General features: G+C 43.2%; 1 protein-coding gene across 1 annotated transcript; it reads left to right on the top strand.

Annotated features, from left to right (window-relative positions):
* Window positions 1-12,573: 12,573 nt before the first annotated feature.
* calcrlb (calcitonin receptor-like b) lies at window positions 12,574-93,718 on the top strand. Its single transcript, XM_068035587.1, has 13 exons — window positions 12,574-12,793; window positions 61,913-62,005; window positions 62,754-62,901; window positions 65,934-66,050; window positions 71,247-71,359; window positions 71,465-71,556; window positions 74,919-75,045; window positions 83,752-83,905; window positions 86,084-86,144; window positions 86,295-86,361; window positions 86,526-86,744; window positions 89,105-89,146; window positions 91,026-93,718. The coding sequence occupies exons 2-13, from the start codon at window positions 61,946-61,948 to the stop codon at window positions 91,245-91,247; spliced, it is 1,422 nt and encodes a 473-aa protein (XP_067891688.1). The 5' UTR covers window positions 12,574-12,793; window positions 61,913-61,945; the 3' UTR covers window positions 91,248-93,718.
* The last annotated feature ends 35,426 nt before the right edge of the window (window positions 93,719-129,144 follow it).

Here is a 129,144-nt window from a genome sequence, read left to right as displayed (position 1 = left end):
ATCATTCAAGATCAAATTAGCAAGCATTTAGAAACGCATAGATAACCAAGGATAATCAGCAAGGATTTATTAAAGGCAAATTGTGTTTGGTAAATTTAATACAGTATTTTAAAGAAGTGAGAAATTTTATCGATAAAAGGAACACAATGCAGGCAGTGTATCTGAATTTTATAAAGGTGTTTGATAATGTGTTACCAAAATTCACTTGTATGGTATAAGGAACAATGTAGCAGCACGGTAGAAATTTGGTTGATAGACAGGAAACTAAAAGATTAGGGTTAATGTGTGTTGCTCAGATTGAAGAAGGGTTAGAAATGGTATGCACAAGTGGGCTCTCTCTTAGTCTCCATCTATATAGATGGCCTGACTTGGTGAGGCAGAGAAGTTTAAGGAGGGAATTTCAGAGCTTAGGGCCTAGACAGCTGAAGGCATGACTGTCAATGGTGGAGCAAATGAAATCAGGGATGTAAATGAGGCCAGAATTGGCGAAATGCAGAGTCCTTGAAGGGTTGTAGGATTGATGGATGTCAGAGAGATTGGGAGGGGAAGACCATGGTGGGATTTGAACACAAGGTTGTGAATCTTGTCACAGAACTGTTTTTTTCTTCTCTGTTTAAAAACAGTGTGCCTTTAAAAAGTAAGAGGGCACAGTGTGCCAGCTGCACCTGTTTCCCAGGCAACAGCAGGAGAGTGAGAAGGTCACCTGGTGTACTGTAACTTTTAACAGTGTGTTAAAAAAAAAGCTAAAACCAGTCTTTTCTGGAGACAAACGAAGTGTGCTGTGCACTGAAAAGAAGCTATCTATTTCTCAGCAGAAAAATCTACATTGAGCTCAGACGTGTTTGCCTAAGGAGGGGAAAAAAACCCTGAAAAAGAACATTTTCATTGTTGGAGGCAGTAAATTCCATCTTGCTTTGAAACTTTTAAGAAGTCTGCTACAGAAGTAGCCCTCTCTATTGCCTATTTGTGTTTGCTGTAATTCTCAGTAAAGTTTTTACCAAAAGACTGCCGATTTTAAAAACCAAGTAGACTTATTGCTGTGCTTCTCCTTGAAAGAACTGTGTGATGCCTGCTGCAGCTGAAATACTTTGAATGCCTATCTATTAAAAACTGTTTTGTTGAATTCACTTGGAGGCTCTGAGTAGAATCTGATTACTCTACTCTGGGGCACTTCATCAACCGGGAATATAACTCACCAGGTCTTACAACCCAGCTACTTATTTTATTTCCTAAGAAGCACTTTTTATTAAAACTGGTTAACCATTGTTAGTTTTTGAATGTATGTGTGTGTGCATTAGGAGAGGCTTAGGATAAATAAGAAGTTATGAGGTCGTTAGACATAAATTTATCTTAGTAGTATTAGGATTTAGTTTATCAATAAATAGTTAATTTTTTGTTGTCTAAAGTTACCTGGTTTGGTATATTTTATTCTGGGGGTTAATAAAGTGTTTAATTTAGCTGTTTTCCAGTTGGGTGGGAAAACTTTAATAATATGTTGCGACCTGTGGAGTATTGGGACTGACTTGACAGTTCATTGCTGCTGCCTCAGTCGTAACAATCTTAAAATCGAGGTTTCGCAATACTGGGAGCCTATGTAGGTCAGTAAGCACTTGGGATGATGTGTTAATGGAATGGTGCGAGTTAGGATACTGACAGCAGAGTTTTGGATGAGCTCAAGTTTACAGAGAGTGGCAGATGGGGACTAGTCTGGACAGCATTGGAATAGTTGAGACTGGAATGTAACAAAGGCATGGGTGAGAGTTGCAGCAGAAGATGGGCTGAGGAAAGGGTAGAGATAGGTTATAAAGTTGTACCAGTTTATCTTTACTGTCTTTAACAAGGATGTAACTGTCAATTTTTGGGAAGAGAACTAATTTGGATAAGCATATATTTTAGCACGAGTGCAAGACTTCCAATCTTAATAGCTGACAAACTGTAATGGATGTGCCCCTAATATGAGCTCTCAGGGGTCAAAACTCCATGTCAGGAGAATAGAATTGTTTGAGTCCAAAGAAAATGTTATTTATTAATGTAACTTAAATGAAATCAGTAGGATTTCATTATCAAGATAAGAATGATGACAAGTAAAATTGGTGTGGACCTGTGTCAGAGTGGGACAAATGAAAGTAACAGTAAGATGTGGAAGGTGGCAGACAGGGTTTAGATAATTCAACTGCAGCTTATGGACTTCCAGCTCTCAGAAAAAAAAGAGGGAATAAGGACAGAAGAAACTTCACATAAATGTTGTTTATTGTATGTGCAATACAATTCTTCAAAGAGAGTTAATGGTGGGTAAGTCTAGAGCAATGACAGTCAATATTACTGGTCAATATTTCTTGTCATTCTCTCATTCATGTCCCTTCTCCTTCTGTTTCCTTTTTTTAATGTTGTCGAAGAAGCTGTTGATCACAGCTGCTCTGGACGCGAGTTTAACATATTCTCATACTTCATTTTCTTTTCTCAGTTATACTTTCATTTTTACAACAGCCCCAAGACAATAAATTATTTAAGGACAATTTATCACGTGCTGATTTGGTATTCACAGAAGGACAAGGAAAAGGTAAAAAAAAAAGCTGAGTGCTAGAGAAAATTTAAACAAATTAAGAATATTTCTAAAAAAAAATTAAAAGCATGCTGTCAGCAAAATGATTCCAAATAACACCATCAGTATAAAAGAAGCAAGTGTGACAGGTTTGGGCAGTCTCGATCAAACAACACTAGGAGGCGCCAGTTACCTGCATTGTAAATCCTCTTCTGCCGGTTTTGTGACATGTCCACCAATTAGAGAACTATCAAAGCACCACTTTCTAATGTTATTATTCATTTAAAATCAATCAATGATGTATTCCATTCCACATATTAAATCCAATCTTTATCATCTACCCGTTTTCTTACAAAAACGATTGCAGTACAGCACATAAGGCAATATTACTTGGCCAATGGCCTGGTCAAAGAGGTAGGTTTTAAAGGTGCGTCTTTGAGGAAGGGAGGTAGAAAGTTGGAAAGGTTTAGGGAGGGAATTCCAGAGCTTAGGGCCTAGGCAGCTGAAGGCAATGCAGTCAAAGCAGGAGCAATTAAAATTGGGGATGTTCAAGAGGCCAGAATTAGATGAGCGTAGATTGATCGGAGAGTTGTGGGGCTGGAGGACTCTGGTCAAGGCAAGCAGCCTGGTTTAAATTTCAAACAAAGCTTGGCAGTTAACTGTCAGTCACCGTAAACTAGTGCATTCTCCTTGGCAATGCCTCTACCAGAGTTCACTTGCCAACCAATCAGCATTTTCTCATGCAGTATAAGTTGTTATTTTCCCTTACATTGGTATTTTTGCGAATTGTCCTGATCAGTGCAAGACAAAAAACTTTGACAACATGTCTCTATTTTCAGCAATACTCAAGTTCTGTACTACCAAATGACTATTTAGCCTTTGATCTGCAATTCATCACAATATTTCTGCAGCTACCAATTTACTAAATCACAGCTCCTCCACCACCTTTCATGCCCTGTTGCACATTAGAACCATTATTCTCTCTTACCCCAATTACTCCCTTGGTATAACCCTTAAGTCCAAGAGATGCAGATTTGAACGACTGTGTAAACAACTGGTTCAACCATCTATTGCCAGATATGACTGGACCACTTAGAGCATTGCCAAGTTATGTTGTCCATTGCTAAAACCACTTACTAATCTAAGGTCATCCAGGAATGCAAATATATAGCCTGGCTTCTTTTCTCCACCACAAACAGTCTTCTTCAACCACCCTCCCCTGCCTCCTCCACCATCACCTCTGACAATAAGTTCAACTAGCTCATGGACTTTTTTGTCACAAAGATTGAGACCATCCATTCAGCTGCTCCTCCTACTTCCCTGCCCCTAGCCCATTGGGGCAAACATCCCCAAATGTTCCCCACTGCCCTACTCCTGAAGTTGTGACTTTCTCTGGATTCTATCCCAACTCCTGCAATGCCCTCTCTGACTTCATCTTGTCCATGAGACCCACATCATGCTCGCTCAATCCTGTTCTGTCCAAACTGTTGACCAACTTCCCTTCCTGGGCCCCAAGTTAGCAGAGATTATTAATGGTTCCAACTCCTCAAGTACTGTCCCCCACCCCTTCAAATCTGCTATCGTCTTTGTCCTCAAACCTATTCCTGACCCCTCTGACCTTGCAAGCTACTGCCCCATTTCCATCCTTTGTTTCCTTTCCAAAGTCTTTGAACATGTTATTGCTTCCCAAATCTGTGTCCACCTTTCCTGCAATTCCATGTTTGAATCCCTCCAATCTGGTTTCTGGACCGGCCACAGTACTTAAACGGCCTTTATCAAAGTCACTAATCACATTCTTTGTGACTGTGTTAAACTCTCTCTCTTCATCCTGTTCAACCTATCTGCAGCCTTCGACACATTTGACCACATCATCCTCCTCCAACACCTCTCCTCCAATGTCCAGCTGGATGGAACTGCCCTTACTTGTTTCCACTCTTATCTGTTGAATTGTAGCCAGAAAATGATCTGTAGTGACTTCTCCTCCCACTCCTGCACTGTTACCCCTGGAGGCCCCCAAGCATATTTCATTGTCCCCCTTTTATTTCACATCTACGCGCTACCCCTCAGCATGGGCGGCACAGTGGCGCAGTGGTTAGCACTGCAGCCTCACAGCTCCAGCGACCCGGGTTCAATTCTGGGTACTGCCTGTGTGGAGTTTGCAAGTTCTCCCTGTGTCTGCGTGGGTTTTCTCCGGGAGCTCCGGTTTCCTCCCACAAGCCAAAAGACTTGCAGGTTGGTAGGTAAATTGGCCATTATAAATTGCCCCTAGTATAGGTAGGTGGTAGGGAAATATAGGGACAGGTGGGGATGTGGTAGGAATATGGGATTAGTGTAGGATTAGTATAAATGGGTGGTTGATGGTCGGCACAGACTCGGTGGGCTGAAGGGCCTGTTTCAGTGCTGTATCTCTAAAACTAAACTAAGCTATTGTAATTCCTCAGTGAAAGATTGATAGATCTTGCACTGATTTAGGGAATAGGAATATTCCTCTGAAGTATCTGTCGCCTAGTCTAAGATATTATTCTATTTTTTTTTCAGTATATTTTGTATTTGAAAGCATTCCCATTCACATCCTGCAGAGCCACTCCCTCTCCTGAGTAAAAGACAAGACAGTGTTTGAATACTGCAGCTGGTGAGGCACTGGTGAAATGGGAGCAGATGATGACCCAGCCAGATCACCAAGTGTATTGAGTTGATCTTCCATTCTTAAAGCCAGTTTACGGATTAATGATAATATTGGCATAGTTCAGTATTGAAATGACATCTGAAAATTAATCTAATAAAACCCATAAACCGCTCAAACATGTAATTGTGGAATGGATAACATTCAAGCTTCTGACAGTCTGATGCTTTCTGTTGCACCTGTGCTGCAATTTCTGAAGAGTGCCCTTTCCAACATGAGTTTGACATTGGGAAGTGTTGCAGGCTGAACGACTGGGTAAGTCTTCATATTCCTTACCACAGAAGTCAGTAGCACTGCCTATGTTCAGCATCTCTCCGACATTTCACAATTCTGACCTACTCTGAAACAGTGTTGGCTTGTCATACAGGAGAATGGGTGGCACAGCGGCGCAGTGGTTAGCACCGCAGCCTCACAGCTCCAGGGACCTGGGTTCAATTCTGGGTACTGCCTGTGCGGAGTTTGCAAGTTCTCCCTGTGTCTGCGTGGGTTTCCTCTGGGTGCTCCGGTTTCCTCCCACATGCCAAAGACTTGCAGGTTGATAGGTTAATTGGCTGTTATAAATTGCCCCTAGTATAGGTAGGTGGTAGGGAAATATATAGGGACAGGTGGGAATGTGGTAGGAATATGGGATTAGTGTAGGATTAGTATAAATGGGTGGTTGATGGTCGGCACAGACTCGGTGGGCCGAAGGGCCTGTTTCAGTGCTGTATCTCTAAACTAAACAGAATGTGAGTTGATATTCAGTTGATCACATTTCATTTTTAGAATATGTAAATGGGCTATTTAGAAAGGTCGAAATGCAAACAGACAATCAACTAGTTCAATGCGAGATACAAACTATATTAACAATAACCAGAAGAGACGGAGACAGGAGAGATGGAAATCAGGAGGGAGGAACACCAAGAGAGATGGACACCAGGAGAGAAGAACACTGGAGGGATGGACATGAGGAGAGATGGATACAGTGAAAGATCCACATTGGGAGAGATGGGCACTGGCAGAGATGGACCCCAGGAGAGATGGAACCCAGGAGAGATGCACAATGGGTGAGATGGACACTGGGGGAGATGGACACCAGGAGATATGGACATCAGGAGATATGGAACCCCAGGAGAAATGGACATCAGGAGAGATGGAACCCAAGAGAGATGGACACCAGGTGAGATGAATACTTGGAGTGATGGACACTGAGAGGGATAGAGACTAGGAGAGATGGACTCCAGAAGTGATAGACACTGGGGAACATGGATATCAGGCGATATGGACATTAGCAGAGATGGACACCCAGGGAGATGGACACGAGGATAGAGGGGCACCAGCTGAGATGGAGACTGGGAGGGATGGAGACAGCAAGAGATGGACACCAGGGGTCCTGGACAGCAGGAGAGATGGACACCAGGAGAAATAGAGACTGGGAGAGATGGACACAAGCAGAGATAGACACCAGGAGAGATGATATTTGTAAGAGATGGACACTGGGAGTGATGGCCACTGGGAGAGATGGACAGTGGGAGTGATGGATGATGGGAGAGATGGACAGTGGGAGAGATGGACACTGGGAGAGATGGGGACTGGGAGTGATGGCCACCGGGAGTGATGGACGATGGGAGAGATGGACACTGGGAGAGATGGACACCAGGAGAGGTGGAGAGCAGGAGAGATGGGCACCAGCCAGATAGACACCGGGAGAGATGGACACTGGGAGATATGGACAGCAGGAGAGATGCACACCAGGAGAGATGGGCACTGGAGAGATGGTAACTGGGAGAGTGGGACACTGTGAGAGATGGGCACCAGGAGAGAGGGGCATAATGAGAGGGGAAATCAGAAGTGCATGCTGGGAGAGCTGGACATGATGAGAGATAGACAACAGGAGAAATGGACAACAGCAGAGTTGGACACTGGGAAAGATGGCTGCAGTAAGAGATAGACATTTGGGGAATTAGACTCTGGGAATGATGTACCCTAGCAGAGATGGATACCATGAGTAAGCGACACTGGGGGAAATGGATACCAGGAGAGATGGACACTCAAGAGAGCTGGATACTGGAAGAGTTGGTCATTGAAGGACACCATTGGAGAGGGAGACCATTACAGCAGACACTGACAGAGATGGATATCAGGAGAGAGAGACAGCAGGAGAGTTGGACACCAGGATAGATGGAGACCAGGGAACATGAACATAAGGTGGATGGACACCAAGGGAGGTTGACATCAGGAGAAGTGGAGAGATACTGGGAGAAATGGACACTGAGAAACATGGATACTATGTGAGAAGGACACTGGAAGAGAAAGACAGCAAGAGAAATGGATACTGGGAGAGATGGATGCTGGGACAGATGGGCACTAGCAGAGATGGGCTTAAGGGGAGATGCACACCAGGAGAAATGGAGACGGAGAGAAATAGGCACCAGGAGAAGTGGCCACTAGCAGAGATAGACTCCAGGAGAGATGGACACCAGGGGAGGAGGACACTGTAAGAGATGGACACCAGGAAAGATGGACACTGGAGAGATGGTCATCAGGAAAGATGAACACTGGGAGAGATGGTCACTGTAAGAGATGGACACCAGGAGAGATTGACACTGGAGAGATGGTCATCAGGAGAGGTGAACATCAGGAGAGATGAACACCAGGAGGGATGGGCACTGTGAGAGATGAACACCAGGAGAGGTGGACATAAAAAGAGATGGACACCAGGGCAGATGGACATCTTCAGAGATAGACACTGGGAGAGATGGCCAGATGCAGAGAGTGATACCGGATGAGATGTGCACTGGGATAGATGGACACCGGGATAGATGGGCACCAAGGGAGATGGACACTTGGAGAGATGGACACCAGGAGAGATGGACAGTAGGATAGATGGACACCAGGGGAGATGGACAGTGGGATAGATGGACACCAGGGGAGATGGATGCTGGAAGCAATGGCCACAAGGAGAGATGGATACCAGGAGAGATGGACACCAGGAGAATTGGAGACTGGGAGAGGTGGACACCAGGATACATGCCTTAAGGGGAAATGGACACCAGGAGAGATCGACACCTGGAGGAGTGGACACTGGGAGAGATGGATACGGGGAGAAATGGGCTCTGGGAGAGATGGCCACTGTGAGACACGGGCACCAGGAGAAATGGAGACTGGGAGAGATGGACACCAGTAGAAATGGACACTGTGGGAGATGGACAATGGGACAGATGGATACTAGGAGAGGTGGGGAGCAGGAGAGATGAATTCCAGCAGATAGACAACAGGAGAGATGGACACTGGAAGATATGGACAGCAGGACAGATGCATACCAGGAGAGATGAAACCCAAGAGAGATGGACACTGAGTGAGATGGACACGGGGGCAGATGGACATTGGCTGAGATCAACCCCAGGAAAGATGGACATCAGGAGAGATAAACATCAGGAGAGATGGAACCCAAGAGAGATGTACAATTGTAGAGATGGACACTGGGAGAGATGGACATTGGAAGAGATGGACACTGAGAGGGATGGAGTCTAGGAGAGGTGGACTTCAGGAGTGATAGACACTGGGGACATGGATACCTGGAGATATGGACATTAGAAGAGATGGACATCCAGAGAGATTGACAACAAGGGAGATGGGCATGTGGCTAGATGGGCACCAGCTGAGATGGAGACTGGGAGGGATGGAGACAACAAGAGATGGACACCAGGAGTCCTGGACACCAGGAGAGATGGACAGTGGGAGAGATGGACACTGGGAGAGATGGACATTGGGAATTATGGATGATGGGAGAGATGGACACTGGGCGAGATGGACAGCAGGAGAGAGGGATACTGGGAGTTTTGGAAACCAGGGAGAGATGGACACTGGGAGAGATGGACAACAGGAGAGAACGACACTTGGAAAGATGGACACCGGGGTAGATGAACACCAAGGGAGCTGGACACTGGAACGATGGCCACGAGGACAGATGGATACCAGGAGAATTGGAGACTGGGAGAGATGGACACCAGGGAACATGGATATAAGGGAACATGGATATAAGGGGAGCTGGACATGAGGAAAGATGAAAACTAGGAGAGACGGATGCTGGAAAGGTGGACACCGGAAGGAATGGACACTGGGAGAGTTGGGAACCAGGACAGAGGGACATCAGGAGCAATGGAGACTGAGAGTGATGGAAACAGGGAGGATGGGCAATGGAGGTATGATCACCAGGAAAGATGGACACCAGGGGATAAGGACACTGTGGGAGATGGGCACTGGGCGAGATGTACATAAGGAGAGGTGGAGAGCAGGGGAGATGGACACCAGCAGAGATAGACACCGGGAGAGATCGACACTGGGAGATATGGGCAGCAGGAGAGATGCACACCAGGAGAGATGGACACTGGGAGAGATGGACACTGGGAGAGATGGACACTGGGAGATATGGGCAGCAATAGAGGTGCACACCAGGAGAGATGGACACCAGGAGAGATGGACAGCAGGAGAGATGGACACCAGGAGAAATGAACACTGGAGAGATGGACAGCAGGAGAGGTGTCCACTGGGAGAGATGGATGCTGTGAGAAATGAGCACCAGCAGCGATGGGGCCAGGAGAAATGGACTCCAGGAGTGATGGACATGAGGGGAGGTGGACAACAGAAGAGATTGACAGCAGCAGAGTTGGACACTGGGAGTGATGGACACTTGCAGAAATGGACATGGGGAAGATGTACCCTGGCAGAGATGGATACCAGGAGTAAGGGACACTGGGAGAGGTGGAGACTAGGTGAGATGGACACTCGGAATATTGGACACTGGGAGAGAAGGATGTAGGGGACATGAAACTCAGGAGAGATGAACACTGGGAGAGAGGGATAATAATAATAATAAAAACAAGAAATGCTGGGAATACTCAGCAGGTTTGGCAGCATCTGTGTTTCGGGTCAGTGACACCTTCAAAGATAGACACTGGGAGAGAGGGACAGGAACAGAGAGTGATGCCAGGTGAGCTGTACACTGGGAGAGATGGACAACAGGATAGATGGACACCAGGGGAGATGGACACTGGAAGCAATGCCCACAAGGAGAGATGGATACCAGGAGAATTGGAGAATGGGGGAGATGAACCCCAGAGAACATGGGCACCAGGTGAGATGGAAACTGGGAGAGATGGACACCAGGGTACATGGCCGTAAGGGGAAATGGACACCAGGAGAGATTGACACCAGGAGAAGTGGACACTGGAAGAGATGGATACTGGCAGAAATGGGCACCGGGAGAAATGGAGACTGGGAGAGATGGACACCAGAAGAGATGGACATCAGGATAGGTGCACAGAGGGAGAGATGGAAACTGGAAGTGATGGACACTGGGAGCGATGGACACTGGGAGAGTTGGAACTAGGAAGATGGACAGCTGGGAGAGATGGATGGCAGTGGAGATGGATAGAAGGAGAGAGGGGCACCAGGAGAGATGGACACTCAGAGGGATGAACACTGGGAGAGATGGACAACAGGATAGATGGATACGGGGGAGATGGATATTGAGGGACATGGGCACTGGGAGAGATGGGCACTGGGAGAGATAGGCACTGGGAATGATGGACATGGGGTGAGATGGATACCAGGAGAGATGAACACCAGGAGAGATTAATACCAGGAGAGAGGGATCTGCAAGAGATGGTCACTGGGAGAAATGGACACTGGGAAAGATTGGACACTGGGAGAGATTGGCATCTGGGGGAGATGGACACTTTGAGAGATGAAGTCCAGGAGAGATGGAGATTAGATGGACACCAGCAAAGGTGGAGACTGGGAGAGATGGACACCAGAAGAGATGGACACTGGCAGAGATAGACAGCGGTAGAGTTGGATACCGATGGAGACTTGGGCATAAGGGGAGATGGACACCAGGAGAAATGGACACTGGGAGCGATGGGCACTGGAAGAGATGGACACCATGGGAGGCAGATACCAAGACAGAGGGACACTGGGAGAAATTGATACCAGGAGAGATGGAAATTCTGGGAGATCAACATTGAGAGAGACGGACTTCAGGAGAAAGAACACCTGGAGTGGTGGACACCAGGAGAGGTGAACACCAGCAGAAATGGACACCAGGAGAGGTGAAGAACACCCGAGAAGCACACTGGGAGAGATGGACACTGGGTGAGAGGGACATCAGGAGTGCTGGTCACCTGGAGTGATGGATACTTGGAGAGATGGACACCAGGAGAGGTGGTCATTGGGAGAGATGGATACCAGGAGAGAGGCACACTGCATGTGATGGACACTGGGAAAAATGCTCAAGGGAGAGATGTACTCTGGGAGAGATGGACACTGTGAGAGTATAACACTGAGAGAGGTGGACACTGGGAATGTTGGACACTGGAAGTGATTGACATCAGGAGAGATGGACGCTCGGAGTGATGGACACTAGAAAGAGGGACACAGGGAGAGATGGGCATCAGTAGAGATGGGCACTCGGAAGTTTGGACACCCGGAGAACAGAATGTAGAGAGACATAAAACTCAGGAGAGATGGACACCGGGAGGGAGAGACACTCTGAGAAATGGAGATCAGGAGAGATGGAGATCAGATGGACACCTGGAGAGTTGGTCACTGGGAGAGAAGGACCCTGAGGGAGATGGAGACTAAGATAGGCACCATTGCGCACGCTTGCTCTATATAGGAATCACGCAATGCCCAAATCTATCACTTTTCTTTCGGACTGACGTGGTCTTCCGAGCCAACTGGGAGGCTTCAACAGCCTTCTTTTAAAAAGCTGGAAAAGAGGAAAATAGGTTGACTACCCTCCCAAACTAATCGTTTTCACCTTTCAGCCAATTTCACTTGCCTCTTATATTTATACTTTGTTTAAGCCAATATGTTGTTTAGGATGATTGATAGTTTTTGTATGTTATATATTTCCTGCCGATGGCAATGATGGCGATTTTCAGCGACCCCTACTATCGGGTTATGTCCTCTGTCCGTATCCCAACATTTTCCTAGTGCGTGTGTTTGACAAGGGAGCATGACCTTAAATCCGATCTTGTGGTTAAAGCCTTTCCTTTCAATAACAGTTGTGTTTCGGTAAAGTTTATTGGTCTGAATCTATAGTTGTGCTGAGCTGAAATCGGAGTAAATGATGCCCGCACAGTCTGCTTTGCCCTGATTGAATATGACAATACCAGTGCCAGTTTTCAGAGGGAGCGCAGGGGCTGGAGGTTACATGTAGATACGCAGAGGGGCGACTGAGTAAAGCTTGGGTCTCAGTTCCTGGGACTGATAGCGAGCTGAAGGCGGGGTGAGAGTGATGTAACAGGAAGCTGGAGGCTTTCCTGATAATGATGATGCTCTTATCCTGATTGCTCACTCCCTGTCAGCGTTTCCAGCACTAAACTTAAAGCAGACAGCCCGAGAGGAGCTTCTACACTCTGGGACTGTACGGCACGGTGACAGGCAGCCCTTGAGCTGGATTATCCCCTCACTTTCCACATCCCACACAGAAGGACGAACTATTGGCAGCTTGGTGAGGCGCACAGAGACTCCCCCCCATCCCTGAGGACTATTTGACTGGAACCTCAGTCCAGCTCTGGTTTGTAAGTAGAACACACTCTTGTTTGTTCTGTCACCTAACACCAGATTTATCCGGAGCACAAAAATCTCCCACGAAAGCCATCTCCTGATATATTATACAGAGCATGTTGGCTAATGTTCCACAGCGGAATTAGCATCTGTAAAAATAACTGCAGTCCCCTGTGTAAGCACGTAAGTCGTGTTTTCATACCCCACATTCGGTCTATCAACAAACTGCTTCCTTACCAGTGGAGTTTAATTTGAGGGGAGGAATATTATAGCTTTTACATGTTTTATTAGGTTTTCGGGGGAAAATGTGTGTGTGTTTTTTTTCATTTGCTGTAGACGGCTAAGGTTAACTCTTGGAAGCGGGACTGGCGGCTGAGGTTGTAACATACCTTTCTATTTTAGACCCCAGACCTCGTGTCCCTCTGTTACGGCAGAATAAGACTTTCTCAGCATATACCATACAACATGGAACTCCCACACTATCAGTACAACCAGTCATTACGAAAAAAAAACACTAACGCAGCTAACGAATGACCCATCTTCAAAACATTAACTAATTTAATCCTATGGTGAAGTATAAACTATAATCTCTGTAAATATATTGTAAGCATCTGCTTATCCGAGGTACACTGTACGGTTAATTGCGGTTAGCAGAATATGCAATCATAACATTCTTTGTCACCTTTTCGTTGCATTAAATATCAATATATTTATTTTTAAAATGGATAAATTAATCACGTCCAGTTTCGCCTTCTACCAAAGTTAAAAGCATGAACTTACAGTCAAGAATGAGCAAATAGTTTGATCTATATGTATGCAGTCGGTGGCATCTCGCTATGAATGCGTTACCAGCCAACATTCATTTGACCCCGCGGATGAAATTAAGTTATTAAGTGCCGACCAAACAGAATAGAAGACAGTAAAAGCGGGGAAGAGGAGAGGGATCATTGCACAGGGATAACACTCTGCAGTGTCGGAGTTAAATACTTGTCTACAATCATTCGGCAATGTTGACAATCAGATTTGAACATTTGCTAACCTGAATTTATTGTATTTAATATAATAATGTTTTGGAAAGCATTAATCTTATGGTACGCTGAATTTCGTTGTTACATGACTAGAGTAACAACGGAGATTAAGTTTACGATAAGGGAAAACAATGTCACACCAATTGCAAAGAGTTATTTCTTATGCTCAAAGCCATTAGTTTTTGCAGGAAGAAAATTGAGGGACTTGCAGAATGTGCTGTGCAAAGCATCCTGGAATGCCTTGCAATAGAAGCAAATGTTGACTTTCAGATGAGCGAAGTAAGTAGCCGTCTTGCGTGGGATCAGTCAGATGTTGTAGTACGAGCTTCTGCCTCGAGGGGGCACTGCCAGGTTTGTTTTATGGTAAATACCATCGACATTTTTAAAAACTGTATTTCGTTCATTAACATGGCATCTAAAGTATCTGAAGTCTATCAGTAGAGTAACACCAGGTCATTATTACATATCTATTCGGCAGGAGTGTTTTCATAGGCTCTAGCAGTTTTGAAATAGAGACTCGCCAATTCCTGTGAGTGGTCACTATAACCGCACTAAGTCAGGGTTTATTCCTAATGCTGGCATACCGATTCTGGCTGTTATAACATAACTATACCTTCAAGATGTGAATTCCTACTTGTTTAAAGAGATAACATATATTTTGATATGATTAAAATAAGTTTATGTCCCCTGATATTATTTATCTCAATGCCATGGCTGCCTGCAGGCAGTGTGTTCATTTGACTAAGATTTTTATTTTACAATTTTATTTACAATTTGCAAACTGGTGTCTGTGTGTGTGTACTTGATATATATATATATGCAGTTTGCTAAGGGAGGCACAGGGAAGTTAGCAAAAAATATAATCAAGATCAACAACTTGCATTTGTAGAGTGCCTTTGATATAGAAGTGTCTTGAGGCACTTCATGGAGGTGTAGGGAAAGAAAAATGAATGCCAAACCAAGGAAGAAATCAAGAGGTGTGGCCAAAAGGCCAGTTGAACAGTTGGGTTTTAAGCGAGGTCTTAAAGAAGGAGTAGGGATTTGGGAGGCAGTTCCAGAACATGGAGCCTCCGTGGCTGAAGGCATGGTGGAGTAAAGAGATGGAGGAAATGGGGAGGGATGCACAGAAGATCAGAGTCAGAGGAACAGAGAATTCAGTGGGGATGGGGGAGTTTGTATTGCCAGGGGAGGTTACAAGATATGGAGGGGTGAGGCTATGAAAGGGCTTCAGCATGAGAATGAGAATTTTAAATTGGAGACATTGGGGGATCAGTAGCCAATGTGCATTTTAAAGGACAAGGGTAGTGGATGGGCGGGACTTGATGTGGGCTAGGATATGGACAGCAGATTTTTAAATGAGTCTAATTTTTGAGGGTGGAGAATGGGAAGTTGGCCAGGAGAGCATTGGAATGGGATTCTGCCCAAAGGGGTTGGGAGGGGGTCCCAGGCAAACAGTACAATCAATTCATGGAATTTAAACCTCTTGATAAGCTATTTAAAAACACAAAAACTGGGTAAAAGAGTTTGAAAATAAAGTATCCAGTTTAAAAATGCCAATATGACAGATTACAAAAAATTACTCTCTTGTTAAAGCATTGTGGGGGAGAAGTTGGTGTAGAGACAGAGACTAGTGCAAAACAGGCATTGCACCTGAAATGCACATCCGAGGATGTTGGTCTGACATTTTCTGCTTGTTGAGCCCCAGGCCTTTATCTCCATAAAACTGGTGAGCTGAGTATGCTAATCGCGCATCCTGCAGGTAAGGCCTGAGGGGGTGTAGAAGAATGGGAAAGCGAGGTAAGCCTGGGCCAGCAGTGACCCATGTTGTTTGTGTAGAGCCATGAGAAGCATTCCTGCTCTTCCTGGCTCCACATAAAAATAAGTTAAAAACTGTTAACTTACTTGTTCATCAGCAGCCTCCAGCCATCACTTTAGGAACCGCTGGTTAAGCTGCGGTTGACCCAGAAAAACTGAGTGGAACATGCACAATGCTTGTGCCACTCACCTATGCCAAATTTGGTCGCAGGATCTTACAACAGGCATTAAGATCCTGATTAGCATATTCAAGGGGCCTAACGACAGTTTTAGGTGAGCGCCCTGGACATTTGATAGACACCAGCTGCCAATTTGGAAACCAATTTCTCCCCCTTTGGGCTAAGGATGGAAGAACTTTTCTGCTCTTAAAAGCTAAAAATGCTGGAATCTTCAACTGGTCAGTAAGCATATGGAAGATGAATATAGAATAATATATTAATCATTCACCAGAACAGTTTTCTGTTTTTATTTCAGATTTGCAACATTTATCTCTCTCTTTTGATCCTTCACTGCATTTAGTTTCAAAGCCTCAGTCTGCCTTGAGTCCCAGTGTTCTGGGGTCTCTTACAAGTTTAGAATCGTATCTCAGATATTTTTGAGGGTTTAGTGGCATCAATTTCTTTTGTAAGCAGATCACATGAGCCTTATGTGCTGGGGTAATCTGCATTGCCTAATATGTAATTATATCATATCATAACGCAGGGATGTAACAATACTATGGCCATATGATCTGAACCAGATATTCATATCTTTCGCACATGTCCCTTCAACCTCTCCAATTTTTCAATTGTGGACGAGCAAAATACCTGGTAAGACAAGGCCGAGTACAGGTTGTTAGGTTGCTTTATTTCATAGCCTGCATTGATGCAAAAAATATCAAGCAATATTTATAATTGGACTCACTTCACTCAAACAGTCAACATGGCTTTGTTTAATAATGCAAATTACTGAAGTGCTATACTTCTCCACCTCATTGTGTCATCTGCCTGACTTAAACAAAATAACTGAATAACTGCCTTCCTGCATTCTAAAATAAAAGCAAAATACTGCGGATGCTGGAAATCTGAAATAAAAACAAGAAATGCTGGAACCACTCAGCAGGTCTGGTGAAGGGTCACTGACCTGAAATGTTAACTCTGCTTCTCTCTCCACAGAAGTTGCCAGACCTGCTGAGTATTTCCAGCATTTCTTGTTTTTATTTCATTATTGATTATCTACCTTTAATTTCAATGTATTTCCATTTTAAAACTTCTGTGAGTACAATTTGCTATTTGCTTTAAAACACATCCTTCAAACACAAATCTTTTATTCCAGATCTTTCCTGTGGCAAAATTGATCAAAAAATGCCAAACATGACAGGGCCCTAGTTGTTCTCATAATGAATTTGGTGAGATGATAATAAGAAGCTGTTGTTTTTTTTTAGCTCCAATGTGAGACTAACCAAAGCTCCACGAGTAATAACACAGTTCCTAACTCTGTCAGCTGATCTATATTGTTAGTGGGAATTTCTTTCTTCAAACAAAAATCACATAAAGAGTCACATTAAACATGGCTGGCAATAATATTTATATAGGCAAAATATGACATGAGCACTATACTGATTTGAAGACAAATTCAAGCTTAATGTGGCGGTTGTAGTTCAGGCATTCACACAATGCTTTGACTGTGCTTATGACCAAAAGGCAATTCCATGTACACATCAAGTCTGCTATGAACTGGAACCCGCACCCTTACCCAGGGCAATCCTGAAAAGTCAATATTTCTTCTTTCTTTATAGATGCTGCCTGACCTGCAGGGTGTTCCAACATTTTCTATATTTGTTACCTGCAACCCCATGTTTAATTTGGAAAGTAAACCACAGGACAACAATTACTCCTTACAATAGAATGATCTTCAGTGCCCGTAGTGTTGCTGTGCATTGACCACCTGCTCTTCACATTATGGGATGCTGAAACCTGCGGTCTGTCAAGTACCCTGTGTACATAGCACGTAACATTAAGTCCAGGAAGTGTCTGTGCTCAGAACCTGTACATCCGCTATATGCTAGGCTCATTGGGGTCCCAACAAAATATAAATGAAGGTTAGGTCCTCTCAAGCATACCACCAGTGGTTTTGCATTCGATATAGCCCGAGGGTGATAAGTGTAGAAGTGGAAAGCTCTGTCCATTGACTTTGTTTACTTTCCCCAGACGACAGACTCACATATAAGTATTTCAGGTAGAAGATTCTCAGCCGGTAAACTTAGACTTGAATAGCTTCTGAAGACAGTCAGGCTAGGTGGCTCATTAAAAGTATGGAAGGCCTAGTCACTTCTTTTGAAGATACAACACTTTGAATTCAATTGACTGTCCAGTTAAAACATTTTAATGCAGAAATCTCCCAAATCATTATTGTCCAATGGTAGGACTGGAGACTGTTCATCGCAAGCTTACAATTCCAAATAATTTGCTTACCTCTTCTTTGGTTGTGTTTTAAAGTTTTTCTTTTGCTGAAGTACATCATAGCAGTGAAGATATGAGAAGGTAACAAATGAACAAAAAAAAAACACAAAGCCCACATTTATGAATTGGGAATTATAGTTTGGGAAAGGGGGCTGAATGCCTTTATTCTGTATAGGATTTTTATAGTCCAGAGATGACAGCTCAGAAGGTCTCAGTATTGTACTGAATGCCTAGTCTTGGAGAACAGACAAATAATAGGATGATAAACTGAGATTTTTTTTTATTCATTCATGGGATGTGGGCGTCGCCGGCCAGGTCAGCATTTATTGCCCATCCCTAATTGCCCTTGAGAAGGTGGTGGTGAGCTGCGCTCTTGAACCGCTGCAGTCCATGTGGGGTAGGTACACCCACAGTGCTGTTAGGAAGGGAGTTCCAGGATTTTGACCCAGTGACAGTGAAGGAACGGCAATATAGTTCCAAGTCAAGATGGTGTGTGACTTGGAGGGGAACTTGCAGGTGGTGGTGTTCCCATGTATTTGCTGCCCTTGTCCTTCTAGTTGGTAGCCTTGGTGAATTGCTGCAGTGCATCTTGTAGATGGTACACACTGCTGCCACTGTGCGTCGGTGGTGGAGGGAATGAATGTTTGTAGATGGGGTGCCAATCAAGCGGGCTGCTTTGTCCTGGATGGTGCCGAGCTTCTTGAGTGTTGTTGGAGCTGCACCCATCCAGGCAAGTGGAGAGTATTCCATCACGCTCCTGACTTGTGCCTTACAGATGGTGGACAGGCTTTGGGGAGTCAGGAGGTGAGTTACTTGCCTCAGGATTCCGAGCCTCTGACCTGCTCTTTTAGCCACGGTATTTATATGGCTACTCCACTTCAGTTTCTGGTCAATGGTAGCCCCTAGGATGTTGATAGTGAGGGATTCAGCGATGGTAATGCTGTTGAATGTCAAGGGGAGATGGTTAGATTCTCTCTTGTTGGAGATGGTCATTGCCTGGCACTTGTGTGGCGCGAATGTTACTTGTCACTTATCAGCCCAAGCCTGGATATTGTCCACGTCTTGCTGCATTTCTACACGGACTGCTTCAGTATCTGAGGAGTCACGAATGGTGCTGAACATTGTGCAATCATCAGCGAACATCCCCACTTCTGACCTTATGATTGAAGGAAGGTCATTTATGAAGCAGCTGAAGATGGTTGGGTCTAGGACACTACCCTGAGGAACTCCTGCAATGATGTCCTGGAGCTCAGATGATTGACCTCCAACAACCACAACCATCTTCCTTTGCGCTAGGTATGACTCCAGCCACCGGAGGGTTTTCCCCCCAATTCCCATTGACCTCAGTTTTGCTCAGGCTCCTTGATGCCATACTCAGTCAAATGCTGCCTTGATGTCAAGGGCAGTCACTCTCACCTCACCTCTTGAGTTCAGCTCTTTTGTCCATGTTTGGACCGAGGCTGTAATGAGGTCAGGAGCTAAGTGGCCCTGGCGGAACCCAAACTGAGCGTCACTGAGCAGGTTATTGCTAAGCAAGTGCTGCTTGATGGCACTGTTGATGACACCTTCCATCACTTTACTGATGATTGAGAGTAGGCAGATGGGGCGGTAATTGGTTGGGTTGGACTTGTCCTGCTCTTTGTGTACAGGACATACCTGGGCAATTTTCCACATTGCAGGGTAGATGCCAGTGTTGTAGCTGTACTGGAACAGCTTGGCTAGGGGCGCGGCAGGTTCTGGAGCACAGGTCTTCAGTACTATTGCCGGAATATTGTCAGGGCCCATAGCTTTTGCAGTATCCAGTGCCTTCTTTCGTTTCTTGATATCACGCGGAGTGAATCGAATTGGCTGAAGTCTGGCATCTGTGATGCTGGGGACTTCAGGAGGAGGCCGAGATGGATCATCAACTCGGCACTTCTGGCTGAAGATTGTTGCAAATACTTCAGCCTTATCTTTCGCACTGATGTGCTGGGCTCCCCCATCATTGAGAATGGGGATATTTGTGGAGCCACCTCCTCCAGTTAGTTGTTTAATTGTCCACCACCATTCACGGCTGGTTGTGGCAGGACTGCAGAGCTTAGATCTGATCCGTTGGCTATGGGATCGCTTAGCTCTGTCTATCGCATGCTGCTTATGCAGTTTGGCCTGCAAGTAGTCCTGGGTTGTAGCTTCACCAGGTTGACACCTCATTTTGAGGTATGCCTGGTGCTGTTCCTGGCATGCCCTCCTGCACTCTTCATTGAACCAGGGTTGGTCTCCTGTCTTGATAGTAACGGTAGAGTGGGGGATATGCCACACCATGACGTTACAGATTGTGGTTAAGTACAATTCTGCTGCTGCTGATGGCCCACAGCGCCTCATGGATGCCCAGTTTTGCATTGCTAGATCTGTTCGAAATGTATCCCATTTAGCACAGTGATAGTGTCACACAACACGATGGACGGTATCCTCAATGTGAAGGCGGGACTTCGTCTCCACAAGGACTGTGCGGTGGTCACTCCTACCAATACTGTCATGGACAGATGCATTTGTGGCAGGCAGATTGGTGAGGATGAGGTCAAGTATGTTTTTCCCTCGTGTTGGTTTCCCCACCACCTGCCGCAGACCCAGTCTAGCAGCTATGTCCTTTAGGACTCGGCCAGCTCGGTCAGTAGTGGTGCTACCGAGCCACTCTTGTGATGGACATTGAAGTCCCACACCCAGAGTACATTTTGTGCCCTTGCCACCCTCAGTGCTTCTTCCAAGTGCTGTTCAACATGGAGGAGTACTGAGTCATCAGCTGAGGAAGGGCGGTAGGTGGTAATCAGTAGGAGGTTACCTTGCCCATGTTTGACCTGATGCCATGAGACTTCATGGGGTCCATAGTCGATGTTGAGGACTCCCAGGGCAACTTCCTCCCTACTGTACACCACTGTACCACCACCTCTGGTGTGTCTGTCCTGCCGGTGGGACAGGACATACCCAGGGATGGTGATGGCAGTGTCTGGGACATTGTCTGTGAGGTATGATTCTGTGAGTATGACTATGTCAGGCTGTTGCTTGACTCGTTTGTGGGACAGCTCTCCCAACTTTGGCACAAGCCCCCAGATGTTAGTAAGGAGGACTTTGCAGGGTCGACAGGGCTGGGTTTGCCGTCGTCATTTCCAGTGCCTAGGTCGATGCTAGGTGGTCCGTCCGGTTTCATTCCTTTTTATTCACTTTGTAGCGGTTAGGTACAACTGAGTGGCTTGCTAGGCCATTTCAGAGGGCATGTAAGAGTGAACCACATTGTTGTGGGTCTGGAGTCACATGTAGGCCAGACTAGGTAAGGACAGCAGATTTCCTTCCCGAATGGACATTAGTGAACCAGATGGGTTTTTACAACAATCGACAATGGTTTCATGGCCATCATTAGACTAGCTTTTTAATTCCAGATTTATTAATTAAATTCAAATTCCACCTTCTGCTGTGGTGGGATTCGAACCCAACTCCCCAGAGGAAAAAAACCTGGGTTTTTGGGTTATTCATCCAGTGATAATACCACTACACCACTGCCTACCCATGATGAAGTAAGTAGAGTGAAAGGAGGTTGTATAGAACATTAACACTGGCATAGACTGATTGGGCTGAATGACCTGTTTCTGTGTCGTAAATCCCATGTAAGTTTATTTTACTTATTGACTTTTATTTACTTCTTCTCGTCAACCTTGTGTTGGAAACATTTTATTCTAAAAACTATTCTTCAATATTTTAATTATGTATAAAAAAGAACAAGGCCTCAATATTCTGATGGTTTGGTAGGGAGTAAATCTGGCAGACCTATCAGAAAAAGGGCCTGGAATTTAGACTGGATCTGATGGTTTTATGCCCCATTTAGTTTCTGTTCTAAATTTCATTGGAATTAAGGGAGCGTGTAAGATGTGCCTGCCCTAGCTAAAACACAGCCATGCAAATGATGAGTTTAGGCCAGAATGAAACAGCAAATGATGAGTTTAGGCCAGAATGAAACAATCAGTCCTAATTTCCATTCATTCCACCCTAGGATCTGCCAGTCTAACATATGTCACTATAAAACTGAGATAACTTCTAACAGCTGCCGGAAGAACCTGATGCTGGGATCTTAAAGGTTAATACTGTTCTTACTTTGGATTGGTCTTTTGTCAAAAAAACTGCTTTGCTCTTTATTTTGGAGGCTCCAAAATAATTTGGAAGTCAATTGTGAGACATTTTTTGTGTGGGAAATTTGGCTAAAATATACTGTACAAGTTGAAAGAGAAGGTTGCAGGAGAATAGCAGCAAACCCGATAGTCCAAGCTTATAAGGCAGCATCACAGAAGAAACAGATCGTCCTGCAGATACCCAGCTATCAGCGAGTATAGACACAGAAGATATTGTTTGAAGCTGTCCCTGAAGTTATCTGTACGGAGGCTGTGGTAAAGGTTTGCTCCATCCTACAGGGAAATCTGCAAACCTCCTGAAGGAACAGAACACTGTGGCTCAGAAAGTCATTGCTGCACTTAGTTTCTTGGCCAGAGGCTCATTCCAAGTGGCAACAAGCAACTTCAGTCAGGTCAGTCTGTTTGCTGCCCATTATTCACAAGACAAGGAATTAATCTGCTTTTTTCCAAGACAACCCAGATCATTATATTTGACATAGGGGAAAGGCAATTGAGTGAACAGGATTGCTGGGTTTACATGAGTGCTTGTAACCAAATAATACATTCATGTGACCTTAATAGCCACTGACGTCAAGCTAAATCATTATGTAAAATGAAAGACATTTAACTCCCTTAATGATCAAATCGTGTGCAACTACAGGTTTCTGCATATCAGTGCCCAGTATGCAGGGAGCTGCCATGATTTATGTATCCTTCAGCAGTCCAGTGCCCCCCGTACTCTTTCAGAATGAAGGCAAAGCCCTCTTTCAGACAAGAGTTATCAAATACTACTGTGACTATCAACACCATTAAGGAGGACCATCAATGAAGCAGCAAAATGCTACAAAAATTCACATTCAAATTTGAATTGAGGTGACCTTGGAATGCTGAAGGGAAAATTGGGGTGCCGAGATAGGGCTGGGTCTCGCAAGTACATTTCTGATAATTTCTTGTGAATTCTGGTGACCTCCTGTGTCCTTTACAATTTTGTTGTTTAGAAAACCTGGAAGTTGAGATTCTTGAAGCATAAGCAGACTCAAAAGCTGAGCCTGTGGGACAGTAGAGCTTAGACATGGGGAGGGCATAGCAGGGTCACAGACAGCTGCTGAGAGAGAACTCTGAGACAGACTTATTAGAAAGGCTTTCAGCAACATCTGATCAAAATATAGTTATTCAACATCTGCAATAACCAGAATTCTCCACATAATTTCAATCACTGGCCATTCAGTGTTAAAAGCTGAAGTTCCCAGTGGGCCAAAAACATCTTACTTCCTGTGCAACTTCATATTTTCAACAGAAGAATCATGAACACCATAACAAAATTTCTTACAACAGGAATCATGGAAGAGTTCTGAAACTTGAGAACTAAAAAGTTATTTAGAATTACTGTGTACAACCATTGTGACTTTTTGCTCCATGCTCATTTCTAGTTTAACACTTCTAAGTGTAACTTGAAAGTTTGAGATCTGAGATGCAAACAGCTGCTCCAAATCACTATGAATATCTTGAGATGGATGTGTCCCTCATCTCAAGCCCTTTGAGTCAAGGGATGAACCTATGATGGATTTCTTTTCTGGGTTAGGAATCTCCACAGCCTGAGCTTGCTGAATTTCTTCCATCAGTGAAGGTATTTGGGGGAACTGAGCAGAAAACTCTTTTGTGCTTTTGGAAGGTAGAATGTCAGAACCATCTCCTGTTTTCCTGATCTCCGCATCAGGATATTACATAGAATTAAACAAAATACACAGCAGAGAAAAAAGCCATTCGGCCCAACTAGTCCATGTCTATGCTGCACATGAGCCTCCTCCCACCCCACTTCATCTAATCCTATTAGCAAAACATTCTATTCCTTTCTCCTTGCATGTATTTATCTATCTTCCCTTTAAATACATACTGGTCCCAACAGATCTACAGGAGAACAGACCTGATGGAAATACAAATATATCTTAATCCAAAAGAAAGAATATCCCAGTATCTTGAAAACCTTCCCCTAAATGGCACACTGGAAATCCAATAGATATTGCTACCTCCATCATGCTTTTGAGGTGATGACTTGCCTCCAGGCTTCTATGTTCTGTGGACTGGAAGCAGAGATTTTTGCAGCTGTCACTTGCACGAGACTGCTCTGAATTGTTCGGAAGCCTTCCCTAATGTTGCCACAAAGGAGGGCATTGGGCTTGGCCATTAACCCTGCCAACTGCTGTACATTTTCTTTGCTGCACCTTCGTATGAGTTTGATGTTTTGCTAGTATTCTTCTTTCCTGAGACCTCTGCTTTCATCATCCAAATGTTCTTCAGCTAAGGGCTAATAATTCCTTGACCTCTGCTCAGGAACATTGATATCCTCGACCGCTACCACTTCCTCTGGCTTTTTCGTGCATCATGCCACATCCAGATTCCCCTCTTCATCTGATATTCCCCAACCAGCGTGATTGTCTCTGAGCTGGTAAGGGTGACTGAGCGTGTGATGACAGAATGGGAGAATTTCTGCTGGCTGTTCATGCTGTTGAGGGTCATGCCATTGATTCCAATTCTCTCTTCTTCTTCTTCTTCTTCTCTGCCTTCAGCTCCTTTGGAGAAAAAGACAGAGAAATGCATCAAGATTCCTGCTAGCCATTGTTTCCTCGCTGTTCGGCTCATGGAAGGATCCTCTCAAGTATGAATTTCAGAAAACTAGCATTGTTTTGCACAAAACAACTGTAGGTGCAGAACCTCCCATGTCTTGTTCCCCTATCACCTCAACTGAGTGGGATCCCAATATCTCAATAATCTCCACCTTCTATTCGATTAATGAACAAATGTCTGCTCTTCACCCTCTTGCTCCCAAAATTATGCAGAAATCATTTTCCATGTAAGAAAAAAGTTATAGACTAGTTATTTGACAACTATTAGAGAATTTATATCATTTCTATTATGACATCCTCACAGAGATTTATTTACTTTATCCTGTTACCATGCGCTGGCTGGACTGTGGATGAGGTCAACATGCAATGTATTTTAGTGCAACAGCAGTGGTGGCCAAGGGAAATAGGAGGAATTCTAGAAGCTGATGACAGGCAAAAGCAAGCTAGGTTTCAGTGGTAGTTGTAGAATTTTGATGAAGGCAATGTCCCAGAATGGTATGTTTTTTGAAAATAAATTTTGAACTCCTAATTTTGTTTTTTGTTACAGATGAGATTGTCCATTTTAGGCAAGTATTGTAAGGTTTGTCGTGTGCTATTCTTAAATATCTCCTGAATGATCCCTTTAAAAATGGATTTTATTTAAAACATCATGAGCATGAAATTCCGATCCATAGTGCTGCTGGAGACAGTGTAACGGAAACCAGAGGCCCTCTGAGTGGGGCAGGCTGTGCCTTCAGCAGTTTCCGTTGCAGTCCGCATGGTGCCCCATTTTGAGAAGGCCACTCATGTGGGCATTTCCTGCATGTGCCAGCAGTCTCTATTTGTGAACTTGGACCATATAAGTCCATTCAATGTTATTTGCTTGTCATTCACCAACGAACATATGTTCAGCTGCAAGAAAATCCCAGCACTAACATTATTAAAAGGTTCAGGCATCCAAGTGGCAAGTAAGGTAATTTAGAATAACTTCTGCTAATTGCAAAGTCTCTGAAAAAACACCGTGGAGTGTTTTTGGAGCTGTTGTGGTGAGTTCCTGGATTTGACAGGGAGTTTTGCTGCATCTTCACAGGATTTGGTGACCAGACCACACAAATGTTGCAATAGATTTGGGGGTGCAGTTGCAGTGCCTCTGGGTCAGCAGGATGACAGGGAGATGGAGCAGAGATTGCAGAAAGGGTAAACTCTGCACAATGCTCTCTGTCAAAATGGAGATGGACTCTTTCAGGCTCCTTGACAGTATCAGGAGGCTGTGTGGCAGGCCAGCCAATGCATCCGGCATCTCTGTGTGCATTTTCATTAGCGTTCTCCTCTGTGCCACCCCATTGAGGTCCTCATCTGAGTTCCCTGTAGCAGAACTCATCAGCGAATTTGGCCTCCAGTGAGCTGGCACACAAACTATCCTTTCCCCCATCCTGGCTACAGCCCACTTGTGCAGATCCTAACTCTATACTTGCCTCTAAGGTACGTGTAATGTGAGTATAGGAACTGATGTCTGCAAATGGTAGATCAAGCGACGGGACTTCTTCATAAGTGCTGCTCTGTTTCTCTTGCTTCTCCTCCTGAGTGTGCTGTGGCTGAGCAGGTGGCAGTTCTTGGGTGTCTGAAAGCAGGAAATCAGAAAGGGAAGGTTGGGGTGAGGGAAGAAGAGTGGGGAGGAAAGCAAGAGGTCCATAGTCACACCATCTGCAGCTTGCGCATTATGCCAGATAGCTGGATGAGGGTGTGCTGGGAGTTGAGAAGGGGCATAAGGCACGAACATACTGTCATCCTCAATGTTCTCAGTGATATCGGATGCCATGGGCTCTGTCGCTGCCAGCCCCATGATGCAGAGAACCATCTCCTCCATAGAGCTCAGAAGTTGCAGGTGTCCTTGTCTCCCATTGGTTCTACTCTACTCCTTTCTATTGCTTGCCACCTTGTACTGCAAGAGAGAGGGCAGAATGCTAGTGATTATGTTACACTGTGGTTGGGGGATGTGCCTGCCGCAGCTGGAGTCATGTATGGAAGCAGCAGGAGCTGGGTATGAGGCTGGCATTATTGGAATGTGTGCAAGCTGGAGCATCTGGATGTTAGGTATGCATCATGAGTGCCAGGGAGTGTCATTGGGGCTGTGGTTCATTGAGCAGCGTGAGAGATTGGTGGTGTGGTGGGTAGAAGATGTCATCTGAAGATGCATTCATTGATCTTGACCACTCGTGCGAGGTCATTAAACTAATTGTGTCACTGTTGCCAGGTCATCGGGGCCAGACTCCGGGAACTGACTTCGCTATCTATCTGCTCCTAATCTCTTCTGAGAGTAGTTCTTGAGTTCCTCCTGGATTTTCGCAGAACCATGGGGTCACTCCTCCTATCCACCTCCATGACGAAGGCCTCCAAGGCTGCATCCGTGTGCTCTCCCTCGCCCCTGGTATTCCTTTTTCCCTGTTCAGAATTGCAGCAATACCATTCAGCAGCAGCCTCCTGTGACTGAGTGCAGCTTCCCTTTAAGAGGGACAGTCTGGCTTGAATGAAGAGCAGGCTGGCTGCAGCATGTGCTATCAGAATGTGTTGCTTGGTCCACTACTGAGCGCTCAGGCAGGCAACAGCATGGGTCTCGCTCAGACAAACATTACAATCAAATAAATAAGGCGACTGCACCAAATCTGGATGCTACCTACCTTCATGGAAACAGATGTGGGCAGGTCGCGACCTGCGACCCCTGCACCCAACAAAAAGGGCTAATTTCTAGCCATGTAAGTTTACTCCTGAACATAATTTAAGGGCTATTCCAGCATCTCTGGTTCTATGTCTATATTCTGATTAATTATTAATTATTCAGTAAAGTTAATCAAATCAGATGGCAGTGATTGATAACATGTTATTGCCCGAAGATCAAACAGATCTGATATATAGGCTGAATGGAGACAGTAGAAACTTGAATACAGCAGCAACTTGAATTTATTGCACTCATTTAAGGTAGAAAAATATCCTAAGACACGTCACATAGGCATAAGGCAAAGAAGGAAAGATTAGGAGAGGTGGCCAAAAATATGGTAAAATGGATTGATTTTAAAGAATCCCTTAAGGGAGGTGAGAGAGAGATTTGTGATTCTGCAGCCTAGGTGGTTGATGGGATAGCTGGCAATGGTGGGGCAAAGGGTTGGGGATGGAAAACACAAGAGGTTGGAGTCAAAGTAACTGAGAGTTCATGAGAGCGGGTCATGGGGCTGGAGTAGGTTACAGAGATATAGCGAGGTGAGGCTATGGAGGGATTTAAACAGTAGCATGATAATTTAAAGTTTTAAAGCATATGGAGGCCGTGAGCCAGTGTAGGTGAGTGAGCATGGCTGTGTTGGGCAAGTGTGCCTTTGTGTGGGATAGTATATGGGCAGCTGCGTTTCGGATGAGTTGAAGTTTAAAAGGTGGAGAATGGGAGACCGGTCAGTTGAGTTTTGGCATAATCGAGTTTGGAGGTGATCAAAGCAAGAATGAGTTTTCATGCTGTAGATAGACTGCGATAGGACAGAGTGTCAAAGGAAGGTCACTGGTTTGCAGGATGTTCTGGACTATGAATGTCACTCACAAGATGTTTAATTTAGAAACACAGTGCAGTTTTGTTCCCAGAGCACTCTGCAGGTCAACAACCTCTTACAATCACAAATCTGGAACCTATTAAGTTAATAAAACAAAATTGATCCTTACCAAGAATATGATGCAGTGAGGATATCAGTAACTTGTGTGTACTGCACGTTTCAAACAATCACATAATTGAATAAAGTGTCCACATGTAAGGGGCAGCTTTGGCTTCGATATGAATAGTAGCCAGAAAAATGACATGGGGTCACTTACTGCCCCATTTACCCTGGCGCTCCAACAACTGTCATCTTAGGTAGGATCCTTTTTCAAGCAGGAGGCCATTTGTAATATGCAACTCGCGGTCCTGTGACATAGCAATTTTGAGGGACAAATGCATATAGCAGGTGCATACTCCACCCATTGGTAGCAGGCACTGATAGAGCTAAATACCAATCCTTAAAGGGACAACTGGAGGCCACTCAGAAAATGGCTAAGGAAATTTGTTTAATTGCTTCTTTTGGTGGGGCCAGCAGGATCATGGGTGCTCCTCTTAGTCCCAAAAAAACCCTAGTCCACAGATGGCCCATATTGTGATTGCCTGAAACACCCTCACCCGACCACACTATGACTATCAGTCAGCTCAGCATGAGATCTAATAAATATCCCACCCTCTCACAATTGACGAGCTGTAGTGCGATGCCTACAGATGCCCCTTATTTCTAGCGTTGTTTACTTGCTTCTTGTTGAGAAAGTTACAGCCAGATTCCCCCCCTCTGGCTGACACAGTCATCCAACAGGTAACCCAGCATTCAGAAGAATATTTATTATTTATTTAGAGATACAGCACTGAAACAGGCCCTACGGCCCATCGAGTCTGTGCCGACCAACAACCACCCATTTATACTAATCTTACATTAACCCCATATTCCCTACCACATCCCCACCTTCCCTCAATTCTCCTACCACCTACCTACACTCGGGGCAATTTACAATGGCCAATTTACCTATCAACTTGCAAGTCTTTGGCTGTGGGAGGAAACCGGAGCACCCGGCGGAAACCCACGCAGTCACAGGGAGAACTTGCAAACTCCGCACAGGCAATACCCAGAACTGAACCCAGGTCGCTGGAGCTGTGAGGCTGTGGTGCTAACCACTGCGCCACTGTGCCACCCTATAGTGAACGACAACTGCCCGGTGTTCCTCTGCTCACCTCACAGAGCCCACTTTCAGCCGTTTTGGTGTTGCCTCTGTAAGTATCCCCGCAGAGCTCCACATAGAACTATTCAGTGTAACATTCTACAGGGCAACGGTGCAACAAGCACCCTAAGGCAACATTCATTGGCATCAACTTCATACTGCTCTGGCTGTGCTAGTCATCTTTCAGCATCCAATTTTATGCTAACCAACTTCTTTGTGACCTCCTCCTTTACAGTGACATTGGCAGCATCCCCTTCTTTAGTGAAGACACATGTAAAGTACTCATTTAGTACCTCAACCATGTCCTCTGACTTCACAAGAACATCTTTTTGGTCCCTAATCAGCCCACCCTTTCTTTGACTAATCTATTACTGTTTATGGGAGGCTAAATTGGGCCATGCATTCCCTTTGTGCCTGTCCTCCCTGTGCCTTTCCCTGTCCTAGTGCTCCTACAAGGTACTTCCCCTGTGCCTGTGGCATGGGTGGTTGATGGCTGTTGAACCTCAATTGAGGAGACTGCAGATGGCCTTGAAGTGCGATCTCAAGCTGGTCTGGACCTAGAGGACCTGACTTTAGACTGCACCATCTCATCCTAGGCTACAACAGTCTGCTGACAGGCAACAGCAAGCTCACTGACAGAGTGGCAATGTTGGGAGCAGGGATTCCGCCAACCTGAGAGAACGAAGCAGCTTCACGTTCCATGGAGCCACTGCCACTCTCTTGGGTGACTCTGCAGCATTCCTATTGATCTGTTGGAGAACAGATTGTTGGGACTGCTGACATGCCTTGGAAGCCCCTGTGACCTGTATTATCCACAGCCATGATGGCAGTGGTCTGAGCTTGCATGGCAGCACTCGGACCTTTGATGGATACAGTTTGTGCTGGAATGGAAGCTGTGAATCGATCATCAGATCCTGCATCCTGGTGGTTCCATAGGTGCACTGATGGAGGTGACCAACCAGTCTATGTTGGAAAATATGGGCCCCAAGCTCTGGGCAAAGCCCTGTGCCAAGTTTGTGCTGAACTCTTCCATTCTCCTTGACATTGAGCACAGGCTTTCTGGCAGGCTATCCAGTGTACCAAGCATTTGGTTGTGTATATCCATCAGGTTTCTTCTAAAACATGGCCCATTGAAGTCCTCATCGGACTCCTCTGCTATTGCGCAACCCCATCCTCTGGCTCATGTGCACTTGTGCTCAGTGACTCAGCCCATGCAGAACCCTCCTCTATCCTAACTTCTGAAATACACAGTCTTTGAGCTGATGGCTACGTGTAAGATCAAGTGATGGTGTCTCTTCATCTTCACTGCCTTCTTCCTTTTCCTTCTCTGACTGGGAAGATTCCAGTTCTTGGGTATCTGAAATGGAAAAGTGAAAAGAGCTGGGTTGTGGTGTGAGGAGAGAAGAAAGCAGTGTGTGATTACACCATCTGCAGCTTATGAGTCAGAAGAGATTGTAGGATGAGTGCGAAGTGGGATGAGAGAAGGAGGATTAGTTATGCGGATACTCTCATTATCAGTTGTTCAGCAGTGCCAGTGGCCATAGCCTCAGCGGTGTCCTTTCCCATGAGGGCTAAAATGTGGAGGCATGTTTGTCCTTCTCCAGTTCTTTACTTTTGCCTTCTGTTTTGCACCACCTTCTCCTGCAAGAAAGAATGAAATGTGTCAGTAAGTGTTGTGCAATATGTTTTGGTGATATGGCTGCCATGGTTGAATAGCTACAAGTATATGCAAGCTGCGTGTTGTGGGTGTGAGGCTTGCAACAGTGCTAAGTGCTTGAGGGTGAGGTAAAATATACGAATGGAAGGGTTGAGCACTGATTGGTGGAGAATATTGATAAGTGGGTGATGGGGTTACAGAGAATTGGGCAGTGGATGAGGCCAGTGGTGCAAGTGGTAGGATATGCAATTCGAAGATTGAACTCACCTTGACAGCTTGTGTCAGATTCTTAATCTTCTTACATTGCAGCTAGGTTCTTGGAGCTACACGCCTGGCATTGACCTCTACCGAGACTTTTTCCCACTGTCTCCTGAGCAAATGTGTGGAGGGCTTCCTGCTTCCCTGAGGATGCGGTGTATCTCTATTTCTCTCTCCATCTTTTTTGAAGAGCTCCAGTTCTTTGTCACAACGTCTTGGTGCTCGTTCTCTTGCGTGTTCAGCCATTCTTCAAAGTATTACAGCAGAGATTCACTTTTCAAAAAGCTCCTACCACTTCTTGCAGCCACAATGCACCTCCCCTTTAAAAGGTGCAGCTGCCTTTAAATAGCACTAGCCACCTGCGATATTGGGGCCTCTGCTGATGTGTGCAGCCAAAAAGCACTGTGGGTAGCATTGGCTGCATTCAGCAATCATTTAAAATAGCAAGCAGCATGAATTTAATGTGTTGCCTGCATCGCAATGAACGGGCAGGATTAATTGTAGACTGCGATCCCCTATGTATGTTTTTCTGAGTTATTCAATTTAACCCCCACAATGTTTATCAAAAGATTTTGGGTTCCCTTTTATGTTGCATGCTAATCTATTCTCGTGTGCTCTATTTACCTCTCCTATTTCCTTTTTAAACTCTTCCCTGCACTTTTCATATGCAGCTTGGTTTCCATTTCATTTTAATCTCTGTATGTAAAGTCATCCAGGGGGATCTAGCTTTGGATACCCTTCTTTTCCCCCTCATGGGAATGTGTCTAGTCAGTACCCCAACAATCTCCTCTTTGAAGGCTTTGCATTGCTCATTTTTCAATCCCTCTTCTCCTCTCCTCCTCTGTTCCCAGACCTTTTGCCACCTTCTTCCTGACCTCTTTCCCTTCCTCTCCCATTCTGCTGTCCCCTCCCCTTTCCCTCCTTTCTCCCCTCTGCCCCCTTGTCTTCTCCATGCCCTCCTCTCTGCTCCAACTTCTCTCCCACCTTCCCTCTTTTCTCATCCACCTTGCCTCCTTTCCTCTGCCCTTCCCCACTACTTTTCCCCACCTTCTTCTCTCTCCCCCTCTCCTATTTTCCTTCTTCCTTCCCACTCTTCCTTCCCTTTCCCCCTCCAATTATCTTCCATACCTCTATGCCATGTTGGCTCTAATATCTTCCAGTTTGGTCCTGACTACTCATGTCCAACACCACAGGAGATCGACTACTTTAGATTTAAACATTCTTGCTTTTTGTCTGTTTTTCTTTCACCTCAGACACCAGGGGCTGGATTTTACCTTAGGCGGACGGGAATTCGCCACCGCCTAGCCCCGGGATCCATTCCACATTTTATGGGTCCCCGGGCTTTAATTGTCCCGAGTTGGGACTTCCACCCACTTGAGGGAGGAGGTCCCGCCTCAGTGAGCTGCCGGCCAATCAGCGGGCCTTAGTCCCAGCAGCGCTACCGGGAGCAGTGGCCACTGCTGGGACTGCAGCCCAGCTGACGCGATGGATCCAGGTGGGAAGGTAAGTTGACGTTGCCTCGCCAGGGGATCGGTCTTTCCTTGGTGAGGCTGGAATGGTCGTTTGGGTGGAGAGGGGGGACGTCTTGGGTCCCGAGGGTGTGCTGGGAGGCGGGGGCGGCCCTCAATCGGGCACCATGTGCCTGACTGCCATGCACCCCCACCGGGGCATGGAAAGGCCAGCAGCTATCGCCAGACGGCCTTTCACCTCCCCAGCACGCCCGCTTGCCATGGGTAAAATACCCATGGAGGCAGGCGGGGGCCCTTAAGTGGCCGTTAATTGGCGGGCCATTTCCCACCCCCCACCTGGCGCCATAAACTTGGTCGGAGGTGGAAGCGGGTGGGTAGGCCTCCTGGAGCCTCCCGCTCAATTTTACACAGCCCCCACGCCATCATCCGACCCGCTGGGGCGGCGTAAAATTCAGCCCCACACTTCAGCAATCACACTCCAGCAAAAATGGACTTATAACATAATAATATTTTAAAAGTCTGTCGTAAAATAATCTGATGAAGTCTCGACAGCACAAGCGACAAATTGTGGAACCTGGCTATAAAGGCCTACTCAGGTCTGCAAATGAAACCCGACCCGAGCCCGACTGAACCGCATCTGACCCGAGCCCGACCCGGCCCGAGTCCTTTCATTTTTTCCGGTGCCAACCTGACCCGACCTAACCACCGGAATATAATCAACCTTATTGACGAGGTTGTGCTCTACCTTGGATGGTATCGCTCACTGCAGACGAGTGTGGCGTGTTTCCCGCCTTGACGTCCTGGCTGTCACTATGCCCGACCCGACCTGAGCCCGAATGCCAAACCAGGAAAAGCGACCCGACCCGAACCCGACACGTCGTCGGGTCCCGTCGGGTTCGGGTCGGGTAGCCAAGCCATGAACATACTCTACATTTTTGACACACTTCATCAGTATTCAGTAATTTTGGGATCATTTCCCTCAGCAGATTTTACAAGGTCTGGCAATAGAGCATCAAGGTCTTAAACCTGTTATTTTGTATTCACAATGTTCTATATCCATTGTAAGATTCCAGAGCTAATGACATATGCCCTTAAGTATGAATTGTTCTCTGTTGCTCATTTAACCTGACACAACAGAAGCTAAAATAAATAAGTCTTTCTTTATGTATATTCTTTAAGTATAAAAATGATTGTACACAGTTTTGCTATATAGAATATTCAAGAGAAGCTATACACTGTATATGAATTAAAGTGGCTACTATGCATTGTATTATGCATAATACATGAGGTAGGTATATGCGTATGTTTTACAATGCACATTTCTCTATTTTACAACTTCTTTACTGTAAATAAAAAAAGTTAGCCTTTTACAATGCACACATACCCGTATAACATACAGCTTGCTTATCTTATATGCAATATAGCTGATTTCAGGCAGAAGTTATTTATTGATCGTGAATTGTACAGATTATCAATGAATTCCAGTCTGAAAAATTCATCTCCATTTTATATCAACATTGTCTATATCTGTTGATTGTAAGTCGTAGAATGTCCAAACCTCCAAGCACTCCAATTTAAAAATGACAATACAATTCCTTTTTGACTTGAAACAATAGCAAACACACAGAAATTTGGTACAATTTTATATTAACAGCTAATAACAAGTATCACTTAATTCAATACCATGTAAACTCTCACCAGCAAATGTTGGCTTCAACTGTGACATCATCGTGTTTCTTGGTTTTGTATTGTTTTATTCATGTTATTTGCCTTTATTTTTGTTACTTTTTCCTTACACTGTTATCTTTGGATGGTTTGTCACAAGGATGGGCCAAGGTGACATTTTCTACTGGAAAGTATTCAATTGCTGCTATCAATGCATGCTCAGCAATTTAAAGTTTATTATGAATCATAAATTGTATTTCCAAAGCAGAATTGGGAATAAATACTTTGCTGGCTTTCTTCAGGGCCAAATGGTATTGGGCGTTATATAGATACTTGTATTTTGATATCATTTCGCATCAGGTCAAAGCACTTCACACAATGTAATTATGGCAGATGGACTTGCTGAATGATCATAACCAGTTTCTTGTGGGAAAATGAAATGTTCAATGACTACAAAGAAAAACCATTATATGAATAATCGCTGTGTACACTCATTTGTCTTGAGGAGTGAATGTTGTAATTTTTTGACTGGAACCAAATATTACATATTATACAACATATAGCTTTCATGCTTTGAAGTGTGATTTGTGATAAAATGTTACATCCTCTATAATACTCCATTCTAAAAAAGATTGTTGTTCTTATAGGGAAATAATCCATCTGGCTGCCCTTACTCATTTTCTCAAATAAACCATCTTGAATATGCCTTTTATGAAATGCCCTAGAAAATATTCTGTTAACTTTTCTCCATAGACTGTATATGAATTTGCTAATTTTACTGACCAGCTGAACAAGTTTATGCCAGGTCAGTTACTGTACAACTTTGTGTGGATGTTATGAGTGTCTGTTCAGAAGGAACTCTTTTTACTTAAAAGGGCTATTGCACATTGGAGCTTGTTTTAATACTGACCTTGGATGTTAAAAAATGCTTTATACTTTTATAGAATAATGCAAAATAACTGAATTCTATTCACACAGAATAAATAGATATTTGTTATTTTGCACAATACTGATGGTCACTTCAATTTCAAAGTCTTTGTGCATCATCTACATCATTTTTACAGGACAAACTTAAGTTAGCAAAAATATACTGATTGGAAGCAGCAACATCCAGTGAGAGAAAGAATAAGAACGAACTTGCATTTATATAGTGCCTTGCATGACCTCAGAATGTCCCAAAGCACTTCACAACTAGTGAAATAATTTTTATGTATAGTCACTGTTGTAATGTGGGAAACAGAGGGTTTGATTTTACGCAGGCAGCGGGGATCCCAATGGCAGGCCAGAAAGACAAGGAAATCCTGCCTCGGCCGTTCTGAGGGACACCCTGCCTGGTGCCTGGGTCCCCGTCCCTTTAAGATCAGGCATCCCGCCTTCAAAACCTGCCTGTCAATCAGAGGGCCGGCAGCTCAGCAGTCTCAGCAACCCCTCCGGGAGTGGTGGCCAATGCTGGGAATGCAGTAGGCCCGGGACCAGGAGCAGCTATGGAACCTCGGACTGCAGGTAAGTATGGGCAGGCTCACTGGGGCCAGTCAGGCAGGTTGCAGCGAGAGGTAGGGGGGTGGTGGTTGTTGCGTGTGAGTGGGGTGGGGTTGTGTTGGCGTAGGGGCGGCTTTTGCCGCTGGGGGCCCTCCGTGAGACACAGATTGTCCAAGCAGGAAGACCCCCCCCCCGCCCCCACCATTCCCCAGCCTGCAGGGAAACCACCTGGTTTTATTGGGTGGCTTCACCACATGGTGGGGCTCCCACCAGCTGTTGGTAAAATACCGATGACGATGGTAAGTGGCCACAATTGGCCCTTAAGTGGCCACAATTGGCCTTTGGGCAGGAAGACCTTCCTCAACCTTCCTCGCCCCTGACAATATAGAATGTTGGGTACTCCGCACCCCCTACCTTTCCTTAATGAACCCCCATGCCACCCCGCCCATCCCTAGAGGGCTGATTAAATTCAGCACACAGCAGCTAATTTGTGCCCAGCAAGTCCTGCAAACAGAAATGAGATACCAACCAACTAATTTTTTTTAGTAATGGCAGTTCAGAGATAAATATTAATCAGGATACTGGAAAGCACTCCCCTGCTTTTCTTTGAATGGTGCCATGGGATCTTTTAAGTTCAGTTGAGAGGGCAGACGGGACCTTGGTTGAATGTCTCATCTGAAAGGCAGCATCTCTGACAGCCACACTCACTGAATACTGCACTGATGTGTCAGCCTAGATTATGCTGGGATTTTGTTGAGGTCTTGATGTCGGGCTCCATGGCGGGGTGGGGCCGGACGATTGCACCGGTGGTAGTCCGCCATGAAGCCCGACGCAGGGATTGCCGGGCCTGATCTTCCCGGCGGTGGTGAGGCTCCATTGCGGCCCCCCGTCGCTTAGCAAGGGGACCCAACTTTACATATTTAAATAAAGGAAATGCATATATTTACATACCTTTCACCATGATCCTGCCAGCTGTCCGTGATCTTCCGAGCAATTTCGAACCTTTGTTTTCCCATCCAAGGAAAGCTGGTGATACAGATGTGGGGAAGGGTGAAGCTCTGCATAGTAGTGAAGTGGCGGGGGGGGTGGGGGGGCGGGTGGTGGTGGTGCGGTGGTGGTGGGAAGGGATCAACTCTGAATTTTCAGTGTCGTGGTGGGGGTTGGGGAGAATGGTTGAATTCTGCACTTAAGTCAATTTGGCGAGGGGGTGGATGAAAGAGGTCAACTCTGCACTTAGTACACTTGGGATGGAAAAGGGTTAATCTGGGCTTTTCTGGTGTAGTTGTGGGGGATGGGTGGGTCAAACATTATTTTTTGTTGCAATTAGGGTGTAGGAACGGGGGCAACTTTTATCTGTCACTGTAGGCCTGGCAACCCTTTAAAAATGGCACCAGATCCTGTGCAGAGGCAGCTGACACCATATCTGGCATTGCAGAGCCTGCTCCCGCCATGTGATTGGGGTGTCATGGGATGTGGGCTGCCCTTTTTTGTTGTCCGCTGCCTTGAGCCTTATGTGTGCAAGTCTCTGAATGCACAACCATCTGATTTAAAGGTGTGAGTGCTACCAGTGAGCCAAGGCTGGCACCTTGAAAACACTGGAGAACTCAGGTGTCGATCTGGATTTCTGAGTTCAGAAACACCAGATTTGATTCTGCATTGCTTTTGTTGCCACTGTGCAATTAGTGGCTGATTTGATTCTGTAAACATTTGCATTGATCTAGCTCCTAGACTTTTATAAGATGATGAACAGGCAAGTTCTCCAGCTCCAGCTGAATTCACCACCATGTACGTAAACATTAATGCAGACTGCCTATCCTAGAGGAGATGGTTTGACATATTGGATTGTTTTATTTTCAATAGGCATCCAATTTAAAATATTGCCATACATGAGAAATGAAACAGAAGTTGATTTTTGCATTACATCCAAAAAGCCAAAATTTCGAATTTTTTAACTCCAGTCCACGTCTTTAGCATGTTATTTAAAGCTCATTAATTATAAACTACATATATTATAATATTGATACATTAGAACATCATTAAACTTCAACTGTAATGAAAATAGATGTGTGTATCTCTGAACCTCGTGTGAGAGCCATGATATTTTGAAGTAGAGTCAGATGCATACAGACAGTTAATGCATATGAACAAAAATGTACATTTTGTGCCACAGGAACGTATCTTATCTATCTATAAGCTGGTGCTATGTTGAAATGATCTATAGCCATGTAGCTTAGCAATTAGTTTCCATATACCATTCAGTTTTAAAACACTTTCTGACCTTTTGTTCACTCGCAAATTGTTGATTTTAATTTTGGAAAATTCAAAGTGTATCACAGATGTGTTTTCTGTGAAGAAATAATCAAATTTATATTCAGCTTCCTGTAGAGTTCAGCAGATTTATTTATTGATTTTTTTTGCATGCGATGATCAAGGTAAAGGGTCACTTTTCCGCTCTGCATTTAGGGAGAAGACACTAATCAAAGACAGTCAGAACTCTCCCTACGTTTGTTGTACAATAAAATTCAGGCACTCGCTAATTTCAGAAGATAATACACTGTCTAATGCCTCACGCATGCTGTGTTTATATTGTAACCACTAGTCTCAGATTGGTAGCTGCAGTATGAACCACAGCAAGGCAGTACCCTTTCTACGCTACCTAGCTCATATTGCTGTTTTCCTGTAACCGTGCATGCTGAGAGTCCATTTCCTAACAGTTTAAATTTAAACTTTTATAGATCATGGACACCAGCTCTAGCATTATCTAAACTCTTAAATGAACTGCAGGTAACCTTGTCAAACCCAAATGGGGTAAGTCTATCACCCCTGCGGGTTCTCACACTGCATCTATCAAGACTTGAGTCTGGATTTGTACTGCATCTTTAGCATCAATGCAAAATAGAAAAGTGATGCTAACATTATAATATAAACACAATTTTTCATAAACAACTTCAACAACAACAGCAATATGCATTAATCTAACACTTTTCAAGAAACATAACATCCCATGGTGTTTTCAATAAGAAAAGATCCCAAGGCGCTTTACGAGAATACTATCAAATAAAATTTAACACTGAGCCACATAAAAATATATTAGGCTAGATGACCAAAAGCTTAGCCAAAGGGATAGGTTATAAGGAGCATCCTAAAGTAGGAAAGAGAGATTTATGGATGGAATTTTAGAGCTTAGGGCCTTGGCAGCTGAAGGCATGCCCATGGTTCGGCAATTAAATTTGGGAATGCTCAGAGGCCGGAATTGTCTGAGTGCAGATATCTCAGTGTGGTGGGGATGGGGGGGAGGGGGTTAGGGCGTTGCAAGGCTGGAGGAGATCACAGAGATAGGGATGGGTCAGGCCATGGAGGGATTTGTAGACAAGGGTGAGAATATTAAAATTGAGACATCGCTTAACTGAGAGCCATTGCAGGTCATCGAGCACAGGGGTGATGGATGAACAGGTCTTGGTGCAAGTTAGGATACGGGCAGCAGACTTTTGAATGGCCTCAAGTTTGCAGAAGGTAGAACTAGGGAGGCCTGCCAGAAGTGCATTGGAATAGTCAAGTCTGGAGGTAACAAAGGCATGGATGAGGGTTTCCTAGCAGATAAGCTGAGGTAAAGGTTAAGGCAGCCGATGTTACGGAGGTGAAAATAGGCGGTCATAGTGATGGTGCAGATATGAGGTAGGAAGCTCACCTCGGGGTAAGATATAACACCAAGGCTGTGAACAGTCTGGCTCAGTATCAGACGGTTGCCAAGGAAAGGGATGGATTGGTTGAAAATGATGGAGATTGTAACGGGAACCAAAGACAATGGCTGTAGTCTTCCCAATATTTTGTTGGAGGAAATTTCTGCTCGTCCAGTACAAGATGTTGGCGAAGCACTCTGACAGTGGAGGGGTCAAAAGAGGTGTACGTGAGGTAGAGCTGGGTGCAGTCAGCAAACATGTGGAAACTGATGCTGTGTCTTTGGATGATGTCATCGAGGGGCAGCATGTAGCAGAGAAATAGGAGGGTGCTGAGGATAGATCTCAGGGGAAACCAGAGGTAATGGTGTGGGAGCAGGAAAAGAAGCCAATGCAGGTGATTCTCTGGCTACGACTGTTTGGATAAGAATGGAACCAGGAGAGTACAGTTTCGCCCTGTCGGACGATGGTGGAGAAGCATTGAAGCAGAATTTCGTGTAATGCGGGTTTGATGCCAGTGATGTCATTTCAGTGCTCAATGCTCCAGCTAACAACTTCCCTTAACCTCCCACCAGCACTAGATAAAGGGATCATCAATTACTTTCAGGTTAGTTGCTGATTGATTTCTAATAGTTGTTGCTGAATTTGTAGAAGTGGTTGGAGATTTTACCATTATTTAAAGTTGCTGAAGTCTGCAGCGAATGGTCTGGCAGGTGCTGAAGGCCTTGGTCCTGACTTCAAGGGTTCTGAACAACATACTTGCTCCCAGATATCGGTACAATAGTTTGAATTCCCCTTGGATTCCATCATGACCGGGAGAATCAGCAGAGGTGACACAGAGCAGGATAAGCTACTGGGAGAGGGAGGAGGAGTAGGAGAAGGCTGTCAGCAGGAGGACATATCTGTCTGTGGTCTTCAAGGAGCAATTCTGCCTCAACCAGAGCAAGGAGCAGTGTGTCAGAGGCTTATAGCTAAGCTTGTGGGGGTGAAGTAAAGCTATGAATGTGAGGTATGAGTCGTGATGATAGAGATTGTTGTTGGGTGAGTGGCTGGGGTGGATGGTGAATTGAGCAGTGTGTGAGGTACATGATGGAGTTGTAAGGATATGGAATGTGAAGATGAATTCACTGACACCAAACACTTGTGAGAGGTCATTAAACTCCTTTTGGCACTGCATCCATGTCCTCGGGGCTAGACTGCTTGCATTGATGGCGACAGCCATCTGCTCTCATTGCCTTCTCAGAGTTTGTTTTGATAACCTCCTGGCCCCCTGTGGCTAGAAGACATCTCTCCTCCTGTCCACTTCTTGCGCTAAGGCCTCTGATACTACCTCTGAGAAAATTGGAGCACGCTCTCTGCTCCGTTGCAGCACGAGTCAGCTTTCTTCCTGCTCAGAATGTCTTCCCCAGCAACTTCCAATACACATTCCAGCCAGGATATAGCACCCCCCCCCCCACTTTAAGAGGTACAGATTGACTTTAGACAGTATAGACTAGCTTTAGAGTGGTTCTAGCCTCGCATGAACTTTGGCCCCAGCTGAGGTGTGCAGGCACATTTAGTGCTGAGCTGCATGCTACTATCACTTGAATTAGCACAAAGTTTGCATAGAATCATAGAATGGTTACAGTAGAGAAGCAGGTTATTCAGTCCGTTGTGTCCGTGCCATCTCTCTGCAAGAGCAATTCAGCTAGTCCCACTTCCCTGCCCTTTCTCCATAGCCTTGAATTTTTTTTCTTTTCAGGTGCTTGTCCAATTCCCTTTTGAATCTGCCTCCATATTCTCAGGCAGGGCATTCCAGATCCTAGCCACTTGCTGCATAAAAAGGTCACCGTTGGTTCTTTTGCCAATCACCATAAATCAGTATCTTTTGCTTCTCAACCCTATCACCAATGGGAACAGTTTCTCTCTATGTACTCTCCCTAGACCCCTCATGACTTTGAACACTTCTAACAAATCTCCTCTCAACCTTCTCTTCTCTAAGGAGAACACCCCCAGCTCCTCCAATCTATCCACGTAACTGAAGTTCCTCATCCCTGGAACCACTCTCGTAAATCTTTTCTGTATCCTCTCTAATCCTTCCGAAAGTGCAGTGCCTAGTATTGGACTTAATACTCTTGTTGAGGCTGAAGCAGTGTATTTTAAAGGTTCATCATAACTTCCTTGCTTTTGTACTCTCTGCTTCTATTTTTACAGCTTTGGATCCTGCATGCCTTTTTAACCGCTTTCTCAACCTGTCCTGCCACTGATTTGTGCACATGTACCCCCAGCTCACTCTGTTACTGCACCCCCTTTAGAATTGTATTTTTTATTTATATTGCCTCTCCTATTCTACCTACCAAAATGTATCACTTCACACCTCTGCAATAAATTACATCTGCCACATGTCCGCCCATTCCATCAGCCTGTCTACATTCTTTTGAAGTCCATCACTATCCTCCTCACAGTTTGCAATACTTCCAAGTTCTGTGTCATCTGTCATTTTTGAAATTGTGCCCTGTACGCTCAAGTCTAGTTAATTAATATATATCGAGAAAAGATGTGGCCCTGAATGCCAATCCCTGGGGAATCCCACTGTATACCTTCCTCCAGTGCGAAAAACAACCATTCACCACAGCTCTCTGTTTCCTACAATCATTCCCCAATACTCTCAGTGTTCAGTGGAAGGGGCATGGATTAATCATGCATTGCAGAGGCTATCAAATGTTTCTCCCTAGATTATTCCAATGGTTATACTTACATAGCACACAGCAGTAAACCTTTGTTGTTGTGGATTTTTATGTTTTTAGTTGCATTGAAACTTGCACCTTGGGAAATTCATATCTTCTGACAGCAATTAACTGTGGATAAAAAGTCACTGTTTTTGACTGCTCAAAATGAAAGATAAAATTTAAAACAGCTCAACTTCTACAGAGAAATAGAGTGAGAATACATGAAGGTTAAAAATAATTTCATTTGAAAAAGATTTTTCATCGGATGGACAGAATTACTTCATCAGATTGATAAGTCACAAATATTAATAAAGTGAAATTTCATGCCGACCAAACATTTCATTTGTTTTAAGGTTAAAAAACTGGGTTTTTTGAAAATTATCAAAAATGTATCGTACACTATTTAGTAGCTGCTTCTGTAAGTCTGCCTACAAATGATAAACACACAGGTGTCATTTTGAACTCCTTCCACTGCAGGTAAAAGGTCAAGGAATTTTTTTTTTTTTTGGTGGGATCACTACAGACCCAGCTAAGGCCTTTCCTATGGTTAACCCCCTTCCCCTCAAGGCTTCAGCTGCCACCCAATATCTGAGCTGTGTGAGTGAGTGAATGTGAGCATTCTCTGCCAGTAGTTAAAGTTGACCCTACAATGTGACAGGAGAGTTTGCATTGCCGTCATATCATTAATACATGAGTGTATCATGTCAGCTAGACTCGTGCAAGTGGTCTAAATTTTCTCAGTGCATATTGGAAAATCAAGATTTTACAATAAGTGGTGACAGCAGACAAGGTATCCCACTGTGTCATAAACTCCGCAGATTCACCCCATCATGTTCTCATTATATGTGATTCTTTTCCTCTCCTAGCTGGTAGTGATTCTGTTTAAATGAACTGAAATCTTATATAAGTTAAATTTTTAACAGCTACAACCCACAGTTACTTTCAGTTGAAATCAGTGAAAAAAATTTTAACTGACAACTCAAAATGAGTTCCAAACTGACACTCCACTGTTGTCAATTCTGAACTAGCCTGGCTGCTTCAATTATCTGTATCCCTTTCTATGATAAGTCATACTTGACATTGTCTGTCCAGCAATCCCTTGATCTCTTGGTCTTCCTCAGCGTCTTGTTCCTTGTACCTCTTGGCTGTGAGAGGTGTTCTCGCTATGGGGAAATGAGTGCACTTTTAGATGATACATTAAAATTGATCAACTATTTCAACAAAAATGAGTGAGTTTCAAATCAATCAGAGTGTTTAGGTCCGTTCAAAATGAGAAATGTTATATAGGTTAGAGGTGGGAGGACTGCATAGCAGGCAAAAACATTTTTCTGATATCCTGCTCAGGACCATTCATCACATGTGTGTGCTATCCAAAGAGAGTCTAATTCTCTCTTGTGACAAAAGTAACTAAAATCTAAAAAGTGCGGTATCTTAAAGGGTTGCGGAGCAAATTGAGTGGAATAATGGGTCTGTCATGCTTTGTTTGAAATTGGAATTGGAAACCTTAGTTGAAGTTTTCAAAATGGATGCTAATGAATTCATGCCATGTAAAGCGAGTAGAAGATTAATAACACATGATCACGACTTGAATCACAAGCAACATTGAAAAAATGCCCTAGAATTCACTGTTCAAATCCAACTCGTAAAATGTTTCAAATCTACAGGAAAAAGAAATTTTCTGTGTAGAAAATTGTGTTAATGATGAATTTTATGCAAAAATAGTTACAGTCTATTGAGAAAGACAAGGGATGAAGAGGGAAACAGGTAGATGAGTGTGCACTTTTATGACTTTGTTTTGTACATTTATTTTTTATGCTTCTCTTTCTTACTTGTATTTCTGCTTTGTTATTCTTACTTCAAAAACTTATATTGCTTTTTGCAAAATCTTTTTTAAAGAAATGCAATGTTAGATTCTCATAAAAATTTGTTTGCTTTGAGTTTCAATATGGGTGCAGGTGACAGAATGATACATTTCAGAGCCATTGCTTTATTTAATTGAAAATTTAACTAGTTCCAAGAAACATGCAAACAAGTGATTTCCAAAAAGGAAAAGCAAAAACAACCAAGCATGCGGTAGAAAAACTATAAACCATGCATGAGAACAACAGCCTGTTTGGCAGCTGTCGGATTCAACAGCTGTGGAACCGATGTGTTTCTGAATGCAACATTTGTATTAAGATAAACAAGCTCTTGGATGGGACATGAAGCAGGTAAAACCAGCACATCTGTTCAAATGTATTGTTTGCATTGTTCACTCACAGTCATAAATTACCCCTATAAGTGATGTATTGTAGCTAAACATAGTAGTGAGAATGAAAGAAGACATGGTTTATGTTTGAAGCAAGGGATACCTTACAAGCCTTTCATGTAAAGAAACAGCCCACATTGCTTCACAAGTAGACACAATGGGCTGGATTTTCCCGGCCCTTTGGGAATGGACTGTGAGGCAGGCAGGGTTGGAATATTGTGATGTTGGAAGAGAAGCCCACGGCTTTATGTTGCAACTGGATATTCTGAAGTCGGCTGGCATGGCAGGGGGGCCTTGTGCTCAAACGCAGTGGGAAGGTAATTAAGGCTGTTAAACAGGAAAATCACTGCAGTTTTACTGGTGTTTTCAGATTTTTCAAAACGTGCGCAGGAACGATGGGGCTTCAGAGCCTCTCCAGGTATAACGTGGCAGTAAGTTTGCGGAAGGTCAGTGCTGGCTTCAGACAGCAGCCATTGTGAATGCTAATGTGGCTTGGCAGGGAGGAGGAACAATGTGGGCATTGACTATGTCAGTCAGGAACGGGGAAAAACTTGCCAGCACTGCAGGAGCATAACAGCAGACTGCCATAGCAGAACTGGCACTTGTGTGGATAAAGCAGGGGTGAGGTGGGGGGAGGGGCTGTGGTGGTAAGAAGCCCTGGAAACTGAGTGCTGCTATCTGCCATGGGCCTCATTCACTCAGCCTACAGGACCATCAGTGAGGAGCAGCATCAGGGAGGCTGAAAGCTACAGGCACAGGCAACAGGACCAACAACCTCAGGACCAACAAGAGCCTGGAGTGGGGGTGGGGGGGGGATACAGGAGTTGGGCACGGGGGCACAAAACCAGCCTCCTGTGCACAGAAGAGGTTACCCTCAAGAGAGTGTCTGCTGTCTGAAGTTCAACTACCTTCAAATATCGGGGCAGCAGTGGCACTGAATGTCTATGCCTCAGGATCATTCCAAGGATCCACTGGAGGTATGTGTGGGATCTCTCAGTCTGCGGCTCATCGCTGCATCAAGATGGTCACCAATGCCATCTTCAAGAGGGCCAGCCAATGCGTATGCTTTCATACCGATCCGGAAAGTCGAGTTGAGAGGACCATAGGGTTCGGAGCCAGTGCTGCGTTTGCCCAGGTGCTGGGTGTCATCGACTGCATGCATGTGACCATCAAGGCTCCGATGGACCAGGCAACAGCCTTCATCAACAGGAAGGGCTTCCACTTGTTCAATGTCCAACTGGTCTGTGACCACTGCAGATGGTTTCTTCGGGGGTGTGCACGGTTCCTGGGAAGCAGCCACAATACCTACATCCTAAGTCCCAGGCGCCAGAGCTTTTCCGGTCCCCTGCATACCTTCAAGGATGGATACTGGGTGACAAGGGCTACCCATTGAAGACACTCTCCAAAAAATGTGTGATCTGGAAAAGCAACCATGATGCACTAACTGAGGTCCCCTCCTCCTTTGGTCATTAGAGCTGTCTGCTCTTTGTCTATGACCTGTGTGATAGAGAAGACTAATTAGAGGGTAATGCACATTGCATCATGCCCTTCAGACTAGAATCACAGAATTGTTACAACACAGAAGGCCATTCAGCCTGTTGTGTCTGTGCCAGCTCTGAAAGAGCAGTTTACCTCGTGCCACTCCCCCACCTTCTCCCTGTAGCCCTGCACATTCTTCCTTTTCAGATAACAATCCAATTCCCTTTTGAATGCTTCAATTGAACTTGCCTCCACCACACTCTCAGGCAGTGCATTCCAGATCTTAAACACTCTCTGCGTGAAAATGTTTTTTCTCATGTCGCCATTGCTTCTTTTGCCAATTACCTTAAATCTGTGCCGTCTTGTTCTCGATCCTTCCGACAATGGGAACAGTTTCTCTCTATCTACTATGTCCAGACCTCACATGATTTTGAATACCTCTATCAAATTTCCTTTCAACCTTTTCTTATCCAAGGAAAACAGTCCCAGCTTCTCCAATCTATCTACGTATGAAGTTTCTCATCCCTGGAACCATCCTCATGAATCTTTTTTGCACTCTCTCCAGTGCCTTCACATTTTTCCTAAAGTGTGGCTCTCAGAGCTGGACACAATACTCCAGTTGAGGCTGAACCAGTGTTCTATACCTTTTTAACATAACTTCCTTGCTTTTGTATGCCCCTATTAATAAAATCTAGGATGCTATAAGCTTTATTCACTGCACTCTCAACCTATCCTGCCACCTTCAATGATTTATGCACATATACACCTAGGTTCCACTGTTCCTGCACCCTGTTTAGAATTGTACCCTTTATTTTATATTGTCTAGCTGGGTTCTTTGTACCAAAATGAATCACTTCTCACTATCTGCATTAAATTTCATCTGCCACTTGTCTGCCCATTCTACCAACCAGTCCATGTCCTTTTGAAGCCTCACAGTTCACAATGCTTCCAAGCTTCGTATCATCCGCAAATTTTGAAATTATGCCCTGTACACCAAGGTCTAGGTCATTAATATACATCAGGAAGAGCAAGGGTCCTAACACTGACCCTTGGGAAACTCCACTACAAACCTTCCTCCAGTCTGAAAAGCATCCATTAACCACCACCATTCTGTTTCCTGTCACTCTGCCAATTTTGTATCCATGTTGCTACTGTCCCTTTTATTCCATGAGCTATAACTTTGCTCACAAGTCTATTGTGTGGCACTGTATCAAATGCCCTTTGAAAGTCCATGTCCGCCACATCAACAGCATTACCCTCATCAATCCTCTCTCTTACTTCATCAAAAAACTCGAGCAAGTTAGTTAAACATGATTTGTTCTTAACAAATTCATGCTGGCTTTCCTTAATTAACCCACATTTGTCCATGTGACTATTAATTTTGTCCCAAATTATTCTTTCTAGAAGTTTCCCCACCACCAAATTTAAACTGACTGGTCTGTAGTTGCTGGGCTTATCCTTACCTCTTTTTTGGAACAAGGGTGTAACATTTGCAATTCTCCAGTCCTGTCACACTACCCCTGAACGTAAGGAAGACTGAAAAATTATGACCAGTGCCTCCACAATTTCCAGTCTCACTTCCCTCAATATCCTTGGATGCATCTGATCTGGTCCTGGTGACTTATCAACTTTAAGTTTAGATAGCCTATCCAATACCTCCTCCTTATCAATTTTAAACCCTTCAAGTGTCTGAATTACCTCCTCTTTCACCATGACCTGTGCAGCATCTTCTTCCTTGATAAAAACAGATGCAAACTATTTATTTAATACCTCAGCCATGCCCCATGTCTCCATGCGTAAATCCCCTTTTTGGTCCCTAATCCATCCCACTCCTTTTATTACCTTTTTACTATTTATATGCCGATAGAAGACTTTGGGATTCCCTTTTATGTTAGCTGCCAGTCCCTTTTCATACTCTTTGCTTCTCTTACTTGCTTTTTCACTTTCTCTCTGAACCTTCTATATTCAGCCAGGTTCTCTTTCTTCATACAAGAAGCTCTGAATTTGTTTTCCCCACCTTTATGTTTCGTAGGAATATACCTTGACTGTTCCTGAGCTATCTCTTCTGTAAAGGGAGTCCATTATTCAGTTTACATTTTGCCTGCTAACCTTTGATTCCAATTTATCTGGGTCAGATCTATTCTTACGCCACTGAAGTTGGCTTTCCCCCAGTTAATTATTCTTACTGTGGATTGTTCTTTGTCCTTTTCCACAGCTAACCGAAGCCTTATGATACAATGATCACTGTCCACTAAAATTTCCCCTACTGACACTTGATCCACTTGGCTCACTTCATTCCCAAGAACCAGCTCTAGCAGTTCTCATTGGACTGGAAACATACTGCTGTAAACATTTTTCCTGAACACACTCTAGGAACTCTTGCCCTCTCTGCCCCTTACACCACTACTTTCCCAGTCTATATTCAGATAATTGAAGTCCCCCATTATAACTACTCTATAATTCTTGCACCTCTCTAATTTCCTTACAAATTTGTTCCTTTACATCTTTCTCAGTAGTTGGTGGCCTATAGACTACTCCAAGCAATGTAATTACTCCTTTTTTATTCCTTAGCTGTAGCCAAATAGATTCTGTCCTTAACCCTCTGGGACATCCCCTCTCTCCACTGCTCCAATGTTTTCCTTAATCAATACTGCCATGCCTCCCCTTTCCTTCCTTTCCTATCTTTCCTGAACACCTTGTATCCAGGAATATTTAATACCCAGTCTTGCCCTTCTTTGAGCCAGGTCTCTCTTATAGCCACAACATCATATTTCCACATGGTAATCTGCACCTGTAACTCACCAATCTTATTTACCACACTGCACATTCACATACATGCATAGCAACTCTAATTTAGACTTTATTACTTTCTCCCTTAGTCTGAACCCACTCTGAGGGCCGGATCTTGTTCTCCTCCCCACATCGGGTTCCATGGCGGAGGTGGGGCCAGAAAATTGGAGCGGTAGCGGCACACCACAGAACCCAATGCTGGGATTGCCGGTCCCAATCTTTCCGGCATAGAGGAAGCACCGTGGCAGCCCTTCCGCCGCTCTGCGATGGGACCCAAGTTTGCATATTTAAATTACATCTTTGCATTAATTAAATTGTAATCTCCAGCGATCTTACCTTCAGTTTTCAATCTTCAGTGTGACTTGTGGCACTCACGCGCCTTCACTTTCCCGTCCAGGGAAAGCTAGCGCCACCGAGGTGGGGAAGGGGTCAACTCTGCACTGTGTATTGTATGGGAGCGGTGGTGGGGGGAAGGGGTCAACTTTAAAATGATAAATTTCTTTTGAATTGTGCACTGCAGCAATGCTACTGGTTGCTGCTAAGGTTTTATTGCACACCTATTGCTGAAACAAATCGCTGTAACTTTATTCAATCAAATGATCAGTGGCTGACTACATACTGAATGTTACAGGAATGATTCTTGCAAAGTGAATTAGTAACTAGGCCTGCATTGGAGGGCTTTCTTTAAATAAATGGAAACTTTGAAGCTCAGTGGAAAAATGGGTTTGGCTCGTTATTTTTCAATGGTTCTGTAATGCCTATTGGGAAAGCAGTGATTGAAAAAAATATTCCTTTTCTTTTGATCCTGTTTTATATATAATCAATCATAAAGGGCATTTTGGGAAAACTCATGACACCTTAAACAGCCTTCCCTGGGCCAGACCGATTTCAGCAGCACCACAATGTAAGGGCTGGCAGCCTTTCAAAAATGGTGCCGGCACGTGCTCCTTCATCAGGTGACGCTGTGAACAACGTCACCAATGCCACCCCCGCCACATGACTGGGGCGGGCGGCCGCCATTCACATGCTAAGTGGCCACTGGACACAAGATCACTGTGGCATGGTGGCGCGGGGACCATACATGGTGGCCACCATTTTCTGCACCTGCCACCGCACTCGGTGACTGGAGAACGAGATCCTGCCCCGAGTGTGGAGCTGCATGTGAGCAGTGGTGGACACATGAGCACTATGCCTCGTGTTTGCCATGTTTCTTGGGCCCATCCATTCACTCTCTCATGTCTCCACTCCTCTCTCACCATTGGCAATATAACAGCCCCCATGCTGGCCTCCACGTTTGAGCTCCTCCTCCTCCATCAGGGTCCAGATGGTGATGAAATGGACCCCACTGCCAGTCTTAGCCCTTGCTTTGGCATTGTGCACAGTCTTCTCCTGCAAGCACATAAATGACCTTTGCTGGTCGCCCGACAAAGACAAGAACAACGCCTGTGCTGGTGGCAGCCTGACTATCCATTGATGGAGCTACAGCATGTGGCCACTCAGAGGTGGCAGTGCAGGAATCTACTCTGATGGACTGGGACCATTCACCGAGATGGTGCCATGCCTATGACTGGCAATGCTGCTGCTTGGCCCTATTGCCACTGACTGGGTTGGCATTCCTTTTTTAACCAATCTCACCCTCATGCGGAGCCACTTTAAGCCCCTAAGGAGAGCAATGAGTGATACACTCACCTTGGTGGATGGCATGAGGTCATTAACCTGCTTGTGGCACTGCAGCCAGGTTCAAGGGATGACCTCATGGCTGCTGACTTCCTCTGCAACCTTCATCCAGTCTGCTTCATCAGGTGGGTTGGTCACCTCCTCCTATCCCAGGGGAGGAGGACCTCCTGCCTTGCCTGAGCAGCCTGGAGGAGAACCTGCAGAGAGGCATAGCTAAACCGTGGGGCCACCTGAGATCTTCCTTCTGCCATTCCTTCACAAGCCGCCTTCCTCAGGCCGTCAGTAGGTACAGTGTTTTTGGAAGGATTGATTTCAGAGAGTGCTGACAGCCGTTTCAATATAGGACCGCACATCAGCGGCATGACCTCACGCTGCCTCTGCCGCCTGACTGAATGCTCCTCCATTTCCCGTCAGTTAATTGGCCAGCCACCACAGAATTGCTTTCCCCCACATGATCCCCGCCTGATGCAGCAGCAGCTCCCGCTTGTGGTCCTGGTGGCGGGACCTCGGGCCTTGCTGCAAAATTCAGCCTAAGGAAATAAATGCAAAGCCAGAAAGGAGAGGTTGAAATGCATGAGTGAAAGCTTAATTTTTGAGAAACTGTTTAAAGGTGACAAGATGGAAATGTTTAGGAAGGGCATTCTAGAAAGAAGGGACAGAGCCATACAGCTGGAGAAGATTGCACAGATTGGTTGGGATGAAGCCTTTTATGGAAGAGGACGAGGATTTTAAATTGAATGGTTTTTCACATATATAATTGCATTAGAGAGTGAATGTTGTCAATGTTAAGATACATTTTTTTAATGGATCTTTCATAAAATAGTACAACTTCTTCAGTCACGCAAGAATTGCACTTAGTGCAGACAAAATGTAAAATTGAGCTGAATTGTATTTTAAATTGTTACAGAGACCTAAATGGAGGGTTTGTGTTTTCATGGGTATTTCTTTGATATTTGCTTATTTTAAATAATTGGTTTTGACTCGAGTTGTTAAAGCTTTAGGCCATGGGAAATTCTTGACTTTCCTGCTGGTACTCCAGTACAATTCCTCCAAGGTTTTCCTATATTTTCATCAATCAGCAAGGTCAGATTCACAAGACATTAGCTCTCAAATGCACAGACTGACCAAAAAAAAATAGTTTTACACATGCATGGCTGACATTCTCAAGAGAAAAGTCTGAGAAAGTCTGTCAAGAAGAATATCTACGAATCAATGACGAAATTTATCAAATATTACTGGGTGGGTTTGAACACATCATCATGTTTTTCAGGAGCAAACTTCATGGAGCACACTTCATTTGACACATGTCCTGCAAGCTTATACTTAATGTTTGGCCAGGCTTCAGCAGTTACTTCATAAAATTGTTTTTAACACAGAGAAATGTTGGAGCTGCTGGAACAAGGAGGAGATTGGTATGGGAATGAGCAGCTATTAAATCTGTTATCCGTAATGGTGTACAGTGGGAAGGAGGGGTATGTCATTAAACTATCCCTGCCATTCAGGATCCTTGTATTGGGATAGTAATGTTCATTCTGAAAACAAGAGTTAGCTGTTTAATCGGCAGCTCTACTCCTGAACAGGGGAAGAGTTGAAGGTTGAGCTCCCCACCATTTCCTGCGGACACAAGGAACAAAAGAAAGGATAAGCACTTGTTTAAGGTCAATTCCAACAATGGCTGCTGAGTGTGGCAGGGAGGAAGCAAGTCTCTTTTAAGAGGAAAGCTGGCTCAGGCTTAAATAGGTGGTCATATTTCAGGCAGAAAGACTGTCCAAAAAAAGTGAATGCTTTTTTAGCCCAAACAAGGAGTTAGTATGGCATGGATTATTACTTTCCTTGTTTGCAAGGGGGAAAGAACTTAGTGAGATATTACTCTGCAGCGTTATTTACTGACAGTAAAGGCTGTTTAATGATTCATATCTGCCCTCATCTTACTAATGTATTTATCAGTCCACCATTTGTGTGAGGGTGCACGAGGCTCAGGATAGCCAGTTCATATAATAAGATAAAATCAATATGCTGCAGATGCTGGACATCTGAAATAAAAACAAGAAATGCTGGAAATACTCAACAGGTCTGGCAGCATCTGTGGAGAGAGAAGCAGAGTTAACATTTCAGGTCAGTGACCTTTCATCAGAACACCAGTTTATTTTGTGGTGTCCTTTATTTTTGCATCATGGCCAAAAGGACACTGTATTGGTCAGTAATTTCAGAGGGAGGATAAAGTCTGGGACTGGTGGTGAATGGGGAATTGGATTGCGTTTACTGGCATCACAGTCAGATGAGGCACTCTCGGACATCCTGTCCAGAAAAGGGCTGTGTTGGTTGTCTCCTCTGTTCCTCTTCCTCCTCCTCTTCCTCCTTTTTTGACTTCTTTGTCCTCCTCCCCCTCAGCTGGTTGACATATATGTGGTGGCAAGGACTGTGCCTCATGATGCTGAGACTGTGCAACATGCAGCAGACCACCATGAATCTTGATAGCTGATCTGCCAAGTATTGTAGGACTCCTCCAGTGCGGTCCGGGCAGCAGAAGTGTTATTTCAGCATTCCAATGGTCTGTGGTATCACATTTATTATGGCAGCATGGCTTTCATTGTATGTGTGCTGCACGCATGTGTGGATTGAGCATCAGAGTCATTAATCATGGCATCAAAGATAGTCCTTGTTGCCTTCACAGCCAGTAGCAATGCTGTCATTGTCCTACTCTGAGGTTGCAGTTGTGGTTGCAGCAGGCTTCAATGAGGGTACCCTTTCTGAAGTGTGGGCATCTCACACACTGTTCCTTGTTGAGGTTCAGGTAGGAGAATTGCTCCCTGAACAGCCTGGGTGGATATGGCCTCCTGCTGAGAGCCCTTCACTCCCTCCACCCCTTCTCTCTCCCAGCAGCGTGCCTTGCTCTGTGACATCTATGCTTATTCTCTCTGTCATGTTGTAGTCGAAGGGAAGTGCATATTACTGCGCCCACGTGCAGAATCCTTGACGTCAAGACAAAAAGCCTTCAGCACATGCCATACAACTCCCTGTGGACATCAGCAAGTTTAAAGAACTCTAGAAACCACCAAACACTTTACAGTTATAATCAGTAGAAATCAATCAGCAACTGACTTGAAAGTAGTTGATAATCCCTTTAAATATTGCTCGTTTGGGATTCTTCCTGCTGCTGAACACAAGTTCAGCTGTGTGATGTTAGGAGAGAGCACTGCTTGGAGTGTTGGGCTCCAAAATGGAAGTGCTAATTGATGTCATGATGTAGTTACTCTGCATATTTCCGGTGGATGCTCCCTACGCCTGCACACTAATGTCTTTACCAATTGGTGCCTAGTGTGGTTTGCACGAGAATGGTGCACGTGCACCCTGGTATGCCATTTTGAAGCCAAAGCATAGGGCTGGATTTAATCATGGCGACAGGGCTCCCAGCACCAGGTCGACAAGGCAAGGGGTGCTCCACCCTCACTTTTTGGAGCTTCCCCAGCATGATTCAACCACACTCAAGCACTTAAGTGCCTGGTGCCAGGATCTCCTCCCTTAAAGGGCCGGCAGCTCAGTAACATTGGTAGCGCCACCAAGAGCGGTGGCCACTGCCAGTACAACAGGAGGCCTGTGAGCAGGCCCAGTGCTGGAGCCTGGGACAAGAGGTAAGTGTGGCGGGGTTGCCGGGGCCAGTCCAGCAACCCTTGGAAATGGTTGGGAGGATGGGAGTTGAGGGTGGGGTGGAGGGTGGTGTTACCACAGGGTTGGCCTTTGCCACCGGGTCCCTCCACAGGCCATAGATTGCCCACAAAGGAGGCCACCCCCCCCCCCCCCACCCCTCCAGCAGCCCGCAGGGAGGTCGTTTCGTTTTACTGGATGACTTCTCCGCATGGCGGATGCTCCCCCCGCCGCTAGTTTAATTCCAGCAGTGGCAAGTAGAGGCCATTAATTGGCCACTTAAGGGCCACAATTGGCCTCTGGGTGGGAAGGCCACCTTTGGCCTTTCCTGACCCCGACTTAATCGCGGTACGACAGGCCCTCCACCTTCCATCGCAATTCAGCCCATACTGGCAAATAAAACAGGTATTAAGGAGCTTTGCAGCTAAGGGTTCCTGCAGCTAAAGGCCATTACTAAACAAGGTTTGTGGCTCATTTCCTAGGTCAATAACCTAAAGGTTACTTGAATCTCAAAACAAGGACTAACACTTTCAATTGTATAAGGGTATGGGATTCAGACATGACAGAAATCGAAGATACAAGATTTGAAATAATCTAGGTAATGAATTAGAAACGTCCGCAAACCATAAAATAGAGACAATGACCCTTTAATATTTCACAAAACTATAGCCCTCCATTTATGACATTGTTAACAATAATAGGACAAGAAAATGACATATTTAAGAAAACCAAGCTTTCCATTGTATTAACTCATATATTTCATTAGAAAAGATTGGTTCAGAGTTGTCCCTAGAAAGCATCCCTTCTCCTAATTAGAATATGAATATCAGAACAGAATGATATCCATACTCATGATTCTATCCTGCTTAACTGTGTCCCCTATATTAATTTATACTGCATAAGCAAATCTCCACAAGCTCCAGCTTTGTTAAGATTACAGTGTTATAGATGATAGTGTTATCTCCAAGTTTGTTTACGAACAAGTTTCTTAATTTCAATCTTGTTTATTGTCATGTGAATATGGCCTCATTACATCTAGATTCTAGACTGAAGGGAGATCATCAACAATACATATTCATAAGTCTCTGGCACAGAAAATGGAATGTTGGTGTTTATTGCAAGGGGAATAGAATATTAAAAGTAGGGAAGTTTTGCTACAGCTGTACAGGGCCTTAGTGAAACCACATCTGGAGTACTGCGTACAGTTACTTAAGAAAGGATAAAATTGCATTAGAAGCAGTTCAGACAAGGTTCAGTCGACTGATTCCTGGGGTGAAGGGGTTATCTTATGAAGCAATGTTGAACAGGTTGGGCCTATACCGATTGGAGTTTAGAAAAATGAGAATTGGTCTTATTGAAACATGTAAGATCCTGAGGGGACTTGACAAAGTGGATGCTGGAAGCATGTTTCCACTTATGAGCAAGACTAGAACTAGGGTACTCTGTTTAAAAATAAGGTGTCTCCCATTTAAGGTGGAGATGAAGAGAATTTTTTTCTCTCAGAGGGTCACTTCCACAGGGAGCAGTAGAAACTGGGTCATTGAAGGCTGAGTTAAACAGATTCTTGATAGGCAAGGGAGTCAAGTGTTATGGAGGGGCAGACAGGAAAGTGGTGTTGAGGCCACATTTAGATCACCCATTATCTTATCAAATGGCAGAGCAGGCTTGAGGGGCCGAATGGGCTACTCCTGCTCCTAATTCGTATGTTTGTTTGTATGTATGTTCATATGACTTGTGCATGTGTCTTTCATTATTATATGTTCTGTAATTATTCCAAATGACTTTTGAGTAACTGGAAATATTCATGCCTGCAAGACTCAGAACTGAACTTCCCCAGTTGTCTTTTTCTGTATAATTGAGGCAAGATTTCCTCAGTGTTCTGGGGATAGTAAAATTTTAACGCATTCTTTATAAAGATGTTTTTGATTTTACAACATTGAGCAGATAGTCCAAAAATCTTCTCCCCATTGCCTTTATAATTGCAATCTGTAAGAACTATGTGAATGCAATCCAGTGAACTGCTGGAATAATACCAAAAACAATAATAAGGGGCACTTTGTTGCAGCAGCAGTGTGGTATTAGCGGCTATATTGAGCTATCCCTGAAATTCTACAGCTTGTCCAATGTTTGTAAACTCTGTCTCAATGATAATCTCACTGTTGGCATGAGACAGTGCCAAGGACACTATTTTGAGTGGGCACCACAGGGATATATGTTTTATAACATTTTGTCTCTGGTCCACTTGCACTACTCACCATTCCCAAGCTGTATTGGTGGATAGGCAATCTGCATCTAGGCCTCTGTTCATGCCACTCCTGAGCCAGTATGATCCATCTTTTAATTATCCCTTCCTTCCTTTTCGAAGCATCAAGCCTTTCCTTGATGCATTCCCTTCGTTACAGCAGAAATGAAGAGCTCATTCTCATGACCTACCATTCTGTGGTATCACACATGAAGCAGTTACACCAAATGAAACAGCAATGTAATTTTCTATAATCCCACATAAAAAAAAACTGTTAAATAACAAAGAATGCCCTACTTTGATAATTAGCCCAAAAACTTCAGGACAAAAATGGCCTCATTGCAAAATACTCTGCGCTTACCACATCATTCACTTAATTCTGCTTAATTCACTTATATTTTTCGGTCAGTTATCACAAAGGAACAATTTGTGTAACTGGGTTTTTTTTTATTAAGGTTTAAGTTCCTCTTCCTTGACTATTTTATTAATAGAAGCAAAAGGCACCAAATAATTTCTATTCATTTATAAAACATTCTTCCAATGTAATGTGATTAGTGCTGTACTTATTAGAAAGTGGTAACAAGCCAAAGCTAATCTTAATATAACATACAAACAAGCTTAAACTGCTTAATCGGCTTGGGCTTCACAACTACAACAGCAGCTTATATTTATATAATGCCTTTAGCATAATAAAACATCCCAAGGCGCTTCACAGGAGTATTATAAAACAAACTATGAAACATGAGCCACATAAGGAGATAATCACAAGCTTGGTCAAAGAGTTTTTAGGAGTGTCTTAAAGGAGGAAGGTGCGGTAGAGAGGCGTAGAGGTGTAGGGAGGCTATTTCAGAGTTTAGGGCCTAGGCAACTGAAGACACAGCCACCAATCGTGGAGCAGTTAAAATCAGGGATGCTCAAGATTCCAGGATTAGAGGAGCACAGCCATCTTGGAGGGGTACGGCGCTGCAGGATATCACAGAGACAGAGAGGGGCGAGGCCATGGAGAGATTTGAAAACAAGGATGAGAATTTTTAAATCAAGAATTTGCTTGACTGGGAGCCAATGTGGGTCAGTGAGCACAGGGGTGATAGGGGAATGGGCTTGGTGCAAGTTAAGACACGGGCAGCAGTTTTGGGTGACCTCAAGTATATGGAGGGTAGATGGTAACTCTCAACCCGAAACCAAAATATTGCAGCTGCTGGAAATCTGAAATAAAAATAGAAAATGCTGGAAATACTCAGCAGGTATGGCTGCATCTGTGGAGAAAGAAACATAGTTAATGGGCCGAACTTTGTGCAGCCAGAAGGGATCCCGACACCAGGCCAGAAAGGTGAAGAGAACCCCCACCTCAGTTGTTTTTGGGGACACCCAGCTGCATGCTATAGCGCACAGTAAATTTACTGCCCGGCGCCAGGGTCCCTATCCCTATAGCAATGGAAGGTCCCGCCTCCAAGAACTGACAGCCAATCAGAGGTCCAGCAGCCCAGCAGCGCAGTAGGGTCACCGGGAGTGGTGACCACTGCTGGCACTGCAGGAGGCTGGAATCAGGAGCACATGGAGCACTGGAGAGGAGATAAGTGGGGGTGGGCTTGCTGGAGCCAGTCAAGCAGGCCCCAGCAAGGGTTTGTTGAGGGTGGGCAGGTGACTGTTGGCTTGGGGTGGCCATTGTCACTGGGGGCCCTCCATGGGCCACAGATTGCCCAAGAAGGAGGGCCCCACTGCACTAAGCCTACAGGGAGGCCCCTGGTGTTACAGGGTGGCCTCCCCAAGTGCTGGTGCTCCCATCAACTGCTCGCACAATTGCAGTGATAGCAGGATGAGGCCCTTAAGTGACCACTAATTGGCCACTTAAGGGCCTCAATTAGCCTCTGGGCTGGAAGGCCATCCTTGACCTTCCCCGCCCCTGATTAATTGAATGGCATCACGAAGGTGACAGGCAGTCCACCCCAGCCTGCTCTCACAATTTTGTGGATCCCCATGCCACCTTGCCTATCTCGAGACGGCTGACAAAATTCAGCCCAAAGTTTCAGGTCTGTGACCTTTCATTAGAATTGAGAAAAGTTAGAAATGTAATCGGTTTTGAGCAAGTGAAAGGGGGGAGGGTTGGAAGAACAAAAGGGTGGGTCTGTGATAGGGTGTAGGGAAAGATCCATGGCAAACCACTGGACAATGTGGATCACCTCTCATAACTTGGGAACCTCCTCTCAGCAAAGGCAGACATCGACGATGAAACTCAGCATCACCTCCAGTATGCCAGTGCAGCCTTTGGTCATCTGAGGCAAAGAGTGTTTGACGACAAAGACCTCAAACCTGGTACCAAGCTCATGGTCTACAGGGCCGCAGTGTTACCTGCCATCCTGTATGCATCAGAAACATGGACACTGTACAGCAGACATCTCAAAGCCTTGGAGAGATATCACCAGCGGTGCCTCCACAAGATCCTGCAAATTCAGTGGCAGGACAGGCGACTCCAATATCAGTGTCCTCTCTCAGGCCAACACCCCTAGTATCGAGTCATTGATCACAGCTAGTCAGTTATGTTGGGCAGGCCACATCACCGCATGCCTGACACAAGACTCCCAAAACAAGATTTCTATTCCGAGCTCCATCACGGCAAGAGGCTACCGTGGGGCAGGGAAACGCTACAAGGATGTCCTTAAAGTCTCCCTGAAAAAATGTGATATATCCACTGATTCGTGGGAATCTCTTGCCCGAGACCACCCAAAATGGAGAAGAAGCATCCGTGAAGGTGCCAACCAGTTCGAACAATGTTGACATGCCCAGGCAGCGACCAAGTGCAAACAGCAGAAGGAGTGTTCGGAAATTCGAGCATCCCATTCACTCACCTCACCAAACACCACCTGCCCCACCTGTGGCAGAATGTGCAGATATTGGACTATTCAGTCATCTAAGGACCCACAACCCCGGAGTGGAAGAAAGGCATCTTTGTTCCCGAGGGACTGCCCAAGAAGAAGAAGAAGAAGAAGTAGGGCAGGACAGATTAAATGACAAAAGGTTTCATGGTACAAAGCCAAAGGGAGCGGTAATGGGAAAAGTAAAGAAACAAAAGATGTGTCTAGGTGAGGTGTGAATGGCAGGAGAGCAGCTATCCAAATGGGCAGTGAAAGAATTAAGAAATAAACAAGAGAAAAAACCGAACCAGCAAAAAAAAAACACAAAACAGAAGAGGAACTTAATCTCAGACTGTTGCCAGAGAGAGGAATGGAGTTGGTAGCGTAGAAATGGAGTTGGACCAGGGACCAAATACAATGGCTTAAAGATCATTTGACAGTCTTTCAAAAATGGGATATTTGAGTAGAGAGAATTTCATGTTCATGATCACTGGAAGGAATGAAGATCCAAGAATCAGGGCTGCAGTATCATTGCCCTACTTCTGACCCAGCCTTCCTTTGAGCATCGCATCCCTACTGGGAGCATGGGATCACTGAATTTACCCTGGTCTGAACAATATTGCAAGCCAGAAACAAAGGTCATACCTATAAGGAACTGAAATTCAGACTTTAGATTCAGGAACACTTTCGCTAGCTTCTCAATGGAAAATTTGTAATGAAATGTCTTATCCTTCATACTTCTAATGGCTTACAGTTCAGTCTATCAACAGTTTGAGGTGTTATCAGCATCTGGCACAGCAGTATTTCAAAATTCATTGCAACCCAGCATATTAAAAAAAATCTGAATTGGAATATATCAATTATTGTAAAGAACTTGTACTAAATCATGTCATAGCACATCCCAAAATGACCTATGGTCAACAATGCAGTGCTCCTTCAGCATTGAACTAAGGTTATGTGCTCTGGTCCTAGAATGGGGAGGAGGGAATAAAGCTGAACCCACAAACTACTAATTCAGAGGCAGGAATGCTGCAAATGCAAAAAGGCAAAGAAAAAAATCTGTGAATAACGCATTTCCTTAAGAAGTCTAATGAAGAGCATCATTTGTTTACAGCAGACTTGCTTGGGAAGTGGATTGTCTCACGGTGCATCAGTTACACATTATGGAGTACTTTCTGATGTTTATGATCATAGTCCTGCTTAAAAATATGCTATTAATCCTCTGTGGTTCACAAGATATTTTTAAAAATAGTGTCCGATTTGGGAATCCTGTGTAAAATAAGCACATGCAACTATAAATGCTTCAAATTTTCTTATTTGGATGTGCAAAATGTCTTTGGCAAGCAGCCAGCATATGTGTATGTATTTATAATGTAACCAATAAAAGTGCTTTTTTACATTAAGGAAGAAAGGGTCACTGGCAAATGGGTGCATACATTGCAGGCTTGGTCATAAAGAACTGTGGCCGTTGTGGTTTATGCGGTGGATTTTATACGATGTAAAGTTTAATGTTCATGGGTATTTGGGATTGGGCTTTGGAAAGACAAAAACAGATGAGTTTGCAACAGGGGACAATAACTATTAGATTACCAGACTAACAGTCATTGGTTGAATCCATACTATTCTGCTGTACTACCCAAGCCATCAAGAAAAATTAATTCCAAAATAACTAAATTTGACACTAATCTACCACGAGAATGTATGGCACGCTGTGCTGCTATGTTGGGATTTTCTGAGAGTGTATTTATATCAGCTTGAGAACAATAGCTGTGTATGGGTTCCTGTCAGCAGTAATGTGTTTATATAGCCTCCTCCTGTTGAATCCTTACATGCATATACACCTGACTGTAAAACTTAAAAATTATAAAGAGTGCAGATGTGAATGCCTAAATTCTCAAGACATTTTAAATTCTTCATGAGTTTAAAAAACACCCTGAGATCCAAAGGAGCAACTTTAAAATCCTGATTGACTCTGCCATAGGGCCATTACACTCCATCAAGTGTTAAGCTCGAGTGGTGTAAGATTGCCTCGTCCAAGGGGTTTTGCACTGTTCCTATCTGGAGTCAGATCAGGAAACCTGGAGCTTTACTGTCAATTTTGTATTGCTGTGAAGCAGAAATCCCTTCACACCATAAATTGCAGTATAAATGTATCCATAAATAGATAAGTGGCAGCAAGCTCAAAGTGACCTGAGTTCAAAAATTATTTAGGTACTTTTGAAGTTTAACTTGCAATTCAGAGCTCATGGTTCTTGCATGGGCATCATGATATTAAGTAGGAACAATGTAGTATTGCTGTGATATATGATATTAAACAGGCAAGATGCTGAATCCCTATGATATATGATATTAAACAGGCAAAATGTAGAATCCTTATGATATATGATATCAAGCAGGAAAAGTGTACAATCCCTATTCTGAGATGAGTGTTATTTTAATGTGTTCCAGTTGCTGTTTGTCACTCAGGCTATTTTTTCTATCACTTTTACAGGCTGTCATATTCAATAGTGAACTATTCTGGACAATGTCTTCGATGGAAGGAAACCTGATGGTTCACATTTTGTTCTTTCTTTCCATTTCAAAGGTAGGCCTTAAAAATTCCTGCAGATAAACCAATTTGCTAATATATTCAAGCCTCTTTTGGCCTTTCGCATTTGAACTTCATCAGTTCTACTAGGGTACACACCATGTAAATCTAGCCAGTGTTATCATGCATGTGATATGATAGATGTGCATAATTTGTACAGATTGTGTACATTGCTTGTATTGGTGATGTACATTATTTATATGCCAGTTTTACTGTGATATACAAAGAGCCCTAGCACCTCCGTCACCAGCACTGTTTAAGCTGTCCGCAAATATCAACATCTTTGTTATAATGGACTTATAGCTTCATACATACCTATTCAGGAAAGGTCACCCAGTATTCCAGTCAAATGATCATATTTGAGTCAGTGCATGCTGTATATCTGAAGTAATGAACCATGGCACAACATTCCTGTGCAATTTCCTCAGTTTTGCATAGTAACCTCTACAAAACATTTTTTGTCTCTTGAAGACAGAAATGCTGATGGGGAGGGTAGGGGTTTGGTGTGGATGGGGGGTGGTGATGAGTGGTGACCGTCTGGTGTCTAAAAGGGCAAACTAATAAGCTAATTTCTTGGCACTCACGGGAATTCTGCTCAAGCTCTCAAAACAATGAAAATTATTGAGCATAAATGAAGTTTTGCTGAGAAGGAGATGCATGCTAGCTTGATGGAAGTACAATTTAACTTCGTCTCACCTCCCCAGGTCTGTACACATATGTCTAGAACGATATATTTGTTTTGCAGCTGTTTGCAGAAGGCGTGATTGATAACAGCACAACCAGTGCACCGGTGGAATTGTACCATGAACTCGGCTTCACCAGGCAAAAAATAATGACTGCACAGTATGAATGTTACCAAAATATTATGCAGGCTCCTGTGCACAAAGAAAATGGTAAAGGAAGAAGTGACTATTTTGCATACAATGCTAATGTGTCAGCGATTGCTTTTACATTCAGAGTTCTGCCCCACTGCCAGCAGCATTTCTACTCAACCGTTGCTCAATTGACACTACTCAATTTTACATTAGCCATAAAGAAATTAATTTATTGCTGATAAATTTAAAGTGGCTAGTTTGCATTATGTTCAACATTGCAGGATGAGCATGGTTGAGGAGGTAATAATATAGCAGGCCATTTCTACTATATAGTTAGCATCAATATGAAGTGCTTTCAGATATGTTATGTAACTCATCAGTGAAGCTGCCCAAGTCAGATCCAGGGAACAGGTGTGAGGTCAGCTTAGGGAGGTAGTCTCACATAGCTTAGGCTTTACAGCAGCGGTTGTACAGTTATCATTGGTGGAAAGCAAACCTTTTAACCTTCATTTTTATTTTTAGTAAGGAGCCATTAAAACTTCAACTGGCATAAGGATGCCACTGAATGGAGCACTGCCCATGCTTGCACAGACCTCTGATTTCCTTGATTGGAGACTGACAGAGAAGCCGACAGTACAGCTCAGACATTGGTCTCAAACTGGTAGCTGTTATGTAGTAATGTCTTTTATGCATCGCTCAGTTCTGGTTACTGTAGCTTCCAAAGGCTGTAAAAAGTGTGTGCAAGTCTGTGCAGTGGTGGATTCAAGTGTGCAGGGTGTCCCCTTTATATTGGATTGTTGGTCTAAATGCTAAATCTGTTTTGGCAGAAGTCATGGTGGAGGTGTGAGGATGATTAGCACTCTGACAGTGCTCTTCCAAAGACTCTACCTGAGAATTCCTAGGAGCTGCTCCCCTTTCACTGACCTAGCTTCAACAAAATCATGTCAGAAACCCCGTTTATCAATGTAAACAAGATTTCCACTGTACTTCTGGTGAACTTACGGTGGTGAAGAAATTACTTCCCCTCCCCCCTGCCCAGGCCCACCAAATTCACGTAACATCCTGCCTTGGACATGTTTTCCTGTTACTTTATTGTCCTGGAGCTCCCTACCTAACAGCACTGCCACATGGACTGCAGCAGTTCAAGAAGAAGGCTCACCACCAAGGGCAACTAGGGATGGGCAGTAAATGCTGGCCTTGCTCCTGATACCCATATCCCAAATATGAATAATTAAAAAAAAACTTGTTTTTAAGAATTCAAAAAATGCACCTAAATATTAATTTTATTGGTCAGCTGTAAATAAATAGAATTACAATCGCCAAGGTTTCAACTTCAGCTGAGTCAGCTCACACAATCATATTTGGGAATAACAAAATAAACAAGACAATGGGTCGTAGATAACTGGAATTCCACCATTCCCACCACAAAATGAGACAATTGGAGCTTCTTGTGAGATAAGGGTATCAAAGAATATGGAGCTTAAGTTGCTAAATGGTGCTGATCAACTGTGATCTAATTGAATGGCAGAGCAGGCTCAAGGGGCTAAATGGCCTACTCCTGTTCCTATGTTCTTACAATAGGGAAGCAAACTGAAAATGCTGGAATACAGAATAGGTCAGTTAACATCTATAAAGAGAAAAGACATGCGATGATGTTTTGGTTATGAATTCTTCATCAGAAAAATTGTTTTTTTTATCTTTCAAAAGATAAGTACAATTTATTCTTTCAAATATTAATTAAATATTAAAACATTTGTTATTTTATTGAATAGGCAATTTATATTTTCGTCCATTGTCTTTACTCGGTGTTTTATTGGCATTAATGATATTGGTAATAATTAGAGAACTACAGGGAGCACACATAATTTGAATGAGGTTATCTTTGAGTTTTTTGCTGTTGTCTTTGGCTACTCATTGGTCTGTGATTGTGCTGGGCCTCTTGTCAACAAATTTAACAAAAGGACTTTTGCGCCCAGTTGTAGTTTGCCTGACACATTGATCACGGAAAATGGGACTCTGCCCCCAACCTTTAGAAACCTAAAACACATTTTGAAAATCAGTTTATTTACACATAAAAAATCATGCCAGCATTCTGTGGTTAACATGAAGATGTTTATTAAGTATGCTGTTTAGAATTACTAGTGGCAGTTAGAATAATGGCAAAGACATGTTGTGCATTACCTTAACTTGATGTACCTTGACGAAGTAGTGCAAGGGCACTTAATTCTCAAATTGTGGAAAATATGTTGGAATCATATAATCATATAGCACAGAAGGAGGCCATTCAGTCCATCGTGCCAGGTTTTTAAAAGAGATATCCAATTCATCACGCTTCCCTGCTTTTTCCCCAGAGGCCTGCAAATTTTTCCTTTTCAAATATTTATCAGATTTCCCTTTGAAATTTACTATTGAATCTTCTTCCGCCAGCCTTTCAGGTAGTGCATTCCAGATCATAACATTTTGTCACACAAAAACATTTCTCCTTGTTTCCCATCTAGTTATTTTGATATACATCTTAAATCTGTGTCCTCTGTTTACCAATCTGCCTGCCAGTGGAAACAATTTCTCTTTATTTCCTCTTATGAGGGATTTTGATAGAGTAAACATTTTGCAAACAATTTTTGGGGAATTAAAACAACCAGGAAAGCCATGAGTAATTTTGTCATAATAAGATCTCAATGCGACATACAACAACACATCATAGGATAAATTCTGTGAGTTTCCACACAGCCACCAAACCTCACAAAAAATGTCCTCATCTTTGTTAAGGGGAGTTTAATGAAGTACATGAGGGAAAAAGTAATAGAAGGATGTGTTGATAGGGCGAGATGAAGTAAGGTGGGACGAAGCTCATGCAGGGCATAAAAATCAGCACAGACTGGATGAATGACCTGCTTCTGTGTTAACTTCTATGTAATTCTCTGTAAAATAACAAACATTGCCCAGACACATTGTCATGAAGATAGTGTTTTTGTTAAAAAAAAGAGGATGGAATTATACTTGTCACAGTACTACAGTTGAGAAAAAGTTGCAGCAAATAATCTCTATGGATTACAGGCATATTTTCTAGTATTTATTACAGCATTTTAAACATTCCTTACTTTCATCAGAGACAGGCACTGTCTGTAACAGGACCTGGGATGGGTGGCTGTGCTGGGAAGATACTCCTCCAGGGACAGTGGCTGTGCAGCACTGCCCAGACTATTTCCAAGATTTCGATCCATCAGGTATGGGCATTATTGCTTTGTCATTCTTTGCTGCAGTTATCATGACTCAAACTTTAAACAATCTGCAGGCTCAAAGACTCTTCACCTCTGCTAGTCTCAGCTGATATCGGCTACAGCTGCACCTTATATTTCCCTTTTTAACTTATCCCTAGAGCATGGCAAGCATGAACATAGGAAATTTGCAGCTGCAACATATTGGCCCTGATTTAAATATATTTAAATTAGTGGGTGGATAACGGAAAGGGCCAGATCCAATCCAAGTGGCTCAATTTTGAGTTGTCAAGCTGGTGGAAATGGCTTTTGCCCTAATTTGCTGGAGTTGTTCCGATCGTATGCTGGAAAAATGTCATAAAACAGTGTAACAGAATTTGGGACCCATGCGGTGGCCTCCTGTGTGCTTACAGGACTCACCATTTATTAGTCTGATGCCTTTCTGACATGAGAGGATGCTTTGCCTTACAGTATCGACAAATGTCTCCGGCACACTTTAGCGAAGTGATCTTTTCAGGATCTCATTGCTCCCTGCATGTTTTGCCAAATTTGAAGACTCTATAGCTGCATTGCTACCCTGAATTTTACTCAACCCCTGATTTTCTGATGTAGCAAACATTGCATGAGCAATTGTGTCATGGAGTTAGGGCTGCGCTGAATTTTGCAATATTAGGCCCAGCCTGTCATTCTCTTAGACTGTCTTGCACGTGGGAAACTCAGAGCAGGAGTCAAGCTAACAGGCTGACTGGCCTGCAGTCACAAAATTTTGCAAACCAAACTCAAATCAGGATGTTTATAGTTTCCCCAACTATCGCCACCCTGGTTGTTTCTTCCACTTGGAGAACACTTGGTCATAGTCATAGCACACCTAACCTGAGTAAACTTGTATCTTTGTGGCAAGTGAACACTCATTTAATGTACTAAAATAAAAGCAAAATACTGCAGATGCTGGAAATCTGAAACAAAAACAAGAAATGCTGGATTCACTCAGCAGGTCTGGCAGCATCTGTGGAAAGAGAAGCAGAGTTAACGTTTCGGGTCAGTGACCCTTCTTCGGACCCGAAACGTTAACTCTGCTTCTCTTTCCACAGATGCTGCCAGACCTGCTGAGTGAATCCAGCATTTCTTGTTTTTGACTCATTTAATGTACAGTGTGTTAAGAGCAAATTAAACCCGTAGTGAGCACATATCTTTTAGAGCTGTGTGGTGTGTAGAATATTAGCATTGTGTGTCTCCAAGACCTTCCCCCTCCCTAACTCTCTACCCTCCTTCAGCCCTACAACCCTCTGAGATCTCAGCGTACCTGCAATTTCAGCCTCTTGCCATCCCCAATTTTTATCGCTCCACCACATTTCCTTCAGCGGTCTAGGCCCTAAGCTTTGGAACTGCTCCTTAAATCTCTCCTCCTTGCTACCTCTCTCTTCCCCTTTAAGTCACTCCTTTGTGATCCCTTTGGCCAAGCTTTTGGCCACCTGTTCTAATATTTTTATGTGACTTGGTGCAAACTTTTGTTTGATGATGGTCCTGTGAAGCGCCTTAGGATGTTTTTACTATGTTAACAATGTTATATAATGCAAGTTGTTATTGTTTATACCCTCCCCCAAGGAGGGTACAAAGGGATATAGATAGGTTAAGTGAGTGAGCAAAGATCTGGCAAATGGAGTATAACGTGAGAAAATGTGAAATTGTCCACTTTGGCAGGAAGAATAAAGAAGCATATTATCTAAATGATGAGGGATTGCGGAGCTGTGATTTGCAGAGGGATCTGGGTGTCCTAGTGCATGAATTGCAAAAGGTTAGATTGCAGATACAAGTAATTAGGAAAGCTAATAGAATGTTATCATTCATTGTGAGGAAAATTGAATTACACAAATCGGGAGGTTATGCTTCAGCTACAAAGGGCATTGGTGAGACCACACCTGGAGTACTGTGTACGGTATTGGTCTCCCTATTTAAGGAAGGACTTAAATGCATTGGAAGCAGTTCAGAGAAGGTTTACGAGACTAATACCTGGGATGGGCGGATTATCTTATGAGGAAAGGATGGAACAGGCCAGGCTTATTTCCGCTGGAGTTTAGAAGAGTAAGAGGTGACTTGATTGAAACATATAAGATTCTGAGGGGTCTTGACAGGATGGATGTGGAAAGGATGCTTCCTCTTGTGGGAGAATCTAGAACTAGGGGTTACTGTTTAAAAATAAGGGGTCGCCCATTTAAGACAGAGATGAAGAGAAATTATTTCTCTCAGAGGGTCGTAAGTATCTGGAACCCTCTTCCTCAAAAGGCGGTGGAAGCAGAGTCTTTGAATATTTTTAAGGCAGAGGTAGATAGATTCTTGATAAGCAAGGGGGTGAAAGGTTATTGGGGGTAGGCAGGAATGTGGAATTGAGGTTACAATCAGATCAGATTGAGTGGTAGAGCTGGCTCGAGAGGCCAAGTGGTCTACTCCTGCTCCTAATTCATATGTTCGTATGTTCATGCCACCTAAAGTACCTGAAATTCAATGCATCTTTCCTGTTATTAAATACCTCATAGTAGGTCTGAATGATTTATATGTACATACATCCAGGGTCGATACATCCTTAGTGAGCTAGAAGGTAATTTTTGCACATCGCACTGAAACTGGAGCAGCAAAGAAACGTGAAGTATAGGACGTGATCCAATTTCTTGAACATTTCAATGCATAAATAGTTCTGTGTTGATAAATTTCACTCTTGATACTTATAAGCATACCTATAGCGGCACTGACTAAAGTCAAGCCCATAACTGTAGAACAGGTGCATTGCCACCTTATTCTCATTGTGCAAATAGATTAGAACATTAAAGGAGGTAGCATTTATGAATTCTTGGCACAATTCCAATTCAAACTCATTAGAAGATAAATAGGAGCCAGAATAGTCATTTGGCTCTTCAAGCATGCTCCGCCGTTCAAGAGAATCATGGCTGATCTTCTACCTTAACTCCACTTTCCGACCCTATCCCCATATCCCTTGATTCCATTAGTGTCCAAAAATCTATCAACCTCTGTCTTGAATAGACTTAATGGGTGAAATTTTATGCTCTCCCCACAGCGGGTTTGGACTGTGAACCCCCCTCCCCCCCCCCCCCCCCCACTCCACCTGCGATCCCCACCCACAAGACCCCTCCCATCCTAACCTACCTTAAGCCTGGTTGCAGCACTGTGTCTGGTCACTGCAGCTACAGCAGCAGCCATTGCTTCCACGGTAGCACTGCAACTGTCAGTCTCTGACTGGCTAGTATCTCTGCAAGGCATGGATGTCTGGTGACCGGGTCCTAAATCCTATGGAAGGCCTGCCGCTCCCCAGTTAAGTGCCTGATTGGCACTCAATTCAACGGGCCTTCTATAGAGGAGGGGGCGTGGAGATCTCGGTATCAGTTTCCCCCGATGTTGAGACCCTCGCTGCTAGCATAAAATTCTCCCCAATGACAGAGCATCCACAGCCCTGTGGGTTAGAGAATTCTTTCGATACACAACTCTTTTGAGTGAAGAAATTAGTCTTCATCTCAGTCCCAAATAGCTGACCCCTTATTCTGAAATTGTGACCCCTAGTTCTAGGCTCCCCAGCTAGGGGAAACATCCTTTCAGCATCTACCCTATCAAGCCACGTAAGAATTTTATATGTTTCAATAAGATTATATCTCATTTTTCTAAACTCTATGCAATATAGACCTATTCTACTCATCCCCATAAAGGGGAACACACTTTTTTGTTTTTGGAAGTTACTCAAAAAAAATGCAAAATGGTTGGGGCTACAATTTCCAAACCTTTGTTAACTTTTGAGAAGATGGAGGACAACAGACATTAGAGCAATGCTTAATGTATTAAGGCCAAACCTCCTTTGTGGATTAAAAAAACATTTCTATGAAACAAAAGGAGAATGGGAAGATGGTTGTAATGTGTTTCATTTGCATCAAAGTAACTCCCAGCTCGTTGCTGTACTCTCGCCTGAGCGTAGTTATAAATTCAGATTGAATCTATGACTAATATCAAATTCAGATGTTAGTAAATAGTTATGATGTGTTTTATCCTGAGTCTCACATTTATTCAGTGATAGATTCTTGAAGATTTATCAGAGGAAAGGAAATCCTACAATTTGATCATGGTGCTTTTATTTAAGCACATTTTGTTAGTTATGTGCATTGTTAGAATTCACCTTGATTATTACACTGTTCTTTTAATATTACAGCAAAACTTGCATGATGGTGTACATTCTGCAATGTGGCAGAAAATATAACATGATAAAAGTTGGAAGTCAGGGTCGAATGCAACACATCTGATTTCATTCCGAATGAGCAACATTAAATAGGTCCTAACAGAGATAATAATATAACCCAGAATTATCAGGTAGCATGAGATAAACTTTCAGAAGTCTAGGCCAGAGAAAAATATTGCATTATCAGACTTGCATAGGCTGACTATAATCTGGCCTTGATAATGATTTCAGTGCTAGAATAGTGTATGCTTGCTTATAATTGTGCTTCCTAATTGTAATTGTATTATGTTATTGAGGCCCCCTCTTCACAGTAAATTTCAGTTGCGAACAAGAAATCATTATTATTGGAAATTCATCTTTTGGGCTACTGCTCCAAAACAGAGGACAAATTGCTGTTTTAAAGAGTGAAAAAGTTAAATGGAATAACCCGTAAAAACAATACAATAAAAACAGTTCTTTAAATATTTACATAAAACTGATTGCCGACTTAACTGAACTTCAAACATAACTCATATAGTGAAGTGCTTTGATGTGAGAAGGTGCTATATAAATGCAAGTATTATAACATTTATTATTCGATGAAAATTGGAACAATCATGGTCATTTAAACTATGATCTGCTCATTTTCACTTTTTGTCAATAAGCTGTAATACACTCTGAGGCATTTGATCTGTGACTTCAGGCCATTGTTGGATGATTAATAGAGGCCCCTCTGGGTCAATGATGTAGACTGCAGCTGGGAAGAATAAATGTGGATGTAACTTATTTTTACAAGGTCTAACTTGATTGTAGCAAACTGCACGTGCACATTATAGCCGTAAACAGTCCCTCATGCTGCAGCATTGCATGCTGATTAAGATCCCAGCTCTCTTTCCTGGAAAAATTCCATTTTCATTCAATGTAATCTTGCAGAAAGCTTTGGTATGATCTTTGTTATTGGGAGATATTTATTCTGTTTGTTTCGCAAATAGAAAAAGCCATAAAGATTTGCGGTGAAAATGGAAAATGGTTTCGACACCCAATGAGTAACAGAACATGGACAAACTACACTCAGTGTAATGCACATACAAAGGAAAAACTAAAGGTATAATTTCTGATTGCAATTTGTTAAAGGTACAACAAAAGAATAAGTATCTTATTCCTAACGAACAATCAGTAATTTCAAGTTCTTGTTTTCTCCCCAAAATAGACAGCATTGAACTTATTGTACCTGGCTGTCATTGGGCATGGATTGTCAGTGGCTTCATTGCTGATTTCTCTTGGCATATTCTTTTATTTTAAGTAAGTATTGCACAGTTGTCTGTTCATGTTACTAACAAAGCATGCATTATACAGATATTTATTGAGTTTGAAGTCAGAACACACAATAACATAATGTATAAAAATGACAGAATCTGTTTAAGAAGCCTTCTATATCTAGATAAAGGACAGGGTCAACTAGTATAGTGCTGGTACTGTTCAAATATAGAGCTGATTTTATTTCATGTACCATAAAATGTAGTAGTGTTTGTAATGTTCCTATTTTGCAGTTATTTAAGTAGCAACCTTATGTGCAATGCAGGTACATAAGTTTTTCCCTTAATCTATGAATATACAACATTGACATTATCAACACTGACAATAATTAATATTACTGCATGAAAAAAATAACAGTTTGTTTTTTCATGGTCCCTACAAAATAGCTTACTGTTAAGATTTGTAAAGATTCATAAATGTTGTTTAAGATTTGTAAGGATTCTGAATTGCTGTATAAGATCTGTAAGGAATCAGAAGTGCTGTATGATACCTTTAATTGTCAACTACATTAAGTGACACATAAATTATTTCATATATACTTGACAACAGTGTTGTAGTTGGTTCCACAGAGGAAATGGGAACATAAACTAAAATATAAAACATCTGGTTGAGTTTACATGGGTATCATTAAAGATAGACATTAACGAGTCTTGTGAGCTTTGCATTCGTCACTGATTTAAAAAAAGAGAAAAGAAGACAAGCTAAGGCCCACATTTATTTTTTTAATAATTTCATCTCAATGAAGGGTCAGAAGTCATTATTCACTCCCATTGAAAACAATGATGTTGTTTATCTTAGCTTTAACTGGGGACACCATTTCCTTAAAGTAGATTTGCAGAGGAAACATAGCAGAAAATCATTTGTAAAATTCTGACAGCCACTTATGAAATTGATTTGTTTTCTGTTGTCTGCTGATTAGAAACAAAAAATGTTTTCAGACAATGACTGAGATCCTATAGTGGCCAATAGCATTCAAGGGACGAGGCACTATCTCAGCACTAAAAATGTTTGCTGCTGCAAAATTCTGCTCATTATTACAGGCTCTGTTATTGCAAATGGCTATTGCACCAAGTGTTTACACTGGTCCTGGTGACCTTTTTATAGGCTTTAAATGAGCCCTGTGAGTTTGACTAATAGGTTTTGACATAATTCTTTTCACTGTTAATTTTGTTCCAGTATAAAGTGTGTTTCATGAACAATTCACAGAGTGCCATATTGATACAAACTACTGGCTGAAGGTGGTTGTAGGGGTAGGTAGAGACAAGGTACTGGAGAGATAAAAGGATGAGGACATAGATTTGGGTGCGTGGGGGCAAGGAATTAATGAAGATTGTTGAAGGGAGGAATAATAGGGGATCAGGATTTAGTGTGGAATTAGATGTAGGGCCTGAATCTTGTGGTCCCGGTGGTGGGCATAAAAAATGGCGGCCGGCATGCACGGGCTGTGCACTGCCACACTGCTGTGATCTTGAGCCCGGCAACTCATTATCATATGCAGGGCGGTCACCCCCCCACCAAATTACGTGGCGGGGGCGGCCTCGGCGATGCCGTGAATGGCGTCAACTGTTTCTGCACAGGTGCCAGCCCTGCAAAGAAACTGCAGAGTTGCCCCTGTCTCCCCCCACTGCACCAAAAATACGTATTTTCCCCACCCAACTACACTACCACTGCAGAGTTGACCCATTGTCCCTCCAGTTGCACTAAATGCCGAGTTGACCCCTTCCCCCGCCAACAACTGCACTAAGTGCAGAGTTCACCCCTTTCCCCTACCCTCCACTATGCTACAAATGCAGATATTCCCCCCTTCCCCACCTCAGTGGTGCCAGCTTTCCCTGGACGGGAAAGTGAAGGCAGTGAGTGCCTCCTGTCACATTGGAGATCCGGAACTGCAGGTAAGATTGCTGTGGATTAGATTTTAATTAATGCAAACAGGCAACTTAAATTTGTAAAGTCGGGTCCTGTTGCAGAGTGGTGGAGGGCCCACCACGGAGGAGGGCTTCGCCACCACTGGGAAGATCGGGCCCGGCAATCCCGGCGTCAGGTTCCATGGCGGGCCGCTGCCACTCCGATGTTATGGTCCCATGGAGCCTGACATTGGGAGGATAACAAAATCTAGCCCGAGGTGTGGGGTTTCGAATGAATTGGAGTTTATATATAGTGAAGTCAAGGCTCAAGGCGACTGTTTCAGCAGCATTGGGGTGAAATTAGGCCAGAGGCAGGAGTTATCAGGGAAATGGCAATAAGTGATCTGGGTGATGGCTAGGATACAGGGTATGACCTTTAGCTCAGGGTAAAACATAATACTGATGATGCTCACCAGTGGATTCAACACAAGCAAACGGTTGAATAGGAGATGGATTCAAAAGTTAGGGTGTGGTGTCCTTAGTGGAATTGAAAAGGATAGTTTGGTCCTTTTGGTGTTAAAATGAAGTTAGTCAGAATTGTAGGAGCTGTCAGATATACGTAGGCTGCTCTTGGCCTGTGTGCAATATAAGCAATTTAATTTGAATGCAAATATTCATAGAACATAGACATTGGGGTGAATTTTACTTGAATCAAAGAAGTAATGCCACCAGGACTGAAAGCAGGTCCCGAGTCCATGCAGGTGGAGAGCGAGACTCCGGGGATGGTTTTACTGGCAGTGGCCAATTACAAGACTGCCACTGGGACTGCTGTCCAATTAAGGAGAGCAGCATGCCTGAGAGCTGCCAACCCAGAGGGCCAGCAGCTCTGTAGCCTTGGCAGTGCCACCAATCGAGGTGGCTGCTGCTGAGGCTGCAAGGGGAAAGAGAGGGTGCCTCCATATTGAGGCACTGTTGAAGGGTGGTTACGCGATCGTTTTTTAATGTGCTGGGGCCAGGAAAACAGGCGCCGGCAAGGAGAGGGGTGAACACTCCAGTGGCGGCGTGGAGCTGTGGGATGACCATTACTGCCATGGAGTAGCCAGAAAGGAAGGCACCCCCCCCCCCCCGCCCCCACTCCACCGGGAAGCTGCTGGGAGGCCACCTTGATGCACCTCGCAGTCTCCCCACATGGAAGGGGCCTGTCCCAATGCCGGTAAAATGCTGGCGGGGCAAAAAGAAGCCGTTAATTGACCACTTAATTGACTTAATTGATCGCCCGACTTTGGTCGGCAGGTGATCGTGCTGCTGCTGTTCCTGCTTTGGGAACATCCCCTGGTGGCGAGAAGATGCTGGACTTCCCTCCTGATGCCTTCCGCCACCATTTTACGAGCCCTCCCGCCTCCCAGCCCGTCTCTGGGGGCTGGTAAAATTCCGTCCACGGTTTGAGATGAGTTCATTAATACCAAGGAAAGCAATTTATTTCCTTTTTCTCTTCTCTTCTAGGAGTTTAAGTTGCCAGAGAATAACGCTTCATAAAAATCTATTCTTCTCATTTGTTTGTAACTCCATCATCACAATCATCTGGCTAACCGCCGTGGCAAACAATCAGAAATTTGTTGCCAGTAATCCAGTGAGTATCCATCTGATTATTGCTGTGAACTACAGTAATGCTTGGCGTGGAGATGAAATCAATACCTTGGAGAAAGGGACACCCAGCAGAGTGCTTATAAAGCAACTATGTCGAGTATCCAATTCCTTAAGCTGTTCAGCAAGGCATTAGTGCCTGAGGGGAAGATAAAAGCGTCAATTTTCAGAAGAGTGACGCCATTGGGCGTGTGGTAGACATAGACTTTTCATGATAGGGCTACAATTCTGGACTGTCTGTGAGCTGCACACACATTTTGGGCCACTCATTGATTGGTGAGGAAAAGAGACCCAGTAGTTGCATTGTGAAGTCCACCTGCTGCAGGTAGGTAAACAGGAGGGAGAGGATTATGGGGGAGGACCGCAGCAGTTGTACATCGCAGGGGATGATTTTCGTGAGACCAGGATTAGTGTTAATGCTGATTTCCCCCACTGCAGCAGTCCTTTGAGGGCTGCTGGTTAGTTCAATCAACATGGTGCACACTCTGCCCATTGATACCTGAAATTGCTCTACAACTAGGCGAGGACCCCAATTTGGATTGTTACGACCCGGTGAGAAAAGGGGTCTAGGGTTCCCTCTCAGTCTTCGCCTGGTCTTACTGTAACAGGGTATAATTTTAAACACACTGTTTTTAGCTCCCCCTTCGTGAATCCTTGTTCACTGATTTCCAATTGTAATCAAAGAAACCAGCCAAACAGGTTTTCTTAGGTTTAAAGAAAAAAGGTTGAACTTTATTAAACTTAAAACTCTAATTCGGCTAACACCTACGGATACGCGATATGCCCACGCTAGCATGCATATGCAATACACACATGCAGACAGAGACAGAAAAGAGCAGAGGACATAAAGTGGAAAAGTTTGAGGCAATATCTGAAGAGGTTTTGGTTACTGTTCTTCAAGCTTTCTGTGGAGTCTTTGATTGTAGGTAGATCTTGCTTTTCATTGGGACCCACTATTATTCTTAAATCTTGTTCGATGTAGGAGACTTTTCTCTCTTGATGTTCACATCTTCAGTGAATTTGGAGTTCCATGAGAGAGAGATGGGAGCAGACAGGAGAGGTCTTCTCAGTTCAAGAGCAAACAGTCTTTTTGAGTTCAGACTCTCCGTGGCTAGTTCAAAAAACAACCCTGCACCAGCCAGTTTGTCATGTGACCAGCTGGTTTAACCAGTCCTGGCTTTTGTGGATTGTATCACCTTAGCAGTCTCTGGAATGCTCTTCCTTACACCTTCAATGTCTGATGATCAAAAATCCATAATGGGTTAAGTGGACCAGGGAATATCCCTTTGCCTCCACAAGCACTGTCTGTTAGTATGCAAATGTCCTTCCAGCCAAGTGTCTGGTGGATTTTTAACAAGTCCTTTCTTTACTCCAGCAACAGTTTAAAATCAATGTTCATATGACAAAATTAATATGCCTCATTCTTGGCACATGGGGGCCTGCATGGCAGGATATTTAAAGAGGCTCCCACCTGTTTCAAGCATGACCTACCTATTTCAAACCTGCTGCAAAATGGAGTGGGCTCAAAGGCACGGAAATGGAGCAGTAAGTGGAAAACTGCTATTGTCAGTCTGCTACTGCTCCATTCTGGCTAAGTGATGACCCATCCCCTCTCCTTCTCAGTGGGTAAGTAGGTAACAAATAGAAGGTCACAGTTAGACGACAAATCAAATAGGAAAATCTGACAAAACCTTAAGAACATGAAAGTATAAAATAAAATGACTGTCAAGTTCCCTTTTTCAGACCAAGGGTGTATGATCTGTTTTGTTGTAAATTTTCCCCAGTTACTGAATCTCACGAAAGTGAATAATCAGTGGGACAATTTCTATGAAGAAAAGTATCTGTTTAAAAAAGTTAACCGTTTCCTTTAAAGCTCCGGGATATTAATCCTATATTATAATCTACACAACTGATCAGTTATACTCTACAGATAATATTCCCTACCACTAATGGAATAGAAGTAGAATCATGGAAACTTATGACACAGAAGGAGGCCATTGTGCCTGTGCTGGCTCTTTTGAAGAGTTGTCGTGCTTAGTCCCACATCCCTGCTTTTTGTCCATAGTCCTGTAAATTCCTCATCCTCAAGTACCTATCCAACTCCCTTTTAATATTATTTATGAATCAGTTCGACCACTTTTTCAGGTGGAGTGGTCCAGATTCCAACAGCTCTGAGTGAAAAAAACTCTCCTCATCTTCCCTTTAGAACTTTTTCCAATAATTTTGAATCTATGACCTCTAGTTACTGACCCACTCGCCAGAGGAAATATTTTTCCCCATTTACTCTCTCAAAACATCTCATCATCTTGAAAATCTCTATTAAGTCACCTCATAATCTTCTCTATTTCAAGGGGAAGAGTCCTAAATTTTAAGCCTCTCCACCTAACTGAAGCTCCTCATCACTGGAAACATCCTGGTAGATGTCCTGTGTGCCATTTCTAAGGCCTTTACATCTTTTCTGAAGTGTGATGCCCAGAATTGTCCACAGTAATCCAGCTGAGGCCCAACCAGTGATTTATAAAGTTCTCGCATGAATGTCCTCCTGCTGTGTTGTATGATTCTGTCATTCATTGCGATGAAGTTGCCGACATGTTTATTTAATTTGAGATTGTTAATTTCAGCTTGGAACAACAAAACGAACATTAATGAAAGGATATAAAATTCAGTAAACATTTACTTATGAAGAGAACATTTTATCTTGGAAGAATCATATCTATCAGCATGATTAAGATGAATATTCATTGTTATGCTGAGAGCCATCTAATTAGTCCCACTCCCTTGCTTTTTCCTATAGCCTGCAATCTTTTTCCTTTTCAGGCACATGTCCAATTCTTATTTGAAAGTTATTTTTCAACAGCCAATTTTCCATGTTTTAACTTTGACTTGCTTGTTTAAAAAGTCGTCACAAAGCACTTACATTGCTGGTTAGAGGACAAGATGAATAGCGCCATTTTAACTTCAGGCACAATTGAGATTCTATGCAATGTAACCCTAGGACTGACAGCAGGAAAATCTTGTTTAGTGTTAGTCAATCAACTCAAATAAAGCAGGACTGAACAGGTTGAGGGTCCTGAGAACAGCGAAGACTGAGAGATGATCTGATAAAGGACTTCAAAATTATGAAGGCCTTTGATACAAGTAGAGAAGATGAGCCTGATTTTAACTCTGTGCAAGTGGATGAGTTTTGAATGTGTTAAAATCTCGCCAGATGTATCCACTTGTTGGGGAGACCAAAACTAGAAGCCATAACTATAAGATTAATAAATCCAATAAGGAATTCAGGAGAAACCTTTTTACCCAGAGAATGGTGAGAAAGTGAAAGCTGCTACCAAATGGGGTGGGAGTTGCAAATAACATAGATGAATTTAAGGGCAAGCTAGTTAAATACATGAGGGGGAAAAGGATAGATTGTTATGTCCATGAATAGAAGTAAGGTGGGAGGAGGCTCAAGTGGACTATAAACGCCAGCATAGATTTGTTGGGCTGAATGGCTTGCTTCTATGCTGTAAAATTCTATGTAATATTGAACCTGTTTCCAACTGCCTTTCAGGCAATGCATTCCAGATCATAACAACTGACTGAGTAAAAATATTTCTCCTCATTGCCCCTCTGGTTATTTTGCCAGTTATCTCATTATGGATTGTTTGAGAGATTTCACTTTACTGGTTATTTTTTCACTGAGGGTTGTAGACCATGTCTGAATGAAACAACAGATTACTCTCATAAGGGAATATCTGCTTGTCGATATTTTTGTTTATTTTCATTAGAACCAATGTAAACAGTTTTGTGTCTTGTATTTAAAGGGTTAATACTGAATCAGCAATCTGGCACAATGGAAGACATAGATAGGAAGACAACAAATTCAAATCAAATCAAGAAGTGACTCATTTTGATGGAAAAAATTGATTTAAAAGTGCATTTGTATTGTTATTGTTCTAAGAATATTTACTCTCTCAAAAATAGTCCTCGTGCTTGTGAAATGTTCTGTTGTGCACCGGAAACGGGTGCCATTGCTGCCCGTGACGCTTGTGTCCAGCCAACTGCAATCATGTGGTAGGTGACCACTTACCATAATGGAGGTGCAGAGCCCGTCCAATTACACAATGGTGGTGGGCTGCGAGGTGGTGATTGTGTCGGCAGATAAATCCAATGCTGGTGCCCTATTTAAAGCACTGCTGGCCTTGCTTGTATTGCTGCCTTTCAGTGAGGCAGTGAAGCTGGAGTACTGCTGGACCCCTGCTACAGTGCTTTTGGAACCCTGGACCCGCCCCCCCCCCACCCCCCACTCCCCACTCCCACCCTCCCGCACAAAGACCAACAACCATTGGGATGGAGTGGGAGCAACCTGGCCCATGTCAGAGGCAACACACCAGGTGGCCCCACATTTTAGAGATGCCTCCCTGGACATTCTCCTCCAGGCTGCAAGGGATAGGTTGGAGTTCCTCTATCTAAGGCATGGCAAGAAGAGATCCACCCGTCTGCCCAAGCAAGCCTGGATGCAGATCACAGAGGATGTCAGCAGCCATGGGGTCACATCCAGGAATTGGGTCCAATGACACAACAGAGTCAATGACTTCCTTCATTGTGTCAAGGTGAGTCCTCCATACCCAGCTCCTTTTTGGGGCTTGCATGTAGCTACATGGGAGGGACCATGACATGGGTAGGGAGTGACCACAAAGGCACTGGCAAGGGGGTGAGGCATCATCACATGCTGGCAGATGCATGGCTGCATCTCAGCCACAGGCCGGCATCTTTCACAGCTCACCCCCATTACCTCCCCTGAGAGTGGACCTGGGCAAGAGCCATGCAGCAAACCCATCAGGGGACGAGATGCTGCCACTAGTATAACTGTCCTGTTGCTCTTCCTGCAAAGTCTTACCATGTCGCTCTTTCTACTTGCATGACCAACAGGCCCATAACATGAGAGAGACTTTGAGGACTGGCGGAGGTATCCCAGATTTCGGCTTCTGTTGTCGGAGACACTGGAGCTAGCAGGGGCCCAGGGCAGCCGTTCAATAGCGGACGGTGAGGCAGGAGTCTCTACACAAGAGAGTAAGGATTATGTTCATGTGTTCTCCACCACACTTCTGGAGATCCACATCACGCATGGTTGGCAAGAGGAGATCTGCACAGCCTAACCGACAAATGTTGTGTTCTCTCATGCAGGTAGTTGTCCGCAGGAGGCCAGCGCTGATGCTGTGATGGGGAGACAGCCATCAACCTCTGAGGGGGAGCAGCAGTCAGAGGATGCACCATCACATCATTCTCCTGCACCTTCCACCAGCACAGATACTTTCACATCAGGGGGTATGTGTTCGGGCTTAGATTCAAGGTCACAAACTGGTGAAAGCACAACACAGGCACCTGAGCAGTTGACGGAGGCTGAGAAAGCTGAGGCCTCTGACAGTCGGAGGACTGTAGGTGGCCAGGCCCATGCTGAGCTCCAGGCCGATGATGAGCCTATGGTGTCAACAGCACAGGAAGTGCTGGAGTTGCAGAGAGAGGTAAGGCTACATCTGGCGAAGCTGCCAGAGGTCATGTGCAGCCATGACATGATGATGGAGGAGTCCATCCATGCCATGAGTGCTGCCATGTCTCAGGCATGTGAGCGCATGGGTTCCGCCAATGAGATGTTGGCAACCCTCATGGAGAGCCAGGTCGCACTTGAACTTTGAAAGGGAGGAAGAGAGGCTGACCTCCACATCTGGTAGCTTCCCTCAGGGTGCTCTGAGTATGGATGGTGGCTCCTCAGCCCCTCCGTCAGTGAGCCCAGCTCCAGTCGTCACAATGACTGAGGAGGGTCCTGCACCTGTGCAGCAATCTCTCGGGCAGTCGGGGACCTCCAGGCCTCAGCCACCCAGAGGACACCCACCAAAGTCATCCCAGGCTAAGGGACAGTCTAATCAGCAGCCTGCCTCCAGCCCAGCTGTTAGCGCAGGGGTCACACTGCGTAGAAGCTCGTAAATGGATAAAGAAAACCACCTAGATGCACTTGGGGATTCATGGGTGTTTTGCATTTGAACTTTATATTGTTTTCTGCACTTTTGTCATAATTACAGTTCACATTTATGGTTGTGAAATGCTCATTCTTTCTTGCCTAATATGGGAGATGCAGCCATCAACCTTGCTCCCTCAATAGATTGTCAGTGTAGGCACAGGTCACGCTTGGTCAGCATCTTAGATGTGCAGCTGGGCAGCAGGCACAGAACTGAGATAGAAAGGAGGAATACGTGAGGTGAGTCTTCATTGAGTTCACTTTAAGAGGCCATCATGGTGGCAGGAAACGGGTATGGTATGAGATTGTCCCATGTCTCCCTTGTGCATCTCTCAGTGGCCCTGGCCTCTGTTGCAAGGGAATCAAGATCCATTGCTGCCTGCTTATGTACCTGCTCCACATCCTCCTCATCAGATGAGGACTGGCGATCAATCATGTCATCATCATTCAAGGCCTCTCATCTTTGCTGTTCTAGATTGTGCAGAGCACAGTAGACCACCACAATATACAAGACTCTCACTGCGGCACACTGCAGAATTCCACCGGATCGATTGAAGCACTGAAATCTCTTCTTCAGCAGCCCGATGGCTGCTTTGGTGGACCCATGGCAAGTGTTGTATCTCTCCTATGCTGCAGTGTGAGTGTTTCTCACAGGTGTCAGTAGCCATGTCTTCAATGGGTAGCCCTTGTCCCTGAGAATCCATCGCTGAAGGCGAGCGGGGATCCTGAAAAGCTGTGGCACCTGGGATTGTCAATGTATGTAGGCATCGTGGATGCTTCCTGGGAAGTGGGAACACACCTGCAGGAAATCCTTTTGGTGCTCACAGACCAATTGAACGTTGATTGAATGGAAGCTGTTCCTATTGATGAAGGTAGCTGGATGTTCTATGGGAGCCTTGATGATCACATGCATGCAGTTGATGACACCTTGCAGCTGGGGGAATACAGTGATGACTCCAAAGCTGATGGCCCTCTCGGCCTGACTGTCATGGCTGGCCCTCTTGAACAGGGCATTGGTCACCCCCTTGATGGACTGCTGTCTGGCAGACCCCACACATGTCCCCAGTGGATCCCTGGAAAGAGCCATATGCGTAGAAGTTGAGTGCCATGGTCATCTTCAGGGCCATGGGCATTGGATGTTTACTGAAGCCCATAGGTTGCAACTTGGCCTACAGCATGACACGTAAGTAAGTGATGGCCTCCCTGGAGAGCCACAGTCTTTGCTGAAACAGTTGCTCGGACATTTGGAGTTAGCTGAGTCAAATTCACTACACTGTCTGGTGTGGGTAGGCTGTTCTCGGCATGGCTGGCTGCTGCCGCTCTCCTCTTGGAGCTTCATGGGCTGGTGCAGCTGCATCATGGCCCTCCTTCTGTCTGAGCTGCTTGTGTGTGGCACCAGGGTCCACAAAGATGGGGTAATGAGACCCATGCCAGGTGATCAGTTGCCCCCCCAGAGTGCTGTTCTTGCCGAGACAAACTTGCCTTGGCACCTTGGCTACTCTCCATGGAAAATGTGCTAATGCTCCTCAGTGCCCACTCTTGCAGAGAGCCCAGCACCTGAGATACAGCCCACTGGATGCCCGCACCCGATATATAGCCCACCTGACCCTGGCACCCGAGATTAACCCAACTGAGCAGAGAGCCCAACACCGCAGGCCGACAATGGCCTCTGCTCCCTCCCCTTCCCTTATCCAATGCTCCCCATGGCTGTCATCTCACGGCATCACTGTAGCCTCACCTCGGTGCTGCCACCTTTAAACAGCCGAGGATCAGAAGGCATGTGATCCCCATGCGCCACTGACAAAATTTAAAACCTCCCATAAAAGCACAATCACTTCCATGCAAATGTATTGAAACAAGCTATTCAGCAATTTAAATGGCAGTCCTGCCGCAATGAAGTGGTCGGATTTCCGGGTGAGAACATCCGTCCCGAATTTTTGCACCCCCCCCCCCCGCCCCATGCCTCCACTCCCGCTGGCCACACAAAATTCAGCCCAGAGTGTTTATTTCATGAGAATGTGAACTTTCACATCTTTGGTGTGAGCCTGTTTTCTGCAGTCACTGGCACTTTCCTGTTTACTATGCACATGAACTGATAAAGATACATTATCTCAACACTATATTTTATTTGTAGTTCTTTAAATACCACATAGTTTATCTTTCTTTCTATAATACAAGCAAATATTATACTCTGTATTTCCGGTGAAACATTATTTTATATGAGCACAAGTTATATTTATAAAAAGCGATTACCATATATTACGTTTCCATATTTTCTACCATCCGTGATTAGTTTCTGTCAACCTAATTAAGAGTTCTTCTGACGTGTTGCTAGGCTGCATGGAAATGCAGGGAAGCAGCCGGGTAAATTTGCCTGCTGTTTGCTCAGGTCGTCCTCTTCATTTAATTGAACTGCTCAGTTAATTGCATAACATTTTCCAGTTTTGGCACTATGTAATTAACTATGACCCACTGCATTACATAGCTAATTATAAAGCAAGAATTATGGCTTAAATAGCACTGGCTGGTTCCTATCCTAGGAGCCTTCTCTGAGTAAAATGGTCCACTGCAAATGTATTCTATATTTAGTGCTGGAGTAAAATCCAACTTTGGTTCTCATCGTTTCAGATACAGCTTGTGCACACTGAGATGCCCCTGCACAGTTTTACTACCAGTCTTATCCCTTGTTCTTTGCAGGTCAGCTGTAAAGTGTCAATGTTTCTCCAGATGTACTTAATGGGCTGCAATTACTTCTGGATGTTGTGCGAAGGTATTTACCTTCATACACTGATTGTTGTTGCTGTCTTTGCTGAAAAACAACACTTGCTGTGGTATTATCTTCTTGGATGGGGTATGTACTTTCTGAACCTCAGTACTGTGGTGAACTGATTCAATGAATGTTGGGCATTTATTATATTTTAAATGTAGCATGTGTTTAAGTATTCATTTGCATTGCAAGAATGTTTGTGGAATGCATTTACAAATTTTGATTGAGTACAAGTAGTATTAAAAACAATCCTGCCATTCCGAAAATGATGATATTTAATTGAAATTAGATACAGACTCACGAAATGCTAGTAATAAAAAAGTTTGTGAAGCAACAATTAAGATTATTAGCATGGGGAAGTGGTACTTCAAAATGCATGTTTTTGTTGGGCAGCACTCTTTTCTATGTATGGTAGCAGTACAAATTATTGCAGAAAAATTATAGACGATACAAAGCACAACATTTCATGATTAGAGAGTGATTGCATGACTAGCTCAACTCATGCATTGATTATTTTATCAACCTGCCAAATCACTTAAACTGAGTTTAAAGGTTGAGTTGAAAATGTTTGGATAAAGTTAGCAACCTGACACAGTGAGGTAGATTTTCACCCTGGGTGGACATCAACTGGCAGAGTGTGCTGGCCAGATGCCCTGTGGTCTTGGCGGCAAGCCCAGTCCATTTTGTAGGCTGGACCTCATTAGCCAGCTGTGTGTGGAAAACCGGCCTCCTGGTGGATCCCTCCAGGTTTGGGCTTCCACAATTTTGGGCAACTCAGCCAGCCTTCGTGCTGGAAAAAGGTTGGAAAAAGCACAGGCAGATAAGGTGGTTCGGAAGACATATGGGATTTATCAGCCGAGGCACAGAATATAATAGCAGGGAAGTTATGATGGAGCTGTATAAAATGCTAGTTAGGCCATTGCTGGAGTACTGTGTACAGTTCAGGTCGCCACACTATAGGAAGGATGTGATTACACTGGAGAGGGTGCAGAGGAGATTCACCAGGATATTGCCTGGGCTGGAGCATTTCAGCTATGAAGAGAGACTGGATAGGCTAGGGTTGTTTTCCTTAGAGCAGAGAAGGCTGAGGGGGGGACATGATTGAGGTATACAAAATTATCAGGGGCATAGATAGGGTAGATAGGAAGAAACTTTTTGCCTTAGAGGAGGTGTCAATAACCAAGGGGCATAGATTTAAGATAAGGAGCAGGAGGTTTAGAGGGGATTTGAGGAAAACATTTTCAACCAGAGGGTGGTTGGAATCTGGAACACACTGCCAAAGGGGTGGCAGAGGCAGGAACCCTCACAACATTTAAGAACTATCTAGATGAGCACTTGAAACGCCATAGCATACAAGGCTACGGGCCAAGTGCTGGAAAATGGGATTAGAATAGATAGGTGCTTGATGGCTGGCACAGATATGATAGGCCGAAGGGCCTGTTTCTGTGCTGTGTAACTCTATGACTTTATAATGCATGAGAGGAATCGATCTCAGGGTAGGAAAATGGGGATGGGGGGATTCTGGAGTGGCAGCGGCTCAGGCTAGTATGGCAGACCCTAGCGGATCTCACCTGGGGGCCAATAGGTAAAGGGACCAACTTCAACTGGATTGCCACTTGATACTGGATGCACACTCTGCCTACTACTCTCCTAAAATGGCAAACAGGGTCCAATGTACATCATAGGATCTGGTTTTGGATTTTAAAGGGGCCTACTGCCAAACACAGGCGGGCGCTTCAGCCATGCAGTGGTAGGCCTAAGAGAAGATTGCTGTGCAGCAATGGCGGGAATGGGGCAGTAAGTCATTCCCCACCATTTCTTGGCCAATTCCGCCATGTCTTTGATGGGTAGAAATCCACTTGATGCGTGCTGTAGCACCACCTGTGACCAGTTGCCACTACGCCTGAGTTTGTCAGCTGTACCAGGAATCAATGCTTACTGAAAACTTGCTGAACAACACAGCAAAGCCTATTTAAGCATTCTGCATATCAAAGTGTTCACTTCTTATTGATATCCATACAACATTCAAGAAAATGGGTCATGAGCTGTCACTATGGAAACACTGTCATTGTATCCAGTGGCATTTCGAAGGTTAATGAGTTAGACAGTGCTCTATTAACTTTACATTACGCATAGGAAACAGCAGTCTGCCAACTACAGCTTGCATGGAACAGTATTAGCAAAAGCAATCTGTATTACAGCCAAACATCTACACTGTGGGAAGCATGGATTACTTACCCTAATTAATATTCTATTTTACAGGGTTCCCACTTATTCCAGCCACAATACATGCAATAGCCAGAAGCTTATATTACAATGATAAGTAAGCGACTTGTTTGAGTGTATATATATATATATATATATTGTATATAAATATATTTCATACTTTTACATTTCAACAAAAATTATTATACCTTATTATTCTTTAAAGTAACAGTCTACTTACTCTTTAAATGTTGTCTCTTATACACAGTTGCTGGATTAGTTCTGAAACTCATCTGCTGTACATAATTCATGGCCCTATTTGTGCTGCCTTACTGGTGAGTTTAAATGACATTTAAGTACACTTTATTTAAATAGGTCCCGCAAAAAAAAAAGGAGCTTGCCTAACACAGTTATGAAGAAACTATTAAGTTGCCAGCCTAGTAAAAGAACATGTTTGCATCAGAAAAAGCCCAACTGACCTCTATTTTTGTTTCTGTAGGTAAACTTGTTTTTCTTGCTGAACATTGTCCGTGTCCTTATAACAAAGTTAAAAGTCACACACAGAACAGAATCAAACCTTTACATGAAGGCGGTCAGGGCCACCCTGATATTAGTTCCATTGCTTGGGATCCAGTTTGTGCTGGTCCCATGGAAGCCAGAGGGCCGGATAGCTGAAGAAGTCTATGACTATGTGATGCACATTTTCATGCATTATCAGGTAAAGTTCATTTTTAACTTGTAATTTCTATCATACATAGGTTAAGAATGAATACATTTTCAATGAAATAATTCAACTGTTTGAGATGCATGACAGCATTATAGCACATTGCAAAAATTACCCAATTTTTCCTATCTCACTTTAATTTTGCTCATTGTAGAGGTAGTTTGGGAGTTCCCTTTTTAAGAGCAAAAACTCGAGACTTCTTCATGTACAGCAGAAAGATAAGGCATTAGTCAATATCTATGACATTTCCAAATGGGAAAGAATGAACAAACTCTTCAATTAATTATCTATATTTTTAGCAAATTAAAATAACTTTAAAATATATTGTCATGCAGACCCCCACCTGCCAAGAATTAGGCATATTAATTTTGTCATGTGAACATTGATTCTAAACTAAAAGCAAAATACTGCGGATGCTGGAAATCTGAAATAAAAACAAGTAATGCTGGAACCACTCAGCAGGTCTGGCAGCATCTGTGGAAAGAGAAGCAGAGTTAACGTTTCGGGTCAGTGACCCTTCTTTGGAACTGCTTTTAAACTGTTGCTGGAGTGAAGAAAGGACTTGTTAACAAGAAATCACCAGACACTTGGCTGGAAAAATATTTGCATACTAACAGACAGTGCTTGGAGAGACAAAGGAATATTCCCTGGTCCACTTACCCAAAATGGGCTGTGATCACCAGACATTGAAGGTGAGGACAGTCACATTCCAGGATGACTGCTAAGATGGCACAATCCACAAACAGAAGTGGTCAAACTAGCTAGTCACATGACTAACCTGATGGGCAACGTCGGGTTTTTGAATTATGCCAGAGCGAAGGCTATTCAAACTGAAGCTGGCGCAAGGAAACCGCTCTCTCTCTCTCTCTCTCTCTCACTTTTTCCCAAGCTACCGACCCACGGAAGACATGTAAACCTCAAGAGAGAAAAGATTCCAACCTCGAAACAAATTGAAGTGTGCGCTGGGCCCCAACGAATTGCAAGTCTGACCGGCAACCAAAGACTTCACAGCAAACTCAAAGGACAGTAAAATAGAAACCCATCCATTGCCTCAAACGTTTCCCCTTTATTCTTTTCTACTTTTCTGTCTGTATCTGCGTGTGTATTTATCGCATACGCAATGCTAGCGTGGTCGCATCGCATATTTGTAGTCAGTAACTGGATTAGAGTGTAAGATTAATAAATTTCTACCTTTCTTGTTTAAAATCTTAGAAAACCTGTCTGAATTGATTTCTTTGCCTTACAATTGGAAAGTGGTGAGCAAGCATCCACTAACGGGGAGATAAAACACAGTGTTTTAAAAAAAAAATTAAACCCTGTTACAGTTGAACCAGGCAATGGCTGAGAGGGAACCCCTAGACCCCTCTCACCTGGTCGTAACAATATCCTCTTCATAGAGGCTAGGGAGAAAGGAAATCTTGGGATTTTTGCTTTGTGCTATAATGCTGCCATGCTCCTCAGTTGAATTATTTCATTGGACACTTCCTCACCATAACTTGTCATCATTTTGTGTAACAGGTTTCTGTTAAGTGTTAGACTATGCATGTGCTTACATGAACATTTCAGACTAGTTCTGTCAGAATTTAGCTTCACGTACTGGTGTATGTAATTTGAAACTTGCATCTCCCATAGGCAATTAATCCTCCCCTTTGACACTGGTGAGCGCAATTTTTATAAAAGTATTAAAAGGCCCATTTATTCTGATTGATTTTACCAGTAAAATGATGATAACTTCTAATTTTCTGTTTCTTTTGTTGAATGCATTAGTTGTAGCGATATTCTGCACCTTTTATGTAGGTTACAGATTGGGCAAGTGTTGTCCATTAAGAGTGCCAATCACTCATTTTATTCCTCAAAGAATTGCTAACTCTCAACTAGTTACACAATTAACTGGCCATTCTTTCTGTGTGAGCCTAGACAGCCACTGCCCTCCTTTTTAGCCTGTGCAAGGCCTCACTTTGTGAATATTTGCACCCAATCTGTCTCTCTCTCTGCTCAACAGTGAATACTGAACCTGACACAAATCAGTTGTGTCCAACATTCAAATGATGCAAATGCTGGGCAGTTATTTAAGGGTGTATTTTCCTCATTTGCATCTGCTTTCCACACACCTGTTGAGATACCTGCAGGCATATTCTGTGCCACCAGACCCAGGTATTGCATGGGAGATATTCCAGAAGGCAGGGATGCAGCGAATACATCCTCAAGCACTTTTCTTTCCTGCCAACTTGTTACAGGTCTGTCAAAATTGAGCGGAAGCAGACAAAAAGCCCAGGCCACATTATTTAGTCTGTTTAGTTACTACATGGTAAAGAAATTATATTTTACTTGTAATTTTGTCTTTCTTTTGTTAGGGTTTATTGGTGGCAACAATATTCTGCTTCTTCAATGGAGAGGTAATGGTGTTTTTTCATGTTTTGATGCTGTTACATATTATACTCATTCAGAAGCCACATATGCCAACATAATTGTGGACAGATCATTGGGCTCATCAGGTCCCTTCCTTCCACAGATCTTGTATATCTGTTCCATCATAATTCCATCAAACCTATTTATTCTTTTGAAGAAAAGGTCTGCAAACATTAAACTCCTCTGAGAAAAAATATTTGTTAGAATACCATACTCTAGAAAAAAAGGATTATCCATGGCATTTTCAACTTGATGGAAATCCGGATTGGTCACGAGTAATTGAGCAGTTGCTATAGAAACAGCATAATTGTAATCTTTTCTTGTGATATACTTGTTCCAGTAGAGGGAGCATAATTTTGCATAGAACACATGCAGTGAGTGTTTTGATTTTGCCACTGGTATAAAAACATAAAATGTGCTCGCAACTCTTTGAGAAGCACAAATACTGGCAAAAATGATCAAATTGGCATCATTCACCTTACAAATTTCAGTAAGAAACCTCGATTATTACATTAACTAATGTCAACATATGTTTGTACGGCTAAAGGGATTGTAAAAAGATCAAGCCCCTTTTCTGTACAGAAGAACTATAATTTTGTCAAATAGAATCATAATATACTTTTTGTTTTCCCCTTCATTTGTTTAAGCAATTTGTCTTGCTTATTAACAATTAATTACAATATCTGGCAGTGTAATTCCTTGAGATTTTTAAACCTAGAAGCAGTTTAGCAGTTCTAATTGTTACACACCAACGTTGTTAGAAAAGATGAACTCAGAAAAACACCAAGGCCGGAATTTTACCCTTGGCAGATGGGAGCCGTCCATCGACTAAAATGTCGGTGGCGAACCTGCCTCCGCCTGCCCTGGGGATCCAGACCGCATTTTGTGTTTCCCAGGCCCTTAATTGGTCTGAGGCGGGACTTCCACCTCATTGAGGCAGGAAGTCCTGCCTAATTGAGCTGCCAGCCAATTTGCGGGCCGGCAACTTACTATCCCAGCAGCCCCTCCAGGAGCGGTGTCCACTGTTGGGACTGCAACCCAGCTGAAGACGGAAGATGTCGGGTAAGTTTTTGGGGCCTCGCCGGGGCCAATCGGTCATGCCGATTGGGGGACGGGGAGGCATCTTGGGAGTTGGGGGTGGTTGAGGCATCGGGAGCAGCTCTCTGTCGGGCACAGTGTGCCAGATCAGGAGGGCCCCCTCCCCAGGCCGTCAGAAAGCTGCCCACTTTTAACAGGTGGCTTTTTTTGGGCCTGGGCAGCCCCCCAGTCTAGGATAAAATCCCTGTGGCGGCGGGTGGAGGCCCTTAAGTGGCCGTTAACTGGGCACTTAAGGGCCTTGACTGGCCTGGGGCAGGTGGGCCGTTTTTTTGCTGCCTCTGCCGTGTGTTAAATGGCGGTGGAAGTGGGAGTGGGTTGGGAAAGTCCCCCGGGCCTCCTGGTCCATTTTATGCACCCCCTCCCCCCCACCATCCCGCTCTTTGGGAGTGGGGGGGCGTAAAATTCTGGCCAATACTTTTTTTAACACCATTTCAACCTTGGAGTGAGTGCTACGGAAAAGTATAAAGTTCAGTTTCTGAAATCAAGTCCCAAAATTTTCGCCATTAAATAAAGGAAAATAAAACCCAAACAGTTGTTAATGGAAATTCATGTGTTGCTTATGGTATAATGACTTCCGAAGATGAGAAAACTATTCTTGAAATAAAATTGTTAGCTGTAACTGTGCACTGAATTCAGCATCTGTTCCAATCTGCAACAGTTAGTCCTACCAACGTCTGTGGGCTTTATCCTGTAAAAATTGAGATGAGATGACTGAGAAAAAGTTGATGTGACAGAAATGATGTGAACCTCTTTCTGTTCTTCTGATAGGTGCAAGCTATTTTAAGGCGTCACTGGATGCAGTACAACATTCAGTTTGGAAACAGTCTGACCCACTCAGAGGGCCTGCGCTCTACTTCTTGCACTGGAACTTCTATTACAGAGGTACATGGAAGTCTGTATAATCATGAATCCAATAGTGAATATGTAAATGGGAAAAGTTTTCATGACACAGAAGCCATTAGTCCGACAACAGGAGAAATCTGCACCTAAAGAATAACCGAGTGCCTGTTGAAGATTTCAGTGACAGTGAACTTCCTCCTTTCACTTCAATGGAAGAGCTCAGCTGAATGCACTGAAAGTTATTTTCATTGTCAAATGCCACTCTATTACTTCCCAATCACTTATTGAAGTGAAGGACATGACAGATATATCCGTGGCCTGTGACACAGTTGGAAGAAAGTATCCTCCACTGAAACAAGAGACTTGTAAATATTCTTGTATTTCTGGTCTTCAAACCACCAGCTGAATTCTTGTCTCACAAACTGTCAGGCAGTGAAGATAGGTGCAATAGTGGATTCTAATTCCACAGGATGATGGTCTTTGTCATGTTGATAAACTAATATCCTGGTTACTGTACAATCACTCACTTGTGCCAATATTGTTATACAGCTGACCAATTCTAATTTCTGTGTGTGGTGTAACTTCAACTGGTGAAGAAAAAAAAATCCTCTTAACATTCCCTCAGGGTTTAGGTTCACTGCCCTAATGATGTATCAGTTTTATGTTTTCTATATTTTATATAAAAACATGCTCTTATAATTATCATATAAGGAAACACTTATTACATAACTATCTTGCAGTATTAAATTTTTGAATGTCATAATGCTGGAAAATAAAATAATAATCAATTATTGTAACTTTGTTTTCTCAGTAAATATGATTTGTGAGGTTTTGGTGTATTTATTGCTTGGGGAGTAAAAATAGTAACAAAATATGAGTATTCTTTTTACATTTTGCTGTTTTCTGGTATTGAGACAGTATTACATTTTTGACTTATATAGTGTGCGTTTGATATTAACTATCAAAAATGGAGTAAACTTTTGCTTTATATCTGCCAAGCTTCTCAATGATTCCAACAGGACATGGAAACTACTGAATGTCTGACTTCTCTCCATTAGTGGGGGGAGGAAGAGGAGAAGATTTGACAAAGTCTGTAAATTTCTTTGAGGAAAAGCTGGCATGGAACTTTCAGAAGGCTGGGCTGTTATTAAACATGTATCAAAATATATGTTCGGTTACCCCATTTAAAAACTCCATGGGATCCTTCATCCATATTTTGAATCAATCCTATAATTTATAAAGGCAACATGACGGTAAGCAATATACAAATCTGTTCATCAAAGTCATATAATGGTACAACACAGAAATAGGTCCTTTGGCCCATTAAGTCTGCACCAGTGTTTTTCTGCATATCTTGTCTAATCCCACTCAATTGCTCAATACCCTCTAATATTCTTCCTTTTCAAGCAATTACCTAAAATAATTTGTGGACTCTTTCAACATTTGTGGCAGTGATTTCCACATTCTAACCCTCTGAGTGCCATAACTTTTATCATCCCTGCTTATCAGAATTTATTTTAGGAAACCAAACATTACATAAAATGACTTTAATTTGAAACAGGAAACCAGACAAATATTTAACATTTTTTAGAACTATTCCAACAATTTAGGTAAAAGTTATTCCATAATGATGGTGGATATTACACTTTTTTTTTGTTAGAATAAAAAGGCAATATTGTTAAAGTATATCTCATCTTTAATAATTCTGATTTTTAAAAAGTGGTACAGACAAATGTCATAATCTAATCTGTTTGACAGTTGCTATATAAAGTTTCCAACACACTCTTGGGACTGAATTTTACAAACCCCTCGACGCTGTGAGTTGCAGTGGGAGGCCCCATAAAATTCGGCAGGGAGATGCCTGCCTCGACCCCCAACGTCAAGAAGGGCCCGCCACATATTACCGGCAGTGGGGGGACCTCGGTGCAGCCGCTCCTCCCCTTCTATTTAAATCAGCCCCCGCGTGTAATATCGCGGGAGCGGTGCGATGGCACTTCCACGTCGGATGTCCGCAGCGGTGACTCACTAATAAAATCCAGCCCTAAATTACTCCACTGTTACACAACAGGTCCTAAAATGTACACGATCCTATGGGGTGAATTGCATATACTGTAGGGTTTAATTGTCTTTTGTAGGGATAGAATTGAAAGGATTCTACAGGACAGACTGTAAATCCTTTACAAGGTTTAGGTAAATAAAAAAGTGCAAGTTTTATTTCTCAAAATTTGAAAATACAGCTTTCAACCAAACCAAAGTGGATCTATTCTGCTTAAATCTGCTGTATGAATGTCATAGCTTACTTATAACTGTTGTTGTGGTTTATATGTTTATTATTGTCTTCACTGAAGTGGTTGTGGCCACAGTTGCTGAGTTTATTTTCTCACTGAGAGAATCATTTGCTGAGGTTGTGTGATTATGATTGCAAGGTGAAAGTCAAGGACTTAATGTAAGAGTGCTGTTATGCATTATTAACATAACAAACTAAAGGATGTCCTTTTGTGTCTAAAAGTGGCAACAGGTCTATGTTTCTGCAGGATGGTGTGACCATAAAAGTTTAAAATAATTACACAAAGTTTTTAAATATTTGGAAAAATAAAAATAAAATCATTCATGTTATTTCACATGTGCATCTGTTTTATTTTTAGGAGTGATATTCACGGGTAGCAAACTGAACCCTAGAAACCAGACCTTATAGCAAAATGTAGGCTTTTTTAGATTAAGCTCTATGCTGCTGTGGTGAACAATAAAAGCAGTATGCTCTCAATTCACTAGGGAAAGATAATTCTAGTCTTTTATCTGTGACAGCCTGATAATGATTGGAACTTGGTTTTATCAGTGACACAATTAAGTTGTTCTTGGCCAATAGCAACAAACCCAATCTTCCAATCTTCCTTGACGTTGCCACTTCCAATTTGAACAATTTTGTTTTCTGCAGTCATACCACAACTTATGCTATGTTCAAACTGAGCACCCAAACCTGCACTGGGGCAGGCCATGGCCAACCACCTTAGCTGATATACACCTGATGTGGCCGAGATGGTAGAAATAGAATGAAGAAATCCATCCATGTAAACTCGTCTGTTGGGGGAATTACAGAACAATAGGCTGCAATCTTAAAATTAGAACTAAGCCATTCAAGAGTTTTTTATTTTATTTATTCATTCACCGAATGCGAGTGCTGCTGGCTAGACCAGCATTTATAGCCCATTTCTAATTTCCCTTGAGGAGGTGGTGAGCTGCTTTCTTGAACCAGTGCAGTTAGTGTGGGAAGGTACACCGACAATGCTGTTAGGTAGATAGTTCCAAGATTTTGGCCCAGCAATGAGTAAGGAAGAGCAACATATTTCCAAGTCAGGATTGTGAGTGATTTGGAGGGGAACTTGGAGGTGGTGGTGATTTGATAGCTTGTTGCTGTTTTGATTCTAGGTGATAGAACTCGCACGTTTGGGAGGTGCTATCAAAGAAACCTTGCCGAGTTGCTACAATGCATCTTTTAGATGGTACACACTGCAACCAAGGTGCACTGGTAGTGGAGGGAGTGAATGTTTAAGGTGGTGGATGGGATGCCGATGAAGCGGGCGGCTTTGTCCTGAATGGTGTTGAGCTCCATGAGTGTTGTTGGAGCTGCACTCATCCAAATAAGTGGGAGTGTTCTATCACACTCCTGACTTGTGCCTTGTAAGTGGTGGAAAGCTTTGGGGAGTCAGAAGCTGAGTTACTCGCCTTTGACCTGTTCTTGTGGCCACAATATTTATGTGGCTGGTCCAGTTAACTTTCTGGTCAATAGTGATCCTCCAGTATGTTGATAGTGGGGGATTCGACAATGGTAATGCCATTGAATGTCAAGGGAAGGTAGTTAGGCTGTTTCTTATTGAAGATCGTCAGTGCCAGGCACTTGTTTGACATGAATGGTATTTGCCACTTTTCAGCCCAAGCTTGGATGTTGTCCAAGTTTTTGCTACATGTGGGCACAGACTGCTTCATTATGTGATGAATTGAGAATGGAACTGAACACGGTACAGCCATTAGCAAACACCCCCACTTCTGACTTTATGATGGAGTGAAATCAGGAAGCACTTTTGCACACAAAGGTTAGTGTAGATCTTGCACACACTCCCCCAGAAGGCAGTGGATGATGGGTCAATTGTCATTTTCAAGACTGAAATCGCTAGATTTTTATTTAGTGTGGGTATGGATCGGAGGAGGGTAAATGGAGTTGAGGTACAGATCAGCCATGATCTAATTGAATGGTGGAACAGGTTCGAGTGGCTGACTGGCCTACTCCTGTTCCTATTACAAAGTGCTTCACTGAAGTAAACAAAAAATCTAGAATTCTAGTATTAATGCATTGAAAACTTCTCAGTGATTTTCATCTTCATTCTGATGTTTCAATGAAATCCAGGTCTGAAGCATGCACAGAGACAACAGTCTTAACCAACGCCTAACCCGAGTCATCTTATCTTTAAAGAGAGCGATATAAGTTTCTCTCGGCGACTGCTTTTCATCACACTCTACCAGAAAAAGGGATAAAATGCTGGGGCACTTGAACCTTGAGTACAGTAATTCTTACAATAAATCTCTGATTATGATTATCTGAAAGATTCTTTTATTGAGCACCTTTTACAGCGTTTGTTGGATATTCAAGCCACTAGATGTACAGTAAAACCAGACTGCCTTCAAGCAATAATGAAGATTATTTGTGAATGCACTTCACAGTTGTTATGCCATCAGCACCAGAAGTGTTCATAGTTTCTCTGCTATCTCAATAATATCAAAAAATGCAAGATTTAAATTTGCACTTTCACACCACCCATGCTCATATCTCATCTTGAATTCTGCTCAATCTTTGAGGACAATCTTTGAGGACTGCACTTACTCTGCAGCAGTGACCTTTGCACTTTCAAATACCAAGTCTAAAATCAAATGTTCAGCATTTTGAAATTGAAAGCATAAGGAAAAATAACAAGGGAATGCATGGTTCAAGATGTTTAAGCCCAACAAATGGCAAACATTCACACTCACAACTTTAGTGCGCTTGACTGCCAGATGATCTCTGAAACAGTTTTAAATTTGACTGCATGATTATTCAAGTGAGCCTGGGGTGGTAAGTGAATTATCTATCTTTTCTCACAGTAAAATATTTCTGTACTCTGGATATTTTAGTTCCCTAATTTTAATTTCAAAAGCCAAGAGTGAGCTAAAAGTATCATTAGAATGTTTATCCTCAGTACTTTTACGTAGCACAGTTCATTTTGTTTCAGCAATTATATAGTCACTAAAAAGAAAGTTCAGGGTGCAATATATAAATGCATGATGAGATGGTTAACTGTTTGGAGACCCAATTCCAAACTCAGTGGCCCTGGCAATGTTAGGAAAGCAGCAGCTCAATGAAATTGGTTTCTTAATAAAGAACCAGTGTAAGCAGAAACATTTTAACATTGATAGTTCAGATAGGATTTGAAGGAAATGAATAACGTTTCCATGATATTAAATGGTGAAGAATCAGTTCCTGCAACTGTCACACTCCCAGCAGAATGATAATGATAGAGCTTCAAAAGCTTGATACTCAATATTGAAACAACAGAGACCAATGGAAGACAATTTTAATCTAACTAATGGGATTGAGTGCAACACTGAGTTTGCACCACGCCTAACTTTACTTTCCTCTGAAGTCAATTGAAAGTAATTTTAGGTAGGCTGGGAAACCAATATTTCCCCCCTCCTTACCCCGAATCCATGGATTTCCCACTGAGTGAATTAGCTTTAAATTACCCCTATGTCTCGCCCTAACTTTTCTTTTTGTACAGCCATGGGCACCTCATATGTTGAACAATGTAGAGCCTGTGACTTAGTCAGTTCCTTCTTCAACTGAGACAGCAATTTAGGAATTTCTCTGTCGGAACTTTTGAATGGACTTCTGAATTAAATTAAGAGTACGAATGCATAAATCAGAATGTAGTGTTCCTAATTTCTATTGCATCACAGGTGCTCCATCAGTTATGCATCAGTTCTAAAACAGGATCACAGGATCCATTCACTGAAAATGCCAAATATTGCATTAACGCTAAAGTTCAGCCTTTGTTAAGTGTACCTACTGGGGTACGAATGTACATTTCACAAAGTACACTCACTTGATTGAGTGCATGGGTACCAATCAACGTAACAGATTGCAGTGAATGCTCTTGTTGCAAACACCAACATCACAGTTAAATTGCATTCCAGGGGAGAGATCACAGCAGATAACAATTTCCAATTAGTAAGGTCATAATGCATAACCCCAGTCTACTGAGACCAAATAATGACAAATTGACAGGACTGTTAGTGCAATTCCCAGTCATTAAAAATAGAAGCAGCAAACTATTAATAAATAGCATAGCATCTATTTAAAGAGCCATCAAAGACTGAACACTTAATATTCAACTCATTCTTTTAGTCAGTTAGGGCGCACAGTGGCGCAGTGGTTAGCACTGCAGCCTTACAGCTCCAGAGACCCGGGTTCCATTCTGGGTACTGCCTGTGCAGAGTTTGCAAGTTCTCCCTGTGACCGTGTGGGATTTCACTGGGTGCTCCGGTTTCCTCCCACTGCCAAAGACTTGCAAGTGATAGGTAAATTGGCTGTTGTATAATTGCCCCTAGTGTAGGTAGGTGGTAGGGAATATGGGATTACTGTAGGGTTAGTATAAATGGGTGGTTGTTGGTCGGCACAGACTTGGTGGGCCGAAGGGCCTGTTCTAGTGCTGTATCTCTAAATAAATAAACTCATTCCATGTTGCAGTATCAGATTTCGTATTTCAAACTATTATATTCTTATGGTAACCCTTCCCCTTTTTACACAAACCCTTATTCATTGCACGGTACTGGTACACTGAGGTGTGCCTCAGGAAGAATTCGAAATGTTTTATTAACATTTCTTGCACTTTTGTTTCACGATCATTACCACTGTAATAAAAATTTTGATTGGCAAGCTTTGTATTTTTTTAAGTATTGGAGGATCTGCAATTTCCTCAAAGTAAAACTTGAGAAAATAATTCTTTGCAATATGATGTTATTGCACAGTACAGTTAGAAACCAAGCATCAAAGCTAACATGAAAGAAGTGTATTGCAAGAGTTTACCCAAACAGATACAGTTTAAATGTTAAAAGCTGGGTCCAATTGGTACCTGTGTGCTGGTAAATGGCCACCATATTCCCTCTTCTGAACAGCATAATGTTTCTGATCAAACCAAAATTTCTTGTCACACAACACAATGGATTGTCAAATCCATCCTTTTGGCTGACAGATGGCCACAGACAATGGTTCCATATTCTGGTAGCTCCATCATTCATGGCAAAGCTGAAAAGTGCAGTGAAATATTGACAATGCCATGCACAGAGTCAGTATTGTTCAGGAACCCATTATTTATTGAGAATTCCAACTTGAAAACAACTGGAGGATCGATGTATTGTTTACATTAATTCTGTGATTCTGGATTACATTAATCTACCCTGGGAACATATGGGCTCCAGGTTTTAGTTTTTGGTGAACTGCCACAGATTAAAATTTTCATATTAGGAGAACTCAGACTTCCATGGAAATGCCCGAGGAAAGTCAACTGTTTGTGGAAAAAAATTTCAAACACAGTTATCGAGTCATTGACTAAGTGGTAAACATGTCCAGCTGTATGCAATACTGAGCCCTGCAACAGAACCCTTTCGACAACCTCATTTCATTGATATTTTGACATGCTGCTTCCTCTTGTCACATTGTCTAAACAATCACAACATTTGATTTTATTCTTTGTCACAAGGATCGAGACCATCCGTTCAGCTGCCTCTGCCACTTTCCTCCCTTCTCCTAGCTTACTAGGCCAACCATCCCCTAATGTTACCCACTGTTCTAACCCTGAACTCTCATCTTTCTCTAGTTTTTATCCCATCTCCTGGAGTGCTGTCTCATCTTATCCATGAGGCCCACCTCTTGCTCTCTTGATCCTATTCTCACTGAACTACTGACAACCCAATTTTCCTTCCCGGTTCTCATATTAGCTGATGTTGTTAATGGTTCCCTCTCCTCGGGTACTGTGCCCCTCCCATTCAAATCTGCTGTCAGCACTTCTCGCCTCAAAAAGCCTACGCTTGACACCTCTAATTCCCTCCAGTCAGTTTTCTGCCTCCAACATAGTACTAAATCAGCTCTTACCAAAGTCACAAATCAACTAAGTTATTGTGACCATGGCAAACTATCCCTCCTCATCCTTCTCAACCTATCTGCTGTCTTCAACACAGTTGACCACACCATCCTACTCCATTTATCCTGGCCATCTCCATCTCCCCCATTATCAAGCTGGGTGAAACTGCCTTTGCCTGGTTCTATTCTTATCTATCTAATTGTAGCCAGAGAATCACCTGCTATGGCTTCTCTTCTCACTCCAGCACCATTACCTCTGGAATCCCCAAAGAATACATCCTTGGCCCTCTTTATTTCTCATCCATATGCTATCCCCCAGCGACATTCTTTCAACAAAATATCTTCACTGCTTTTGTCCGTCAGCCTCTGCACTGAACAACTTCTCATCCTCGGTATTTTAACCATCTCAACTCATCATTCACACTCTGCTATGAGTTCACTGCCATTTAACTTCCCTTAATCTCTCCCTCCATGTTGTTACGTTACTGGACTAATAATCTAGAGGCCTGGACTAATGATCCGAAGACATGTGTTCCAAACCCACCTCTGCAACTGGGAATTTAAATTCAGTTGATCAAATAAATTTGGAATAAAAAGCGAGTACTAGTAATGGTGACCATGAAAAATGTTCTGAAGAAGGGTCACTGACCTGAAACGTTAACTCTGCTTCTCTCTCCACAGATGCTGCCAGACCTGCAGAGTATTTCCAGCATTTCTTGTTTTTATTTCAGATTTCCAGCATCCGCAATATTTTGCTTTTATGAAAAATACCAAATTGTTATAAAAGCCCATTTGTTCATTAATGTCCTTTAGGGAAGGAAATCTGTTATCCTTACCTGGTCTGGCCTATATGTGACTCCAGATCCACAGCGATATGGTGGACTCTTAACTGCCTTCTGAAATGGCCTAACAAGCCACTCACCTGTATCAAACTGCTACAGGAAAGTATACTAAGAATAAAATCGGACAGAACCAACCTAGGCACTGGATATGACAAAGGCACATCCTGCCCAGTCAATGCTCCAAAGTCCTCCTCACAATGTCTAGGGACTGGTGCCAAAGTTGGGAGAGCTGTCCCACAGAGTAGTCAAGCAACAGCCTGACATTGTTATACTCACAGATAACATCCCAGACTTCTCAATCACAATCCCTGGGTATGCCCTATCCCACCAGCAGGACAGACACACCAGAGGTGACAGCACAGTGGTGTACAATCGGGAAGGAGTAGCCCTGGGAGTTCTCAACATTGACTCTGCACCTCATGAAGTCTCATGGCATTAGGTCAAACATAGGCAAGGAAACATGCTGCTGATTACCCCTCCACCCCACCACCCCCCCCCCCCCCCCCGCCCAGCTGTTGAAGCAGTGTTCCCTCATGTTGAACACCACTTGGACAAAGTACTGAGGGTAGCAAGGGTACAGAATGTACTCTGGGTGGGGGACATCTTTGTTCACCAACAAGAGTGACTTTGCAGAACCACTACGGATGGAGCCAGTCAAGTCCTTAAGTACATATCTGCCGCAGGTGGTGAGAAAACCAGCACGAGGGAAAAACTACTTGACCTCACCCTCACCAATCTACCTATCACAGATGCATCTATCCATGACAGTATTGGTAGGAGTGACCAGCGCACAATCTTGTTTAGATGAAGTCCTGCTTTCACCCTGAGGACACCCACCATCATGTTGTGTGGCACTACCACCGTGCTAAATGAGATAGATTCAGAACAGATCTAGCAGCTCAAAACTGGGCTTCCATGAGGCACTGTGGGCCATCAGCTGCAGCAGAATGGCATACCACCGCAATCTCATTGCCCAGCATATCCTTCACTCTACCAATACCATTAAACCAGGTGATCAAACCTGTTCAGTGAGGAGTGTAGAAGAGCATGCCAGGAGCAGCACCAAGTTTATCTAAGAATGAGGTACCAATCTGGTGAAGCTGCAACACAGCATCACATGCATGCTAAAGCAGAAGCAGCATGCTATAGACAGAGTTAAGTGATTCCACAACCAACAGCTCAGATCAAAGTCTCTGCAGTCGTGCTACATCCAGTCATGAATGGTGATGGACAACCAATGGGCGGAGGAGACTCTATGAACATCCCCATCCTCAGTGGTGACAGTGCCGAGCACAAGAGTAAAAAAGACTGAAGCATTTGCATCCATGTTCAGCCAAAATACCGAGTGGATCATCCATCTCAGCCTCCTCCTGAAGTTGCTAGCATTCCAGATACCAGTCTTCAGCCAACTTGATTCACTCCATGTGATATCAAAAATGGCTAAGCGCAGTAGATACAGCAATGCTATGGGCCCTGACAGCATTCTGACTATAGAACGGAAGACCTGTGCTCTAGAACTAGCTGCACCCTTAGCTAAGCTCTTCCAATACAGCTACAACACTGGCATCCACTTGAAAATTGCCAAGGTATGTCCTGCCCACAAAAAGCAGAACAAATCCAATCCGGACAACTACCACCCCATCAGTCTATTCTCAAGCATCAGCAAAGTGATGGAAGGTGTTGTCGACAGTGCTATCAGGCGACATATATTCAGCAATAAACTGCACATTACTGCTCAGTTTGGTTTGCACCAGGGCCACTCAGCTCCAGACTTCATTACAGCCTTGGTCCAAACATGGACAAAAGAGCTGAATTCCAGAGGTGTGGTGAGAGTGACTATCCTTGACATGAAGACAGAATTTGATTGAGTGTGGCATCAAAGAGCACTAGTAAAACTGAAATAAAAGCAAAATACTGAAGATGCTGGAAATCTGAAATAAAAAACAAGAAATGCTGGAAATACTCAGCAGGTCTGGCAGCATCTGCGGAGAGAGAAGCAGAGATAACGTTTCAGGTCAGTGACTCTTCATCGGCTCCAGCAAGAAATAATCTAACCACCTCCCCTTGACATTTAACGGCAGTACCATTGCTGAATTCCTCACCATCAGCATCCTGGGAATCATCATTGACAAGCAACTTAATTGGGCCAACCATATAAATACTGTGGCTACAAGAGCAGTTCAGAGGCTGGGAATTCGGTGGTGAATAACTCACCTTCTGACTCCTCAAAGGCTTTCCAGCATCTACAAGGCACAAGTCAGGAGTGTGATGGAATACTCTCCACTTGCCTGGATGGGTGCAGCTTCAATAACACTCAGGAAGCTCAACACCATCCAGGACAAAGCAGCCTACTTGATTGGCACCCCATCTACCACATTCAAAATTCACTCCCTCCACCACCAGCACACAGTGGCAGCAGTATGTACCATCTTAAAGATGCACTGTGGCATCTCATCAAAGCTCTTTCGAAAGCTTAGAAGAACTAGGGTAGCTGATGCATGGGAAACCCAGAACCTGTAAGTTCCCCTCCAAGTCACGCACCATTCTGACTTGGAAATATATTTACATTCCTATTGTATTATCTGGAGCTTTAGACTAATACAAACACAGTTGAAAGGCTGGCATATAGGTTGAACACAGAGTGTTATTGGGACGCTTCTTCTTGCTTCTGCTTACACGTGATACTGACTGATCAATATGGCTGCAGCATGTGATATTACAGCACTCCCTATAATGACATATATATCTGCAAAAACATATATTCAGATGATTATACTTATTCTACCAAACATATTATCTTAATATATTCCCATTTGAGGAATGGACTGTCTCAATGACCACTCAAGATCATCATACCTCACTGGACATCTTTAACTGTTTCATATCTGATCACTAGGGTGGAGTTTGGTAGATTTCCCGTCAGCTCATCATAGGTCGAAATTGATAGTTGACATGTCAAACTGAGCCTAAAGTGTACCACGCCACAGCCTAAAGGAGGAAGAGGAATGATGACAGGATGAAATTACAAAAATCAGTGAAACAAAAAAAAACAAATTTATTTCAGATTTTTCATAATTATATTGAAATTAGAACTTGCAACACTGACAAGGTTGTCATGCAGACCCCCACCTGCCAAGATTGAAGCTCACATTATTTTGCCACATGAACATTAAAACTGAAAATTGTGGCTGGGAAGAAAAGAGGGCCTATCACAAGGAATTGCCAAGCCCCAGACTGCAAAGACATTTGCATGCTAGCAGACAGTGTTGGAATAAGGGACCCAGTCCTTGCTTCCCCAATACACAGAAAAAGTGGTCAGATCAGTTTAGTCACATGACTAACTGACTGTTGGTGTTTTTTGAACTTGAACTTGCTGAGAGAAAGAAATTAAGAAAGTTCTTTGCTTCTGGACTGAAAAGACCTCTCTCCTGTCTGCTCTCATTTCTTTCTCACAGAACTGAAGACCCATTGAAGACACATGAACCCCAAGAGAGAAAAGTCTCCTACAATGAACAAGGTTTAAGAAGAATACTGGGCCCCAACGAAAAGCAAGACTACTCACAAAAGGACTACAGTGAGCTCAAAGCACAGTAAACAAGAAGCTCTTCTGATATTGCCTCAAACCTCTCCATTTTATTTTTGTCCTGTTCTTTTCTGTCTCTATTTGCATGTGCGTATAGCGTATGCATGCTAATGTGGGGCACAGAGTATATCCGTAGGTGTTAACCGAATAAGAGTTTAAGTTTAAGGTTTAATAAATTTCACTTTTCTTCTTTAAACCTAAGAAAACCTGATGTGCTCATTCCTTTGCCTTATAATTGGAAAGCAGTGAACAAGGGGGAACTCAATACACAGTATGTTTAAAAATTAGACCCCATTACAATAAGACCAGGTGAAGACAGTAAAAGAACCCTAGACACCTTTCACACCTGGTTGTATCAAAGTGCATTAAGATATTTGTGTTGTTTGTAATTATTGGAGGTTGGTATGGAGCCACCCTGTGGACTGGATTTTAAAGCCACTCCGCCGCTGGAAATGGTGGCTGCGGAGGCAAAGAAGATTGCAATGGAGGAGGCCCGCCACCAACCCCGATGGCAGCAGGCCCCGTACCAATCTTGGCGGCTGCGGCGTGGCCACATGGCGGCCACCCCATCTCTCGGCGACAGGACTCGCATTAAAATATGTTAATGCCTACTTACTATGCAGGCCGCAGCAATTCAGCCAGTATATTGCAATCTTCATTCTGGTGGCCAGCAATGCCGCGCCTTCGAATCCCCATTCAGGGAAACGAGGCGCAATACCAGTGGGGAGGGGGGAGGACGTGATTTTCTCTGTGCGGGAGAGGAGGAGTGGGGTTACAACATTGCAGATTGGTCAGGGAGGGGGTTTGATGGAAAGGGGTAAAGGTCAAAGATTCCGAACTTTGATTGGGGTGGGGGGGGGGGAAGTCAAATTGTTAAGGTAGGCATTCCGGGGGGAGAAGGGCAAGAATATTGTGAAATACAATGGTAGGGGGAGTGGGAGAGTGCATGGAAATGTTATTTTATTCATTTTCACAAAACTTCACAGTAACTACCCCTTTAAATATCAAATGCTCATCGAGGGCTGTAAGCCCTTAAAAAATGGCGCCGTGCCTGCGCATTAGCACCGGATGCCATTGCCAGCAATGGCTCGTCCTCCCCCTCCCTGTGATCCGTGGGGGGGGGTGGTGCCCGGAGATGGTAATGAGCCGTCGCGTTTGGAATCGCGGCAGATCCGCGACGTGGTCTCCGTGCGTGTGGGCCACATTTCTTAACGCACGCCCTGTATTTTAGAATCAATGCAAACCATATTAGAAATGTAAATAAACGTGAGAAAATTAGGAGTCCACAATTTTGTGATAAAGCATATGTAGTAACTTGCCTTTTTTTGAGGAATAGTAATACCCAATGAGAGTAACCTTGGTTTTGTGTGATGGTGTAAATGGCCGAGTCAGCAGTTTGTTTTATGCCCCCGATAATGCAAATAAGATTCGTGAGAGACAGGCTTTCAACTCACTATCACCTATTTCACATTATCATAAAAAGTCATAGTTACTCCAATGTCTCTATGATGTACAATTTTATTTTAATTTCTTTACATCAAAAACAAACTCGATGGGCAGCCGTTGATATTCAATATATTCAAAACTACTTTTCAGTGTTGAACATTAACTTTGTGTGAGCTGTTTTGTTTTAAAAGTGGTGAAACTGTCAGGTGCCATAATTCTGCTTGTGCACCAAACAATGAAAATAGTAATCAAATCCATGATTGTCAAGTTATGGAAGATGAGCATTTTTATACTGAATTACATCAATAAACTATTATCTGATTGACACAATTTAAGTGAAGGAAATACTTTTCCCTTTGATTAAAAATGGAATCTTGATTTTCCATGAAAAATGATCAGTTTCCAAGATTTGATTTCTTTAGTACCACCAGATCACAAGGGCAAGGATTGGTATTATTAAGTGCTTGTTTTTTCTCTTTTGATGGCTGAGCCATCATTGGTGGGCACAAGACCAGTCTGAAGCTGATCTTATTCTCACCAGAGTAGGTGGACCTACTGTAGTGGACCTATGCATGACATGATGAACAGGTGCTCAGTTGTAACAAGACTCCTGAAGGTTGCTTATTTGAAAGCTTTTTTTTTAAACTCGTCGAACTAACTTGATTGAATTTTTCGAGGAGGTGACAAGATGTGTAGATGAGGGTAAAGCAGTTGATGTAGTTTACATGGGCTTCAGTAAGGCTTTTGATAAGGTCCCGCATGGGAGATTGGTTAAGAAGGTAAGAGCCCATGGGATTCAGGGCAATTTGGTAAAGTGGATCCAAAATTGGCTTAGTGGCAGGAGGCAGAGGGTGATGGTCAAGGTTGTTTCTGAGTGGAAACCTGTGACCAGTGATGTACCGCAGAAATCGGTGCTGGGACCCTTGCTGTTTGTAGTGTACATTAATGATTTAGACATGAATATAGGAGGTATGATCAGTAAATTCGCAGATGACATGAAAATTGTTGGTGTCGTAAATATTGAGGAGGAAAGCCTTAGATTACAGGACGATATAGATGGGCTGGTAAGATGGGCAGAGCAGTGGCAAATGGAATTTAATCCTGAGAAGTGTGAGGTGATACATTTTGGAAGGACTAACAAGGCAAGGGAATATACAATGGATAGTAGGACCCTACAAAGTACATAAGGTCAGAGGGACCTGGGTGTACTAGTCCATAAATCACTGAAGGCAGCAGCACAGGTAAATAAGGTGGTGAGGAAGGCATATGGGATACTTGCCTTTATTAGCTGAGGCATAGAATATATGAGCAGGGAGGTTATGATGGAGCTGTATAAAATGCTAGTTAGGCCACAGCTGGAGTACTATGTACAGTTCTGGGCACAACACTATAGGAAGGATTTGATTGCACTGGAGAGGGTGTAGAGGAGATTCACCAGGATGCTGCCTGGGCTAGAACATTTCAGCTATGAAAAGGCTAGGGTTGTTTTCCTTAGGGCATTTAAGTGGTCATTGGATAGACATCTGGATGAAAATGGAATAGTTGAGGTCAGATGGTTTCACAGGTCGGCGCAATATCGAGGGCCGAAGGGCCTGTACTGCGCTGTAATGTTCTACGTTCTATGTTCTAAGGCTGAGGGGGAACCTGATTGAGGTATACAAAATTATGAGGGGCATTGATAGATTAGATAGGAAGAAATTTTTTCCCTTAGCGGAGATGTCAATAACCAGGGGGCATAGATTTAAGATAAAAACAAGAAATGCTGGTACCACTCAGCAGGTCTGGCAGCATCTGTGGAAAGAGAAGCAGAGTTAACATTTCGGGTCAGTGACCCTTCTTCGGAACTGACAAATATTAAAAATGTCACAGGTTATAAGCAAGTGAGGTGGGGGTGGGTCAAGAGATAACGAAGGAGAAGGTGTAGATTGGACAAGGCCACATAGCTGACCAAAAGGTCATGGAGCAAAGGCAAACAATATGTTAATGGTGTGTTGAAAGACAAAGAATTAGTACAGAAAAGGTGTTAACGGACTGAATATTGACCAGCAGCAAGTGCAAACATGAAAAAAAAGTGGCTAAGCAAACTGAACAAACTAAGGTGAAATCAAATAAATGCAAAAAAAGGTTGTAAAAAATGTAAAAAAAAGAAAAAAAGAAGAACAGAAAAAAGAAAAAAACAACTAAAAATGAAAGTAAAATGGGGGGCTGTCATGCTCTGAAATTATTGAAATCAATGTTCAGTCCGGCAGACTGCAGTGTGCCTAATCGGTAGATGAGATGCTGTTCCTCGAGCTTGCGTTGATGTTCACTGGAACACTGCAGCAATCCCAGGACAGAGATGTGAGCATGAGAGCAGGGGGGAGTGTTGAAATGGCAAGCAACCGGAAGCTTAGGGTCCTGTTTGCGGACTGAGCGGAGGTGTTCCGCAAAGCGGTCACCCAGTCTGCGTTTGGTCTCCCCAATGTAGAGGAGACCACATTGTGAGCAGCGAATACAGTATACTACATTGAAAGAAGTACAAGTAAATCGCTGCTTCACCTGAAAGGAGTGTTTGGGGCCTGGGATAGTGAGGAGAGAGGAGGTAAATGGGCAGGTATTACACCTCCTGCGATTGCAAGGGAAGGTGCCATGGGACGGGGACGAGGTGGTGGGGGTAATGGTAACATTTTTAATATTTGTCAGTTCCGAAGAAGGGTCACTGACCCGAAACGTTAACTCTGCTTCTCTTTCCACAGATGCTGCCAGACCTGCTGAGTGGTTCCAGCATTTCTTGTTTTTATTTCAGATTTCCAGCATCCGCAGTATTTTGCTTTTATTATATTGGCATAGATTTAAGGTAAGGGGCAGGTGGATTTGAGGAAAAAAAATTTCACCCAGAGGGTGGATGGAATCTGGAATGTACTGCCTGAAGAGGTGGTAGAGGCAGGAACCATCACAACATTTAAGAAGTATTTAAATGAGCACTTGAAATGCCATAGCATACAAGGCTACAGGCCAAGTGCTGGAAAATGGGATTAGAATAGGTAGGTGCTTGATGGCTGGCCATAGGGCCTGTTTCTGTGCTGTATGACTCTATGACTCTATAAAAGCAGCATTTTAAAAGTTCTATCTTGTTCCTTGGGCACATGGCTCATTAATATCCATAAAAAATAATTAGAAAGAATTAGCCACACAATGTGTAAAGTCCACAAAACTGACATATGTGTATTTTAACCCTTACGGTGGGACTACTGGTTATTTACCCATTACTATTACCAATATGCAACTCAAGGCCTATGATTTGACTCATAAGATTAAAATCTTTTTCCTCCCCAAGGACAGTACAGTTGTGTTGAGCAACAGAGACCTCAACCCACAGAACTATGCAGATTTGTTTTCAAATATGCGGCAAAACTTAAGCCACAAAAAATGCTCATATAAACGGGTCATTGATAGGTTGCAGTTATCATGATTGATGTTGTTCCTTAATTCTAGATTCAAACTGGCAAAGGATTTAAGGAAAGCATCCACCGATTATCTTTTGTTTACATGGAAATCTTCGCAATCCATAAAAATCCTCCAAATTATTTATTTATTTTATTTCTTCTTCTGCATATTGGTACACAAAAGAAATGTGCAGCTATTTCCACCCTGAGCTCACTCATGCAAACCTTATATTAATGACTATCACAGATGCTAGTACCCCGTTAGTTTATTTTGTTTACGGAATTAAAAAGCCATTGTGTCAAATCCCTCGAGTCAAAATATACAGTCCTGCAGCCCAGTAAATCTGTTAAGCAGCTAAATCAAAATGGTAAGTGTTAAAGATTGGGGAACACGTGTTCACTAAGATTTCAAAAGAGCATTTTGCTGTATTTCCCACTGGGTTGTTGCCATGTTCACTACTGATATTTGTTGTATGATTACCTTGAAGAGTGTTGTCCCTTTAAGATCTTAGTATGCTTATTAGCTAAGTACTAGAATGCAGTCATGTGACTACAAGCCAGTGTCACTCTGCAACTGTAACACTCAGAAGATGATTCTGTAAATAATTTGCTCTGTACTCTATAGATTAGTTTAGTTGTTATAGAGCTGTTTGAGATCTTTCACATCTCATTTATGTTGCATCCAACAACATTAAGAACTCATTCAATGGTGGCAGCGGTGGTGAAAAGGAAAAAAAAGTCTATGTTGAAGACCATGGGCAGAACAGCTTTAAAAACTACCTTCCTACAGCCACTAGAGAGAAAGTTCAAAGAGATATTGGCTCAAACAGTAAAAAAAACTTATCTCAAGCTTTAGAAGACAGAGCACAGAACGACAGGCTGCAAGTAAAGCGGGTGAGTCATTTTGTCAACGGTCGAGAGATACTGCTTTTTTAAAAGAAAAAAACAAGCTTTGAAGTGCTTGGAAAGTTTTTTTTTGCAAAGTTTCCATAAAAAAGAAGACCCAACTCCTCTCCCAGACTGATCGAACTCGACACCATTACAGGAGGCATTCGATAGCAAAAAACACAGGATAACCCCGTTCACTGCAGAGCCTTATCCACACAGCCAAACCTTTTTAAAAACTCATTAAATCACTCGAGCGTGAAGAAGAGCTTCCATTCACGAAGCCATAGCTATAAAAATACCATTAAACTACTCGAGTGTGAAGAACATAAACAAATTCTAAAAAAAAGCCAGTGAATTGCCTAGTGAACAGCTATGTAAACAGACAGGCTTAAGTGCTGCATGCAATATAAACACAGAGCACTGTCAAACACCTGCTTTTCTCAATCCAAGCAGCTAGTCCAAATAACAGAGAGTTTCTTAAAGAGAAAACAATGCAGAATCATAGAACAAGTCTTAAAGAAAGTTTTAAGCATAAGAACAGTGGAAATATAGATACCAAATTCCCCAACATGAACTGGAAGGCCATGGATATCCTATCCTAGTTCCAACTTTTCAAACAAAGAATGCAGTTATGCTTCACAGATCAAGTGATTGCAGAACCAGAAAAACAGGCTGCAAAAATACTAAAAGCAGTTGGAAGTGAGAGTTTACACAGAATCAATACATCTGCCTTATCTGAAGAGGACCAGAAAGATCCCACAAAGATATGGAAAGTGTTATAATATCAGCTCTGGTTATGAGTGAATTTTAGAATTCACCGCCTGGAATTGATGTCCTACAGGGAACAGCCACAGGAATCAATAGACCAGTTCATCAGTAGATGCCATAGTAAGGGCAACGAATGCGATTTCTCAGAAACTGAGATGTCAGACCATGTAATGGAACTGGTGATTGTATCAATACCCATTGGAGTATTTCAGAAAGACCTCTTGGGGAAAAAGAAAGCTCACAGCCATGATGTACTGCTGGAGGATGACAGGAAACATGAGGCCATTGTAGCTGGACAACAGCACTTCAAACATGAGGTGAAGCCATCAGTATTGGAACAATAACCAGGTCAAAAAGATCAAGCAAGCTGTGTGGTAAGTGTGGTTGGTTCCACTCACCATGAAGTTGTCCTGCATTTCAAGACCTGTGCAAGGCTTGCAGTGCAAAAGGACACTGAGCCCGCCTATGCAAGAAATATTGCTCCAAAGATGCAACCAGAAGTCACAACTGGACACAAACAAACAGACGACAGGCAGAGCAACAGGGCAACAGCAGCAAGGAAAGTACCAGAGACCTGCATAAACGCAAGCCAATACATGAGGTCCATAGTGAAACAGACCTGAGACAAGTCTCAGAAAGGAGTAATTCTCAGCCAGAAGATGAGCAGTGAACATTGTGAACCTTACATATCATGTTGATGAAGTCAAACAACTGGAAGCTTTTGATACTGTCAGGCAAACCCCACCCCCCCCCTCCAACCACCCACCTACCAACTCTGAGGCACCCATTATTTCACCACATGAACATTAAAACTTAAAATTGCAAGCCCCTGACTGGAAAGACATTTTTGTATAGTAACTAGCAGTGTTGGAACAAAAGGGACCCAGTCGTTGCTTCCCCAATACACAGAAGAAGTTGTCAAACCAGTTTTAGTCACATGACTAGCTGGCTGGAGTTTTCTGAATTTGAACTTCCAAAAAAGGATTTGAATGCAGACAAAGATGTGTGCTCATGGAGAAAAGATCTCTCCTGGAACTGAAGCCAAGAATTACAGCCTCTCCTGTCTGCCTGCTTCCATCTCCTTCCCACGGAACTGAATCTTGTGAAAACACGTGAAACTCAAAGAGAGAAAACTTTCCTACAATGCACAAGGTTTTATGAAGACTACTGGGCCCCACTGAAAAGCAAGACCATATCTTCAATCAAAGACTACAGTGAGCTTGAGAAACAGTAACAAGATATTGCCTCAACCTGTTCTACTTATCTTTTCTTCTGCTCTTTTCTGCCCCTATTTGCTTGTGTGTATCACGTGTGCATGCTGGCGTGGGTGTGTCGTATATCCATAGGCGTTAACCATATTAGAGTTTAAGTTTAAGGTTTAATAAGTTTCATCTTTCTTCTTTAAACCAAAGAAAGCCTGTTTGTGCTCATTTCTTTGCCTTATAATTGACATGTTGTGAACAAGGATTCATAAAGGGGGAGCTCAGAACACAGTGTGTTTAAAATTAAACCCTGTTACAATAAGACCAGGTGAAGATAGTAACGGACCCCTAGACACCTTTCGCACCTTGTCGTAACACTACCATTAATATCACATGCCCAAAGAAAGCTGGCAAACACACATTCAAAACTGGAACTAGTGCAAATATCCTACCAGTCTGGATCCTGAAGGATATGTACAAAGGCTGTTGAGATCAATGATACAACCAACAACTGCAAAGTTATCTGAATACCGTGGGTCACCCATCCCTTGCAGTGGAACATTAACGATGCAATGCAGCTATGCAAGTTAGCATGGAAACCACAACTATTCTACCTGGTAGAGACAAGTGGCCCAGCAGTGGCAGAACTGCCAGCATGTAAGGACCTCAACATCATGACTATCCATGAGGTCACCAAGGTACCCATTACAGCAGAAGAGACCAAGGGTACCCGCATTGAGTCAGTCCACGACCTATAACAAATGTACCCAGACAGGTTCGGCGCCAGAGGAGATTTCAAAGGCGATGCCGTACTGCACCTCAGAGAAGATGCAATTCTGTCAATTGACCCTCCCAGAAAGTGCAACATGCAGATACAAGAAAAGCTTAAGCGCGAATTAGATGGCATGGAACACAATGGCATCATACGTCGGGTGCATCATCACGGAGACTGGTGCAGCTCAATTACGTGCATACTGAAGGAGGGTGGAGCAATCAGGGTATGTCTTGATCCGAGGCGTCTAAACCTCTCCCTAAAGAGATTCCCCAACAAAATTCCAACATTACAGGAATTGAATCCCAAGTTCACAAGAGCCAAATTCTTCTCCAAATTGGATGCTAAACATAGATATTTTTCAGTACACCTAGGAACCAAGGAATCTCAAGAAGTCAACACCTTCAGGACACCATTTGGAAGATACTGCTTTCAGAGTCTACCCTTCGGCTTATCTGTCAGTCAAGATCTGTTTCAGCAGCACATAGACAGAATTATAGACAATGTGCCTGGCTGTATATGCATTGCTGATGACATTGCGGTAATGGGCAAAACCAAAGAAGAACATGATCGAAATCTCCATTCACTGATGGCAGTAGCTCATCGTGAAGGGCTTGTTTTTAACAGCAAGAAATGCCAGGTGAACATAAGTCAGATCTATTTCCATCTATTCAGGTTGCAGAACCCGTCCTGAGCCAGGCAAAAATGGAAGATATATGGCATATGCCTACCCCACCAGACAAGGAAGACCTTCAGAGATGTCTAGGGTTTTTCAACTTTTTGGCGCCATACATTCCAAATTTTTCTGACAAAGCATCATCACTGAGGGAGCTCTTAAAGAAAGATGTACCATTTGTATGGCAGGAGGACCATCAGCATATGTTTGAGTCACTCAGACAAGCATTGTCAACAGAAACCTATGCCCTGCAGTATTACAATCCAAGGAAGAAGACAATCCTGGAAGTCGACGTCTCACAGAAAGGGCTAGGAGCGTGAATCCTGCAGGCTGGCAAATCATTTGCATTCGGGTCCAAATGTTTATCCTCAGCACAGACCAATTACTCAAACATAGAGCGTGAAACACTTGCTCTGGCTTTTGGAATCGCAAGGTTCCACACCTACCTGTTCGGTAAGCAGTTCACAGTGGAAACTGACCACAAACGACGGCAGATGATCTGGTGCAAACTATTAACAAGCACATCACCTCGACTACAGCGGCTTTGAGTGAAAGTACAGGGGTCTGACTTCGACATCTGCTACAAACCGGATACCAAAATGGTCACCTCAGATACGCCGAGCAGATTGTCAAACCCGAGCAAGAATTAAAAAGTTTCACTGGATCGAAGGTAGACAGCGTGAACATCGAAGTGGAAGATGTGCTTGAAATCGATTGATTGCATTTTGGTCAGCACAAATGTGACCAACTACAATCAAAACAGCCAATGAGCCACAACTGAAGGCACTGTGGAGAGTCATCATAGAAGGTTCGCCACTGACCTATTTTCTGTCAATGGAGATGACTTTGTCTCAATCACTGATTATTTCTCCAAATTTCCAATTGTCAGACAGGTAAAAGACACTTCAAGTGCGGTTGTCGCAGACACATTGAGTGCCATATTTTGAGTTCCAGGATTTTTAACCCAACGACAGTGAAGGAATGGCAATATAATTCCAAGTCAGGATGGTGTGTGGCTTGAAGGGGAACTTGCAGGTGGTGGTGTTCCCAGGCCTCTGCTGCCCTTGTCCTTCTGATGGTAGAAGTCATGGGTTTGGAAGGTGCTGCCTAAGGAGCCTTGGTGCATTGTTGCAGTGCATCTTGTCAATGGTACACACTGCTGCCACTGTGCGTCAGTGGTGGAGGGAGTGAATGTTTGTGGATGGTGTGACAATCAAGGGGGCTGCTTTGTCCAGGATGGTGTCGAGCTTCTTGAGTGTTGTTGGAGCTGCATCCATCCAGGCAAGTGGAGAGTATTCCATCACACATCTGACTTGTGCCTTGTAGATGGTGGACAGGCTTTGGGGAGTCAGGAGGTGACTTACTCACTGCTGGGTTCCTAGCCTCTGATCTGCTCTTGTAGCATGTTCCTGTGAGGAAGAAAGACAAGTTTGGCAAGTTTCGGGAAGCTTGGATAACACGGGATATTGTGAGCCTAGTCAAAAAGAAAAGGGAAGCATTTGTAAGGGTTGGAAGGCTAGGAACAGATGAAGCACTTGAGGAATATAAAGACAGTAGGAAGGAACTAAAGCAAGGAGTTAGGAGGGCTAAAAGAGGTCATGAAAAGTCATTGGCAAACAGGATTAAGGAAAATCCCAAGGCTTTTTATACATATATAAAGAGCAAGAGGGTAACCAGGGAAAGGGTTGGCCCACTCAAGGACAGAGATGGGAATCTATGCGTGGAGCCAGAGGAAATGGGCAAGGTGCTAAATGAGTACTTTGCATCAGTATTCACCAAGGAGAAGGACTTGGTAGATGGTGAGCCTAGGGAAGGGAGTGCAGATAGTCTCAGTCATCTCATTATAAAAAAGGAGGAGGTGTTGGGTGTCTTGCAAAGCATTAAGGTAGATAGGTCCCCAGGGCCTGAAGGGATCTACCCTAGAATACTGAGGGAGGCAAAGGAAGAAATTGCTGGGGCCTTGACAGAAATCTTTGCATCCTCATTGGCTACAGGTGAGGTCCCAGAGGACTGGAGAATAACCAATGTTGTTCCTTTGTTTAAGAAGGGTGGCAAGGATAATCCAGGAAATTATAGGCCGGTGAGCCTTACATCAGTGGTAGGGAAACTATTAAAGAGGATTCTTCGGGACAGGATTTACTCCCATTTGGAAACAAACGAACTTATTAGCGAGAGACAGCATGGTTTTGTGAAGGGGAGGCCGTGTCTTACTAATTTGATTGAGTTTTTTGAGGAAGTGATGAAGATGATTGATGAGGGAAGGGCGGTGGATGTTGTCTATATGGACTTCAGTAAAGCCTTTGACAAGGTCCCGCATGGCAGACTGGTGCAAAAGGTGAAGTCACACGGGATCAGAGGTGAGCTAGCAAGATGGATACAGAACTGGCTCAGTCACAGAAGACAGAGGGTAACAGTGGATGGGTGTTTTTCTGAATGGAGGGATGTGACTAGTGGTGTTCCACAGGGATCAGTGTCAGGACCTTTGCTGTTTGTAGTATATATAAATGATTTGGAGGAAAATGTAGCTGGTCTGATTAGTAAGTTTGCGGACGACACAAAGGTTGGTGGAGTTGCGGATAATGATGAGGATTGTCAGAGGATACAGCAGGATATAGATCGGTTGGAGGCTTGGGCGGAGAAATGGCAGATGGAGTTTAATCCGGACAAATGTGAGGTAATGCATTTTGGAAGGTCTAATGCAATTAGGAGGTATACAGTAAATGGCAGAACCCTTAGGAGTATTGACAGGCAGAGAGATCTGGGCGTACAGGTCCACAGGTCACTGAAAGTGGCAACGCAGGTGGATAAGGTAGTCAAGAAGGCATACGGCATGCTTGCCTTCATCGATCGGGGCTTAGAGTATAAAAATTGGCAAGTCATGTTGCAGCTGTACAGAACCTTAGTTAGGCCACACTTAGAATATTGCGTGCAATTCTGGTCGCCACGCTACCATAAGGACGTCGAGGCTTTGGAGAGGGTACAGAGGAGGTTTACCAGGATGTTGCCTGGTCTGGAGGGCATTAGCTATGAGGAGAGGTTGGAAAAACTTGGATTGTTTTCACTGGAACGACGGAGGTGAAGGGGCGACATGATAGAGGTTTACAAAGTTATGAGCGGCATGGACAGAGTGGATAGTCAGAAGCTTTTTCCCAGGGTGGAAGAGTCAGTTACTAGGGGACATAGGTTTAAGGTGCGAGGGGCAAAGTTTAGAGGGGATGCGCGAGCCAAGTTTTTTACACAGAGGGTGGTGAGTGCCTGGAACTTGCTGCCAGGGGAGGTGGTGGAAGCAGATACGATAGCGACGTTTAAGAGACATCTTGACAAATATATGAATAGGAAGGGAATAGAGGGATATGGGCCCCGGAAGTGCAGAAGGTGTTAGTTTCGGCAGGCATCAAGATCGGCGCAGGCTTGGAGGGCCGAATGGCCTGTTCCTGTGCTGTACTGTTCTTTGTTCTTTGTTCTTCGGCACTTGTGTGGCACGGATATTCCTTGCCACTTATCAGCCCAAGCTTGGATATTGTCCAGGTCTTGCTGCATTTCTACACGGACTGCTTCAGTATCTGAGGAGTCACGAATGGTGCTGAACACTGTGCCCTTGCTAGCCTCAGTGCTTCATCCAAGTGCTGTTCAACATGGAGTACTGATTCATCAGCTGAGGAGAGGGGGGGGGCGGGAGGCAGTAGGTGATAATCAGCAGGAAGTTTCCTTGCTCATGCTTGACCTGGTGCCATGAGACTTCATGCGGTGTGGAGTCGATGTTGAGGACTCCCAGGGCAACCCCCTCCTGACTGTATACCACTGTGCTGCCATCTCTGCTGGGTCTGTCCTGCCGGTAGGGTAAGGTATGATTTGGTGATTATGACTATGTCAGGCTGCTGCTTGCCTAGTCTGTGGGACAGCTCTCCCAACTTAGGCACAAGCCCCCAGCTGTTAGTAAGGAGGACTTTGCAGGGTTGACAGGGCTGGGTTTGTGTTGTTGTTTCCGGTGCCTAGGGAGGTCCATCCAGTTTCATTCCTTATTGACTTCGTAGCGGTTTGATACAACTGCTAGGCCATTTCAGAGGGCATTTAAGAGCCAACCACATTGGGTCTGGAATCACATGTGCCAGATTAGGTAAGGACGGCTGATTTCCTTCCCTAAAGGAAATTAGTGAACCAGATGGGTTTTTACAGCAACCGACAATGGTTTCATGGGCATCATTGGACTAGCTTTTAATTCTAGATTTTTACTAATTGGATTCAAATTCCACCTTCTGCCATGGTGGGATTCGAACCCTGTCCCCAGAGTAATACCCTGGATCTCTGGTCCATGAAGTGCGGCACTCCCCACCTCAGTGGCGCCAGCTTTCCCTGGATGGGAAAGTGAAGGTGCGTGAGTGCCACACATTGTGCTGAAGATCGGGAACTGAAGGTAAGATCGCTGTGGATTACATTTGAATGAATGCAAAGATGTAATTTAAATATGCTAACTCAGGTTCCGCTGCAGAGTGGCTGAGAAGCCACCATGGAGCTTTCCTACTGCTGGGAAGATCGGGCCCAGCAATTCTGGTGTCAGGTTCCATAGCAGCCGCTGCCGCTCTGATTTTCCACCCGCTCCTCCACCACCCACCCCCCGACCCCCCACAGAACCCGCGTCAGGCTGGGAACACAATTCAGCCCGTAAAGTGGCTGCTGGATGCAAGAGTGCGGCGGCGCATGCGTGGCGGCCGCCATTTTCTACCAGATCCAGTCCAACATCACCAGACTTCTGTAGTCTTCACATTGTGCCACAATCTTTAACACCCTGGTGCAAAAGATAGTATAGGGCAACCTTTAGAAGAAAGCAATCCACCAATTGGAAGAAGGTCTATTTTCCTTTCACTTTGTATTTGGTGGCAGTGAATTTCCCATTAATATGAAAGCTGCTTTAAAAAAATCATTTTTTAAGATACAATTTTTTTTCTAAAAATCATAGGTGACATGCCAGCCACTTTTTGCTTGTGATTCCTATCCTGAATGCCAGGAGAGGAGGGGCTCAGGCTTGATTGTGATGCTCCCCAAGGCCGAATATTAGCCAATACTCATGGTCTAGGCTCAGATGAAAAATGTGGAATTTGTCAATTTACAGAGGTAGGCTATCAATCCAGTTAGCAATTCTCAGTGCCTTCAAGAGAGGATGGGGAGAAAAAAACTGGAGGACAAAACAGTGTCTTTTTTGTTCTATGTGGTTGTAAATTTAATTCAGACAGTTTAATGTTGAATTAAGTTACCTTTCTGTATATTACCAAGGCGACAATAGACTGACAGATTAAATACATTTCCTACAGACTTTCGCATACTCTGCAACACAATATACAGATCTTTCACTACTGCCTCCTTCACATTCTGTTGAATAAGGCTCTTTGCAAAGGCCTCAATGCAGTCACCATGATAATGCTGCAAATTGTTCTGCCTTGTGCTACTGTGCTGGACTGTTAGCAAACAAATCCTCAGAGAAGATTTATTAATAAAGCAAACAGAGCACAAATACTAGCTCCATTAAATCAGCCTACTGCATTTATGATCTGTTGCAAATGGAGGAATTTAAAAATCATTTGCACTGGAGCTGTTTGATTAACTATACACAAGCTTTGACATACAGTAAGGTCCATGTATATAAAAAGCTGCCATAAACTACATTTTACCCCAGATCTTAAATGATTTCTGACAAACACTGACAACAGCCAGGAAGTAGGCTGACCTTCTCACCTCTCATTAAGTCTGCTGAAAATAGCCCAAAATCTCCAGGGGTGATGGTGTGCAATTTTCTTCTTTATTAGAGTCGTATTGTGGACCTTCATCTCCCTTTTATGCTTTTCTTTCAAGACTGGCTAGAAGCAGTAATCTATCGCACCGGAGCACACTCAACAGAATTCTACTGTATCTGGTCAATTTCTTTATTAAATTTGTTGACGAGTATATTATATTCCCAGTCAAGCAAACATGCTGTAACAAGTAAATGCAAGGTCATAAAAAAGATGCTAATGGTAGATAAAGGAAGAATTCTACAAATGCAGGCTAACAGTCCACTTAATAAAATTAATCACATTCCACGAGTAGAATGGTCAAGAGCCTAAAGAGATTTAGAAGAGTTTAAACTAAGGAAAACATACCAAGCATCATTTTCAACTGATGCTTGAAATAGAAGATGGTCTTATCTACTTTTGCTTTTGAGGTTGGAGACAGTGGTGTGAAATAGATTTGTTAATGCAAAGGGGAACTATTGTGTTAAACATTTAATTGATTGTTTTTATACATAAATGTGAAACATCTGAGGTGTTATTCACACTGCATCAAAAAATGTTAGGAAGCAGCCCCAAGCCTTCAAACCTTTAGAAATTGACTTACTATGGGAAGTGCTGAATGACAGCCAAATATCTTCTCAGAGGAAGGGAAAATTGGAAGTTTGAATCATCTCTTCCATTATACTACTCGATATACTAGTGTATAACCTCTAACACATTTTGTTCATGAATAAAGTTGTGACAACTAAATTCCAGTTATCAAGTTCTTAATTGACACTTATTTGTTACCAAAAATATCGATAATTCACCCACCTCAACACAAGAACAAATAAGAAACAAAGTTGATTAAGTTGCAATCTGGGGGTACAGATACACAAATCATGAAAATTAGTGACATGGGTTAATAAGGCCATAAAAAAAGTCAAACCAAGCATGAGGATTCATTTCTAGAGGGATAGAATTGAACAGCTGGGAGCTTATATTAAACTTGTTTAGGAGCTTATTAGACCACACTTAATGGTGCACAGTTCTGCTCTCAATATTATAAAAGGATATAGAGGCACTGGAAAAGGTTCAGAGAACTGAGAGGATATACCCATCAGGAAAGGCTGAATAGGCTGGAATTCTTTTCTCAAGACTTACGGATGACCCAATAGAGGTCTTCAAAATTACAGGATTTCATAAGGTAAATGTAGAGAAGATGTTTTCACTTGCAGGCGAGACCAGAACTAGAAATTCAATAGGGAGTTCAAGAGAAGCTTCATTATCCAGAGAGTGGTTATAATGTGGTGCTTGCTATCACAAGGAGGTTATCATGACATCCAGAAGGGGCATGACAGAGCCAGTCAATTTTTGTCTTGTGCCTGAGGGCAAAGGCCGATCTGATCTGAGCACAGCAGCAAGGATAGCTGTTTTCATGAACAAATAAGGTTTTTTTTAAAATGAAATGTATGGTTCTATCACAAATGAAGTTGTTCAACAATAAAACAGGATCTGAATTTGTGTAAAATAATCTTTCAACAATGGGAAGAAGGATGATTTATAAGTAAAGTGTTCAATATATCGAATCCTCAAAGGTTAGAAAATCTTCACTAAGGGTGCCTGAATGTGTTTGTATCTTGGGGCACCTAAATACTGAGCTGACTTAAAATATAAATCTTCTGGGCCTAAACTCATCTTACCAAGAAATGTTTTTGATTAGTTTATTAGTAGGATTGTCAAAGGAAACAACAACTGTCTATCAGGTTACCTGTGGCATTAAATCTCTTGCATTAAATATGTTTTATCTCTAGAAGATAAATTGTTCACTTGGAAATGAGTCTATGTTTCAACAAAAGGCAAGAGTAACCTCAAGGAAAAGGGTTTGAACAAAATTTAAGGAGAATGTAGGTTATCAGGGGAAGAGAGACAAGTATAAACTCCAAGGGAGGGAAGAGTAGTTATGCCCAGAAAAGGTGAGGGCATGAAACTTCAAAAAGATGTCTCTTTCCTGAAGGCACTGATGTAAACTGAGGTATGCACCCCTCCCCAGCCTAGGAAGTCAATTGAAATGCGTATAGTATCACCCAGCTGAGATCAGCTAATTCGCAGACTTGACAGATATTTTTAAAGGAAAAGAAATGAAGACTTAAATGCCCACCTTCAAAATATTGATTAAAATATCTTAAGTATAAATGTGGCTCTCAACAACATTTTCTGAACAAATTTATATTTCAGTTGTCAATTAACCAGACTCGTGAAGGTCTGCACACTGTTTGAGAAAGGAGCCCATTGTTACTGAAAATGCCCACCAGATAACACAGTGCGTTGAATCTACAGGAGTAAACCTCAACTTACTATTAATGATGACTTGATACTGACAAGATGATTCTTTTTCTGATTCATCATGAGCTGTATATTTGATAACATGAGTTCAATACTGGAAAAATGATGGAAACAAACGCCCTGCTGTTGTCATTGATTTCTGGTTCTTCCCATCTGACCTCTGCCTTTGATATCAAAGCAATGGCACAAAAGTTGTTGTCAAAATAACAGCGAGGCTAATAGCACTTGTCTTTATTTAGGTGCAAATGCTACAGTCCCTTCAGGTGAGGGTAGATGCACAGTTACATACAGAAGTTGAAACGATGCTGATGGAGATGCATCACTCTGCTGTTACCTTCATGAAAACAGCATCTGGCTGTCCAGTCAAATGCATTGAGTGTCTAAAGTAAACTCATCACAGTAGGTTGTTATTTAATGTCTAAATATCCTTTAACAATGTAATAGGTGTTAATTACTGCCAGTCGAGCTCGCTGGCACTGAAAATTAATTATTACAAGCATGGAGTCTCATTCCTTCAGCTTTTAATTGATGTTGTTGGTTTAAAAGGAAAATTATTATTTTTCTTTTCCTTTCTGTCTTGTTTTTCCTCTCTCTCTTAATCCAATCTTCCTCTCTCCTAATTTCTCTCTGTGCCTGATTTGACATTGAATTCACCCATTGTAATTTGCACTTCCTTGTTCAGACCTTGCACTGGTCATTTCACAATCCTTCAATCTGATTGGTTAAGGGGATGTGCAGCTACTTGCCCTATTCACTCAGATCCCAAATGTCCTGTAGAGGGCACCGTACCATTTCCAGCAACTTGCAGCTTGTCAAGATTGTCAGCATTACATGGGCAAGGCAAGTCTAACTAACAGTGGGTTTCTTTTTTTTTTCCTGCATAGCAAATTCTGAGCCAATATTTTCTGGGTGCTTTCTGATGGATGGCAGAACAATTTCTACAGAGTTTGAAAAGAATAGTTGACCCTCAAACTAGGGTGTCAACTGACGTGGCGGACAAAAGACACCTGTACGAGATACTTTGTATAAACACTTTGATTGATTCTTAAATCACGGGATTCTTCATGTGGAGCAAAGATAGCTCCACAACACTCCTGAGAGCCACTGCTTGCCCATGCTAGCCCCTTCCAATTCACTTCTCCCTCCACCTCATGACCTATCTCAGGGCCACTGCCAGTAAGACCAACCAAACCAAATTGAGAATCTTTGCAATAGTGAGTTGTCTCTGGTGGCACAACAAGTGCCCACAGCTCACTGGTAAAGTTGAACTGAAGTCCAATGTCCAATTTTAGGTGAACCTTGGACTTCCGACTTCTGCTGCTCTCTGGGAACATGCTGTCCATTCCATTGCCAAAAATGGGCCTTGACAATTTTTAGCCATCCTTTCTTTGTGTGGAGAACATTGCTCATAATATTAGAGAAAATCACACTACAGCCAGAGGAGCACCGGATCTATGGATGTTAACACATCTGGAGGAAGAGGCCGTGGTGATACCAGCTGCCAAGTCATCACAATCAATAAGACGAGGAGAATGAGGAGGCCTGAAGTACCTGGAGGTATTTTTTTTACAGTGGTTGAAATCTTGCAAGTTCTAAAGCACTCATATGTATCACATCTGTAGCTATTATTTTGTGGAGGACCCTACAGAAGCAGCAAAAGAAAGTGAGCAGTAACCTTGTATATCTGATAGTCTTTGTGATTATTTTTATCTCTACAGAAGCATCAAGATGAAACTCATTGGAAGATGTTGCAGAACACAAAATCAAGGTACACTCTACATCAATTTAACCACTATAACTCGTATCTATTTTGTCATTCACCTCATCACTAGTACTTACTGGCATATATGGGCAGAGAGCGAGATATTTGTTCTATAGATGAAGATTCATTACTGCGTGAGCGACAAATCAGAATGAAGCAAAAGGTTGAGGAACCTGATGCTCCTGAGTGGAGGCTGAGGAAAAGTTAGCCCCTGAATCGAGAGTGTGAGGACAATGAGTGCAGGGAGACTGTCAAGAAGAGAAGGATCCTGATAATGTATCACACAAATATGGAAGCTCTGCACACTATCCTACCGAACATGTGACAGGTGGCTGGCATTGTGGTGGACCACGATACTATCTTCTATGGCACCATCAGAGAGAGGTATTCCTTCACACAGTGCATTCTGGAGCAAATGGTTTGCAGGCCATGTAACACAATTTCCAGAAGGAGACAGTGTCCTCTATGTACTAATGCCTGCATCCTTATTCACATTATATATCGGATGACATGTCTAGATTGAACAATTAACTCTGAAGTCCTTGTAGTTATTTTCTGTAAATTCTGAGTGACATTCTTTTGGAAGTCACAAACGGAGATGATCCTCATGGAGCTCCTCTTAGCCCTCTCACATGTGAACTAATTATCCAAAGAAAGATAGGATTGTAAAAGCATCTTTGCCTTTGATGTATAAGCACGAACACTGTCATTTGAAGCATATACATCACAGCTAATCATGTATTAAAAACACAGATTGCGCATCATCCCTTTGGTTTCACATCTTGCAGCATAATGAATTTTGATTACATTCTATGTCTGTTTGACCACACCTGCAGGCTAGCTAATAACAGTTCTCATTAAAACAGAGAGGATGTTCCCTGGCTTTGAGTCAGATCAAATTTAATTGTCACGTAGCTACAGAACAAAGGAAATTCTCACATAAAACCCACGCCATACACTGACTAACTAAAATCATTGTGTAAAATAAAAACAGTAAGCTCAGTTTCCATCAGAGGTCTGCATACGTTTAGGAGAAAATAATAGTAAGTGGAGACAATTATTTTACAATTTTTCAAGAGTATTAAATCCTATTGTACCAATGCACTTACTTTTACGAAGAGTATCTATATTTTAATTCATTTAAAAAGGTCAGCTGAGATTGAGCTTTGAATTGGCACTGGGAAGAAAAAGCTAAAAGTAAGGAAGATGTGTTTGAATCCAGGGAGTTAATTTAGTTCATAAAATTTGAACATAATTGTTAATTGGGAGTATATGGGCTATTGATTATTCTAATGTATTGAGAATGTATATTTTAGCCTCAACATCCACTCCCTTCACAATCAGTGTATCATGGCTGAGGTGTGTATAATCTGCAGGATAGCCAAGGCTCCTTTGGTAGCACCTCCCAAACCCACGATTTCCACCATCTAGAAAGATAAGGACGCAGATGCACGGGAATGCCGTCACCTCCAAGTTCTCCTCCAAATCGTACAGCATCCTGACTTGAACATATATCACTGTTCCTTCATCATCATTGGGTCAAAATCCTGGAACTTCCTCCCTAACAGCACTGTGGGAACAGCTTCCCACACAGATTGCAGTTTTTTCAAGGAGAAGGCTCACAGTGACCTTCTCAGGGTAGTTGGGGCTGACCAAGAAATGGTGCCCTGCTAGTGGTGCTCACATCCTAAGAATGAAATTAAAAAGTGTACTGAAATGACCTCGTTGGTACAATCTATGTAGGCACCAATGACATAGATAGAACTAGGAATGATGCTCTGCTGAAAGAGTTAGGGTCTAAATTAAAAAAGCAGAACCTCAAATATAATAATTTCTGGATTGTTACCTGAGCCACATGCCAATTGGCATAAGGATAAACAGGTTATAAGGTTAAATGTGTAGTTGAAGGAGTGATGTGCAAGGCAGGGGTTTTACTTCATGGGCCACTGGCACCAGTACTGGGGAAAGAGGGAGCTGTTCCATTGGGATGGGCTCCACTTAAACCGCGCTGGGACCAGTGTCCTGGCATATCAAATAACTAATGCAGTAGACAGGGCTTTAAACTAATAAAGGGACAGGGGGAGGGGGTTGGTTGGAGGATTCAGGAGAGGGTAAATTCAAAAGCAGTGAGAGAAATGTCAAGGCTCTAGAGCAGAGCAGCATTATGGGTAATAATAAGCAGTGTAGGTCAGGAAGTGACAGGAAGAAGATAATGGGCATTAGTGTCTAAGGTTTTGTCAAGAAAAATTTGAAAAATATCAAAGCTGAAGGCACAATATCTGAATCTGCGAGCATTCTCAGTAAATTAGATAAATTAATAGCACAGATAGAAATTAATAGGCTTGATCTCACAGCCATTATGGAAACATGTTTGCCAATTAACCAAGGTTGGGAACTAAATATTCCAGGATACTTAACTTTTAAAAGAGCTAGGCAAAATGATAAAAGAGGAGGGGTAGCCCTGATAATGAAGGATGGGACAAATACAGTCCAAAGGAAGGATATTAACTCAGCAAATCAAGGAGTAGAATCAGTTTGGGTGGAGCTAAGAAACAGCAAGGGACAGAAAACATTGGTGTGAGTTAGGCTCCCTAACAATAGTTGTAATGTAGGGCAGAGTATAAATCAGGAAATTAGAGGTGCATGTGATAAAGATAGTACAATAATCATGAAGAAATTTAATCTTCATATATGCTGGGTAAACTAAATTTGCAGTAGTTGTGTGGAGGATGAGTTCATGGAATGTATACAAGATAGTTTTCTACATTAGTATGTCAACGAATCAACTAGGGAACAGGTTATTTTGGATGCAGTATTGTGCAAAGAGAAAGTGTTCATTAATAACCTTGTAGTAAAGAGGCCTCTAGGGAAGAGTGTCCATAATATGATAGAATTTGAAATTGAATTTGAAAGTTATTTAGTGAAGTCTGAAACTGGAACCTTAAATGTAAACAAAACAAACCAGGTAGTTATGAGGGGCAAGTTGGCTAAGGTAGATTGGGAAAGTACATTATAAGATATGACAGTAGACAGGCAATGCAAAGCATTTAAATAATTAATACATAATGTGCAACAAATATAGATTAATTTAAGGCACAAAGACTTCACAGGAAAAGTCATCCATCCGTGGCTAACAAAAGGAATTAAAGATAGTACTAGATCAAAGAAAGAGGCTTACGATGTTGCCAAAGAAATTGCAAGCCTGAGAATAAGGTGGATTTTAGATTTCAGCATTGGAGGACGAAGAACTTGATAAAGAGAAAAGAGAAAATGAGAGTATACTAGCAAGAGACTTAAGAACAAATTGTAAACATTTCTTTAGGTATATAAGTAGGAAGAGATTAGTGAAAGTAAATGTGGGCCTATTAGAGGCAGCGACAGGTGAAATTATAATGAGGAATAAGGAAATGGCAGAGACATTAAACAAATACTTTGTATCAGTCTTCACGCTGGAAGACACAAAAAACTTTCTGGAGCCAATGGAGAACCAAGGGATCTAGCGAGAATGAGGAACTTATAGAAATCAGTGTAAGTAAAAGATATAGTACTGGAGAAGTTAATGGAACTAAGTGACAACATATCTCCTGGATGACCTACCTCCTAGTGTTTTACAAGAGGTGGCTGCAGAGATAGTAGATGCTTTGGTTTTGATCTTCCAGAATTCCTTAGATTCTAGAACAGTTCCCAAGGATTGGAGGGTAGCAAACATAACCCTGCTATTTAAGAAAGGAAGAAGAGAAAAAATGGGGAACTAAAGGCCAGTGAGCCTAAAGCCATTAGTAGGCAAAATGCTAGAATCTATTATTAGGGCCGTGATAACAGGGCACTTCGAAAATCATCATATGATTAAGCAGGGTCAACACGAATTTCTGAAAGGGAAAACGTGCTGACAAATCTATTAAGAGTTTTTTGAGGATGTAACTAGAAAGGTGGATAAGGGGGATTGAGCGAATGTAGTGTATTTGGATTTTCAAAAAGCATTCGATAAGATGCCAAACAAGAGGTCTGCCATGCCCAGTAAAGACACGTCCCATGCATAACTTTAAACATGGACTATATTCAGCATAGAATCTTCTGGAACTGAATTTTCCTTTTGTTTTAAATGAACCACAATGGACATTAAAAGTGGACATGCGCTGCAAAGATGGCTGCCGAAGGTCAGCTGACCTGACCTGTGTATTCAAAAACTGACTCACTGTCTGAAAGGGCAAAAGAATACCTTCCAGATTAAGAAGTGTCATCAACGCCCATCCTGAAAGCATCAGCAGACATTCCTGAATTGATTGGGTTTCTCCTGAAACAAAAAAGGTAATTGTCTTAACCGTCCTCAGGATGAATTTCTTACAACAATAAACCAGGATGGGGCTAATCAACCTAGAACCCAACCATATTTGGAAAAGGAACTGTGCAAAGTCACATGATGGGGCAGCCATGTTGGTCTTTTAAAAATCTTTAAAATACAAACTGCAGAAAAAAGCAGCAAGCAGACAAGGCAGTACCATCGTGCCATAAGGAGGCTGTAACATATTAAGGTCTCCGAGCCTGTTCCTTTTCAAGTCCACCAGTACAGAAAACCAACCTCCTAGTGATGAGACTATAAGCAACTAACTTCATGACCTGCTGAAAATCCACCTTTTTGAGAGAATCCTGCCACAACTTTGATATACGACTCTGACTATCGAATCCAACTAACTACACGTCAAGACTGAAAACGCCTTCTTCACCAGGCCTGCAACGCATGCCTTTTCCCCAAGATGAACCAAATCATGCCACTTATGAACTATTCCTTTGCTTGTAATTTGTAAAAGTAATTTGTAAAAACTATCCTTTTAACGGCTTTTTTTTCGAGTGTGTGTGTGTGTGTGTGTGTGTGTGTGTGTGTGTGTGTGTGTGTGTGTGTGGTGAGTGACGTAGCGTTCGACTTTCGGGTTGAACGCATGAATAAAAATAATCCCACGAGAAACGTGCTGCCGGTTATTCAAATTGGCCCAACACTCAGGGGTTAAGAAACACACACATCTTCCTTGTCAAAAACACACTGATTACGGGCAGTAAAGGGTAAAGAACTAGGGTTTCAGTTCTCTCTCAATTCTGTCCATAACAAGGTCATGACACAAAATTAGGACTCATGGGTTTGGGGGTATATGTATTGAGGATTGGTTAATGGACAGGAATAAATGTTACATTTTCATGTTGGCATGCTGTAACTAGTGGGGTACCACAACGATCAGAACTTGGGTCTCAGCTATTTGCAATCTATGTTAATGACTTATATAAGGGGACTGAGTGTAACGTATCCAAGTTTGCTGACAATACAAAGTTAAGTGGGAAAGTAAAGTGGTAAAGAGTACACAAAGAGGCTGCAGAGGGATATAGACAGCTTGGGATAGTAGGCAAGAACGTGAAGATGGAATACAATGTGGTGAAGTGTGAGGTACTCCACTTCGATAGGAAAAATTAAAATGCAGAATATTTTCTGAATGGTAAGAGACTGGGAAATGTTTGCATTCAGAGGGACATGGGAGTCCTTGTACATGAATCATAGTATGATAACATGCAGGTACAGCAAGCAATTAGGAAGGCAAATGATATGTTAGCTTTTGTTACAAAGGGATTGGTGTATATAAATAAAGAACTCTTACTACAATTATACAGGGCATTGGTGAGGGCACACCTGTTGTTCTGTGTGCAGTTTTAGTCTCCTTATCTAAGGAAGGGCATAATTGCCTTAGAGGGAGTGCAACAAAGGTTGCTAGACTGATTTCTGGGATCAGGGGATTGTCTTATAAAGAGAGATTGAGTAGACTAGGCCTATATTCCCTGGAATTTAGAAAAATGAGAGGTGATCGCATTGAAACATATACAATTCTTAAGGGGCTTGACAGGTAGATGCTGATAAAATGTTTCCCCTGGCTGGGGAATCTAGAACATGGGGTCACAGAATAAGGGGTCAGCTATTTAGCACTAAGATGGGAAGAAATCTCTTCACTCAAAGGGGTTGTGAATCTTTGGAATTCTCTACATCAGAGAGCTATAGATGCTCAGTCGTTGAGTATATGCAAGACAGATCTCAATAGATTTTTGGGTATAAATGGTATTAAGGGATACGGGGATAATGTCGTAAGGTGGAGTTGAGGTCGAAGGTCAGCCATGATCTTGTTGAATGGCGCCAAGGAGCCTATTCCTGCCCCTAATTTTTATGATCTTATGTTAATTTTAAAAGCTCCGTCCCCAGCAACGGCGTCCGGTGCCACTGCGCAGGTGCCATTTTTAAAGGGCTCCAAGCCATTCCATTGATGTGAATTTTTAAAGCTACAGGCAATATAAATTTAATGTAAAACATGTAATAAAAGATTCAAGCGCCTCTCCCAACCCCCTAATGACTAAACAATTTTATTACTTGTCCTCTCCCCACTAAAAAAAACT

The sequence above is a fragment of the Heterodontus francisci genome, chromosome 7 (assembly GCF_036365525.1).
Source record: "Heterodontus francisci isolate sHetFra1 chromosome 7, sHetFra1.hap1, whole genome shotgun sequence".
Lineage (NCBI taxonomy): Eukaryota > Metazoa > Chordata > Chondrichthyes > Heterodontiformes > Heterodontidae > Heterodontus > Heterodontus francisci.
The sequence above is the reverse complement of the archived record's forward strand: the minus strand, read 5'-3'. Positions and strand labels throughout refer to the sequence as shown.

Coding starts and splice junctions, on each gene's coding strand:
- calcrlb (XM_068035587.1), top strand. CDS start 61,946: ATGTCTTCGATGGAAGGAAACCTGATGGTTCACATTTTGTTCTTTCTT. Junction 62,902..65,933: donor TCCTGTGCACAAAGAAAATG/GTAAAGGAAGAA, acceptor TACTTTCATCAG/AGACAGGCACTGTCTGTAAC. Junction 66,051..71,246: donor CCAAGATTTCGATCCATCAG/GTATGGGCATTA, acceptor TTTCGCAAATAG/AAAAAGCCATAAAGATTTGC.